General features: G+C 42.2%; 1 protein-coding gene across 1 annotated transcript; it reads left to right on the forward strand.

The window, feature by feature from the left end:
- Positions 1-13,841: 13,841 nt before the first annotated feature.
- CREB3L2 (cAMP responsive element binding protein 3 like 2) lies at positions 13,842-121,657 on the forward strand. Its single transcript, XM_006210015.4, has 12 exons — positions 13,842-14,376; positions 78,389-78,605; positions 91,093-91,268; positions 92,777-92,864; positions 96,252-96,436; positions 98,514-98,660; positions 99,889-99,947; positions 101,237-101,305; positions 112,373-112,472; positions 112,755-112,881; positions 114,230-114,446; positions 116,164-121,657. The coding sequence occupies exons 1-12, from the start codon at positions 14,275-14,277 to the stop codon at positions 116,237-116,239; spliced, it is 1,563 nt and encodes a 520-aa protein (XP_006210077.2). The 5' UTR covers positions 13,842-14,274; the 3' UTR covers positions 116,240-121,657.
- The last annotated feature ends 19,807 nt before the right edge of the window (positions 121,658-141,464 follow it).

Genomic DNA, 141,464 nt, shown 5'->3' on the forward strand with positions numbered 1-141,464 from the left:
CATGCTCCGACCTCGTTTCAGCTCTCATACTATAAACGTACGTCATTTGTATTGTCTATTTAATGTTACAGTGTTCACATTTCTGTGCTTTATGATGTTAATTTCTCTGTTTATAAATGGCCCTCAAGTATAGTGCAGAAATGTTGTCTAGTGTTCCTCAGTGCAAGAAGGCTGTGATGTGCTTTACAGAGAAAACTGGTGTGTTGGATAAGCATCTTTCAGGTGTGAGGCATGAGCTATAGTGCTGTTGGCAATGTTAATGAATCAATAATATATACAAAGGTATTTTTAAACACAAACACACATAAAACAAAGTGTTTTGATTTTGCTTGTTTACATGTATGATCCACTAATACACTTTTAAATACACTGATATGTTTGTTTATATGTATTGATTGGTTGATGAAGCTTATGAGTGAGACTTGCAGGAGCAATGGTTCAGTGTTTCCTAATTCTATGTTTGTGAAGAATCTATAGAACACAACTACTGCGAATAACAAGAACTGACTGTACAAGCAATATTATGGATGAATCTCGTAGACACTGTGAACCAGATGCAAAAGAATATGTTCTGTTGGATTCTCAAGAATTGTATATCTAATGGAATTTGCAAAAGTCATAATGTGGGTGTACTGATTGGAAAATACCACTGGGTGACTCTGGGTTTGTGGTAATGTTCTGAGAGGTAGAAATTAAGACAGAACATGAAAATCATTAGTTCTTTTCAACTCAGCTCTTCTAACCATCACTTTGGGTTTGCTAGCGGCAATGTTCATCTACAGCCACGTGGTGGCAGTGTTGTAGAAATGAACAAAGTTCTCGCTGACACATTCTAGTTCAGATTTCAGCTCAGATGTTTATTTTCAGGTTCTGTCTTCCATCCTCCTTTTAGTGATCTCTGGACTCCACCTCCTTCTCTTATGACACAGCACGAACAATATCCTAAGGTGAGGGCTCTACCCTAGTTTGAGGCAAAAATATGGCGTGGCAAAGTCTATCTTTGAGGCCTCTGTCCCTTTCCCAGCCCTTCATGCCCTTTTAGTTCCCTACTCCTTTCTGTCTTCCGCTCTGGCACCTGACTCCGACTCCCTGGGCATCAGGTGCTGTTTAGGCTGTCAAATGCAACACGTGAGCCTAAGCTTCCATAACTGGGAGAAGGTCACCTACAGGGAAATTCAAAAGAGAAAACCATATTATCCCATGACATATAATTGATGTTTCTAGAAGTAAAATCTGGAAATAGTATAAATGCTTATCAATCGGGAGAATAAAAAGTATTTTATCCTGTTAAAATAAGATAAGCGGCCTCTAATGGAGTCACTTAAGCTAAGCCCTACATCACCAAACCAAGACGTAAATATACAGTTTCTCCTCGTCCAGAAATGGAATCTCCTGATCAGCATTAGTTAGGTAATCTGCCTGACAGACCCTTGCCATCCCCTAAAGGAAAATAACTGCCATAACCAACCCGCTTTTTGCCCAGCATAACTTCCTTGTTCCTGTTCTGTCCTGCCTGTAAAAGTCTTTCATTTTGAACAGATCCTGGGAGCTCTTTTCCATCTGCTAGGTTGACTGCTGCCTGACTCAAATGGCTTTTTAAACTCTTAAAACTTTAATTATGTCTCAAATCTTTTAACGGTCCTTTTTCAGTCGATCATTAACAAAGATGCATTAGATCTATATTGTTGAGTAAGAAAAGCAAAATGCAGGGAAGTGTGCATAATGCAACAATGACCAAACTCCCGTACATGTATGTGTATTTGCATAAAATGGTATCAGTGTAAAGAAAAGTGTGGAAAGGTACACACCTGACTATTAACATGTTTACTTGGGATGAGATGGGCATACAGGAAAAACAAAAACAAAAAAAAGATCTTCACTAAAAAAGATTCAGCTTAACAACAGCATGTATAATACTTAATCCCATTTATTTAAATTACATATTCTGTGTGGATGTGCATCTTTGTGTATATGTGTGTGTGTGTATATATATATACACACACACACATATATCTAGGTATACACAAATCTACATTTTCATGTATGTTTTCTGTCTTTTATATTATGCCTAGATCTTGCTCACATTAAGATTATAAAAGCATTTTATCTCTATGTACTCGGAACAGCTTTGTTTCCTTTTATACTCATATCCTCAGTCTGTTTGAAGTTTATTTTCACATAGTTGTAAGGTAGGGGTTATAAAATTTTATTTTCAAACAATTAGCCAGTTGGCTGAGAAAATGTTCTCAAATGTTTTAAAAGAAGCTGTACTGTACTAGCCAGCTTAGTCTCTGTGGCAAGTTAGAGTGTGGATTCTGAGTGTGACTGCGGAGCTGCCCTGTGGCACTTGGAGGGGGGAGTCAAGATCTACTGAGGGCAGCAAAGGTGAAGCAGGGCCAGTGACATGTGGCTGCAACTGCTCACATCTGTGGCAATTCTTGTTCTTCACGGTGGCTCTGACATCTCTGCTCTTGCCAAGATGGGAAGAGGGAACAGATTTTTTAGTAGATTTTTCCAAAGGTAGACTGCTCTCTGGTCTCCTGGACCTCCCTCTCAGAAATCCAGAGACAGAGACTGTTTCCCAGGCTGCAGGCAGAGGGGCACAACCCAGGACCCACCTCAGGGGCTCTTCTCTCTCAACAAGCAATAGTATCAGAAGCCAGGGTGCTTGTGCCCTCCAGGCCTTCTCAGCTCACCGTCTCCTCAGGGTGACTCCTTAGAGGTTGAAAGCACCTCCCTTCACCTCTTCCTTTTGTTTGATTCTTTATCTCAGCGCTCAGCGGTCTCATTACCATGTTTTTCAGGATCCCTCAGGGCTAAAGGACTCCAGAGTTTACCTTGTAATCCCAAATCCCAGACATCTCTCCTCTCTGTGCTACACGGAGGAAAGAATAATGACGGAAATAGAAAGACACCATTTCTGGTTAAGTAATAGTAATTGAAAGAAATTCCTCAGAAGCTGGAAAATTTCTTTGTTATACTGAGGAAGGTTTGAACAGAGAGAAGTTAAAAAGGGACTGTCAAGGAGCAGTAGAAGTTTGCTCTCATTCCAAACTAGAGTTAAGGGATAGAACATATTAAAACAGAATGAAAACTCTCAGAAAATGGTAGAAAGCCAGGAGTCTTATAGAACAAAATAGATACTTGTGTGTTCAGAATCATTAAAACAATGTTCAGAGACAGACTGTTTATCTACCTAGAATAGACAAGGGAGGTTCCCGGATAAAGATGATGTGGACTAAGAACGCCTGTCATATCAGCAAACAAAGGATACTGTTGCCATCAAGCCATCAGCCACTACGGCCGCCCCCTATAGTGAGCACTAAGGGGGCTTAGGATGAGAAAGAAGAGAATACTGGTCCTAGATAGTTAAGGTGCATAGCAAAGGAAGGAGTTCAATGAGCCTAGACTCTTGCAACTTCCCATACAAAGAAAAGTGTGACTACCTGGTTTTTGTTGCAAAACTCCCTATATATCCTGGCTCCTCTCTCACCTCTTCTGGAGCAGTCCCTCAGAGCTATCTGAGAGGCTGCCTTCTAGACTTGAGTTCTCAGAAAGTTCTCCAAATAAAACAAAATTCTCAGTTTTTAGGTTGTGCATTTTTTCCTGTCGACAATAACGACATAAGAGGATCTTAAACTCACCTCCTCTCATAGACACAATGAATCTATACCTACACATGGAACAATTTCCTCTAAAAGAAACACCAAAACTAGGTAAGTGTCTCATACACTTGGGCAAACAAACAAACAAAAAAAACCCACGTCAAAATGGGTAGGAGAGGCTGAGATACACCCTTTCCGTAAACTCACACCCAGTGCAGTGACCCACAATTGGGAGGGAACTCACAACCCCGAGCTTCACCCTGAGGAGCAGAGGATTTGAGCCCCACATCTAGCACCCCAACTTTTAAGACCTGCACCAGAGAAATGAGCCCCCAAAATATCTGGCTTTGAAAGCCAATGGGGCTTTGTCCATGATACCCACAGAATTATAGCGAACTGAGAAATAGTCATTAAAGGGCTCACACGGACTCACCTGGCTACCCTCCAGGACCCAAAGCTGAAGCAGCCAATTGAAACACATGTGGTCTTCCTATGAAACAGTCCTATTTGCTTATCTTAAAACTTTGGAGTGAGAGGCAGGCATCTAATTTAACACACATCTAGGTGCCTGTGAAATACTCTCCAAAAACACTGACCAGCAGGCATCATATTTGAGTTTTCCCTCTGCCTCACTCCGTGTTGCCAGTAGCTCCTGGAAAGAAGCTTGTAAACTTGTCAGGTGCCCCGATTTTTGCAGATGCTACCCAGAGGACACCTCTTGATCACTTAGCTCAGGTGGCTAACAAGCCTTATGCTCATGGGTCCCACAGAACTGTAACAAATGCAAAAAGAGTTTTTAGCCACTTACCCCAACACCACCCCAGGACATACTGCAGAGACAACAAACTGAAACGCACCCCAGTCTTTCTGTGAAAGAGGCCTGTTAGTTTACCTCGCTAGTGCGGACTGAGGTGCAGGCTTCTAATCAAACACGTCTAGGGACAAACCACAATCCTCTCCAGAGACCAGGGAGGCCTATGAGTGTCATCTTCATGCTCTCCCTCCACCCTACCCCAGGTTGTCGATGTCTCCGAGCAAAGAACGCTGTACAAGCCTGGCTCACTGACTTTTTCGTGGCCGCTACCCAGAAAACACATTCCTTGATAGCCTGCCCTAGTGGCCAGTGGGGCTTGTGTTCATGGGTCAACGAGATGGTAGCAAACAAAGAAATAGTTCTTAACTGGCTATTCCCCAGGGCTCAGTGCAGAGGGAGCAGACAGAAACGCTTTTCTGTGAAAGAGGTGTATTTGCATACTTTACAAATTGCTACCCAAGATTCTGACTTCTAATCAGCTTGAATCCAGGTGCTGACTAAGACCCTCCCATTTAGGGTCCTGACGGGTCTTGGCACAGACTCAACTACTGTGAACCACTACGAGTAAAGTATGCTGCTTGGACAATCACAATAGTTTGAGAGACATCCAAGAGCTAAGGCAGACTGAACAATAGCCTTAGTGGGAGAGGTGGCTATTTTATCTAATGCATAGACATCAGCACAGAGAGTCAAGGAAGAAATGAAGAAACAGAAGTACATGTTCCAAACAAAAGAACAAGATAAAGCTTCAGAAAAAGACCTTAATTAAAGAGAGATAAGTGATTTACCTGATAAAGAGCTCAGTTTAATGGTCATAATGATTCTCACAAGCTCACCAGAGAAGAATGGATGAATAAAGTGAGAATTTCAACAAAGAGACAGAGAATTTAAGAAAGTACCAAATTGAAATTACAGAGTTGAAAAATACAATACTGGAACTGAAAAATACAGTAAAGGGATTCAACAGCAGACTAGATGAAGTGGAAAAAAGGACTGCTGAACTCAAAGACAGGGCAGTGGAACTCATCCAATCAGAGGAGCAAAAAGAAAAAAATTACAAAAAAAAATAGAGAAGATAGTTTAAAGAACTTACGGGACAACAGCAGGTGAACCAAGGTTTGCATAATGGGGATTGAGAAGGAGAAGAGAGAAAGGGGCAGAAAACTTATGTGAAGGAAACAGTGAAAACTTCCCCAACTTGGGAAGGAAACAGAAATTCAGATCCAGGAAGCCTAGAAAGTTCAACATGAGATGAACTCAAAGACACCCACACAAAGACATCTTAAAATTAAAGTATCAAAAGTTAAAGACAAGGAAAGAATCCTAAAAGCAGCAAGAGAAAAACAATTTGTTATGTACAAGGAAACCCCCATAAGATTTTCAGCAGAAACTTTGCAGGTCAGAAGAGAGTGGCACAATACATTCAAAGTGTTGAAAGAAAACAACTTTCAGGTCAAGAATATTCTACCTGGCAAAGTTGTCCTTCAGAATCGAAGGAGAGTTAAAGAGTTTTCCAGATAAGCAGAAGCAAAAGGGGTCCTTCACCATGGGACTCAGACTTACAAGAAATTTCTTTAAGTTGACATAAAGGGGAACTAACAGTAAATATATGACAATAAAAGCTCATTGGTAAATCACTTACAAAGCTAGTATAAAGGTTAAAAGACAAAAGCAGTAAATAACTATAACCACAATAAATTTTAATGGATACACAAGATAAAAAGATGTAAACTCAAAAACATAATGTTGGGGGGAGTAAAATTGTAGTTTCAGAATGCATTCAAACTTGAGTTGTTATCAATTTAAAACACACTATGATAAATACAAATTGTTTTATGTAAACTTCATGGTAAACACATAGCAAAAACTTATAGTAGATATACAAAAGGTAAAGAGAAAGGAATCTAACTAAGCATACCATTATAGCAATTTGTTAAATCACAAAGGAAGAGAGCAAGAGAAGAAGAAAGGAACAGAGGAATTACAAAACAGCCAGAAAACAAATAACAAAATGGTAACAAGGACATACCTATCAATAATTACTTTAAGTTAAATAGACTAAATTTTCCTATCAAAAGACAGAGTGCTGAATGCATAATCTGAGACCCATTTATACGTTGCTTACAAGGTACTCAGTTCAGATGTAAAACACACCACAGAGACTGAAAGTGAAGGGATGGAAAAAGATATTCCATGCAGATGGAAACCAAAAGAAAGCTGACGTAGTTATATCAGACAAAATAGACTTTAAGAGAAAGATCGTAATAAGAGACAAAGAAGGCCATTATATAACAATAAAGAGGTCAATCCAACAAGAGGATATGTTAATTTGTAAATATATGTTCACCTAACATAGACACACCTAAATATATAAAGCAAATATAAAATAGTAAGGATCTTTTATATCCCACTTTCATCAATGGATAGATCATCCAGACAGAAAATCCATAAGGAAATATTGGCTTTAAATGACATGTTAGACCAGATTGACTTAACATATATACAGAACATTCTATCCAAAAGCAACAGAATATACATTCTTTTCAAGCATACATGGAAAATTCTCCAGGGTGGATTATATTAGGTAATAAAACAAGTTTTAATAAATTTAAGAAGACTGAAATCATCATTAGGCATATTTTCTAACCACAATGGTATGAGACTAGACATCAATTACAAGAAGAAAACTAGAAAATCCAAATATATGTGAAGATTAAACAACACGTTACTGAACAACCAATAGGTCAAACAAGAAAGAAAAGAGAAATCAAAAATATCTTGAGACAAATAAACTCAAAATGGCTTAAAAACTTAAACATAAGACAAGACACTATAAACCTCTTTGAAGAAAACATAGGCAAAACATTATCCAACATAAATCTCAGCAATGTTCTCCTAGGGTAATCTACCCAAGCAATAGAAATAAAAGCAAAAATAAACAAATTGGACCTAATTAAACTTATAAACTTTTGCATAGCAAAGGAAACCATGAGCAAAACAAAAAGACAACCTACAGAATGGGAGAAAATATTTTCAAAAGATGAGACCGACAAGGCTTAATTTCCAGAATATATATACAGCTCGTTCAACTCAATAAGAAAAAAAAACAAACAACTTAATCCAAAATTGGGCAGAAGACCTAAACAAGCAATTCTCCAATGAAGACATATAAATGGCCAATAGGCACATGAAAAAACGCTCAATATTGTTAATTATCAGAGTAATGCAAATCAAAACTACAATCAGGTATCACCTCACACCAGTCAGAATGGACATCATTCAAAAGTCCACAAATGACAAATGCTGGAGAGGCTGTGGAGAAAAGGGAACCCTCCTACACTGTTGGTGGGAATGTAGTTTGGTGCAGCCATTATAGAAAACAGTATGGAGATTCCTCAAAAGACTGAAAATAGACTTACCATATGATCAGGCAATCTCTCTCCTGGGCATATATCCAGAGGGGAATCTTAATTCAAAAAGATATATGCACTCCCAGTGTTCATGGCAGCACTATTTACAATAGCCAAGACATGGAAACAACTTAAATGTCCATTGACAGAGGACTGGATAAAGAAGACATGGTATATTTATACAACGGAATACTACTCAGCCATAAAAAATAATAAAATAATGCCATTTGCAGCAACATAGACGAACCTGGAGAATGTCATTCTAAGTGAAGTAAGCCAGAAAGAGAAAGAAAAATACCATATGATATCACTTACATGTGGAATCTAAAAAAAAAGCCAAGCAAACTTATTTATAAAACAGAAACAGACTCACAGACATAGAAAACAAACTTATGGTTACTGGTGGGGGGAAGGGGGTGGGAAGGGATAAATCGGCAGTTCAAGATTTGCAGATACTAACTACTATATATAAAATAGATAAACAAGTTTATACTGTATAGCACAGGGAACTATATTTAATATCTTGTAGTAACTTACAGTTAAAAAGAATATGAAAATGAATATATGTATGTTCCTATATGATTGAAGTACTGTGCTGTACACCAGAAATTGACACAACATTGTGAACTGACTATATTTCAATAAAAATAATTTAAAAATACCTTGAGACAAATAAAAATGGAAATAAAACATACCAAAACTTATGGGATGTAGCAAAAGCATAGCGACAAATGCCTACATTAAGAAACAAGGTATCAACCAAACAACCCAACTTTACACCTCAAGGATTTTAAAAGGGAGAAAAAATGAAGCCCAAAGATAGCAGAAGGAATAAAACAACAAAGATCACAGCAGATATAAATAAAATGGAGACTAAAAGACAATAGAAAAGAACAATGAAACTAAGATCTCATTTTTTTAAAAAAGTGAACAAAGTTGATAAATCTTTAGCTAGATTCACCAAGAAAAAAGAGAGAGAAGACTCAAATAAATGCAATCAGAATTGAAAGAGATGTTAAAACTGATATCACAGAAATACAAAAGATCTTAAGAGACTACTATGAATAATTATACACCAACAAAATGCACAATCTAGAAGAAATGAATTAATTCCTAGAAACATACAACCTACCAAGACTTATGAAGAAAGAAAATCTGAAAAAAGACTGATTACTAGCAAGGAATCAGTAACCAACAAACAAAAATTCAGGACCAGGTGGCTTCAGTGCTAAATTCTACCAAACATTTAAAGAATTAATGCCAATCCTTCTCAAACTTCTCCAAAACATAGAAGAAGAGGGAACATTTCCAAACTTATTTTACCAAGCCAGCACTATCCTGATATGAAACGCCAGACAAGGACACCATAAGAAAAGAAAATAACAGACTAATGTTGCTTATGTACCTAGATGCAAAAATCCTCAACAAAATATTAGCAAACTGAATTCAACAATACATTAAAAGGATCATTCACCATGATCAAGCAGGATTTATTTCAGGGATGCAAGGATGATTCAATATCCACAAAACAATCAATGTGATAGATTACATTAACAAAATGAAGGACAAAAATCATACGATCATCTCAATAGATACAGGAAAAGCATTTGACAAAATTCAACACTCATTTATGATCAAAGTTTCTAAAGTGGATATGGAGGAAATGTACCTCAACATAATTAAGGCCATATATAACAAGCCAACAGCTAACATCACACTCAATGGTGAAAAGCTGAAAGCTTTTCCTCTAAGATCAGGAACAAGATAAGGATTCCCACTCTCACCACTTTGATTCAAAATAATATCGAAAAGTCCTAGTCAAAGCAACAGGTACATGAAAAAGAAATATAGGAAAGAAAGAAGTAAAACTGTCAGTATTTGCAGATGACATAATATTATACATAGAAAACCATAAAGACTCCACCAAAAAACTGTTAGCACTAATAAATTCAGTAAAATGGCAGGATACAAAAATCAATATGCAAAAATCTGTTGCATCTCTATACACTAATAATGAACTATCAGAAAGACACATTTAAAAAATAATCCCATTTACAATTGCATCAAAAAGAATAAAATACCTAGGATTAAATTTAACCAAGGAAGTGAAAGACCTGAAAACTGTAAGACATGGATGAAAGAAATTGAAAAGGACACAAATAAATAGAAAGATATTCTGTGGTCATGGATCAGAAGAATGAATGTTGTTAAAATGTCCATACTACCCATGGCAATCTACAGATTCAATGTAATCTCTATCAAAATTCCAATGGCATTTCCACAAAAACAGAACAGACAATCCTTAAATCTGTATGGATCCAGAAAAGACTCCAAATAGCCAAAGCAATTTTTAGAAGCTTCCTGAATCCAAACTATATTACAAAACCATAGTAATCAAAACAGTGCGATATTGGTATTAAAAACAGACACATAGATCAATCAGACAGAATGGAGAGCCCAGAAATAAACTCACACCATTTACAGTCAAGTAATTATAACAAAGCATCCAAGAATATACAATGAAAAATGGACAATCTCTTCAACAAATGGTGTTGGGAAAACTGGACAATCACATGCAAAAGAATGAAACTAGATGACTATTTTACATCATACATAAAAATTAACTCAAAATAGATTAAAGACTTGAACATAAGACCTGAAACCCTAAAACTCCTAGAAGAGTGGGCTTCTTCTTGTAAGATTCTTGACATTTGTCTTGGTGTCATTTTTTTTGTGGGGGGTGGGGACTTGACACTAAAGCAAAGGCAATAAAAGCAAAAATAAACAAGCGAGACTACCTCTAATTAAAAATCTTTTGTGCAGCAAAGGAGATGATCCATAAAAAGAAAAGGCAACCTATTAAAATAGGAGAAGATATTTGTAAAACATATATCTGATAAGGGTTTAATACCCAAAATATAAAGAACTTATACAACCCAATAGCAAAAAAAAAAATTTAAAAAACTGATTAAAAAATGGATCTAAATAGACATAATAGACATTTTTCTAAAGAAGACATACCGATGGCCAACAGGTATATAAAAAGGTGTTCAATATCACTAACCATCAAGGAAATCAAATCAAAACCACAATGAAGTGTCACCTTATACCTTTTAGAATGGCTATTATCAAAAAGACAAGAGATGACAAGAGTTTGCAAGAATGTGGAGAAAAGGGAACTTTTGTAAACTATTGGTGGGAATGTAAATTAGTGCAGCAACTATGGAAAAGAGTATGGGGGTCCTCAAAAATTTAAAAATACAACTATCATATGATCCAGCAATTCCACTTCTGACTACTGGACCAAAGGGAGAGAAAGCACTAACTCAAAAAGGTATCTGTACCTCCATGTTCACTGAAGCATTATTTACAACAGCCAAGACTTGGAAAACAACCAAAGTATCTACCAATGGATGGATGGTTAAAGAAAATATGGTATACATATAAACTGGACTGTTATTAAGCCATTAAAAGAAGGAAATCCTGGCATTTATGACGGCATAGATGGACCTTGAGGGCATTATGCTAAGTGAAATAAGCCAGATAAAGAAAGGCAAATACTGTATGATCTCACTTATGTGTAATCCAAACAAACATACAGAAAAATTCATGGATACAGAGGACAGATCAGTGATTGCCAGAGGCAGGGGTTGGGGTGTGGGTGAAGTGGGTGAAGGGGGTCAAAAGGTACAAACTTCTAGTCATAAAATAAGTTAAGTCCTAGGAATGTAATATACAGCATGGGGACTGTAGCTAGGTATTGTGGTGATCATTTCACAATATATATAAATACTGAATCATGTCTGTATCCCTGAAACTAATACAGTGTGATATGTCAATTATATTTCAAAAAAAAAAAGAGCAAGTGATGCTACTTTTTAGGGATGCCAGAGAAGCTGGGGGGAAAGTCAACTAAACTGTTAACTCCTAAGAATGAGAGCGAAAGGACAACTAGACTCAAGATGAAGAACAAGAAACATGCTGGTGAGACGTTTTGTGTACATGGAACAGGAGAAGGATACAGGATACAAAGGAGGCTGAAAAAACTCATCTTTAGGGATTGTGACATTATAATGGCAATACAAAGAAATTTAATCAAGCAGTTGGTGCACCAATTATTATATTACTGATTTTATGAAGGAAAAACTTAGTGGCTTAAAACAAGATACACTTAGTACCTTTGATTTCTGTGGCTCAGGAATCTGGGTGCGGCATCGCTGAGTCCCCTAGCTCTGAGACTCTCACAGGCTACAGTCATCACAAGGCTCAGCTCCAGGAGGATCTGCTTCCATAGTCACTCATGTGGTTATTAGTGGGATCCAGTTACTCATGGGTTGTTGGACTGAGGGACTCAATTCCTTGCTGGCTATTAAATGGACACTTTCCTTGCTATGTGGGCCTCTCTATACGGAGCTCACGGCATGGCTGCTGGCTTTCTTCAGAGCAAGCAAGTAAGGAAGAAAGAATCAGCAAACCAGGAGCCAGAATCTTTTTTGACATCCCATCACTCTTCCCATATTCTCTGTTAAAAGGAAGCCCCCTTGTCCAGCCCACACTCAAGGGCAGGCAGTTACACAGGGGTGTGAGCACCAGGAGGCAGGATCACTGGAGTCCATTCAGAAGCTGCCAACCACCTGCGGCATAACCAGGGACTGACTTTGTCTAAAGCAGAAATGTTTGGCAGGTAAATGTTTGTATTCCCATATTAAGCAGGATGTACAGGTTTCTCACCTCACTGGCTCATGTTGAGTGTTATGCTAAGAAAAATAGGAAAGCTCTCTAAAAATTGAAAAGGTGATCTACAAAAAGGATGTGGTGAAGGAGGTAGCGGACTAGAAAATAAAAAACGGGGGGGGTATAGCTCAATTGGTAGAGCGCATGCTTAGCACACATCCTGGGTTCAATCCCCAGTACCTCCTTTAAAAAGTAATAATAAGTAAACCTAATTACCTCCCCCTCCTAAAAAAAATAAATAACAGTGCAAAACATTAAAAAAAGAAAAAAAGGGAAAAAAAAACCCAAGGACCAAGAGAAAAATGAGAAAACCACTACACAAGGAAAGTGCAGGCTCACAAACTCAAATTTCTACTTAAGCATTAAAATATTTTCAAATGACCCAAGACATAGGACCAAATAGGTTCCATGACGAACTGCTGCTTAAAGACAACATAAGAGTACTAAGACAAAATGTGACTGGCCCTATCCACCAAAAAACACTGCGAAGGGGACAAAGCAGCTTCTCCGTACCTGAATGCGCCATTGTAAGAAACTTCTAGAGACAGCTGACAAAGACGCCTTCATATTTAAAGTGAGCAAACTATATAGGCAAGCACTTTAGTTTCCTACACTGAGGTAAAAGCTCTGTGACCTGGAAAAGAAAGCTGTTGGCTCTCTTCAGTAATGTCTGTTTGGTAACAGAATAAGGAGAGCCCGTAAAAAACATGTTGGGAGAAGAGCAAAACAGAAAGCGGGCGACAAAATGTGAAGCACAAGCAATTAAAACTTGCCAGAGCTGTGCTAATACAAATACATGGTAATATTTCTATTTGTGTATAACATGTGACTTTTTTTCTTTAATTCCGAGAATCAAATTAGCTAATGTACTTGAAAATATTGAGGACAGTATAGAAAACTGCCCTCGCAGTAGCGACCTCCCCCTCTAAACACCCGCGCTAATTCCTCTGGATTCTCAGAGGCGACTGAACGCCCCCTCCCACTTATAAAATGTATTCTTGTCGCTATTTGATTGGCTCTCCCTACCAAACACCCTTTTCTCATTGGTTGTTCCCCCAGTCCATCATTCCTGGACTCTAGCACTCCATTTGTCCGCTGCCTCAGACCGCGTCCGCAGCCGGCACTTAGGCAGGAGTAGTTCCCCGGTGACGTCAAAATCGCTCCCCGCCCGCATTCCAAAGCTTGGGCGGAGACTTCCCGGTGCTCCCGCCTTTGGGCGGAGAGCTAGACTTCTGATTGGATAGAGCGGGCGAACTGGGTATCCGATTGGTCACCGCTCTGGAGGGAGGTGGAGTCGTGGCTGAGTCCCGGAGCCGAACTGAGGAGCCCTGAGGAGTCTCAAAGTTTGTGTCTGGAGCAGTAGTGGAAAGTGGACATATTGAGAAGGGCTTTTCTTGGGATGAGAGCTGATCTCCTGCCTTCATTTTGGATGCACACCCTGCTTTAACTTCCTCAGCCTTCGGTCTGATCTCTGGACAGCCTGTCTCCTCTGGGGATTCTCAGCTCTCGGAGGACCGGACCGGGGCCCTTGGCAGCTCTCTCTCAGGCAGAGGAGCAAACGTTTTCCTTCCTAAGTGCATAAGCTACACGCACACCCACGCTCACACACACGCACACACACTCGCGCGGAGGCAGATCTCGCCCTCCGAGGCGGCCCTGCCGGCTCCCCTCTTGCCCTCAGCATCCTCGGCCCAGCGCGCCTCGGACCACCATGGAGGTGCTGGAGAGCGGGGAGCAGAGCGTCCTGCAGTGGGACCGCAAGCTGAGCGAGCTGTCAGAGCCCGGGGAAACCGAGGCTCTCATGTATCACACGGTGAGGACTCGGCGGGGCCGGGCGGGGAAGGGGCGGCTCGAGTGGGGAAAGTGTCATCCAAGGAACTGCTCGGGGCTGAGAACTGGGAAGGAAGTATTGGGAAGAGCATGCCCAGAGTGAAGAGATCTGGGGAGAGCTGTAGTTTTTCTAGCTGCACATTGAAGGTGGGCAGCTAGCCCTTTTAAACTTTTGGTGGTAGTAACGACGCTTTGTATTCCTTTAGCAACTTATACTTTTTTCCCTGAGTTTTTTTCACCTACGCAGTATCATTTTCTATTGCTGTCAACACTATAAAGCGGGAGAAGAGGTAGATGTTTTGATAATCTGCCTCTATTTAGGTTGCTTCTGATTTTTGTGGGAAGGTTTTAAAAAAACTAGACAAAACAAAGTAGCATTTTCTTTCCTTCACTGTCATATTCTCTCTCTCTCTTTACTTTCTTATTTGTATTTTACGAAGTATACCTGTGCGTATCTGTGTGTTTTGAAAAGGCCCCTCCCCATTAGGAGGAAGGCTGCTTTATTTGGCTCCTTTAACTATACAGCCAAGAAATCTGCTTCCTTCTTCAGAGGAAAGATCAGAAAAGCAATATGGAAAATCTGAGGCAGTGCATACTTCAGAAGGGCTTTGGAGAAGGTGGGACAGCTCACCAGTTCCTTCAGTCTTATGCCCCAGAGACCCCTTTGGGCATTAAACTGTCACAGAGCGCACACATTTATTTTAAATAAATTTCAAGCTTTTGGTACTAAATTTGCAAAATGAAATTTTGTTTCCAATAGCCAGGATTGATAATATGACTTTATGTGAGATCTCTTTGTTTCTTTTTTATAAATGCATAGTTTGTAATGAGAGAGAGAGAGAGAGGGAAACCCTAATGAGAAAATGAGAGGCTTGGCTGTTTCCCCTTCATGATTCTTTTAATGGGGTCAGTGCCAGGATATTTGAAACTTGCAAAATGGCCTGCAGGCTCCACCTCTTTGGCCTTTGCCTCTGGCTGACGTTATTTTGGGAAGAGGGATGAGGGCCTCCCTGTGATTCCCACCAAGGCATTTGTGGTGGCTGAGAGTGGCTTGGTGAAAACATGCGGAGTGCAGGGCTGAGAGGGAGTGGTAGTTCATGCTGGGTCAAAAGCCAGATGTGTGGTGTGATCTTCTGGGCTTTGCTGGCTGAGCCCGACCCAAGGAGACCACGTGGGCTGCGTCTGGATTGGGGGCCCAGATTTGCTTCCTGTTGTCGGTACAAAACTTTGAGCACTTTGGCCCCCAAATATCTTCTGAAAATTGGGTGCTCCCAATTTTTCTACCAACACAGGCCACTTTTCCACCATTCGTGAGGAGCAGCTCTTCTCTTTTGTCCTCACACATGCTGTGAAAATATCTCATCCAGCAGTTGTGATGCCGTTGCTTTGGGCTTGCCTTTCAGCTGGTGAGATGAACTGTGCACAGGCGTCCACATTCCCTTCTTTGGGCCTCAGGATTTGCATTTGTGAGATCTCAGGCTGAGGTTTGAGACACTACCTGTGACTGTGACATTAACTCCAGGCAGAACAGCTTGGACTGGCACTGACATCTGAAAGCACAGTTTCAGGGGCAGAGACCGACCTTACATTCCTTTTGGTATTAAGGGCTCAGTTTTTCTATGTCATTGTGATGAAGCAGTGATGTGAGATTTTTTCCTTCTCATTAGATTTTTTTAAAACGACTTTTATAGCTGCCACTTAGGGACGTGTCTCTCTTCTGGGCAGTTCACTCGTATAAAATGTCACTCATCATTGCTGCAACTCATGGCCCACAAACTGTGTATATGAATTAGTGTTGAAAGAGGTATTGGAAAGTAGCACAGACAACTGGATTATATTCCTTCTAAACTAAGGGGAGTTTGGCAGAGATTTGAAAATAGATAACTTTCCTATCTGTTTCTTGCACTCTGTTGGGTATCCAGTTGCAGAGTTGGTTATTATTGCCATTTGTCCATAATGCAAAATGGCCTGACCTCCAAGTGGGAAAAGGATGGCCTGATTATGCATGTACTCAGAGATTTATTTGTTCTTTCAGTGAATGGTTATTGAACAGCTTCTATGTGCCAAACACTGTTCTCAGCAGTTGGGATACATCAATGAACAACCCCCCCCCACTCCAAATTCTTGACCTTGAGAAGCTTACACTTGTGTGTGTGTGTGTGTGTGTGTGTGACCAGAGAAAGATAAACAATGAATGATAAATACAGTAAAGAAGTACGTGATTAGTGTGTTGGACAATATAAGTGCTATGGAAAAAGTAAAAGTAGAGCAAGGTAAGAGGAACAGAGAAAACAGGATGGAGGAAGGGCAAAATATGATCATAAACTAACTGATCAGTTTAAGCCTCCCATAGGAAGTGGATCTGAACTGAGGCCTAAAGGAGGGGAGAAGGTTATCTCAGCCGACGAAAAGCCAGAGCAAAGGCCCTGAGATGGGAGTGCGTCTGGCATGAGCCTATGGTAACATCACCTTCTGTTTTACATCCTCCCATTTTGGTCAGCTATTTTCCTTGTCAATGCAGGTTACTTCTGAGACACAGTGCCTGTTTTTGGAATAGCCCAGTGAAACTTTCCAAGTTTCATATTGGGAGTGGAGAGCCTGCGAGAAGGGTAAGGCACAGCTGTAAGTAGGAAAGGGGGAAGATATAGGTACCATCTATTGAATATTTATTATCTGAAAGGGATGGCTGGCTTCATGGGCCTGCCACTTGTGCAGTCCCACAGGGCCCACACTTGGTTTGATGCTTTGCTGTCACTGTCTTGAAATCCTTAATAACTTTTGAACAAGGGGTCCCACATTTGCATTTTTGTATCAGGTCCCATCGGTTATATGATGGTCCTGATGAAAGGCATTGTATTTAGTACTTTACACAATTTATATCTTAATGACTCAGTGAAGGAGTCATTTTTCTTCTCACTTACACATAAGAAAACTGAGACTTAATGAGCTTTAGTGACTTGGCAAATTAATGCTAGTTAATGACAGAACCAGACTTTAAAGTCTGCCTGCCTCCAGAACCCAGGTACTTGCCCACCATGCTGTATGAATGAAGGGCCAGACTTAAAGAGAAGGAACTGAATCAGAGGATGGGAGAGGATGACTGAGGGGTCAGGAATTGCTGAGTCTGAAGGCAGCTAATATTTAACCAAAATGGCAGTGCCAGCCACCAACCCTTCCTAGTATGATCACTCTCTTTGTTGTACATAGGGATTTAGCTACCACATGCATGATTGCTAATGCCTTGTCTTAGCAAACCTGTCACCTACCTGATTTTAAAAGCATGAAAAGTTCAGATTGCCCAAGGCTGGGATTGTCACATCTCTCAGGAGCCTTCCAGGAGCCATCAGGTGCAATGTTTTCCTCATTTGGTTGGTTGTGAAGACTTCTTGGTCCAGAAGACAAAGGCTTAGAGGAGACAGATTCAAAGTCTGCAAAATAAAGAAGCACATAGATGGAATAAATTTGGACTTTCTCATTAGATCCTGAATTATTAGAGCTTTGGGCTTTCTCTTGAAGCTTAAAAAATAGTTCCCATACAGATGATGAGATATAATTTTAAGTCAGTGAGTAGTACTTTTGGGAAAGCTGTTGTTTCTAGAGTGGATACAGGCTAAAAGTGATTTCAGAAAAGATGGCAAATATAAAAAGAAATGTATGTCTTATCTTTTCAGATCATTCTGAAAAACCTTGTCCCTTCCCCTAAACCTGCCTGGCTGTTGGACATTTCTAACATTCATGTGTTATTCCTGTAAGGTTCTGTGCAGATTGCATTTCTGGGAATTCACTGTGGGACTCTGCAATTTAAAGAGCAAACCAGTCTATAAGTCTTATCTATATATATTATTATATGCACCAACTATATCTGAAAGGATGCTCAAGAAACAGATAATTGATGTTTTCCTGGTAAGGGGATTTAAGGGGCTGGAGGTCAAAAGAGGGAGGGAGAGGGAGTTATATACATGCTACCCCTTTTGTTCTGTTCAAATTTTTACCTCCTGAAAATATTTAGGAAGTGAAAAATGACCATTTAAAGGCACCACGTAAAACTGGACTAGAGGTACTTTTAGCCTGTGTTTCCTGGTGGGGACAGAGGGACCTGGGGCTGTATTAAGCTCAGCTCAACACCATGGGAGTTGGTGGAGGCCTTGGATGAAGAAAGAGGAAGCAGGAGTGCTTGGGGAAAGGGGCTCTGAGGGTGGAGGATTAACAGTGGGTTTGTGGATGATAAACACCATGCTCTCGGTGACGTTCTTATAGCTCAGTTTAGCAATCTGGAAAATTTTTTATCAATTTTTGCAATGATTTTTTTTAAGGTATACAATGGGAATCAGTAAGTCTTTGCAAAGATGACAGAAGTTCTGCTTGTTTTAAATGCTAAATTCACAGAAATCCAGTTCTTGGGATAATTATTTAGTGGTTCTGCTGCTTAAATTTTATATCCAGTTGGTTCTTAAAGTGAAATGACCAAGCCCAAACAGTGGTTGGTGGGGAGTTGTGGGAAGACTCCACCTGGCTGGTGTCCAGATGTGAAGGCCCTCCGGCTCCCACATCCATCCCTGATTATCGGTACACGGTGACTGATCTCAGAGGCTGGTGGTTTCCCCTTCCTCCTGGTGGCCCAGAGGCTTAATAGGGCCCCAGGAGGACATGGGAACTTTGGTTTGACATTCCTCTCCTATTGTTGGCCCCTGGCCAGATTGTGAGCGGGACCCTGGCTCATCATTGACTTGAGAAATCATTACTTTTGGTCACCTGACCTCCACCAACTGAAGAAAGGTAAGAAGTTCCAGTAGGAGCCAAAACTGTGAAGTCAGTAGAATTTGTCTTCAAGACCTTCATGGCAACCTTCTTCACCTACGCTCCTTTTGCATTTTCTTCGCTTCTTGGACCCCAAGTGCTCACTGTAGCATGTTCTTTTTCCAATTCCCCCTCTTTTTTCTTTTTGCAATCAAAATGTCTTTTTATTAAAATTGCTTTTACAGTTTTTTTTTTTGAGTTATAGTCAGTTTACAATGTTGTATCAATTTCTGGTGTATAGCACAACCAATTCCCCCCGACCTTTAATTTTGCTCTCAGGAAAGATTTGTTAAGCTTATGCTAGAAATTTAAATATTGGTAAAGCTTAACATATGACCACTAAATGGGCATTTATATTTAACAATAATTACCTCAGCTTAAAAGGGTGAATCTAAATGGAGAACTTAAGGCAATAGCCAGGTAGTAGGAGAGGACTATCTGGGGCATGGGGTGGAGCCCTCTCTACCCCTCTCCTAGTCATGCATGTGGCCCTTATTCATAAGGCAGCCTTGTATATGTGTTGCTAATTCATCTATTATCTAGAGGATTTTCACTGGCTTGGTAAAAAAAATCTTTGACCTAGTTGTATTACTGTTTCTGAAATTGTTCTCATGGTGTTAGGGGAAGGTGGACTTGGGCACAGACTTGAAAGATGAGAGGACGGCACTGGGTTTTGCACTTGCCCTTTTTCTTGTGATGTCCCTGAGTGATAGTATTCTTTGGAACTCTGATGTCAAATTGCTCTTGCAGGAGAAATGAGGCACTGCATCTAGATTAATAATTGAATTAAATTACAGTGCCTGCAGCTGCAAGTAACAAAACTGATTCAGATTGTTCACACAATAAGTAAATTATTGTGCCACATTGCAGAAGGCCTAGAAGTATAGCTACTTGTTTGGCTGACTCAGCAGCTCCTTTGTGTCATCATAGACCTCGATTCCATCCGTCTCCATGCAAATTTCATCATCAGGTTAGAGGCAACCAGAAGGCAACTCATACCCATATGAGTTTCAGGTGTTCAATTCAAAATGACACTATACAGAGGAGGAAGAGAGGTTACATCTTCCCTGTGTCCCTTTTTAGGATGGAAGAAACTTTCTTCAGAAACCCACCAGCTGATTTCTCTTTGCGCTTCATTGGCAAGGATTGGATCACATCACCATTTCTAAACCAATGTCTGGAAAGAGATTTAGCTGATTGGCTTAGATTAGTCATATGGGGATGGAGGGAGTATTGGAACCTCAGTCAGTATGACCATTTATAATGATCATTACTGAAACAGTCTGTGTTGACAGACCTTTCCTTAACCAAAAGGTGTGTTCATTAGTCAATAACTTTTTCTCACAAAGATGGGCTAGCAATGGAAAATGTTTTAAAATCTGTAGTAATTGGCCATGGGGGCAAGAGACCAAACCAAGTACCATGTTACTCGCAAAGCTCCAAGAACATCGTTTATCCGTGCTAATGGCACCCAATGAAGGAAGACGATAGAGACTGGAATATCTCTGCAATGCCTGCAGAGACTATCACGAGGGAGTATGGCTGTGGCCCAGCTCACTAACTAGGAAATGCAGTATTAGCTCTAATTATCTGAATTCTCTGCATCAGGGTCACATATCAGAGTTGGAGGTAACTGACTGGACCTGTAATCATGATCACCACGTAAGACAAGAATGGCTTGTTCTGTTTGAGGTCCACACAACCTCATATCTGTAGGCAGACAGCTGAGTGCTGTTTTTCAAAGAAGCTGTGTTTTCAATTGCATGTGGCTGTTCAAATACTGATAAAGGCACATGTGCCTGTTTACAGCTTGAACTGCCTGCCTCAGCCTTATGGTTCTGATCTGCCTGTGGACTGTCTTTGGGCAGGTGGCCTTAGGCCTTGGCTGGGCATTTGGTAGCACTGAGGACCTATGTCTGTAGGCTGTCTGAATTGCCCAAGTGAGTGATTTTGTGAATGAGAGAGTAGTGTTCACATTCCCTGCCTCAGAAAAAATTCCCATTCCCAGCTAGAAAAAACAGTGAGACCCACCATCTTTTTATCAACCTTGAGTCTATTCCTTCTCCTCCAGACTCAGCACATGCTCTCGGGTTCTTCCAAATGAAGTTCCAAGTGACCTCAATTCTTCCTTGAATGGAATTGTCTAGGTTACCCATGAAGTACTTAGGAGGTGATGGTCTGTTTTTTATCTATGGAGAATTTGAGGCCTCGAGCAATGAACAGATTTGCTCAGCTGGGACACAAGCTCCTTGAAGGCAAGAGACATGACTGTCTTTTCTGTACTCCCACGATGCTTAGCCAAGCACAGGATGCTCAGAGATATGTTATACTTCCTTGAGGTACAATTAAGTAGAGTGAGGCAGTCTTGGATAATGGATAAGCTCGGTGGCTTTCCTCTTTCATTAATGTATTTTTAAAGCTCTGGGTGCTTGTAAATGCCTCTGCAACTTTGAGAATTTAATATGAAAGTTATTTGGGTAATTTGATGTCAATAGTTTTTCATGTTTTGTTTAGAGAGCAAGATGGGAGGGAGGCCAGTAGTCTGAGAGTCCCAGTTTCCACTGGAGTAGAGTTGAAGGCAGTGTTGTGGAAAGGGTGGGCTTTCGAGCCAGGCGGACTTGGTGTCCAGGGCTGCTGGTTCTCTGGTGACAAGTTACCTCACCTCTTTGGGGCACAGTTTCTTCACTTGTCACTGCCTGGCCCATAGTGTTCACGTTGTACCACTCTCTCCCCTAAGTCAGATGTCTTCTTTCTGGGGAAGAGGTGTCCTCACCTCAGAGGGCTGGCATCGTTCAGGAAGCACAAAGGACCTGTAATTATTCTTTCTCATGCATCTTCATTTCCTCTTCTCCCCAGCATCTATCTTCTGCTGTAAACACAGATCTCTGCCTTGAACACATGTTTGCCAGATGCTCTTGCCCCTCATTCTGCTCATTTTTTCTCTCTTGTTTACTGCCTGGTCCTCGCAGACAAATGGTCAGTGGCTGCGGCCTTGCTTCATTTCCTCACTGTGTGCTTCTGCCTCCTGTATGTTCTGGTTCCTTCTGCTGCCTGAGGCTCTCCAGCTTCTCTCTCACTACTGGATCCACTAGTCTTCTCTCTGTCCTTACCTGCAGGGCCTCATGGAAATATTTGACAATACTGACCAACCACATTGTCATCTCGTAACTCCCTCTTGCTTTGGCTTCCATGACACCCTGGGAGACTTAGTTTTTCCTCCTTTGCTGGCTTCCCTACCACCTGTTAAATGTTTGGTACTTGGTCTTCTGTTCTCTCTGTACACTCTGCTGGGCTCCTCCATCAACTTCAGTCCAGCTGGTTCTCAGACCTTTCCTTCTGTTATTTGTCTGTTGATGGAAACGGAGATCTTTGGAGTATGACCGAGGATTCTTTGGGGCCTCATGAGCTGTAGGACAGCTCCAGCTGGTAACCCTTGAATCTTCCTGATGCGTTGCTCTGACTAAGAAGAGCTGGGGACACTTTGATCCCCCTTATCACGGCACCCCTGTTATCTCAGGGAATGTTTAGTGACTCAGCTCTCCTGCAGTGTAAACCCACAAGAGGCTCATGAGTCATTGCTGGAACGTAGCTGTTTCTGGAGGCAATGTCACCCATCAGACACAGGCTGTGTTTTGACTGGGCTTGTGCTTATTCTTCGGCTTGGGAAACCCTTTGTGGTGTTCTGCAATGTCTGATTTTTTCTAGGACTGCGTGGAATCTCAATGCAAAAGTCAGGCATGACTTCTTACAGCCTGTCCCATCGAGCTGTCTGGTGTGTCTACTGCTGTCGAGCTCAGTTACAGTTGCCTTATGTTGCATTGCCCGCCTTTGAGTAGCTCTATTCTGGAGTAATTCATTTGTCTAAACTTTACTGACATTACCAAAGAGCTTTTTAAGAGTGGAGATGGGTTCCTCTGAGCCACTCAAATTTCTAGGACTGCTTCTTGTTAGAAGTATCTTGGAAGAGAGTTTTTCTTTGGAAAAACTCATTATAGTACAGGTTACTTCACATGGTCGGTCTCAGTTTATCCTGCTATAAAATGCTGAATTGTATTACATGGTCCCAGAGGTTTCTTTGAATTCCACAGTTCTGTGCTGTGTATCACCCTCCTACCCTTGAAAGCCTCTGATCTTAAAAAAAAAAAAAAAGGGTGATTTAAAAATAACAACAACAATGTGTACTGGATGTTTGTGTCCCCCAAATTTATACTTTAAATCCATAACCCCCAGTGCGTCTGTATTTGGAAGACGGGCTTCTAAGAAAGCAATAAAGGTTTAAAAAGGTGAAAAAATGAAACAACAAGAAGATTCAGCTGGTAGCCTATGGAATTGGGGAACTCAGTTGTAGTTTGCATTTTATAGCCTCTGTTTTCTGACTTAAAAGCTTGCTTCAGTAAGACCCAGACAAAATAAAGAGTGGAAAAACAGAGAGGCACAGAGGTAGGAAACTTTTTTTTTTTTGACATCAGGAAAAAAAGAATCCAACACACAAAAAAAACCCTCTTCAGACTTCTTGGCAAATAAGAGGAGTCTGGAGAAAAAAAAAAAATCTACAAACAGTTTTCTAGTCGTCTGAGTGGAAAATCCTGGTTTTTAAACATCTCATATCTTGGAAATGACTGAATAGTTTTTGTTTAAAGGGAAATTCCTTTTGGCTGAGAAAGTGCCTGCAGGATTCAAACTGATAGGGTGATGTTTTTAGCAAACTTGGAGGAAACAAGAATTTGTGATGGAAATGCTTTCTCACTGGCCAATTGTGTTACACAGAAATTTAAATTCAAGGTTTCCCATCATAGCATTTTAAAGGTTCAGCCATTAATTCCTTCCTTCCCCTCACTTCCTGTCCGTACATCCTGGGGAAACATCTCTCATAGCTGGTCCTTCCTCTAATTTGATTAACTGCTTTTCTAAACCTATGCATGTCCTAGGCAGGAGGCTATAGAGTCTTGACCTTGTGGCTCTCCCAGTAGAGTGGAAGGAAGATATGTAAACAAGTCATTAAGTATCTTGTGTACATTTTCCTTTAAAACTGTGTTCAAAGCATTTCTGGAGCATAGAGGATAGAGTAACAGATCCAAAGGAGATGAGGAGTTGGAGAGCATCTCACAGAATAGATGATATTTGCATAGGGTCCTGAAGTGTAAATAGGAGTTCTCCAGGCAGTGGGGACAGCAGGTACAGAGTAGGAATGTGTAAAATGTCATAACTGATTCTGGGACTCACGAGTGGATTTATGCAGTTTGAGAGTAGTGTACTCTGGGGAGTGTTGGGAGATATGACAAGATCATACAAAGTTTGCATGCTTTGCTAACCATTTGGATATTCTTTTGTGGGTAGTAGGGTGGGAAGCTTTTAAGACTTTTGACAACAAAGAGACAGAGGTAGAAATGTGTTTTACAAAGGAAACCCTAATGGTTGTAAAGGATGGGTTTGAGAGCAGAATGAATGGCAGCAAGAGGATCTGTTGGCTGGCTAGTTCATCCATGGCGTACAAGACACTGTGAAGGCGTTGAGCCTGACAGGGAGGAGCACGTGAATGCAGGAAAGGGTTAGGAGCAACCTGGAGACTTGGTGATGGTGGGATATGAGAGAGGGATGTGGGAGACTTCCTGTTTTCTGATGTGGCAGACTGAGTTGATGGTGCTGCTATTGATCTAGAAAGGGGATATTTGGAATGAAGAATGAGTTTGGTGGGGAAGATCATGAATTCAGTTTTGGATGGTGATTCTGATGTGATCGTGGAACATTCAGGAGAGATACCTAAAAGGCATTTGGAAACTTGGGTCTGATGTTCTGGTGAAAGGTCTGGAGACCTTTCATGGGGGATAAGTGAAGCCAAGAGCCTTAATAAGATAGTCCAGGAAGGTCAGGGGGAGAGCGAGGAGTGTGAGAACAAAACTGAGAATGAAGCCCTGGGGGGCACTTGAAGGGTTTGGGGTAGGGGCAGAAAACTGCAGATGGAACTCAAATGGAATCAGCAGAAAAAGTGGGGAAAATCCAGGAAAGTCCCATCACAGGATCCAAAAGAGGGGAGAGTTGCTACAGAGTGGTCAGGATAAACAAGGGCTGAGTGTGCGCTTCGGCAGAACTCCGAGCACTCAGAGGACCGTATGGTCGCTCAGGATGGACCCGTGTCTTGGAGCCGGAGAGGCCCCTGGGGGTCTGGACCTGTGGGCGTGCCCTGTGGCTGTGCCCAGGGCGTGGAGGCCTTGTTTCTAGGCAAGAGTAGAAACTGCAGAAGGGCAGGAACTGAGAGTAAATATGCATAATGGATAATATATACAACGGAGCCTCTTTCCTTTTGTTTCTTGTAAAATCAATCCTCACAATGGGCCTTGGAGGCTGTTTCAGTGCCTGTGAGGTATTCTGAGGAGCCAACCTCTCTTCCTTCTTCTCTCCAGGCTGAATCCACCTATTCCTGACTTTCTTCTAATCCTCCTAAAGGAGTTTGTGCTTGTGTCCCTTCGTGCATATGTCATTTACAGTTCTCAGGCTTTGGGGCGTGCGAAGGGAGCGTCTCTAGATGCTTTATATCTGTACAAGAGGGCTGGGATTTATCCTATAAGGCTCGAGCCTTTTCCTTTCACTGTTTCTGCTGACTCTTCCCACTGAAAAAGGATCAGGTGGACCCACTGGCTGCCAAAGATGAGTTTGATCACAGAGACATCAACAATATTCAAATGGTAGAAAAACAGAAAGAAAAAAAAAACATTGGCCCCATTTTTAATAACATAATAGTTGCAGGTGAAGACAAATTGTTTTGCAATAAGAATATGAGCTTGATGGCCTTCCAGTGGAAGGAACATTAAAGCAAATGATGCTGCTTCAAAGAAAATATGCAGCTATGAGCAGTGCCTGGGTTTCAGGACCTACAAGGGGACTCTGACGGGACACCCTCCAGCGCCCTCCAAGTGCTAGGGCTGGCCTTTTCCTTTGCTCTCTGCTGCCCTGGGTCCGGGATGTTGCTTTCATGGCCCTCAGCCCTCCCAGGGAGATGAGGAACAGGAATAGGGGAAGAATTCTGCAGCCAGTACTGAAGTTGAGCCCAGGAAAGAAGTGGGTGGAGGATAATGAGAATTCTACTTCGCGACTGCACAGGGTGGAAGCAGCAGGTGGCCCTTCTCAGCCCGGAGCAAATTCTTCAGTTTAGAATTCAGCTTGAGTTTTCTTCCTACACCTCCTTGAAATTTTGGAGTAGAAAAATGGAGGACAGGAACCGACTTTCTCCTAAGCGGTGGCCATGTCCCAGGCACGGAGATAGACACTTCATTTACATCATGTCACTCACCCTCCATCATGGCCTTGTGAAAGGTACCCAGAGTAGGGAGTGCCACAACCAGACTGCATGCCCGGAATCATTCATTCATCCATCCACTCAGCAAATACTTCACTGAATCCCTCTGATGTGCCCGCTACTGTTCTGGTAGCTTCCCTCCTGCGAGGTGGCACCGAGTTTAGGATTCACCTGACACCATTCAGCCGCAGGATGCGTTAAGTGGGTCTCTGGGCTGACTGAGAACCAAATTACTTTTGATCACATTATTTCAATAACAGAATGTCTTGTGAGTTTGAAGCACTTATGTTGCAAATTTTTTTTAAAAAGACAATTTTTTAGAACGGCTTTAGGTTCGCAGCAAAATTGAGCAGAATGTGCAGTTTCCGTACACTGCCTGCCCTCTCCCCTCCACGCATCCCGCTTTACAGACTTTCAGAATGTGGATTCATAAGTTGGGTTACCTGTGGCGGCTTTTGAATTTCACTTTGTTTTTAAAAATTAGTCACAGACAAGGTTCCTTTTGTAATCCAGCAAGAAGCCAGATTTGTCCATAAGGGCCTCAAAAATATGTGTGCAAATGTGTGAGTGTGTGTAGGCTGTTTTTTGTTTCATTTTAATAAAAACTTACCTCAAACAATTTTGGAGCAGACCTATAGATTTTAGCAGAATACAATTAAGAGGTTAAAATATGGTGAATGTCCTCCCCACCTTCCTGCCCCCTCCCCTTCCATTTACAAGCTTCAGATGTTGTCCTTTGGAAAGGAGTGTGGGATGGAGTGGGGGAAGTACTGCTTTTTTGGTACCAAAGAACTTGAAGCTGAGCTTTGTAGCTATGACTTTTAACTTCCTAGCCTGAGATGGTATTCATTTCTGAGGCACTGCCAGCAGTTGTTTTTCTGGTTCTGCTCTGAATTTGCAAGTTTTCTTTCCAAGGCTCTCCTGCAGCCCCTGACCTACATTTGGAAGCAGCTGCAAGACGTGGGGCTGTGGGCCGAGGAGACTGAGGAGGTCAAGACAAACCCAGACAGAGACTCACCTGACCCCCTTGGGTTCCGGGGCATCGTGTTCTAACTGAAGGGGCCCAGTGACCCTGGTAATCTCAATGTCCACATACATTTTTGTGTTTAATGAAAAAGAGGGAGAGAAATAGCAGCCAGAAAATCATTTGGTTTTTCAGCTGTGTTTACATGTTGGGAACATAAGATGGGTTTTAAATCAAAAGAAACCCAGTGTTTCCTTTTGACTTAAATACAGACTTATAGGAGGAAACTGAAATTATGCCTGGCCCAGCTGAGAGGTGGATGGTTGAGTGGATTGGGCATGCTGAGGTTTTAGCTTTCTTATTCCTCCTACTCTTCCTATTTCTGCTGTTGAATTCTGAATGTTCTGTTGTCTGCTGATCACTCAACCACTGGGGCAGAGTGTTGGTAGAAAAAACAGGGATTTTGAAGTAAGCAAAAGCTTCAGAGCCTTCATCACCACCAACAAATTATGTATCCCGTGCTTCCCAGCTCTGTCAACATGGCACTGAGAGAAAATGATGGTGTCCACCCAGGGCATTGGAGTAATGGATGAGGATGATCACAGCCCAGAATCTGTCAGCTCCCGTCTCCACTCGGGGCTTTCCATAGGGAAGCTACCAGAACAGCGGCGAACACATCAGAAGTGTTCAGTGAAGTATTTGCTGAGTAAATGGACGAATGTATGATTCTGGGCTTGCAGTCTGGTTGTGGCACTCCCTACTCTGGGTACCTTTCACAAGGCCATGTTGGAGAATGAGTGATGTGATATAAATGAAGTGTCTTATCTCCATGTCTCGGACATGGCCAGTGCTTAGAAGGAAGTCAGTTCTTGTCTTCCATTTTTCTACTCCACGAATTTCAGGGAGGCATGGGAGGAAAACCCTTACTGAATTCTAAACTGATGGAAAAAAATGAATGAATAAAATAAAGCCCCTCTAATGTGACCTAATTATTTTATTTATTTTCTCCAGTTTTATTGAGATATAATCTACATATAATGTGTGAGTTTCAGATGTACAACATAATGACTTGATATATGTATATATTGCAAAATGATCACCACAGTAAGTTTAGGTAACATCACCTCACATGGTGACAATTTTTTCCCCTTGTGTTGAGAACTTTTAAAATCTACTCTCAGAAACTTTCAAATATACAACACAGTATTGTTAGCTATAGTCACTGTACATTACATCCCCAGGGCTCATTTATCTTATAACTGGAAGTTTGTACCTTTTGACCACTGTCACCCTAACATGGCCTAATTGTGATGACATTTAGGAGAAGAAAAAACTCTGAAAGTTTTTTTAGTTCCTACCTGAATCTTTTTAGGCTCAAGGCTTGGTATTGATTTGCATGACTGAATTCACACTGTGATTTTTCAGGCACCTGCTTCTGCAGAACTGAAATTCTTTGTAGGTTTTGAGGGGGTGGATTGGTGGCAGGTGTTAACATTCTTCAAGTCACAAGAGGGAAGGCAGGAAGGGGCCGGCCCATTCCCTATTCCAGCCGTCACCTGAAGCAACCATCTGTGAGTGGATGTTGAGATAGTTTATGCTGCTTTTTTAAATATAAGTAGCATTTCTTGGGCTGATTGTGATAAGCTTAGAAATTCGTTAACAAGAGGAGAGTGGGAAAGAACGTGAGCATGACGTGGAACAGCTCCAGTGGGGCCCTGCCCACAGCATCGGGGGAGTCCTGAGGGCTCTTCATCTGCTGGGGCACTGCCTGTCCTCGGGGGCCTTCCCAGCATAGCAACCTTGAGTGCTGTTGGTAAGCTGCAGCAAAAGGCATTTAAGCCACAGGCCTTCCTTCTGACCCACAGCCTGAGCTGACCTTCCAAAGTAGTTCCTGTAAGTAGAGTTCAGTGAAGGAGTCTTCCCTGGGTCTGCTTTCTTGGGAAGCCGAATTCTCAGTTGGTTTTCTCTTGATTGCCTTTTACTTGGACCAACTAGCCTTCTCTCCACAGAGATTCTGCCATGTACAGGGACCCACTTCCATGATGCCTTGTTACTATTTTGGCAGTTTCAGTAGGGCTTTGAGAGAGACAACTGTTAGAAACTGGTGCCCAAATCTTCTTTCCCTCTAGAAGTTACAATTTTTATTTTAAACAAACACACACATAACTCATTGCTGATAGTGGAGTGAATGCCAAAAATCCTTAGCTGTAGAGGCTAACAAGTCTGAACCAGTTAGTTACCTGACGGTTCTTCTCTATGGAACTGCATTATTGCCAAACAGCTGACAGTTTTGGAGACAGGTTAGCCCTTCATTGGTTTTTCATGAAATACAAATAATTTTCATGCAGAAGTTTGTTCTTTGGTATTTGTCAATCAAAAGAAAAATATCCTGGTAGGTAGATTTTTTTTTCTCATTGCCCTTTTGAGAAACTGTTGCCTTAGCCAAATTTAGAAAAACAAAACAAAACCAAAACCAAGATGGCAACATTTCAAGGTGACAAGCATGTATGTCACTTGGCTTCAAAATACAGTAATTTAAACATGTAAGGACCTTCTTATCTTATGGACCAAGAGGTCCTGAGTGAGGCCTTCTAGGACTGGCGTAGTGGTTGAACAGTGCCAAAGGGGCCAGTATTGTCCCATCTTTTCATTCTGCCATCTTTAGCAGATAGACCTTTGTCCTCATTGGCATTGCCTCATGACTGCAAGATGACTGCTTTACCTCCAGCGTAACATCGGCCTCCCTGGCAGGGAGAACGTGGGAGGACAAAACAGAAGAGGGTAATACCTGTAGTAGAAAAGGCAAGTTTCGCTCTGAGGTCCCCAGCAGAATTCCTCTTAGGTTTTGCTGGCCACCCCTCACTGAAGAGAGGCCAGGAAGGTGAGTGTTTAGCTGGATATCTTGTTAGAAGATTGGCATGTCTGATGGGGAGGAGGGAGGTCAGGATGGATATTGAGTGGTCAGGCAGCAGTTTCTGCTGCACTACTTGGTAACATTTTCCCAAACTTAAAGGATCATAGGTCTGGTGGGGACTTTCGAGATGGCCGAGCACAACTCTTTCATGACACAGATAAGGGAACTGCTTTATTTCCTTCTACTTTGACTCCGTGTGCCCCAAACCTCAGTTGCAGTTTTTGCCACTTCTGAGCTGGGCTGTGCATCCCCAGATGTGTACGCTGTGCCCGCAATGTGAGTGCACTGTGAAGAAGCCCCTTTCACAAGAGAGGAGAGCAGCAGGGATGCAGGCAGTGTGTGTGGATAGGAATCCAAAGGTCTGATTGTGCTTTCTCACGAAAAGCAGCCAGCCAACAATAATTACTGGGCCGCCTCTGAGTATGGAACCTGGAATCCCGCCTCCTGGAATGATCACAAACGCCACAGAAGACTCAGCCCTGCCCTTGAGGAGCAAAGCCTAGCAGGAACGGCCATGGCAGGCCAAGTAGCCAGGCGGGGAAGGCAGGCTGGAGGAGTAGGCCTTGACGGGGATTTGTAAAGGTCTGTTATTTGGTGGAGAGTGATGGTGCATAAAAACACTGAGCTGAGAGGAAGCAGCTTTGCCTGGTCGGAGCCTGCAGCCTGGTGTGTTTTCTTTAGAAGAGCATCCTTGAGCTGACAGTGTTTACAGACTCCTCCCAGTGTGCAGAGGGGTGTGAAGGTAGGCAGCTTTATTGGAACGTGTCAGAAAGACCACTAGCTTTGTACCAGCCTTCTCTGTGAATCTTCAGTTTCAGTCCTCTTTTTCCCTTCCCACATCTCCTGATAGCCCTGACATTTCCTTTCAGCCCTTGCTTCTCCTGTTTGAGATTCCTTCTTCAGGGGCACAAGCAGTCTCCCAGTGCTGCATCTGTGTCCCTGAGAGCTCTCTGGAGGACATCCTCCAACCTTGCCTCTGGGCTGTGTGGTAGAGGAGGCAAAAATGAGGGGACCAGTGTTTCAGCAGCTCGTATGCCCCACAGTGGACTGGGTGGATGGTATTTGGTATTGAGAGTATCAGGTGAATTAGCCCGCCTGGCTGCTATCGCAAAATACCATAGACTGGCTGGCTTAAACTATAGACATTTATTTCTCAGAGTCTGGACACTAAAAAGTCCAAGATCAAGGTGCTAGCAAATTCTGATCTAAGGGAGGGCCCTCTTCCTGGCTTTCTTCTCGCTATGTCTTCACATGGTGGAGAGTGAACACTCTCTGGTCTCTTGTCCTCTTCTTATAAGGGCACTAATCCCTTTATGGGGATCCCACCTTCAATCACTTCATCTAACCCTAATTACCTCTCAAAAGCCCCATCTTCATATACCATCACCCTGTGGCTTAAGGTATCACCATATGAGTTTCGGGATGACACAATTCAGTCCATAGCACTGAGGGTTCACTAGAGTTTCATAAGCTCCCAAGTGATAAGGTGGGGGGGGTGACTAGGCATTGTACTTTCTGCTGGAAGAACCCGGTAGGAGTTGAGAACCTGTAAAGTATCAGTTCTTTAAAGGTGAGATCGTGGACTCAAATGGGTCTGGGAACCTCCTAGCATGCTCTCCAGGATATTGTAGGTGTGGTACCTATGTGCATTTTTCATCACGTTTTCAAAAGCTGTTCATGACCCCCCAAATGTTAAGAGCTACTGTCCTGCAGAAAGTGGAATCTGAGAAGGATCGGGTCTGTGCACAGCAGTGTCCACCACCAGCATCTGTGTGCTGTGTGCACGGACAAGAACCCCCTCCATGCCGCATCCATCCCCCCTTACCCCCAAAGCATTCTAGAGGAGCCGTGCTTCCTCTTACTGCTGTGCATTAATTATATTCTGACTGTTTTTGACAGGTGAGCTTACCAACCAAGAGCCTCGAGGGAGCTCATACCCTGAAAGCTGCACTGTTTGTATCCTAAACCCTTTGTCTTCATTTTTGGAGAAAAACTTTTTTTTTTTTGAGAATGCATGAAAAATAAGTGGCTTACATCATAAGCCAAAAATAATCTTGCTTATTTAAGACATTTCATAGTATTCTCAAGATCCTGGTTGACAAAAGTTGAAGCTGTCTTTTCTAACCATACATGGAGGGCCCTGGCCCACATATTCATTCATCATACCCAGAGCATACCTAGTTTGCTCTTATTTTTTCTCCTCTACTTCCTGGTCCTCCCACATCACAAAATTCTTCTCTACATACATTTTTGAATTGTGTTTGACTTCGTATTATATATTTCCTTTAAGCCATTTTAAGTCATTTCTGAAACATGGTAAATATAAATACATTTTAAAAGCACAGACCTTCCTAGAATCTGGGCTTATCCTAAGGCTGACTCACTCCTGACCTGGGCACAGGCCCTGAAGGGTGCCAGATGCACTCGCCTGGGTTCCACCTCCCCTTTCCCCACCTGGACTTCCTTCTTCTCCTTCCTTCTCTTTCCCTTCTTGTGTCCTTTGCTCTGTTGGACCTTTCTGTTCTTCTCTGACTATGCCCTAACTCTGCCACTGCTTCTAGAGCTTTGCTCAGCTCTGATGGCACCAAGGACCCCAACTTGGGGTTTGGAACCTGTTCTTAGATTCTCCTGACTTATTGCCAGGACTTGGGGATCCCCAGCCGATGATGGCATCCTGGAGGTTGGCACGTTATTGGTGTACATTGTTAAGGGGGGATTGGAAATTGCAGTATTGACTCTGCAAATGTATGCCGTAGCTGGAGACCCATAAGGGGTCACATTGTGGAGTAACTGGGCCGATGTATAAATAAAGAGCAGGAGTAGCTGAGAGAGGAGCCAATCACTCATAGAGGTCACTGAGGGATTCTGCTTGTTGTCAGGGAAAAACAACTGTCCTGTTTTGCCCTTCCTGGTTTTACCCCCTCAGCTGAATTACTGGGGACCTCCAGCTCTACCAGCTCCGTTGTCTACAGTGAGCAGGCCCAGTCATGTGTTCCAGGAGCCTGGCTACTGGCTGGGGAAATCTGGGGCTAGGTTTGCTGGTGACTGGTGCCTGTAATGCTTCTGGTAAGCCCTGGGCACCAGCAACCCTTCACACCCCTTTCTCCAGTTGTGTTTGTCCAGGCCTGAGGTGTGGCCCATCAGTCTGGGTTCTCCTGACTGGGCATCTGGATACTCCAGGTTGCTTTAGGCCTGATGGAACCCCTGGAACCGTGAGGCTCCAGCTGTGACCACCTCCATTTCCCAGAGCAATGGTTCCTAGTTTGGGCCATGTTATAATTACCTGGGAGCTTAAAAAATATCGATACTTGGGTCCCAGCCCATGAGATTCTGATCTAATTAGTTCTGGGATGAGGCCTGGTCAGTAAAAAAAAATTTTTTTTAACAGCTTCCCTGGTGAGTCCAAAGTGAAACTGCTGTCTTTGCTACTCAAAATATGGTCCGTGGACTGGCAGTATCAGCATTGCCTGGGAGTCTGTCGCTGATGCAGAATCTACTCCAGACCTTCCAAATGATAATCTGAAAATCCATAGCTCCCCAGCGGATTCCTGTGCATGTTCAAGTGTGAGACCTGCTGGCGAGAGCATCGTGCTGCCCCTCCTGTGAGGAATAGGACCCCCGCCCAGAACACTGCACTGAGTACTGATGCCCGGTCAGGCCAGATGAACCCCAAGAAACTGACTTGCCCCACCAGGAGCCCTTCTTGGCGGTCAGTTCTACATCTGGATTAGACTCCCTCCCTTTCCTGACTAATTCCTTTTCTGTCTGTCCACTTGGAAGTCCCAGCGTGTTTCAGTGACAGGGATGCAGAATCTGGGTGACAGTACTCTTCTGAAATTGGAGACCAGTGGAACTGGTTGTAGCCTGTGCTTTGGAATGTCTTGGCCTGATGGCCTGACCTCATAGTGCTTTGCTTAGTCAACCTGGCAAGAATTTGCCCTATCCTGACCCTGGTGGGTAGAAATAGGGAAGTCAGACTAAACACACTTGTTTCACAAAAGACAATGGAAAAAAAAATTAAAACAGAGATGACAGGTGCGAAGCACAGGTGTTGTTCTTCCCTCCCATGCCTGCAACAGACACCTTGTTTTGGACCCAGCTCTTTTACCTTCTGAGCTCACACAGGACCCTAGTTTCTCTCCCAGTAGGGCCCACCAAGCAGACATGGCCTATTCCTCAGATTTTGCACTTAAGATACAAAGACTTTGAATTTTCTTTTTCCCAGAGGAGCATCATTTATCGTTCATATCGTGATCCTTGGGTTTCTTCATACATCTTCTGAGTTCTCAGATACCCTGAGAAGCCATCAGTGCTCCTTTTGCCTCAATTTGCTGCTCTTGGATCTCTCAGCCCTCACAGGCCATTGATAAAATGAATGCACGCGTCTCTGAGAGTGTCATTCTTGTCTCCATCCCACAAATATTTCTCGAACAGCACTCTGCCCAGCGATGTAGAGGGTGGGACTTGAGGAAACACAGACTTAATGGATACCCAGCCCCTTGCCTTGTTGCCTCTCCCCTGCTGCCCTGACTCGAACTGGCCCCAACTTCTTTCGTTCCTTATCACTTGGTGGGCGTTCCTTATCACTTGGTGGGCTGCCCTGACTTGAACTGGCCCCAACTTCTTTCGTTCCTTATCATTTGGTGGGCGACTCAGGCCACTGCCTGACCAGGGTCTTGTGTTCTTTTCATGCTCCCCGTTATTTGAACACAATGTGACCTGACTTACTAACCTTCATATAGCATCAGGGCTGTCCATTACCACCTTCCTAGATCATCTGCTTTTATGTTGACCTGAGCTCAGGGGTCAGGCAGGTAAAAGAGTGAAGCTGATCGGGGAGATGGTGGGGGCAGCAGGGACTGGAGAGACTGGGAGACCCTGGGGCCTGTTAATAGCAGAATCAGTAGCCCCTCAGCCGCAATACACAGTTGTCAGACAGCAATTTGGACTCAGTATTGGCAGATGATGTGGCTTTCAAAGAAGCAGAAATACATGCCCCACCACCAAATTAAAGAGAAAAATACGAAGTAGAGACAACTTTGGGCGACTCAGGCCACTCTTTATGGGTCACTCAGAGATAAATCTTGGACTCGCCTGCAATTCACAGAAATTTAGCAAATGCTCTAGCTTGTATAAACTGAACTGCCATCATCCAGACCAAGGCTTGGTGCTCCCAGGTTGTAATTTAATCTGTGTTTCATTAAAAGACTGCTGTTTCTGCATCCCACCCATCTGAAGCACCTCTGCAGTTAGAACCAGAAATGGCATCAGGACACTTTATTTGTTTTGTCCTGTGTCTGCTTTTCAAGCTCATCTTTCCCATTGTTAAAAGTTGTTAAGAGAGATTATTCTCTCTGACCTTGATTTCAGTTTTTCTGTGAAATGCTTTCAGATTGCAGAAATATGGCTAGAAATCAGGTCATTTATATTTTGGATTCATTGAGTGTCTGGTTGAATTTTATTCATCTTGGCTTCATCTGCTGCATTTATAAAGTGGGATGATATTACCCATTGATTTCACAGAGTTGGCATGAAGATTAAAGGAGATTATTTAGGTGGAATCATTTTAGAAAATATTGAGTCCTCCTGCGTTGTAAAAGTATTAAGTTCAAATTAGAAGTTCAACGGCTGCTGCCAAAGAAGCATCTGCTTCTAGATCGTCTGGACTGAGAAGCCAAGGCAGGGTTTATTGTGAATCATCCATTCTCCCTGTTGCTAGATTTTGAGGATACCTGCAACCCCATTTCCAGGCAGCCTTCCACTGTACCTTGGAGGCAGCGTGATGGGGAAAAGGAAACTGGCAAAGATGGAGGCAGGTGACTAGGCAGGGGCCATGTACCAGTGTGTAAGCCCAGGGGGTGTCTTTAGACCTGAATTTTCCCTACTGCGGCCTCAGTGCTAAAGGAATAAAGGCAAGTCATTCCAACCCACCCCAGCATGCTTTGCCCTCTGTTTGTCTGTGGTTGGTAGTGTGTGCTACAGTGCACATACAAGAAGGCAGTGCTGCGGGCTGCATAGCTGGTGGCATTCTTTCACCTCCACCCTCTGGCCTCTCCCGCTTTCACTAGGCAGGGCTCATGGGAAGCAGATGTAGTCTCTCATGGACCCCTTTCCTACATGTTTAAATTACCTGGGGAGAGTGAAAAAACAAACAAACAAAACTGGTGTCTTAACCCCACTCAAGGTTAACTAAATCAAAATTTCTGGACATGGGGCATAAGAATTTTTTATATAGTGCCCGGATCAGGTCTGTATTTATCCTAGAGGTCTGTGATTTGCCACGTAACACATAAAAAAATAAAATGGAGTGATGGAGGAATAGATTGGGAGATAGATTTGTGGTAAAGCAGGAGTAATAAAATGTCAGCGGTAGAATCTATGTGGTAGGCATCCAGTATTCATTATAAAATTCTTTCAACTTCACTCTGATTTACATTTTTCAAATTAGAATGTTAGAAAATACAAGTTCTGTGCTTCGCCAGATGATGAACTTGGAGTGGATGCCACCCAAGGCTTGATAGTGGAGATGAATAGAGTGGAACTGTGTCTGTTCTGTGGGGAAAAAGTGTAGGGTCAGCAGGTCTTAGCACCTGCCTTGTGGCTGGGTGATCATTGTATATTTAGAAAAGTGACCCCTAGAAGGCCCCAGAGAGAAAGTAGGTGAGAGCAGACTCCTAGCTGATAAAATACCCTTGTTGAATCCCAAACTTGATTAATTGGAATTCTGAGTGCCATTAATTCACATAGGAGCATAGAGAAAATAGATGTTTTTGAAAGATGCTGACTCTTTTATAAGAACATCTGGTTCTTACATATGGGAGCAGAATCTTGGAGCTGGAGAAACCACTGAGGGTCATCTGGTGCAGCCTCCCACTCAATGGCCCTGCGCTGAATTGCACTGATTTATGCAGCTGGACAGAATGGGTTAGGGTCACCGTTCTGAGGGTGAAAATCACTTTTAATTCCAGCAAATGAATATAGCTTAAAACAGTTTTCCTGGGAGAAAAATAAAAGCTGTTTTGTGCAAGGCTTGATTGCCTCTCTCTCTCCTGCTACTTTAAAATCGGGTGTTGAGGCATTGTGAAATGAAGACAGCCTCAAGGAGAAGTGTGTTGTGTGGTGCTTGTGTTTGACTTCTCACTGAGTCATGGATCCTGGTCCCCCCTGAAATGGGCAGAACGAAGTCTCTCTCTAACTTCCCTGCTCCCAAACTTCATTCCGTTTTTAAGGTCTACAGAAGCAAAGGCCCTTCTGTCTGGCCTGTGGGGCTGGGGAACAAGCAACAAAGGCCCTTTAAGGGAAGGAGAAGGGCAAGAGTCCTGCAAATGTGAGGTTACAGTGTGTCAGCCAGGCCCCTGGGAGCTGCAGCCAGCTTATTGCAGAGGCCTGAGTACGGGACTCATTTGTGGCTTCGGGAAAAGAAATACCCTGCTGATTATGAGTAACTCTAAGCCTCCTTCCCAGAGCCTCTTGGGCTCACAGAGAACTCAGACAGTCTGTTCTCTTGGACTTGCTGGAGCTTTGATATGGATTATACTCCAGCCCAGTCTTGTCTGTACAACTCCTGGCCTTGTTAAGCTGGATCTGTAACCTTTCTTTCTACACTTATAAAATGCAGAGAAATGTTAGTCTTCAAGCCCTTTCAGGGTTTATAGTAACAATTTTTATAGTGCTTTATAGTTTATAAAATCCATTCATATATGTTCTCTTCTGGGAGTCACACAACCTTCTAAAAGGGTTTGAGTACCTCAGGTCTCAATGCTGAAATGTCATCTCTTCTCACTCTGTAACTGCTTCTTGGGCAACTTCTATTGTTTCAGTTACCATCTATAAGATGATAGGCCTATAATTTATATCTCCAGCCTGGATCTCTCTCCAAGACCTGATTATCCAGCTGCCAGCTGGTTTGTCTCTCCACTGGGCTGTCTCAAAGTTCCTCCGTGAAATGTGTCAAAGACTGAACTTAGGATACTTCTCTCTCCCAGGCTCCACCCCAAACCTTTTCCCTGTGCCAGCACGTGGTATAGTCATCCATCCATTCGAGCAGGCCGGGCACCCTGGAGCCCTTCTCGATGTCATTCTCCCCCTGAACCCTAGTATCCAATCTGTCACTCAGTCCTATGGACCTTTCCTCCTAAATGTCTTGACTCCACCCACGTTTTTCCGTCTCCTCGACTGCCTCATTGAGACGCTTCCCCCATCTTTTCCCACAACTACTGCAGTAACCTATTAACAACTCTCTTCAAGTTTGGAATTAACAAGACATACATTACTGTATATAAAATAGCTAAATGACAAGGACCTACTGTACAGCACAGGGAACTATACTCAATTTCTTGTAATAACATATAATGGAAAAGAATCTGAAAAATATGTATATGCATATGTATAGCTGAATCATTTTGCTGTACACTTGAAACTAACATTGTAAATCAGCGACACTTCAGTTAAAAAAAAAACAAAACACAACTTTCCTCGCATCTCTTTTGTTCTCTCTCCTTCCCATCATCCCTTAATTTAGAAGAAATTTTTACAAAAATGCAAATTTGTCTAGGTCACTCATTCCTTAAGCTCCTCAATGGCTTTATTTTGCTGTTATGATAAAAACACAATCCTTAACAAGGCCTACAGCTCCATCTGTAGTTTGACTTCAATTTGTGCTCCATGCATAAGAACTCCCTTCCCCTTTTTAAGTTCTTTAAATGCATTCCTTTCTGCCACAGGGCTTTTGCACATGCTAATCCCATTGTCTGGAACTTTCTTCCTCCCCTCTTCCCTTGCCCAGTTAACTACTGCTTATCCTTCAGACTGACCTCAAGCCTCAAGGAAACTCTCCCTGCTCTTAGAGATCTGGTTCCTTTCTTTCAGAGGTGTTATAACATTTTATACTTTATATTCATTATTCTGACTGATTGAATCTTCTCTCAATATAAGTTCCAGTCAAGCAAGGATCTGTTTGCTTTTCATCACCATTGTACCCCAGTCCTCGTCACACAGAAATATTTGTTCAGTGAATGAACTCAATGGGGTAGGTAGGATAAGCCTGTTTATTCACTTTTTTTTTTAACACAAGAAGATTGGTTTTTTTAAAAAGCAGATGCTTGGCTTTATTTCTTTTACTTCTAATTTTATAATATGGCTATTTCTGCCTCTGATCAGTCCCTTCTTCCATTTCTCCTTACCAGCTGAGCAATCACTGGTTTGGAAATTCTCCTTAGAGCAGAAATGCTGACTCATAAAATGTTTTTAGATTGCTGGAAATCTTGTGAAACCTTGCTTAATTAGCTATGGGAGAATTTAACTGTGAATATGGATGGGAGAGTTTTTAATTAGAAGCTCTGTATGAATAATTGTTTAAATGATAAAGGTGACTTTTTAAGAGAAGGGTTTTGAGACTGAGACCTCTCTTGCCATTCTCACATTTTGCCTCTGTGACATCAGAAAAAAATGACCTGTACCTTCCAGGGTCTCAGATCCATCATGTTAAGTCTCTGAGCACAGCCATGGATCTGGTGCCAGACGGCCCCTCGGCTACTGCTTTCTGTACTTTAAACATCTCCTGTTACCTTTCGCTGCTGAGTTCCTCTGAAGAACGTGTAGGATAACTTGCTCTAGCTGTGCTCCCAAGGGCCATGCCGACCTCCACTGTGATCAAAGAGAAGAGGCACCTGTGGGCCACTGTCTAGGAGACTCTGTCGTGTGTTTCTTGCTGTTGTACTAAACCAGTTTAGTAAAAGCTTATCAACTTTGAGCACATACCCACTGTGAACTTACAGATTCAGAGACCAGCCAGGATCTCCACCCCTTAGGACCCAAGTCTTCTGCACAAGGCAAACATAGGTATAGGGCTGTGTGACTGTGTTCATCATTAGTTGAGGGATTTCAAACCATTTCAGTCCATCCTTCAATACTAGCCGATTTGATTTTCTGGTGTGGGTGTGTGGGTGTGTGGGTGTGTGTGTACATTTTCTCATGTATAAATATTTTCTCAGAGGCCCCTCGCATTGGCATTTGGGGACATTCCCCAAATCAAACAGGAAGACCCTGTTGCCAAGGTGTCCATATGTGAACTTGCTGATGTGAAAATACTCTCTGTGTTGACTGATTCACAGTGTATTTATCAATGAATGTTACAATACCCAGTGTTAAGTTCCCTTAGAGGATGTGGAATTCAAAACAAGAAATCTGCCCTTATTTTAGATTCTTTATTTTGCTTTTTCTTGTCCAGAAAAACTATTATTATTGTTTATTACAAAAAAAGAATATTACCCCATTACAGACACTGAAAAATAAACAAAAAAGACATCTCTCAAAAACTCATCCCCCCTAAACTGCTATTAATTTCTGTTGCATTAGCATTCAGAGATTTTTCTATGAATATAGCTACATAGCTATAATTCATGTCCTTCATATAACTTTTGTGTTGTACTTTTTATTCAATGATAGACATTTAAAAAAATTTTAATGCTTCTTGTCTATTACTTTTTAATGCCTATGTTTTATTCGTTGTGTGTATAATTTATAGTTTATTAACTAATAACCAAGTGTTCTCTTTTAAATAGATTGGATTAATGTTTTTATAATATTAGAAAGTTAAAAAGAGCCAGAATATGCATTATAAACCTTCTATGGCTTTTTGTGACTATCCAGAGAAGTCCATGATTAAGGTCAGAAGAACACATGATAAGATGGTTTGCAAAGATGTTGATTAGTAAGGGAAATTGAGAGAGGTGAGGCAGTGTAAGGGAACCCTGTGTACTTTCTGCTGTATTTTTCTATAAACCTAAAAATGCTTTTAAAAATAAAGATAAAAGTTTTTTAAAAAAGATGGTTTGCAACCAGGAAGGAGACCCAGAGAGTGAAGACTCGAGTTCTGCATGTACCCAAATGTCACAGCATTGCCACAGTTTGGCCGTGTCTGCAGCTCCCCTCGGGGTCCTGTGTAACAACTTATATGCCACCCAAAACTTAAAATATATATATAAATATATATATAACTCAAATTCTGGGAATAAGTGGATGACTTTAGGCTCTATGTAAACTTGATTATTTTCTTTTAAATTTGTGTGTCTCAGTATTTCTGCCAGCTGAATTCAGGGTCTGGGTTCGTACTGACGTTGGAAGCATTCCATACTCGAGGCTTTTTAAAAAATATGGGTATTCTGAAGTATCTCACACTGAGGTACACAGTTATAAAGTAGGTGCAGCATAGGTGGATGTGCACAACATAACAGTTCTTCTGTAAGCTGGAGAAATAGCTGGAGGAGAAATCTGTTCTTAGAACAAGGCACAAGCTGTTGGTTCCAGACATTCTTTCTTCCTGGAGGATACAAACGTGGTGTTTAACGGCTGCTGGCCCCACGCCCACTCTCCAGCCCTAAGGAATGTGCTCTGTCTGGGCCACACTCCCAGTCGTCAAGGCAGTGACTGTGGGGAGGGAGAAGCCAGCCCTCCAGTCCCTGGCCTGAGCTTTCCCTACCAAAAGAAGGAATCTGTTTTGACTTTGGACTTCCCACCTGGCCCCTGCCCCCACTTCCATGACCTGTCCTGCTTACAGGAGAAGCCTCTTTTTCTTTCTTACAATTGCTGTCTTTTCACTGCAAGTGCTTCACCTGAAAGTACTGTTAAAAAACAGAGTTTATGAGAAACTTTGTTTGGTAAAGAGACATCGCTGTGTTCTCCCATTAGAGATGTGATGTGTAGATCGATTCCAATATCCGTGGTTTCTGGCACATGATATCTTTCTGAGATTGCTTCTCTGTGTTTTACATAAGAGGAAGAGAGAAAAAGAAAATCCTAAAACAAAATAATCATCTTATCCTTTAGAATTCTACTTGGGCAATTTGGGGATAATAATAATAATAGTAACTATTTTGAATTATCTCATTTAATTCTCACAATCAATTCCTGGAGTTAGGTTCTATTTTTGGCCCCATTTTATAGATGAGGAAACTGAGGCTTGAAGGGGTTAGGTAACTTGTTCTGCTCATCAGTGATCAATGATATCCCAGCACAGGCAGCATGAATCTGGGGCTGGATAAGCCTTCAATCCCCCAAAAATAGTGCTTTCAAGGTCAATAGGTGAGGCTTATGGAATTTTTGCTTCTTAGGTTGGGGCTAATTTATAATTTTTTTCCCTCAACTTTCTATTTTGAAAAATTTCAGACCTGAGAAAAGTTGTGAAAATAGTACCATGAAGACATGTATCCTTCAACTAAATTTACCAATTGTTACTGTTTTACCATATTAGCTTATCTCTCTGTCTTTCTGCAGGCTTGTGTGTTTTGTTTTGTTTTGTTTTTGCTGACACTTTAAAGGTTAGTTGAGACATTGCGACATTTCATCTCTAAATGCTTTAGCAGGTATCTCTGAAGAACAAAGACATACTCCTAAACAACCTCAATGAAAATCCTGTCGCTGCAAAATAGTGTAACACTGATGCACTGCTGTCCATGTTCAAATTGCCCCAGTTGTCCCCCAAATGTCCTTTATAGCTGGAATTTTTTAAAAATCCAGCATCCAATGAAAAATCAGACATTGCTTTTATGGTTTGTAATCTTGATATCATGCACATTCTCTTGTCCAACTAGGAATAGTTTGCTTTGGCTTGACTAAAAGACCAGGGATCTTGCTGCAGTTCCAGGTTTTCCTGTCCCTCCTGACTAAGCAGCCCCACAAATGTCCTTATTTGACACATGTTGTTTTACTGGGCACCATATCTTCTTTTTTCCTTCTCTCTCTTCTGCTCTACTTTTTTCTTGATTCTTTCTTCTCCCTTTCTCTTTTTCCTTCCTCATTTTCTTTTTTCCCTTCCTCTCATTTCTCCCTCCTTTTCCCCAACTCTCCCCCTCCCCCAACCATAATATACAGAAGACTTCTTCTTATGAACTGTGATTATTTTATGTTTCAGTTTGGAATCTGACCACTTGGCAGGTGGGAGCTACTAAATTGGATTTCTTTATGGGCTGGGATAGAGACCAGGTGATGGGGTTGAGGAGGGTGCACTGGGGGACTGACTTGGGGTAGACCCTATGAGGAGGCTCAGACAACTTCTTGGCACTGCATAAGGCAAAGAGGATATAAGAGTGGTCAGCTCCAGTCCAGGGAAGCATCAGTTGTGGAAGCTAGGGAAAGGTGTGCCAAGATAGGAGGAAGTGGCATGGTGGTGTGTTAGGAAGACTATAGACTTTAAACTCAGACAGACAGGTTAAAATAGCAAGACTTTACAAGACTATGTGATCTTAGGAAAATTATTTAACTTTCTAAGTTTCATGCTCTTTCCCCACACATGGGAAGAGTAATATCTATCTTGCAGCATTGTGTTGAAGATTAGGGATCATGCATGTTAAAGCAAAGATCCCAGCACACAGCTGGTGCTCGACAAACAGTGTTTACATGATGTTAGGTATTTACATGGTGTCCTAACAAGTGAATGGAATGCTGAAGTGAAGGGAATCCAGGTAGGTGGTGGTGGTTAAATTTATGCAGGTGGCCAATATGAGGCTGACCCATCAGTGGGTAAAAGGAGGTCCTTTGGAATGGAGTTCAGGGTAGACCTCCAGTGACTGGGAGGGAAACTTGTTAAGACAAGTTCCAGCAATGAGAAGCACCATTCCAGTTAGAAGCCATGGGGCTCGGGATCTGGAGGAGACTCCAAGTGCCAGAACCAAACTGTCCCATTAGGTTCATGGTGAATGGTAAGGGTGACTTGCTGCTGAGCCACCTGGAGGATCTTTTGTTCTGGGTTAGCATGAGGGAGCCGCTGTGGGAGGAGGGCAGGGACTCAAACTTAGTCTGGGATGTATTTTCCCTTTAGATCTGCTATTGATGTGATGGTATAAGTACCTTAAAGAGGCTCTTCTTCCTGGGTACTTGGCCCAAATTGTCACTAGGTAGATGATGATACTTTGATCATGAGTTCAGAGCCTAAGCTGCTGGGCTGATCTAGATTTACTCCCCTTCTGTCTCAGTTCGAGTTGCCATAACAAAATACCGTAGACTGGGGGTGGCTCAAACAACAGACATTAATTTTTCCCAGTTGAGAGAGAGAGAAAGAAGGAAAGAAAGAACAGATGAGCAGGCTCTCTAGTTTGCTTATCTCTTCTTATAAGGGCACTAGTCCCATTGTGAGAACCCCACCCTCATGACCTCATCTTAACCTAATTGCCTCCCAAAGGCCCCATCTCCAAAAACCATCACACTGAGGTTTCAGGCTTCAACATACGAATTTTAGGGGAGCACACATATTCAGTCCATAGCCCCCTCCTTCCATGGTCCCATGCTCAGACACTTGAGAATCTGTAAGTAATGAGAGATGTTACCTTGAAGAGAGTGCTATTCATATGTCTTACATGGAAGCAGAAAAATTATTCGGAACCACAGTTTTTGCAGCTTGTCAGTAAAAAGCCTTTACGGAGAAGCTCCAGTTAACTCTCATATTACATGGGTTCTCTCTTTTTCCCTTCAATCTTTCACTTTATAATTTCCTTATTTTTTTATTATTTTTCACTCTAGAGTCATGAAATTGGTAAAATCTGTTATTTCTTGTTCCTTGTAAAATCTCCAAAGTGAGGCATTTTCTCTGTTCTCTCCAAAAGATTAGTTTGTTCCAAGCTTTCCCTCTTTCATTCGAGCCTGGCAAGAATCAAAAAACACTTCTTAAATATTTACATTTAACACCACAGATAAAGCCACTCCTTCCCCCTGAGAACTGATGCTTCCATGTATTTCCAGTTTTCTTTGCTGACTGAATTTGCTTTTGTTTTTACTTGCTTTCTGGAAGAGCAATAAATTACAGTCTGAGCTTATTAGGACAGTTTTGCTTGTTTGTTTTATGTGGGGGAGGTAATTAGGTTTATTTACTTATTTGTATTTTGAGGAGGTACTGCAGATTGAACCCAGGACCTTGTGCATGCTAAGTATGAGCTCTACCAGTTAAGCTATTCCCTCCTCCCAGGACATAGTTTTTATTTGCTTAAATCCTTTTTTTTTTTTTTAAAAACTAAGCAATTGAAAATAACATGTAATTTATTTTATAAATTATAAAATAATAAACATTAGGATATAACTTAAGAAGATGGAACTAGCCCTTTTTTTTTTTTTTCACTTTTTGGAAGAATTTCACAGCTGTTCACATTTGTACCTGCTTCTCTGGTCTGTGTCTTCTTTGACTCTCCTGCCTTGGCCGACCAGTACCCCTCCCGCCCCCAGCTCCCTAAGTCCCTGATCTCATCAGTGAACATCAAGGCCCTTCCCTGGAGACCAGTGGTTCTTCACGTGTGCCCTGTGGACCAGCAACATCATCTGATGACTAGTTAGAAATACATATTCCTGGGTCCCACTCCAGACCTGCTGAATTAGAAACTCCAGGGATGAGACCCAGCCATCTCTGTTTTAATGATTCTTCAGGTAGTTTTGACACATGCTTGCAATGGACTGAATATTTATGTTCCCCCAAAATTCATCCACTGAAATCCAATATAATAGTATTTGGAGGTGAGGTCTTAGGGAGGTGAATGGGATTTAGTGCCCATATAAAAGAGACCCCAGAGAGATCCCTGGCCTCTTCTGCCGTGTGAGGACACAGTAAGAAGACACCATCTGTGAGGAAGTGAGCTCTCACCAGACACTGAATCTGCTGGCACCCTGATCTTGGACTTCCCAGCCTCCAGAACTATGAAAAAGAAACAAATTTCTGTCATTTATAAGCCACCCAGTCTATAATATTTTGTTATAGCAGCCCCAAAGGACTAAGACAATGCTTAAGTTTAAGAATTCCTGCCTCAGACTAAGAGGCTAGATTCAGTGGTCTTACCTCCCAGTCGCCAGTGTTGGCATAGATAACAGCACTTCATTTCACTCCTTTTCAGATGTAGAATCACAGTTTCCAGGGGAGCGAGACTTTAGGATCACGCTGGTCAGTTCATTTTACCATAGAAGCGAGCGTGTGATGTGCACTAAGGCTTTGCAGGTAGTCAATTGCATTGTTCAGATGGGAACCCAGGTTCCTGGCTCCTGGCTTCTGACGTGGGCCGTTTTCCTTCTCTAAGACTAATCAGTACTTTCTGAGCCCAGGATTCTTTGTAAGTTGGCCTAAGGAAATATTCTAGAAGCACAACTAGCATCGGTCTAATTGTGTGAGTTTTCTTAACATTTTAATAATAATATTCTAACATTTCAGAAGAAGATTCCAGATCCTTAAAATCGAGTGGCTTATTGATTTCCATTTAATAATTCTAGAGGGAAAAGTGAAGTGCTTAAAATAGCAGAATTCCACATTTTTCAGTCTTTTTTAAAAAAGCTTTTTTCTCTAGGAGATCTTCTATTGTGTATTGTGTTTTGTGTGTGTGATATGTGTTTGAGACAGAGAGGGAGAGAGGAGAGCAAAATTTCTATTTATGGTGAAATTGTTAGTTATCTGTGGAAGATGTGATTACTGGAGTGGCAGCATCTGGAGCAGTTGTGGGGTATCAGCCACCCTGGTGCCCCTTGATCTCACTTTGGTTTTGGAGAGATGTGCATTTTGAGTGCCTTCACCTTGGCAGTTTCCTCCTCAATCTTGTTTTCCCCCTACTGGATACTCTTTAGTGGATTTTACTCATCACTGGCTTGTGATTCTCTGTAATCTGAAGGAAAGGGTAGAATCTGAAGCCATTGGTCCAAATAATTCGATGTCTGTCTACCTTGCATCTCACACCTGTCCCCCTCCTTCCCTCCGTGGAGGCAGAGGAGGCCAAATAAAGGCTTTACCTGAGTGAGCTGGTTTGTCTGGATGGCTTAAAATTTTTTCTTGGGGGGAGGGTATAGCTCAAGTGATAGAGTGCATGCTTAGCATGCATGAGGTCCTAGGTTCAATCCCCAGTACCTCCTCTGAAAATAAATAATAAAACCTAATTACCTCCCCCTGTCAAAAAACAAGTGATAATAAAATAATACAGTAATAAATAAATTAAAAAAAAATTCTTTCTTGTATTGGATGGGTCCATAGCCCTGAGTGCTTCAGTATGTGTGCTGAGTGTGTAGAAAGGATAAACACCTGAGGACAACAGTCACCTGTCAAAATACATGATTGATTTGGTAGTGACAAGTGTTTTGGGAGCCAGGATATAGACTTGCTGGTAGATTGAGGGTTTCCTCAACATGGTTATTTTAAAGAAGATAAGAGGACTCTTTAGACTTTCTAGGATTAATTTCTGCTGAAAATAGATTATACTAAGTTCTTATTTTGAGGTTGTCATTGTTTGTTCATTTTTATTTTTTCTTTCTTTCTTCTACAAATATGCCAAACATTGAGCAAAACAGGCTAAAAAAAAAAACCACCCCATCAGAACTAAGAGGGGAATGACCATTCTATTTTAAGATTATAAAAACACATCAAGTAACACCTGAACATAATTATGTTCATATCAGAAATTAAGGGAAGAGGATTTTAAATGATCCAGGGAAAAAATTAGGTAAGTTCCATGGCCAAAGACTCTAATATAAATATAGTACATGAAGGATGAAGTCAGAAGAAAATGTAATCTATAAAAAACTTGAATAAAGCAAAGATAGGGTGTAGTGACATCAGAGAGTAATGAGAGAGTTTTCTGATAAGCTCAGATTTCGAAAGAATGTATCCAGAAGATAGAAGGATTGGTGTTTATCTTAGAGCAAATATAAAAGTCCCATGGACTGTTAAATTGTAATAAGAAATACCAAAGTGAATTGTGAGTTACCAGAGAACTAGAGGGAGGTAAGTCAAATATAGAATTTTTCAAAAGCAAAAAGCTTGGCATTAATCACTGGAAAACATCTAGAGCTGATTATTGAACAGATCCTTGGTGAGTAGAGGAAAGCAGTGCTGGCTGAGTGGTAATATGGCTTTGCTAAGAGGTAGTCAAGTGAAACATGCTGTACACCAGAAATTGATGCATTATAACTGACTATACTTCAATTAAAAAAAAAGAGAGATAGTCAAGGGAATGTAGTAGATTCCAGCTTAAAGACAAAGAAGAGGGTGGTCTTTAAGAGGGCTGTGTCCGTTCATCTTTCATGTTAGCAAATTAGAGGATGACATAGACCATATACTTTTCATGACTTTCGTTGGGGTAGAAGGTTCTGGATTAGGAAGGAGAGTAAAGGAGGGGGCTGGCATGAGGGAGGGAAGAAAGGACAGAGAAGTGGAGGACAGAAGACCCAAGGGACTCCAAGCTGAGAGGGAGTGCTCACGTGCCAGAGTGAGTATTCACAGCCCCCTTGCTGGGGAGGAGAGCTGGATATGCAGCCGGTGTGAGAGAAAGGGAATATGTCTGTGAGCCACGGGAATGGTGAGGATGGGGGTGGGGGGATTCCTTTCTTGAATAAATATTTACAGAGTACTTGCTTTATACCCAGTCCTGTATTCTGGGTGCTGGGGGTGCAGCAAGCAGACAGAGGTCCAACCCTCGTGAGCTGACTTGCAACTGAGGGAGAGAGAAAACAGAAATAAACAGGTGTGTAATTTCGCAGGAGGTATTAGTGTTATGGAGAACAATTAAATGGGGAGGGGGGAGCCTTGTTTCTGTAGGGCAGTCAGGGAAGTCCTCTGCTGTTGCGGCATCTAAGCCAGAAGGTGAAGGAGCTCTCAGCCCAATGTCTGGAAACAGCAGTTCCCCAAGGTGTGTGTGGGCACCTGAGGGGCACCAGGAGGCCCAGTGTGCCTGAGCAGAGACAGCAAAGGAGGTGGGGGAATGATGCCAGAAGAAGAGGGAGGGCGGAGGGGAGGAGGGAGAGCCTGGCAGCCAGCTGCTCATCGCCTGAGAGTCAGAATTTTGCACAGAGGAGGGACAAGATCTGAGAATAAGTATTCTGAGTCCTGTATGACAGTCTTCAGGTAAGTTCCAAAGTCAGAATCACAACGACCCAGTGAAAGTTACAAGGAGATGGCTTTTTGTTCACTATGACAGCTTAACAGTTCATGCTGCTCAGCTGTGGTCCACGCTGCCTCTTGAGGGCTTCATCTCCAGGCCCTGTACTGAGCGTGGTTTTAAATTTGAAAACCTCCAGAGTCCCTTTCAACATGAGCACTCACTCTGATTCCTCCCTCTGGGACAAGTTTCCTGACTTTGGCCATGACTTTTGATGGGATGGCAGATGGGGAAGCAGAGCAGGGGCGTGGAGGTGAGTGGGGGTAACAGGAAGGAGAAATGGAAGGCTGGAGACAGGTCCGGGGAGGCACCAGGCAGCAGGCTGAGATTCTAGGAAAGGGCTCTATGATTCAAATGAGTTAGGGAGTCAGGCATAGAGGGATGGGTGGGCTGAGCAGTGCAGGCATGAGGAGGGCATCATTGTCATCATAAAATCAGGTCAGAGAGGCCTGGACAGTGTGCTAGGTGGGGTGGTGGGGGTGGGGGTCCTTCAGCAAAGGATGAGTCTGAGAATTTCCAGGAACCTGAGTGTGGATACAGCCTGTCAATGTGATAATTCGGAGGTCTGTGAGAGGTGCCCCTGGGCAAGAGAAGAAAAAAAAAGCATTTCTGCAGGGCCCGGCACACCAGAGAAAAATGTGGGGTGGCCTGGTGTAGAACTGGGGAGGGGGAAGACATGGTGATGTGACTGGGGAGTGACAATGAGACAGCACAGCAGGAGTTGAGGTTCACAGAAGGAAAGCTCGGAGTGTCCTCCTGAAGGAACTCCTCCAGAGAGGGCAGAGTGGAGAAGCTGAGATTCCCCCAGCTTTAGGCCCCTGGGGGTGAGGAGTGACAGTTGACTCACCCAGAGAGACTCAGACTCAGCTTTGCTTTAGCTGTAGGTTGGGAGAGTCCCCACAGTAGTGATCTTTCCCTAGTTTTAATTCAGAGGATTTACACACTTTGCCCCAAACTGCTGCTTAATTATATGCTGGCCTGATCTCAGGGAGACTGGACTAATCAGTTGAAAATGGAAAAACTGGGGTCAGTCAAACATTTAAAATTTTTTTCATTTACCCCTTCCAGTTTAGAAATAATTTGGAAGAAGGAAATGAATTTAGTATGGGACAGAAAGAGTCAATCTAATACTTAAGTTTTTTACTAACATGGTAGATTTACCTTTTTTTTTTCCTAAATGGAGGTATTGGAGATTGAACCCAGGACCTCGTGCATGCTAAGCATGTGCTCTACCACTGAGCTATACCCACTCCCCAGCAGCAGTAGATTTACTTTCTAAGGCCACATTGCTTTTTGAGTAAAAGAGATAATTTACTTTTGTTTTAAATAATTGATAAATAAGATTGTATTTATTTGTTCATTAAATACAGTGTATGTTTGACTTTAGCTGTGGTTATATTATGGCAGAAACTATTCACAAATACTCGCAATCAGCTGGCTGCATTTCTGTGAATTTTCAGTGGCTCCTCCCCCAGTGTCTTCACATGAATATGCTTCCTGTTCAGAGATGATTGGTCTGATGATGCCTTTTACTGATAGTTCCAAACTAACATACCACAAATGCTAGCCATTTATAGTCACTGGATTTTAAGCTTGCTTTCTTGTGAGGAGTCAGTTACCAGCTCAGCACTCATTGTTTCGTGGAGGCAGTGTCACATAATGGAAAACTTTTGAGCTATGTAATCACGCAGATGACAGTTTAAATGCTGGTTCCAAAGAGGGAGGGTATAGCTCAAGTAGTAGAGCACATGCTTAGCACATGCAGGGTCCTGGGTTCAATCCCCAGGACTGCCTCTGAAAATAAATAATTACCTACCCTCCACAAAAAAAAAAAAAAAAACTAAAAAGAAAAAAAAAATGCTGGTTCCAGCACTTTCAGACCACATAACCTTGGCAAGGTAACCTTGCTGAAACTCAGTTTATTACTCTAGAAAATGGGTCTAATCATGCTCATATAATGGAGTAATTGTGAGAATTCACAATATAATGTGTTTAAAGCACCTAGTAAATCCTCTGTAAGTGGAAGTTACGGCTGCTCCTCTTGTTTTTGTTAGAGAACTACAATAGGGATATGAAGTAATGGGAATTATAAAAACTAAGGAAGGGGAACACAGAAGAGTAGAATTCTGAGAAATAAAGGAAATGGAGTGAGAGAAGTTACTGAGTTGAATAATTTATCATTTGATTTTCTGCTACACTGGTAAACTCTGGGATAAAATTCTCTCACTGAATGGTAAAGGGAGCACTTTACCTGGGATAGTTTAATTTGGTCTTTATGACTGATTTTCATCATGATTTCACTCACTTTAGTTTGTGGGATGTTTGAGAAATCATTGGTCTGGTTGCCTGTCTTCAGGAAGTTGAATGCCATTCAGATGTATGTTCATTTCTTCTCTTCCAAAAAGTTCTTGAGAATGATATGTGAGTTTTTGCTGATAATAACTGATAATAAATTAGTGATTTAAAACATGCAGCCATTTATTTAGCCCACAATTCTGTGGACCAGCAATTCAGACTCAGCTCAGATGGATGGTTCTGCTGATCTCAGCTGGGCTCCATGGTGAATCTGTGGTCAGTTGTTGGTCAGCTGGGAAGCTCTCCTTCTAGAGGGTGGTTGGTGATGAGCTGGAGGAAAGAGGAAGGGAGTCAGGGGTGGGGACGCTGAACCTTGGGTCTCCTGTCATCCAACAGGCTAGCCCCTGTTTGTTCATATAGCAGCTCAAGTTTCTAAGAAGGAGATTAGAAGTGCCAAAGACTTTTAAGTTCTGTCCAGTTTCAGAAGTTGGACAGTGTTACTTTCACCTTGTTCTGTTGGCCAAAACAACTCAAAGGCCATTCCAGAATCAGTGAAGAGAGAAATAGAGGCCACCTCTGAATCAGAGAAGCTGCATAGTAATGAGGACACTTTTACAGTCCCCCCAGAGGAGGACACTACAGTCCTCATCGATAATTACAGTTCCTTGGAGTCAACAGATTCTTTCTGAAGTCTACCACAGTATCTTCTGCTTTACCTTTTTGTCCTTTTTGGGTTTTTTTTCTTCATGAATTGGTACTCTGAAGACTGAAAAGAGATGCTTAAGTTATTACTTCCCTCATATAGTGGTTAGAGCTCAAGTTTGTAAAATCCTGGCACAAGAAAGTTGACCCTGACCCCACTTGGATTTCATCCCTGACCAGATTCACTCACCCATATCCAAGCGATGGCCAGGCAGAGTGGGGAAGTGTCAGCTGGATGACCTTTCTGGAGGCTGCTCAGGTGGCCTGTCTTCAAGAGCAGGGTTTTCATTGTCCTCTGATGGAGAAGGTTTGTGGGGAGAAGAGCCTCTCTGCTTACTTAACTGGCTCTCTTGGAGCACTTAGGTATTGCCTTGCAACAAATGCTAAGCAGATAAGTTAGGTCCTTAAATAAAGTCATTTTGAACTCTTTTAAATCTACCAGATGATCTCAAGCTGCTGGGTGTGTTTTAAGTAGCTAAGGATTCACTTTCTGATCATTTTGAGGAAGTAGAAATTCCAATCATTTCCCCCAGATACTAAATTTGAGATCTCAATGACTTGTCTCCAAGTCCCAAACTTAATGGGATTCTTTTTTTTTTAAATAAATGAATGCTCCTCTAACTTAAGTTAGACCATTAAGGCTGTTAGCCATTGCCTTGACATTGTATGCCTTAAGTAATACAAACTCCCTGATTGTCTCTGTCCTGTAAATTTTAAACTCAGCTGTGTACCTACTAACCTCAGGGAACTACATGAGCAAGGATGGAAGAGGGGGCTGCCTGTGTCTCTCAGTGACCATGCAGGTGCTCTACAGTGATGATCTGGATTTAGGAGAAAACAAGGAAGTGATTGATTCAGTTTAATAGTTCCTCAAGACTTAAGCGGGTCAAGCCTACTATAGAACATGCCAGACACGGTGCTTCCAGCTCATGGGAGGAGATGCTATATTATGATCATCATTCCACCTGATATTACAGCAAAAATTAGTAAGAGCTCATCGGATGTGTTTTTGCTTATTGGTCAATTAATACCTTGGCAGAGGAAAGATAAACGTCGTTGGCTTTCTCACTCTTCTTTTACCCCTAGTCATCTTTCTACAGGTGTGTTCCTTGAAGAAAACTAGTGAAGCAGGTAAATTGAGTGGTGGGAGTAGGAACTATTTGGATTAGCAAAATATTCTTCACTTTCTAAAAACGAAGAAAAAGTATCCATCGTCTGTTGAGCTTAAGAGTTCTTCATTCGTTGAGGGGATGGCCCGGTTGTTTAGGTGGCAGTTGCTGTTATTTTTTTCTGGTGGGAGGCAGTCAGGGCTGAAGTGAGATTTCACTATGTAGGGTGACCCCAGACTTGTATAACCAGGCAGCCCTCTGGATGGTCCGGATGTGGTGCAGAAGGGCAGGGAAGGCAACAGGACATGACTCTCATTGGATCCATCAAGCATTTATTTGGCTTCTGCCATGTCTAGGCACCATGTTAGATCCTGTGATCACATCCTTGAAGAGGGGGAAATAGTGAAACTGCACAAAGTAAGTGATGAAGGTACTAAGAAAAGTGTTTGTAAGGGGCTCTGGGTGCACTTTGTGTGTAGAGTGACATGTGTGAGTGGGAAAAGGCTGGGTGAAATTGGTTTTTCCAGGTGGAGAAGGGAGGGCTGTGGAATTCCAGGCTGCAGAAATCTTGTGTCCAAAGTCAGGCAGGTGTGATAAGCACTGCGTGTTTGGGGAAATCTATGTCATTATGGCTGGCTTCATGACATTATGGCTTACAGACTGGGGGACCTGTGTGAGTGGAGATGCAAGAAGAAAGAGAGACAAAACATTTTGAGAATTTTAATGTACATCATGGGGGAAATTGGATTAAATTCACACACAGTTTTTAGAAAATCCTCTGTTTTACAAAATGAAATTCTATTCATCTTTAAAAGCAGCTCTTCAACAACTGGGTTAATTGAATTTGACCACTTTCCTGTAACTGGCGTATTCCTTTTCCTAGAAAAAGGTAAACAGATTGTTCTAGCCTTGGGGAATGTTATTTCACCTGTTTGAATGGTCTAACTTTTCAGGTGAAGCCTGGTTCTATATATACTGATTGTCACATTTGGAACCTGAAGTGTGAAATATAAATTAAAATAAAATAACCATCATTGTTTATTTTGTGCTATTTCAATGTGACATTTCTGGACTTTGGCTTCTCAAAAAATATTCAGCATGGCACTGTGATAGATTGTCAGGGCCCCCAGTGGAAAATGTAGAGTGAAATGGCAATCTGAAGGGAGCTGAGGTGGGCTTGAGAGCTTTTGTGATTAAGAGAGAACTCAGTTTTTTCTGGAGGAAATTTGAGAAATGATTCATAATTTTAAGTGGTCAATTACATTGAAATCATATTCTCCTAACTATATCTTATTTTCTTTACACAGTTACTGCTTTTTTATTTCATTACCATTTACTTATAAGCAGGAAATGATTGTTTATAAGTAACTATAAGGCTTTTTGGGTCTTTTCTGATTCAAAATTTTACATTCCTGAGATGAATTGACTGTTGGGTGTCACCACCAAATACCTGACATTTTTTAATACTTGGTGGCAGCAAACTCTGAGCCCTGGAATCAAGTGTTCTGGTTAGTGTTTTAAGCATCAAATTAGGACTTTCTTTTTTCTTAATTTTTTATTGTTGTTGTTGGGAAGTATTTATGCATTTATTTTAGTGGAGGTACTAGGGATTGAACCCAGGACCTCCTGAATGCTAGGCATGTGCTCTACCACTGAGCTATGCCCTCACCACCTGTTTTGAGTGAATTGAAAGGTACAGTGAGAAAAGAGCACTTTTACTTGCAGCAAGGAAGACTAAGATTTGAGGGCTCCCGGGGACCCTTCCTCTGTAGTCTCAGGAAAGTTACTGAATCTTTCCCACCTTCAGTTTCCACCTTCCTGTGGCATCTGTCCCTTTTTGAATGGGATTCTAGGGTTACCTGCAACATTTCAGTCCTTTTTTTAAAACCTGAGGCCAACATAGCAAATTGACATTTGAAAAATCTAGTGGTGGGTTTCTGGGGTGTCTGTTACATTGTTTTCAAATTATTTCCTAATTAGAACAAAATTTTAATCAGAAATTATAAGTGGAAATGCAAGGTGCCTTCACACCTGTCTCTAGACTCAAGAAGCATTTTGAATGTGATGTTTATGTTTGGCTTGAGGGGCTTGAGGGGAGATGAAGGAGGTGGCAGTACTGAAGAATGAGTCCTAAAATTGTCATTGTCACACTCATCCTGTGGCTCTTAAGAAAGTACAGTGCAGCTTTGCTTCCGTCCAGCAGGACTTTGCTGCTTGCTTCTTAAAGGAAATGTCTGTGAGTGCAGGCTTTTCCTGTGCCTGTTTGATGGCTTCATACTCTACAAAGATGGAAAATGGGCAAGGATTTCTAGAGAATTTCTAATGATGACATGGCAGTGTATATGCTAACCACTTACAAGAGGCTCTCCTGGTGAGAATGAGAGGTCAGGAAGGTACTTGGTTTATCGTGGCCATCGGTTGTTCACCGCTAAGTGTAGGGTAAAATTGTGGAAGAATGATGTCCCTACCAGAAGCTCTGTTGGAGGAATGTCGTGCTTGTTTGATATTCAGTAAGAACCCAGACGCCCAGCGTGGGGAGCAGGGTGGGGAAGCGCCATCAGCACAGGTGCTGGTCAGTGCAGCATGAGAGCAGGGACACGGTGGAGCAGGCTTTGCTGGGTGTGGGTTCTCTGTGACTAAGAGTGTGGAATTACTGTGTACTTCTGTGTTTAGGCAACGTCTGTGATTTTCTTTCTACTCCTTTGTACGTTGAGCCATTGTCCCAGTTTGCCCGTGACTGAGGAGTTTTCTGAGATGCAGGATTTCCAGTACTAAAAGCAGGGAGGTCCCGGGAAAATTGGGGCAATTGGTCACCCTCCCTTCCCGCCCCGCTGCCTGTCTCCTCTCTCATCTCCTCTCACTGCCACGCAGTACAGGACGCATCCCAAACAACTCTGTTTGCTGTTTCAGGGGCCTTTACACATGGGGGAGCCTGGGGAGCTTGACAAAATAAGCAATCAGTTTTTAAAGATAAGGGTGCTCCATAAGTAGTTCAGACTTAAGTATGACTGTCTTTATAAAGGGTGACACCACCCGGTGATGCTCTGATTATTTCTTTGTAGTGCTTTTTCTCTTGCTGATTATTTATGAAAATAGAAAACTGGGGCCACTGCAGTGAGAGCAGGGAGCAAACAGCTACCTCTGAGATGACCTCAAGCCCACAGCCCCTTCCTCGTTCCCCTCCTGCTTCTCCTGGAGGGCTATCCACTGTCCCCACCTGGAAGAGCGGGTGTAGTTGTAGCCTGTGAATTATGTTCCTAAGACTGATGGCTAGTCTTTTCTTTCCAGGAAAGTAACATGCAATTGGAACAAAATTAAGTAAACATGAAATCCTACACTTTGGTCCCCAGTGAATGTTAAACGCTATGGGTCATTTCACAATTTTAGCTGCCATTTTAGTTATCTCTAATGCATAAGAGCAAATACAACCTGTATCTCAAGACCAAAGGACAGAATTCTAGTTTTGCTTGTGGAACTTCAAAATCCCAGCCCGAAGCCCATGAAGGGGGCCTCTCAAGATTTTGATTGTTTCTCTGTGGAGAGTAACTGGATGTTTTTCTCTATACAATTCATCAAGAAGTTTCCATTTATTCTGTTTCCTGTTCACAAACCCCTGCTTCTTTTTCCCCTGGCAAAGTTACATGGCTGTGTGATCTTACTGGGTTGTGTGAAAACCCATGACCATATCAAACATTAAACAGTTGCCTAGAAACCATCATGCAAACAGGATTAAGTGAAGCGTTTTTCCTATATTACAGCTGCTTTCTGATTAAGACGTGATGTCAGAAATAGCTCCATGTATACCTCTTCATGGCCTTAGGACGTGCATAAATGAAAAAATTTTATCAACAGAGATAAAATGATTGCTCCATACTTGCATTTCGAGATGGTGACCACCAACCGAAATTTCCCTTCCTCCACACCCCACACACACCTCCCTTTCTGGAGGATCACCTGTTAGGGTATTGTTGGCCGTTTTTAAAAAACATAAACGTAACCAACACAAATCTCAAACACTCTTATTGGTCCATCGATGCCTCAGGCCTCAGCTGGAGTGGAGTGTGTGTAGAGAAGTTAGAAGGCTGTCGCAGGAATTTGGTCATGAGGAAAGAATGTGATTATGTGAAGTAGCTCAGTGATAAGCAGGTTTTCAGGAAAACACCACCGGGGACTAATCCCACTTTAAATCCACTGCAGTGAGTTAGAGAGAACTAAATCTCTAACTATGGATCCTGTGTCTCCCAGGAGGCAAATCGGGACGGAATCAAGGGACATGGAGAAGTATGAATTCAAAGGACTTAATACAGCACTGCTGTATTCCCTCACTCCTTTTGGAATAAGATAGTTAGGTAAATAAATGATTATGGCCGGTTTGGGGTCAAAGGGAGAAAAAGGAATCAGGAAAACCTGAGAGTAGTAAAGTCAGCAAATATTTATTGAGCCCTTCCTATATGCAGGCCGGCCCTTCCAGGTGTGGTGGGGGTGGGGTGGGGTGGGGTGAGGTGACTGTCAACAATGAGTAAGGTGGACAGTCCTGTATGTTCCAGTGAGGGGGCAGGGGTCAGGCAATAAAAGTGGAACAGATAAATATGATAATTTTAGATATAGTGGTAAATGCCTTGAAGATGATTAAACAGTTAGAGGCCTGGGCACTGCCTTTCTGGGATGATGTTTGCATTAAGGGGCCAAGAATCTGAGGGGTCTTGGAGCGATGCTATATTGGCAGTGGGGAAGTAGGGAAGGAGGCTGAGTATATGGTAGCGAATAGTTAGTAGAAATCAAAACATGAAAAGAACCTTCAATGATGTTGGATCATAAATTAGACTCCATTAGGAACATCTTTTTCAAGTTTCTCAGAAAAGTGAATTAAACCTCACCAGTCCTCCAGATGGTTTTAATTACCTTTAGAAGGTTTGTCTAATATAAGATTAGTCATTGAATTGACAACAAGGACTTTCGTGTTTTTCTCACAGGTATTAATGGTGGGAGTTATTTTGCATTTAAAATTTTATTATTAAACCATGAAAATAACATATTACCAAAGTTGGAGAAATAAGAAAAGAAAAATCTTCTATAATTACACTAACCTAGAGGCACTGTTATCTATTTTGTGTATTTCCTCCCAGTGTTTTTCATGTAGCTGGTTTTAGATAGTTAATATGTAGCCCTTTAGTTGGAAAGTACAATATGATAAATATAATTAACACTGTGGTATGTTATATATGAAAGCTGTTGAGAGTCAATGTTGAGTTCTCATCACAAGAAAATTTTTTTTCTATTTCATTAATTTTATATCTATATGAGATGATGAATGTTCACTAAACTTATTGTGATAATCACTTCATGACATATGTAAATCAAATCATCATGCTGTACACCTTAAACTTACGTCAATTATATCTCAATAAAACTGGAAGAAAAAGTAAGTATCCCTTTAAATGCATAGCAGGCATTTTCCCAACCTTCCTCAAACTTCTCTTCCGTATTTACAAATTTTAGTGACTAAATATAGTCCATTCTTGTTTGGGAAGTGGTTATGTTCTGTACGGACCCTGTGAACACTGAATTAGTGAATACGGAATCATTGCTCCTAGGGGAAATACTGGGTTAGGTTCCTGTGAGCCTATGGTCACACATTTTCATCAACTGGTCAATATATTGCCTTGTTTCATGTGTGTTTCTATTTTAAAACACCTTATTTAATTTAGACTCATTAACACTGAACTCATGCCAACAGCACTGTAACTCATGTCTGAACGGAGCTTCCCTGACACACGTATTTTTTCCCATAGGGCACATCACAGTTTTTTTGTGCTTAGAAACACTAGCCAGCACTTCAGCACTGCACTTGGGGGCCATTTTAAACAGCAAAATCACCGACAAAAAACAAATGTGTGAAAATGGGCACTAAATAGACCACGAGAAGGACATGTGTTTACAGTATGAGCTGAGACAAGAAGGCAGAGCATAGCCTCGTTCAGCCTTAACTGAGAATGTGCACTTAAGAAACCCAAGAAGCTCTGTGCATATTTGTGAATGACTGTGAAAGTACCACAAGTATTGATTTGGGGGTTACAAATAAATTTTAGCAAGTAGGCAAATTCGCAAAAATGGAATCCATGAGTAATGAGGGGCAGCTGTACACTCCTCTACTGACTGGCTGTCCCATGGTTAACGGGACCATCAGTGGCTCACCCTAGATGTGTACAGACACGCTTCTGCTCTGGTGTCTGTGGAGCCTCTCCAGTTCCTCCTCAGTCCCCACCCGAAACAAACTAAGTCCTGAAGAAGAACTACTAGGGAATAGCTCAGAAGCATGGGTAAGAGAAACAGTCCTCTGTCTGGGTAAGGGATGATGGTAATCATATCACCTTACATTTACAAGGGTTTTCTTTGATGTGGTCTACGTAATTTGATCTTTACAAGGACCCAGTAAGGGAGATGGAACTGTTATCTTCATTTTCCCAGAAAAAGACAAGTCTGAATTGATGGTAGGCATACCTGACCTTACCTGTCTCTCTGAAATGACTCAGGCCTTTTGCCCTCAGCAGATGCCCGGGGAATACATATCTCATTGGAAAACACAGTCCCTCTCATGTGTCCCCCAAGTGCATGACAACATCCACCTGCATTTTCAGCATGGAGGATTGAGAAGCATGTGGTGTAGTGGAAAGAGCGTGGCTTTCACAGTCAGAGGAAGTGATTTGATTTCCTGGCTCTGCCCCCTCTTTACCTGTGCAACATCCGCCAAGCTGCAAAACCTCTAATGCAGAGCTTACATTTTTTCATTGGTAAAACAGGGGTAATAATATTACCTAACTCACACATTTGTTGTGAAGATTTAATGAAATAATATATTTAACCACTTCCCTCTTTCTACCTCTGATGATAAGAGCTATGTTGACAAGAAGCTTATTGATAGAATCTTAGAGAAAATCAGTCAGGAATCTTGACAGTGACCTCTGTCTCCTAGCAACTCTGCCTGGAGATTACCACCCCCAATAGAACCTTTATCGAATAAACAGTGTGCATTGGCTTCTGCATCAATGAGTGCCAAAGCTAATGTCACTTTCATAACACATTATTTTCCCCTCGTGTAAGAAACTTAAATGTTTCAGAGTAAACATGAATGAAGTCTCCTTTAAATTTTTTTCTAGTCTCAACTGGGGTGTTGACAAGGCTTATGTGTGTGTTAGCTGTTGAACAAAGTGGTGGAGGAGGCTTGCTGCAATGAACAGACCCATGTCAAACAAGTGGTGCGGGAAGAGGCTCATTTTGTTGATGGGAAAGTGACGTCTAGGAAAGTGGCTTGCACAGTAAGACCCTCAAGGTAGATTAAGCCTTCCCAAGCAGCCAACCTTTGAATTACTATGGTTGGTGGGGATGGGAGGGGGGAGTAGAAAAAGATTCTTTTCCTATAATTTTGCAATTAAATGAATAAGTCCTTTATAAAGTGTTTTGAGATCCATTTTACACCTATACAACACAGTTTCCAGCACGTTCTTTTTTAAACATCTGTGTGACATTAGCAGAAAATGAAACCCAGTTGCTCTAATGCTCTTAAAAGATCACTGTAAACCTCACAGTGGCAGGGATGATGGGGTCAGCAGTCTGAATGCTTATCTCCAGGTTCAAGTGGCTATTTCTCTCTGAACTTTGATAGTTGATATCTGCCTGAGAGAAAACGACATTTGTTTTTGCTGGCTTGGCCTTTGAGAGTACTCTGAGACCAGCGATCTCTGGACCCTGATGTGAGCTCTAGACTAGACAGAAGAGTGCCTTCGTGTAGAACTTATCTAGGATTTTTCCCATTTTTGCATGAACATCCCATTATATTTCTGATGATTCATGTACAGTCATCCTTAAGCTTGGGGTAGGGTGACAGAACTGACATGGGCAGTTGCAGTGATCATGCTGGATTTCATTGTCATCACTGGAACTCATTCGAAAGGCCGCTTTCTCATTATGTTGTGCAGGTCACAGAACTGACAACACCTGATCTGCCTCCTAGCAGCTTGCAGTCTAGGACAGATTCGTGGGTGGGGATGGTCAGCTTATTTTCATGAGGCTGTTTTTCAGTAAAACCCTAATATTCATGCTTATGGATCCAATAGGAAAATTCAAACTAGGAAATTCTTGTGTTGATCCTAGCACACATTTGAATAACCAAGAGAACCCTCTTAGAAGTTAATATTTACCTCTACTGATTCACGCCGGCCAAGGCAAATCAGTATCCTATTTTCTTCTGTTGCTTGTAATGGGTATCTGCAAGTAAACAATCTAATAGTGAGAAGCCTAGTAGAGAGATGGAACTTAGACATTGGGATTCTATTGTATTTGTTTCCTTACAACTTTACAGAGCATCCTTATAGGAGATAGAGAAGTCGCAGGTTAGTTTTGGTCCCCACCATGGTGCTCCTTTGGCTACTAGCTAGATGCCACTTAGGCACCAGCCGAGAGAAATAGGTTGGCCGTGAATGGGGTTTTGGAATAATGTAGTACCGTGTTGGACCAGGGAACATATTTTAGGCCGTTCTAGTAGGCCTTGAGCTGCATGATGGCGTCTCTGTAGCACTGGAATTCAGCACAGCTGCTTGACACACAGTGAATTCTTAATATATCTTAGGTGAATGAAGTTAAAGAGGACAGAGAGTAAGAGTAAGACACAGGAGCTCAGGGGTCTAAAGACAGCGACTGAAGCAAAAGTGTCTTGTTAGGTTCCCCGTGTGAGGCCTCAAAGAGGAACCATTGAGGTCAGATGGGGAAGTTCTTTCTCATCCTTGCAGCCAGAAATGGAGAGGGAGGACCCTGAGGGAGGCTCCAGGGCTAGGAAGATGCCAACTCAAACCCAAGTCGGGCCAGAGGGAGCCTGGCACCGTTGTGAACCTCCTGCAAAGACAGGGCTGGGGAGGGAAGCGGATGTGGAGATGAACGTTCCAGGAATGACACCAGCCAAGCCAGGCTGTGACTAGCCTTTAGTTAAGTTAGAGCAAGAAATGTGTCCTACCTACATGTGTCTACTTGCATTTCAAAAACTCTTCCTCCTTCCTTCCCTTGGTTTTCCTGTAAAAGTTTCTTTAAAAAATATCAGTTTGGCTTTGGCCGGTGTATCAGGAAAAAGATTTATTCAAACCTAGATCTGGGATCTGGGAGGCCAGGTATTGAGTCACAGCCACTATGTAAACCTGACTTCCCAGAAGGAGTGAACAGAGGGAGAGGAGGCAAAGCTTTGGGTTCGAGAAACGGGTGGAGTGCCTCAGACAAGTTGTCACCAGGTGGGCCTCCGTCGCCAGGTGGGCCTCCCTCCTCAGTTTGAGGCTGACTCCAAGGATCACAGAGTCGCCAGCCCTCTTGTCCCCAGGATTCTTTTTTCCTCCACGTAGACATCCTCAGAGGGGGTGGACAGGAACAAGAGTGTGGGCAAGGGAGTGGACAGATACATGGCCAGTGGTGGGTGTATTCATTTTCTATTGCCATGTAACAAATGATCACAAACTTAGTGACTTAAAACAGCAACATGTATTATCTCACTTTCCCTGGATCAGGAATCTGGCTACAGCTTCACTAGTCCTCTGCTCAGGGACTCACTCACCAAACTGCCATCTGGTGTCAGCTGGGCTACAGTCCCTCTGAGCTGGTGGTTGTTGGTAGAATTCAGTTTCTTGCATCTGTAGGATTCTTGATGGCCAGCTACTTCCAGGCCTGCAGAAGACTCTGTCTCTGACTTTTGGACCTTCTTTGAAAGGGTTCACTTGATTAAGTGAAGAACACTCAGGATAAACTCCCATTTTGATGCACTCGAAGTCAACTAAATTGGGACTCTAATTACATCTGCAAAATTACCTTCCCCACAGTGTAACCAGGCACTCACAGAAGGCCATCCATCATGTCCCTAGGCCACCAGGCCACACTTGGGGGGACCTTATAGGGTGTGTCCACTAAGGAGCAGGAATCTTGGGGTCATCTTAGAATTCACCCTCCTACAGAGGCCGAGAGAGTAAAGTAACAGTGCTTGTCTATTCTCCCCATTTAGCAGACTGTCATCTGTGAAGAGGGCATGGGATTGGAGAGCAGGATTGAAGATACTATGTTAGGAATGTGGCCGGGGTCCCCAAGTCATGAAAGAACAGAAACTACCACTAAGTACCATCTAGTGATGAAAACTTAATTGTAGCGGCTTGGGGTGGAAACTTTGATTTCTAAAAGAAAAAGTGTTACTGATAGGGCAATTGTTGGGAGCTGCTTCAGGGCCCACCTCGGTGAGGAGAGGGTGAATGAGAGGAGCTCATTGCCAGTGTTTGCGATTCTGTTTCATGCGGAGATCCGGATGGAAGCTGTTTTGAGACTAACCCTGCACGTGACCTGTAGGTAGCGGTGCTTGCTGGAGAAAGGCTCAGTTGTTGTGGGTCCTGATTGCTCTCAACATGGAGGACGAAACTAGAGAGGAGGTTTTTGTCCATTTAACATGCAAAGTGTCATGGAAGATGCAGTATTGTCATCCTCCAGAGGCGACTTTTAAGCCTGCGCCTGCCAGTGGTTTATTTTTTTATCAGGAGCAAAATATAGAATATCCGTCTTCTGGGCAGAAAATGTTGTCTCTAGTCAGCTGTCCTCTCTGTTCTTTGTTCCCTGAGGACTGTGAAACCAGGTCTCACTTAATTCGATTAAATGGAGTCTGTTTTTAAAAAAACAAATACTTTCCCATCCTTTATAAACTGGTAGATTTCCCTGTAGAAAAAATATATAAGAACAAAAAAACCACATTTGTTATTACAGTAAGTACTGTCAACATTTTGCCAGATATCCAATACATTTCTCTTTTTTTCATGATACAGACAGATACATTTTAATAGTGAACTTACTGAATTTTTTTTGTCCATACATTTCCGCATTATAGCATTTACATACAATCTCTATAATCAAAAAATAGGGAATTCAGTTTTTGTAATATATTTTCACTTTGATATATATTATGATCATTTATTAACAAATACCTTTCTACAATAACTGTTTTTAATAACCACCCACTTAGATATGCTTCAGTTCGTTGAAACAATCTTACATGGGCTATTGTTAAGTTTCAGATAGGTGGGAGCCAGGGTTACCACCTTGGAGCAGTACATTTTTCTTAGCAGTTGTGAAGATGCTGTGGTGTTCGCCCAGTGCTTGCTTCATTTATCTTCACTCGCTGGGTGCTCTGATGTCGTCGATGCAGGGCTTGCTGCTCGCAAAGGCTAGACTTATGCTTTGTGTTTACTTTTCCCCTGGTCTGTTCCCAAGGCTACGACGTGTAGAGTTTTTAAATACCTCTTTTTGTGAGCTAGAAGCCCTAATAAACAAACCACTTTGTTGAGACTGGAGTATTAGCACTGGCACAATTTACTAATTTTACTGCACGTTACAGACATCACGAGTCAGCAAGGTGGTCCAGCTGCACCTTCGTCCGACATGTGGACTGTGTACAGCTTTGTGAGTTGCTGTTTTTCTTTCCCTTTCCCTTCCAAATGGCCTGTTTAAACAAAGGTGAGGAAAGGATCCGTTTATTACAAGGCCGGACTTTTAAAAGTTAGAGGTTTAACCTATTAGAAATCTGAGCTTTGCAAATGTTGAGAACATTGGGATTAATGGGGAAAAGGGGTGCTCTGATATTGTTCATTAGGCAGTGGAGGGAATATAATTCAATGACCCAGATGGTTATCAAGAGAATTTTTTATGATAATGAAAACAGACCCACAGGGATAACCTGAATCAACATAAGATGCCTCATGATCCAGCCAAGTCTACATGTTGAAAGGCAGTTTCTTTTGCATTTAGAAATATATGGTAGCATTTTGGGTTGATATCATGATGGGGAGGGGAAACTACTAGTGTTTAGTGCCTAGGGGACCTGTAATGTTCGGGACAATCCCAATCAATGAAGAATCTTTGTGTCTAAAATTCCAACCTGGTCTGTTTGAGAACCTCTAGCCACTTTAAAACTTTTAGTTTCTTGAAAGGAACAGAGAAGAAAACAAGAAATTCTGGCCATGAATTTTTTTCTGAGGCTTCCTAGAAACTGTCTAGTCCTCTCTCTCTCCCCCATTTCTCATAGCGGGGTCTGCATAGCTGAGGTTAGAAGGGGACTGGTCCATGTAAGGGGAGGGGGGTCAGGAGAAAGCAGTATAGAAATTTTTAGGTCTATTTTTTCTCCATCTAACCTTGGCCTGTAATAATTGAGTCATTTTTTTCTAACAAAAGCCTGTCTGGTTGTTTGTCTCATAGACCAGCTGTTCAAAAGCAGAAGTCAGCCAATACTGTCCAGCTGTTAACTCAGCCATCCTCAGGGGAACTAATTCTTTGCCAAAAGAGTCTCAGAAAAGGCCAGAGAGAAGGAGTTGCAGGGAACACTGACTCAGGCTTGAAATTTGTTTTCAGGCTATTTTATTCCCTTAGGTGCTTGGAAGCAGAGGCCACCTACATCATAACCGGTCTCAGAATTTTGGAGCTGCAGGGGACCCGGGAGACCAGCTGGTCCAATTTTTTTATTTTGTATTTTAAGAGAAGAGATCCAGATAGGTTAAATGACTTGCCTGAGGTCACAGAGCCATGTTGTGACAGAGCTGGGTCTAAACCCAAACTTTTTAATTCCAAATAGAGCATTCTTCCTACTACACCTGCAGCTACCCTTTGACTTATCATATTATTTATTAATGAAGCTTTGCTGACTTTCCTTCCAAAATATTCCCCCACCCCCACCAAGGCATTGCATCATTGTTACATTCAAACCTTATGTCATTTTTGAGACCGTTGGCTTTATGGGCAAGAGAAAAGAATCTTTTATGACCAGAAGACAAAGGCTTCCAATTCATGATACAGTAAGCAGTTACCCACGACTGTCCAATCATGAAAAAAAAAATGTAGAAGCATTGTTCTACATTGTCTTTGGGAGAAAAGGACTCAGTTAAGCTGTTTGGTATTAAGTTTTAACGTGGTGTTTGCACATGTTTCCCAGAGGGGCTGCAGAAGGTCTTCATTTGCTTATTCTCAGAACAACTCTGAGATCACTAGATTCCATTTATGATCTTTCTTAGAAAGAGAATATTATAGCCTCTTTTTTTTTTCACCTAACTTAGACATTGTCCAACTCTTCCAAGGCCAAATGAAGAGGAAGAGCAGGGCGCTAGATGACAGGGACTATCCTAGTGGCAAAAGCACTTAGAGGGGTACCTTTTGGAGCACCTGGACTCCACTTCTAGAGCGAGACTTGAGAACCTGAACACACCCATCTGTTGGGAAAGATTTGCCTGGCTGCTGCTTAGATCAGGGTAAGGAATTTTTGAGCATGTCCAGGACATTCTCTTACAACCAAGTTGCTCTGTTTTTCTCCACTTCTGCTGGTGCACTGTCGTGGACTCTAAGTTGCCCCCTGGATGACAATCTCATTCTTCTTAATGGCTTACTTTGGGTTTCCTGGGTCTTTTTTGGTCACCAGTACCACCAAAGAGGGAACTTGATAATCTAGTTTGGCTCTTATAAACATTTGAGTGAGAGGTTTACATAACAATTATAATTGCTGGTTAAAGTAAAGAAAGAGCACTGAATAAACATATGGATGTGATTAAAGTGTTGTTGATGGTCTGTGGAGGACTGCAGGGAATGGAAGAGGTGTTTGAGACTGGAGATGTGGTCCTGGTTTTCAAAAGGGGAAATGGAAGTTGTATCAATTATGAATGATGAACTGAACCTTGAACCCCTTGGTAAGCAAGCTTGTATGAGATCACTAAGAATAAATGATATTTAATGAGCCTTGTAATTTTTTATAGTGTTATTAGGCTGATAGATCAGAAAAATGTTTAATAATTGTCCCAGTTTCAGCAAGGCATGTAGTAACAGCAACAATAAAAGAGCTAACATTTATTGAGAAATATCAGCTTCTTGCTTCTTTTTTGGGCACAGGGTGAGTGGTTTATATCTCTTAACTTCATCTTCTTTTAAAATAATGGAGCTTGCCTTTCCAGTCTCTCTGGTTTCTACTAATGGGGCTGGAGTTAATGGCTCAGACTGGAGCAGGCAGGGTAACAGAGAGCTAATTGGTGGTTTTTCACTTCCTACTGTCCCAAGATGTCCTGTACAGACCAGGCTGTTGAACTCCTGGATTCTCGTAGCACTTGAAGATAAGAGAGGGTTTATTACCTCACTGGGTTGAGTTTCTTAAGGGGAAGGAAAATGCAGGAGCAGACAGTCGGATGCCATGCTTCCTAAATTGGTCATTGCTAACTGGCTAGTCAGGATAGAGGTTAGAAATAACTGTGTAGATGACTGTCATGTAGCTTTCATGTCCACAGCCCACTAATTGCCCTTAGCCAATTTTCACTTACCATGGTACTATATTGTATCTGGATCAGACTATGATTTCATTTTGTCTTCACAACAATTTTGGAAGGCAGATTATATTTTTCCTAATTTCAGATGAAACAGAAAGCATGAGTGATTTGCCCAAGGTTACTGCTGATAATTACAGAGCTGATCTGGAATACGTGCCTTCTGACTCATGATGCCAGCACATAAAGCATTCTTTCAGATGGTTAAGATTCTCTAGTATGTTTCAGTAGGCTAGCATTCCCAAGAGGTGGAGGTGGAGCATGTGTGTGAGATCTGACAGAGGGAGAATCTAAGTGGCTTTCAGCCAGAACCTGCCTGGGACTCCCAGTTTGGCAACCTCTGAATTTTTCCTTGCTCTTATCTGGGGGTGAAGGGGTAGGTTTTTGGCAGTGAGTCACCCCTGTACATTTACAAAACAAGGCAGATAATACCTTGTACTTCTGAAACACTTCTCCTTTTCCCCTGCATGCACTCTAGGGATGAGATTATCTCAGTTATTCTTACAACATATCTGGCTCACAAATAAAGGATAGCTTTCGAGGGAGTATGCCATTTTTTTTTAATAAAAACTTTATGACTTCTTTAATTTTTCATACCTGACATCTTTGGCATTGGATCTTGACTTGGAGATAGAGTTCTTTATTACAAAACATACATCCTATTCAAAGAATTCCCTGGAGAAAGTCTGTGGGACTCTCTTCAGTCATCCATTTGGTGATCCCTGTGGTTAGCCATCATCTTTCTTATTACACAATCCGCAATGTAAAGAGCTCAACCCTCAACTGTTTGATTTCATGTACTACCCTGGACCTCAGTTTTCTCAAACTGGAATGACTGGATAGACTCAGATGATTTCCAACATTTCTTCATGCTTTATCAGTCTATGATTTGGAGCCTCTTATCATAATTGGAAGTTTTTCTGGAATAGCAATATACCAGATTTTAGTTAGTTTAGAGTAGGACCCGAGAGAGTAGAAACAATATCTTAGCTTGGGCCTTCACTGAAGGATATGAGGGAATGCCCTGGGTGTTTCCTAGTGGAAGTGTTGATAATGTGATGGAAGAGGGAAGAGGCAGCTGTTTTCTGTTTAAGAGAGTGGAAGGAGTCTGAGAGGAGAAGATATGTTTGTAGAGGGGGTAGGAGACCCAATTGGAAGAACCTGACCAAAACAGCCTCTGAATTTGCTTATATAATGAGAACATAAAGGGGTTGAAAATCACAAATTGAAGATAAAGGACAGAAAGAGAATCAACAAAAGATCATCAATTAGGAAGAAACCCTTTAGAGACTTTAACTGGGAGATGGTGAATAAGGAATTTAAACCTATTTTAACTCTAACTGTGGGGGAATTTGGACTTTGAGTTTATGTTGGAGCTTTAAGTGTGGACGTTTAAAGGCAAACGTACTGTTGGCCTTGGCATGCAGGACAGGTCAGGCTGAAAGCCCTGCTGGGTCACTGGCACTCCCGCTGAGAGCGTGGAGGTAGAATCTGGATTTAGGGATCAGAGTGGAGAAGGCAGGAGGGAAGAATCGGTCGTCGAGATGGCTGCCTCTCAGCATCCCAGTCTCTGTGGGGAGACACTGTGGATGGAAAAAGCAGAATGGCAGATTCTGTACTGCCTCAGCCTCGAATGGTTGGCTTGATCATGATTTTGAAGGGCTTTTATTTGTTGTGGGGAGTCAGCTGTCCGTTATGGCAGAAGGAGGAAGCAAGAAAAGGACTCTGGGGGATGGTTTGAGTTTCTCAAAACAAATTAAAGAGGACTGCTCCATCTGATATGGAATATAACTTACTTCTGGAATGGTTCTGTCTGCTCTGAAAGGATCTTAAGGATTTCCTCCCATAATACGAGGAGATTGCCCTGATCTCAGACCCATGTTGCAATTCAAGAAGCATTTGACAATCAGGAATCTGGTTGCTGAATTCTCTGTGTCTCCGATTGGGAGGCAACAGGCTGTGCTGAAAGTACATGGGACTGGGAATCAAAAGCCAAGAATCCTGCCCTACTTTACTCTGCTCCACAATCTCCATCTCTGTGCTCTGGATAATCCTTGATCTTGTCAAGATCAGATACAATAATGATGTGGAAGTGTTTTTGTCATTTGTAAACCATGGTGTGTTGAACATGGAAGATGATGTTATTATTATTGCTATTATATTTTCTTGACATTTTTATCCCTACAGGCACTAATTAGATACTGTTAAGTCATAGAATAAGAGCCTTCTACCAGGCTAAGGCTAGTTTGGATTCAGGGAGAGCTAAGAAGTACATTTTGGGGCATCTGCAGCTGTATGTATAAGTGAGCCAAGAAGTAGGCAGATTGAGTTTCTTTGTGAACTTTAGCTAACTTTTAAACTCTTAGCTCTCTTTTGCCAGTAGGAGCCACCCATGAATGTTTTAATCTCATTAACTGATATGTCTGTATAAAATAAGACAGTGAATGTTTTCACATCAAATGTTAAGCTAAGAACGGCTGTAGACAATTCAGAATTGGAATGCATTTGGAGAAAGTGCATCATTACCTATTTTAATGATGAAAAATGATGTAACTTAAAAGGAATTAGAATTGGTGCATCATCCTTGAAGCAAATAGCGTATGTAAAACTTCATATTTACATAATAAATAAATTAGGGGTGATCCTTTTTACAAAAAATAAAATATATCCTACCAATGAACTTATAGCAAGTTTCCTTTAAATAAACATCCCTGGTGCCTTTATAATTTGACCTATTTCACATACTTCTTTTACAGAGAAAGGCATATCTGGATATTACAAACCAAAGTATGCATGTTTTGGAATATGGCTCTTTAAAAAAGAATTTTTGCTACTGCTTGTGAAATTTCAATAAAGCCAACATCACTTCATCGAAGGAAAAAAAAAACCCCAAACTACCAAACCGCTTGTGTAACAGAGTTCCAACCCTCAGCTCTCTCTTTTTTTTTTAATTTAGAGAAATATGTACCTAAATTTTGGTATCAGAAAAAAATTGGGTTCCCTTAAAAGTTCACTGTATTAGAGTTTGACTCGTGAGCCTTTTTATCTCCAGGCGGTCACCTGGCCATTTTCTGTGGGGTATGTGCACAGGGCACATATGCAGGGCAAGAACCCCCTTAGGTCTAAGGTGCAGCTTTTTGAAGGTGGGCCCCTGGGAGAGTGAAGAGGGGAGGATATCTCCTCCTTCCCCTTTCCTTCCCTCCCTCCCTCCTTTTTCTCTCTTCCTCAATACAGGCGAACTGTGTTTTACTGGAGGGAAAGCTTGATTTCTAAAGTGAGTGTGAGGTGCGCCCTGAAAATTATTTCTCTGCGTTTCTTTGAGGCTTTGGCGGCTGTCAGCTTGCCCCTACCATGTCCACTACATCTGTGACTGCAGTCTTTGGAGCATTCTGTGCTCTGGGCAAGGCTCCTAGCTGCTGTTTTTCAGTAAAAACCCTTTTTCCTCTGCGTGAAATTGAGCCTCCAGCCAGAGGCCAGCAGCAAAGGCAGCCGTTTCCAGGCAGCAGCCCTGGAGAATAGGATCTTTGTGGGCGTGGGCGGTGGGCAGCCCTTGGACCAGACCCTCCCAGGGAGGGTCAAGTTCTGTTTTTGGAACCTGTGCCCCGCCCGCTTCACTGTCCCTGGGCAGGGTAATGGGCAAAACTAAGCAAACCCAAGAAGCAGAAAGAGGGCGTTTTCCCTCCTCCTTTTCTTAAGTTGCAAAGTTTTTCCATTTTAATGTCGCCTGCGACATTTTAGAAAATTATAGTGTAGCAGAGCTGAGTAGATTGTCAGCAATGACAGATAACTCTTCGTGTGTTCCTATTACCACCTCTGCTGAGAGTGTTTCCCTGGGGGGCCATGGAATCCTCCCCCAGCCTTGGTCCCCTGGGCCCCCTGGAATCTGCGCTGTGTGTGCCTGTGGGCATCTTTCCAGCAGGAGGCTTTCATTAGATTCTCAAAAGAGTCTACACATCCAAAAAAGGTGAGAAACTACTGACCAAGTCCAAAGTCTACTCCATCACTTCCCCCCCCCACCTTCCAGCACACACACACACACACACAGGTTTGCAGACAAGGAGACAGAATCCAGAAGAGCGGGATGACAACCAGCGAGGTGCAGGGCTGGGACTAGAACTCCCATCTCCACTCTGGTTTAGCACAAAAGATGCCTATTGGGCCCACCTCAGCAGACAGAATCACTTTAGAACCTGCTCTGAGCACAGCAGTCATACAACATACTTCAGGTAAATCATGTCACATCTCAGGACAGTGTCTGTTTTATAAGATGACCCATAACCATCTTTCTGTCCACTGCCTCACCCAGCCCAGGCCTTCCTCAGAGTAGCTGCTCACTCTGTTGGGTGAGTGAACCTCTTTGGTGAGCAATACAAGGAAGTCAGCTTAGGAGCTTAATGCAGCCAATTACCTGAGCTCAAGAAGTAGGAATCCATTTTCCTCCTGCTTTACTTCCCCTTCCTCATCCTCATGACCCCCATTCTCTTCTCGGGGCAATTGTTAGCAGCAGGAGGCGGCCCAGACGTTAAACCACTCTTTCCTTGCAAGTTCCTTTGACAACTAGTTAATGACCTGCAAACACATTTACAAGTGTAAAGGCTTCAGAGCAAGGGTAACTTTTTATAAAGTTAGTCATTTATGTAAGGTTAGCAACTTCTCTTAATTTATCTGATTTTTAAGGTTGGACACTTGTTTAAAACATTTGATAGCATTTATTTATAATCATTGGGAGGCCTAGGCTCTAATTTAGATTTATTTACTGTTTGGCCAGGATATTGCAGAATGATAATAGATGGAAACAAAAGAAAATTGGTGAGGACATATGATCTATGATCTGTGCCAGGCTCAGAGAGGATGGGTAAAAATATTTATGTCTGGGTTATAGAGTTTATAAGACCTAATGACAAAACTTTAAGTTGGCGATGAAAAAAATATCAAAGAAAACTTTAAAAAAAAGTCAAATGAAGAAATGCTTCTTTGAAGGTCTGTTGGTCAGGGAAGTAAAAGATCAAGCTGCGTCCATCTAGGATGACTTCATAAAAGAAATAGGTTTGTTTTGTCTTAGGTAGTTTCCTGATAGATATTGGGGGAAATGAAAGGATATTCTAGGAAGAACAGTGTGAGGAATCAGTGTACAAGCAGAGAATCCCAACATGTTATTGTTTTAATTTTGATAGGGTTTTGTCTTTTTTTAAAGAGCTTTTTGAAAAATGGATTGCTGTGCCAGGGAAGTGTTAGGTGCATCACATGCACTGTTTAATTTAATCATCACAGCAGGAAGCTGGTGCTATTGTTATCCTCACCATTCAGTTGGAGCAAATCAAGGTTTAGAGAACTGAAGAACCTTGCTCAGATTTGCACAGCTAGGAGCCAGCATTCAAGTTCAGGGTTATCTGGCTCCAAAGGTGTATTGTTCCAATGTCATATGGACACCGTTAGGGTTGGAATGAAAATATCACATATTAGAATAAAGGGAGACAAGACTTTACAGGATGGTTGCAGGATATTAAATGCCAGGTCTTCAATAATGAGGAGACAAGACCTTGATACAGACTCATAAAGGAAGTTGCCATGCTTCTTCACTGGGGAGATGAGGAACATTCATGTCATGAGACAGGGCAGGTTTCTTCCAGCCTCGAGGGTCTGTGATGTTACTCTGAACCCTTTGACAGAACCATGCTCCTAAAGGCAAGTACCAGGAGCCTCTCCATCTAACAACCACCTGGCACATTTCTATATTTTGAATGTGGAAGACTGTGTGTTCATGGATGAGTGGGTAGGCTGTCAGTGAGTCTATCTTTTCAAACTCTGGTCTCTACTATGTGTCAGCTTTAGAGGCTGACTTAAATGATGGAGCATTCTGTGGCAGAAAGTGCATGGACTTTGGAACCGACTAGATTGGGTATGGAATCTCAATTTAGTTGTGCAATCCCAATGGTAGGCCATGTACCTAACCACCCTGAGTCCCAGTTTTCTCATCTATAAGTGGGGATATGCATACCTTATGGGAAAGTACCTAGCTCACTTTCTGAAAGTCTAATATGTCAAGCACTTAGTCCATCAGATGAGCCTCCTGTCAACATCTTCATTAACGACCATCATGAGCATCATGTTTTCACACTGGTTAGAACTTCTCCATATGGTTGGATTATAAGGCTCAGATACCTCTTTCCTAGAAGAAATAATGTGGGGAAAGTTTAGTCAATCTGCAATAAGAGGATCTGAGTTTAAGGCCAAGCTCTAACAGTAGGTGACTGAGACCTTGGACAATGGGTTTCAGCTGACTTCACAGGATTGTTGTGAACCTTGATTGAGGGAAAAGCTGTGAAGTACTTTGTAAACCCATAAAGCTTGATGAAACTCTTAGGCAGAACAGTTGAATACTATTATGCCAAGTCTTTGAAAGAATTCATCTGAAATTTTATAACCCTTGGATTACTACATGAGTAGTCCTTTGCTAAAGTATTTGCAGGAGCCAGAAAGTTCCCTTTTTGAGGCTCACTTTGCTCCTTTCTCTAGTTTTTGACCTTCAAGACCATATGGCCCTCTCTCACTGGCTGGCATTAATAATGGGTCAATTCTGGCCTGGTCCTTGAACTGGCAGTGGGATCTTGACCTATCTGTTGAGTCCCAGGACCCACAACTGCCAAGGCGACCCAGCTGGAACTAATTTGCTGGGCTGAGTCACAGCGTCTGGTTGGGACAAGTTGGGCGTATCTTTCAATCACAAGTGTCTCTCTGGGACCTTTTCAGTGCTCACCACTTTGCTAAGTTCCTAGGTGTGGGTGGTGGTTAAGCACAGTTGGTCCCTTCTTCTGAGTTTCTTTTTCCAGAGGAGAGGTTATCCTAATGCACTTGATAACAACTGTGAGTTCTTCAGGGCTCCCTATCATTTAGGGCTAAATTATTTCATGACATGATAATTACTACAAAATCCAAAGTAAGGGGAGTTCAGGGATGGTTAGCAGAGTTAGAGGTTTATTACTGGTTATTCAGGGGATGTTCATGAAAACATTCATTAGTGCTGCTCAGGAGAAAGAAAACAGTGTCAGCAGAGTAGCCCAACCTGGCAACTTCCATGGGAAAGCATGGGCAATCAAAGAGAGCCTTGCCTCAGGATAGAACGGGATTCCGGAGGCTTAGCAGGGCCAGCACAGCTGGCCGGAGCTGACCCTGCAGCTCAGGGACAGAACTGTGTGGCTGGGGAATGCAGGGCCTGTGAGTTCAGCTCTTGCTTTTGCATTTTACATTCTTTGTCATTTATTTCTCTTTTAGTTTCCCTAATTTTGTTCTTGAAAGGCGTTCGGTCAGACACTTGCAGAGTATTCACCATCAGGCAACCAGTAAATTTGTCTTTGGGGAGCCTCTTAGGGAATCAGACCCTGGCTTCACGTTATCATAGAGTCAGGAAACCTGCTTTCCAGCCTTAGCCTTGAAGCTGTTCCACTCCTTGCCATGCAAAGGCTTATCTGTGGACCAGAAGCATTCCCTGGGAGCTGACTGGTAATGCAGAATCTCGAGCCCACCTAGGCTTGTGAATCAGCATCAATGTCTTAAGATTCCCAGGTGATTCATATGCACAGAAAAGTCTGAGAAGCACCAACCTAGTTGATAAGCTCAGGTAGGCAGGGGCTTTTTCTATCTTTTTATTTATTATTTTGTAGCCACAGGACCTACCTAAGGTTTACCAGATGGTAGCTGCAAAATCCATGAATCTCTGACCTTGAGCATGTCTGAACTTCTAGGGACTTAATTGTAAAGTGGTGTAGGGAGAAGGGTGGAGAGTAGAGATGGGGGTCAACCTTCAGTAAAAACTGAAGTGAGCGTTAGAATCACAGGTGTGGTGGTAGTTTTAGTATGGATGTCTTTGACCTCCTAAATCAAAAGCTCTGAAGGTGGGTCATAGGATTTGTATGTTTTAAGTTTTCCCTTCATGTTCAGTAATGTTTATTACAGTATCATGTAATAAAAAATCTTTAAATGTCCCTCAAGAGGAAATGGATAAATACAATATAATGCCATTTAGAAATTTAAATGAGTGAAATAGAGCCACATACGTAAACATGAAAGGGTCTAAAACTTTTTTTGAGAGAAGAAAATTGCAGAGGATATATGAAGTATGATACTATTTATTTAAAGTTTAAATAGTGTGTATTTAAACTGTATATAGTGGAAACAAACTTATGTAGTAACAGTGTCATGTCCTAGATGGGAAAAAGAAACACCAAGTTCAGAGTAGTAGTTAACTTTGAGAAGGAAGAAGGGGGTTTGGTGGATTTTTTTGGATGGGAGTTTGATGGATTTTTTTTTCACTTTATTTTTAAAAAGTGGGAGAAAGTGCTTAGGTATTTATTTGTTTATCTATTTATTTATCTGTAGAGAGGTACTAGAGATTGAAAGCACACCCTCTACCACTGAGCTATATCCTTATCCTCTCCCTCTGTGGTTTTTTTTGTGGGAGGTAATTAAGTTCATTTATTTATGTATTTTTTTCAATGGCAGTTCTGGGGATTGAACCCAGGACCTCGAGCATGCTAAATACGCACTTTATCACTGAACCATACCCTCCCTTCTGTGTTTTATTTTATCAAAAAATAAAGACAGAGTAAAGAAAAAAATGTTGCAATAGAAAACATGGAAAATAAGATTTTTTTTGAAAGGAATGAGTACATAATTTATTCATGGAACTATTTTTTATAATTTTTTGAATGCTTAAGATACTTCATTATAAAACAACTAAAACAAAATTCTCCTGGTAATTGTGATGCAGACAGCTTGCCTTAGATGCTCCTAAGGACCTTTCGGTTCTAAATATGTTTGTGCACAGAGAACCCTCTCCCAGCCACCTTCTCTTGTTCTTGTAGACAACCTGTGCCTATTAGGATGTGCCGGTGGCCCGAGGCTTCTCTGCATTCTGTCCAGATGAGATGCAGCCATTTCTCATGTTTGTGCTGTTGGTGAAACCCAGCGATCTAACTCTGCTTTAAGGACCTGGCCTACAAGGGCCTCCTCTCTGCGGTCTGCTTCTCTCCTTCATTAGAGAAGTTCTGCCCTACAACTATCCTAATCCTAGCACTCTAACCTTAGGGTCACCTCCTGCCCACCACCACTCAGCTGCATTTATTTTTATAACACTTTGGCTAACACTTCAGTTCAGCAGTAAGACTTAGCTACCCTGTGAATCCCAAGAGTCTACCATTTGCAGTCAGTCCTCTTATTGCTGTGTCTGCTTTCCTCACTTCCCTCCTGTACCAGAACTGTCCCTAATGTTTCATTGATAAGGATGACACCTGTTGATCTGTGACTCAGGGAACATTAAGAAGGTAGAAGTGGCTGTAACAGTTGGTGCCAAGTAACTTTTAAATTAAATTAAATTATAATCATTTTTAATATACTCCATAGCAGTACTTCTAAACCAAGGATGGTCCTGCCTTAGACCCCTAGAGACTTTTGGCAGTGTTTGGAGATTTTTTTGGTTTTCACAACTAGGGACTCCCTACTGGTGTCTAGTGGGTAGAGGTCAGGGATGCTGCTAAACACCCAACAATGCGCAGCCCCACTCCCGGAACAAAGAATTACCCATCCAAAATGTCAGTAGGGGAGGAGGGTATAGCTCAAGTGGTAGAGTGCATGCTTAGCATGCACAGGGTCCTGGGTTCAATCCTCAACACCTCCATTAAGTAAATAAATAAATGAACCTAATTACCACCCTCCAAAAAAATGTCAGTAGTGCTTAGGCTGAGAAACCCATGTTTATAGACCTCATATCATGAATATCCCCATCGGTGAGGGCAAGTGGATGGGGTTACAGTCCTTTAGAGTGGGGCAGTGGAACAAGGATTATGGACGCCCTGTGAGTGTGTGTGTAGACCATTTCTATATCATGGTCATGCCATGGTTGGGGGCTGGAGGGTTGGTGGTGTTGGAGATGGAGGATAAGAAGAAATTAAGGAAAAATTGGAGAGGAACAAAGTCCAGGTGGTTGGGAGAATAGAGGGAAGCTGTCTCTGATGCCTCTGAACTTGACACTTTGCTATAAATAACACTTTAATGCTACGGAAGTACCGGATACCTTATTTAAAAATACTCCCAGTGTAAAATGTGGTAGATCATTTCAGTGATGGCCCCAAGTGAGTCATGCTATCCTGTTTACACTTGCCTGCAGTGTGGTCTTGCGATTCTTCTGGTCAAGAGGTGGTGTCGATTTTCCCACCCCATGAATCTGGGCTGGCCTTGTCACTTGACTTGACCTGAAGATGTGGAGGGAGTGATGATGTGTGACTTCTGAGGGCATCTAGCTTTGGTTTTCTCCCTCTTGGAACATTGCTACCATCATGTGAGTCCTAGCCTGATACAGCCTCTCTGAGAAAAAAGCCCAGGCGTACAGTGTCCCAGCCCAGCCCCCGGCCAGCGCTCTGGTTCACGTGGGCCTCTGTCAGTGAACCCAGGTAAAATCGGCTCATCTGCCGAGCCAACCCACAGACTAATGATAAATAGTATATTGTGGTTGTTTAAAGCAGCTGCCCTGTGGGGTGTTTTGCTCCACAGCAATAGATAACTGGGCATTGTGTATAAGTGACTTTATTTGAAGTGGTGGATGGTATTTTTCCTTAGAATATGTATGTATTAGATCATGATTAGGAGAAACTGAGTTCTTCCTCCTTTGTTTCTTGTAGCACTTCTCAGAGCTTCTGGATGAGTTTTCCCAGAACGTCTTGGGTCAGCTTCTGAACGACCCTTTCCTCTCGGAGAAGAGTGTGTCCATGGAGGTCGAGCCCTCCCCAACATCCCCGGCACCTCTCATCCAGGCTGAGCACAGCTACTCCCTGTGTGAGGAGCCTCGGGCCCAGTCGCCATTCACCCACGTGACCACCAGTGACAGCTTCAATGACGGTAAACTCAGAGCAGGGGAAGCACCTGGGACCTTGGCACCTTTGACCTCCTGGAGGGTGTGAAATGTGTGTTGTATTATTGTCAGCACCCCCTTTAACTACATACCTACTGTGTGTGGCCTTGTGCTTGGGCCATAGGGAAATGCAAATACATTTCTCTACCGGAGATTGTGTGCTCTGGGAACTTGCTAGAACTGAATGGTACTAATTGCTTTCTTTGACCCTGTGGACTAGGCAGCAAAGCATCCTTTTGCAAAATCAGGTTGCCTATCTGACTGATAATTCTGGTACATCTTTTGTTTCAAGAGATCATGGCATTTTTTCTGAGAAAGAATTTTTATGACCACTCTTCTCCGTGAAAGCTTCTTGGGCATCCTCTTAACCCATTTTCTGCATGTTTCATTGATCCCCTGGTAAGCACTCTTAGACCTTTCTTGTAGCTTCCCCTTTCGTGCCCATTATCAATGCCCTCAGGATGGTATGTGTTGAAGTCTAGTTTTTCTGGCCTTAGAGATGTTAAGATGTTTTTACCATTACTCTATAGGCCTTTAATTAGTATATGTTGTATGCATACTTTTCAGATTTAATTTTCTGTGTTTTCTTTTCTCAGAAATATAGCCCACTATTTTAGTACCTTCAGTAAGTTTTGAAAACTATATTCTCTAATCCTAATTTGACATATGCTCTCTTCTCCCAGGACAGTGACAGAGTGGGGAATGGTCACTGACTTGACCTCTTCAGGCCTCACCTAGATGTCCCCCTCCCATCCTATACCACTGTATACATGGCAGAATCTTTTGAAGTCACTGCCCACAGAACAAGGACCCTCATGTTTCTTTTAGGTTACTGGCAAATGCCTGTATCTTTTTCTCAAATAGATCATTAACTTTGTGGGGGAAATCCCTCCTCCAGTTCTACTATTGCCAATAGATCTACTATTGGCTTCTAAAAGAACCAATTCTGGAATCAGTAAAACATCATATCTTGGGACAAAGAATGCTGTAGGCTTTTCTTTCCCATCTCAGATCCATTCTTCCTTTGAATAGAGGTATAATGGCCAGCAGCTCAGGAAGTTTGGCCTTACATCTTCAGTGAAGGGAATGCCCCAAATCTAAGCGGATTCTTTCTTGATGAGACCCTGCTGGAGCCTTAAGTATATGCTCAGATTTTTCCTGGCAAGAGATTAGATACATGATAGTTTAATCCTTCTTCTCTGTAATATCGCTAACTATTAGAGAAATGCAGATCAAAACTACAATGAGAATGGCCATCATTAAAAAGTCCACAAAAAATAAACGCTGGAGTGGGCATGTTGGAAAGGGAACCCCCCTACGCTGTTCATGGGAATGTAGTTTGGTGAAGCCATTGGGGAAAACAGTATGGAGTTTCCTTAAAAAAACTAAAAATAGACTTACCATATGATCCAGCAATCCCACTCCTGAGCATACATCCGGAGGAAAGTCTAATTCAAAAAGATACATGCACCCCAATGTTCATAGCAGCACTGTTTACAATAAGCAAGACATGGAAGCAACCTAAATGTCCATCAATAGATGACTGGATAAGGAAGATGTGATACACACACACACACACACACACACACACACACACACACAATGGAATGCTACTCAGCCATAAAAAAGAGTGAAATAATGCCATTTGCAACAACATGGATGGACCTAGAGACTATCATACTAAGTGAAGTAAATTAGAGAAAGACAAATGCTATATGATATCATTTATATGTGGAATCTAAAAAAATGAGAGAAATGAGCTCATTTACAAAACAGAAGCAGACTCAGACATAGAAAACAAACTTGTGATTACCAGTGGGGAAAGTTGGGGGTGGAGGGATAAATTGGGAGTTGGGAATTTGCAGATATGAGCTATAATACATAAAATAGATAGACAGCAAGGTTCTATTGAATAGCATGGGGAACTATATTCAATATCTTATAATAGCCTATAATGGAAAGGAATATGAAAACGAATATATATGTATATATTTGTATAACTGAATCACTATGCTGTACTCCAGAAATTAACACAACATTGTAAACCAACTTCAATTAAAATTTTTCTCTTTAATTGAAAAATAAAAAATTTATTTCATAGTTATTTATTGAGCACCTGTAGTGTGCTTAATCTGCTAGGGACTAGTCTAAGCATCGGAGGGTAAAGGATTGAACAGAATTTATAAAGATCCCTGCTTTGTGCAGTTTGCCTTCTGGGATGTGAGGGGAGATTAGAAAATAAGAAAAATAAATAAGTAAAATACACAGTGTATTAGATGGTGACCAGTAACACACATAAAAATAAATCAGAGAAAAGAATAGGGAGGGGCTGGAGGAGGGGGCAGTGTCTTAATCCATTCAAGTTTCCATAACAAAATACCACAGACTGAGTTATAAACAAAGGAAATATATTCCTCACAGTTCTGGAGGCTGGAAGTCTGAGGTCAGGGTGCCAGCATAGTCAGGAGAGCACCCTCTCTGGTTGCAGACTTCTCACTGTGTCCTCACTTGGTGGAAGGGGCTGGGGAGCTCTGTGGGGTCTCTTCTACAGGAGCACTAACTGCATTACAGAGGGCTTCACCCTCGTGACCTAATTACCTCCCAAAGCTCCCACCTCCAATTACCATCACTTTGGGTATTAAGATTTCAACAGAAGAACTTCGAGAGAACACAAATAGTCAAAGCATAGCAGTGGAGGAGTTGAGATTTTAAATACGATAGACAGGGAAGGCCTTTCTTTGGAGGTAGCATTTGAGCAAAGGTCAGCAGATGAGAGAAACTAGGTGTATGTCTCAGGAAGAGGCTTCCAGGCAGAGGAAGCAGCAAGTGCAGGGGCCCTGGGCAGGAATGTGGTAACACTATACAATCTCTATATTGTATTCTGACAGTTATCTTCTGTGGAGTTAGTCAGCCATTCTGCAGCCTTGGTTCTAGAATATGCAGATTAGAGCTGGCCTAAGCAATCTGGGCAACTTTTCCCTTCAATTCCATGTTTGTTGAACACCTACTGTGTTGAACACCTACTGTGTAGATACTGGTGAGACAATTATAGTAAAACTTAGACCCTGCCTCAAAGTAGCTCAGAGTCTAGTGAAAGTGCCATGCACCCCAATATTTATCAGACTGAACATGAGCAATGTCCCAAGAAGAAATGAAACTGTGGAAGTTCAGAGGAGAGAGAGCATACCCAGTGAAGATCACAAGGAAAGTTGCATGAATGAAGCAGAATTTCATTTGGGCCCTAAAGCACTGAGAAGAATTGAAACAGAGGTGATGGTTAGAGGAAGCAGAGGGCTAGGACATTGATTCTTATAAATCAAGATCCCTACTGAAATGGTTGCAAATAAGCAGATTTCTGAAAGTTCAGAGTCCCTTTCTCTTCCTGATGACACTATTTCTTTGCTTTTTAATGCTATTTAATATAAATGCAAAGTAAAGGAACTCATGGGAACCACCTATGCTAATGGCTTAATGTAAGGGGGAATAGTCTTTTCCAAGAAGGCTTCCTTGTCATTAGGCTAAAGCACACTTCGGTTCACATCTTTCAGTTCGCCCAACTGGCTCCTTGTTCTGTTCATAGGTCCTAAACTGCAACAGGCCAAGCTAGTAATTTGCTGAGAACAAGTACAATGGGCCAGATAATATTTTGCAGAATTTCTGACCAGCAGTTCATCTTTGTGAACCACCAGGTTTTTTTCTGAGCAAAAGCTACCTTCCTATGCCAGCAAAAAGCAATCTTATAGGTAGGGGGATAATAGACATGGATAATAACCATTTGGGACCTGTGAAATCAGTCAGGCAGCATGCATGAATGGAGGGGGCACTTGCCCAGGAAAGCTTTGTCTAGGTCCTGGCTTCAATTGTTTTTCTGAGTTTTGTGTGGATAGACAAATGTTTGAGAATAGAATTATTTGATTTATTTGAACCTTAGTTTGCATCCGCCTTGAGGATTAATTCATAAAGATTCCTTTCGAGTCAGTGCTCCTGTTAAGCAGATTGCCTCCCTGATGGAGGAGGATGATAGTTCTTTAGGCAATGCATAAATAGGCAGCATTTTAAAAATGCTGTTTGCATTAAATTCAATGTTCTTCATCTTTTGCATTGTAAAAGCAGCTTAAAGCAAAACTGGGAGTCCTTGTGTCTAGTGATGGAGAGTATTTCATTATACCTCGGAAAGCCAATGATTCCAATCTTCTTGTCTAATTTTACTTTGATTAAACGCAGCTCTTCTGTAATTGCTTCCAAGCCTGAAACTAAGTGATAAGATAAATAGTTCATGTGGAGACTCTCTCTCAGCTTATTAGGATTTTTCTCTTTCTTTTTTCCCCCCTTCCTTTCTTTTTCCCTCTGTCCTCTCTCCCATCATCACCCTTCTTTCTTTCCCTTCTTCCTTCCTTGTTCTTTCTCTGCTAACTCTGTCTTTCCCCTCTTCCTCCCTCCTTGAATCTCAGACCAACTCTATTGGGCAAATGTAGGTGTCCTTATCCTGTTATTCTTTTATGTTCTTCATTTGGATCCTAGACCCCTAAAATTGTATACAGAATGTGGGCTGTCAACATTTGTCAGTTTTTTCTGCTAAGAACATTTATAACTTTTTTTAGATCCTCAAAAGAGTCTGTGACCCAAAAAAGGCTGAGAAACACTCGTCTAAGATTACATAGGAGTCATCTGTCTTCAGGGCTGAATTTGACTATAGTCTTCTCTGAAACACTTGAGCTAAAGAACTTCACGTGGTTCAGCAACCTCAGGAGCCAGTCCTGGGAACATGCGCTTGGCCTTCAAAACCACCAGAAAGACGTCCTACTCCCAGCTCGTTCGTTTCTTCCTATGATTAAGGCTGCTAAGTAGGGTTTTCTGTTCTGAGGGGAAAAAAGAGTGAAGACGTTTTAAAGAGATAAGCAGAAACAGCCAAGTAGAATGTTTGTGGATATTTTATGCTTTGATTGAGGAATAAAAAGCGTATAGTTAAATGACCAAGTTTTGCGACTTACCCCCGGAGGGTGTCTTCATGCGTTTCCCTATTTTAGTCACGTTCCTTTGTAGTTAAATTCGGGTGCTCGGTATTCATTTGCTTTGTTCTTTGATTTCAGTCTTCTTCTTAAAGAAGAAACAGTAGTGCTGGATGAAGGCTGCTCAGAGAGAAGTAGACATGGCCCCTATCCTCCAAGATGATATAGGAACCAAGTTAGAAAATATATAAAATATCAGTAGATTCAGCGTAAAATATACTAATACAGAAATGATCGAATACAGTATCAGCTCCATGCACAAGTCAAGGTCACTTTATTTTGGGTGGAATAAAGGACTGTAACTGTGGCTGTTCCAGGCCTAGAGAGTGGGGCCAGAGCATAAATAATAATCTTCCTTCTGGTTAGCCTGGTTGGGTTTGGAGAGCTAGCAGGCAGGAAATGGCTGGGTGCACTGGCTTAGCATGGGTACCCTCAATTTATGGAGCTGTTTTCACAGGTGGGAATGAAAACAATAGTCTGTGAGCCTAAGATGAGCAGATGCTACCGGTACGAGGTAGCCTGGTGGAAGGCAAAGACTCAGCGCTCGATGGGAAACAGGGCCTTAGGAAAGTAGGGTGGTGTTTTTTGGAGACCAGAAGAAAATAATGTCTTGGTGATGCGAGAGCAGGGAAGGTATGCATGGATATAGCAATGCAGGGAGAAATGGAAAGGTGGATAAACCCATGGCAAAGGAAAAATGGAGTCTGAGATGATGAGATGAAACCCAGAGCAGGATTAGCACACCATCGGGTGGGCTGAGTAAAGGATAGAGATGAGTCATGGGTGACTTAGATTTCCTGTCTGCAGTGGTGAAGACATCTTGATGTTGAAATGTTCCAAGGACGTGGGTCCGAGGAAGGACAGTCACAGAGAGCTGATAAATAGCTGGATCTTCACCACATTTGATTTGAGCTGCTCTGATAAGAGCATTGACCTGAGGTCTCTCTCTTAGAGGGGATTGATTCTAGGGTAAAAGAAAGCAGATGTGTCTGTCATCTCCCTACAGGGAGTAGCAGGTTCTAACAGGTAAAGAAGATAATGGTGCTTCCCCCACCTTTTCAAGTGAACTAATGACTTCTTCATTTGCCTGGCCATTGCAATGCGAGAATAGTATAAGGAAGTAACGTTTACAGCTATCTAGCAGTGAACTTACTCTTAACTATTCATGAGTAAGAGTCATGGTTTTGGTGAAGAAAAAAAGTGCACAGACATTGTTTTGCATGTGTATACTAAGTAAATCTTTTGAGGTTATTCATCTGTTCCACAGATATTTATTTAATGCATGCTGCAAACACAGGTCCTACAGGAGGACCAGAGACGCTAAATGCAGGACATGGATAAAGTATAGTGGTTCATCTCTGGAATCCATTTACCTGGATTGAATTCTGGGCTCTGCCACTTGCTGATGGTGTGATCTTGAGCAGGGGGTCAACTCTTGTGTTTCTTTCCTGATCTTAAAAGTGGGAATAATAATAATACTATTATTATTACTACTAATAATAATATTTAACCTTGTGCTGTTATTGTAGAGATTAAATGAGTTAATGTGCATGAAGCATTTATAATAGTGCCTGGCAACTGGTAAGCAGTAAATAAATATAAGCACTAGTTATTACTGCCTTATGCAGATTACCACATAATTAAATACATAGTTTACCAACTGGCCACATATGAATGGCTGGCATAAGGGAAAGAGGTGGTAAACACAGACACAGAAAGAACACGGAGTGAGGGAGATATCAGAGGGAAATCGCTTCATTTACAGGAACCCATCTAAATACATGAAGACATTTAGAATGGCGCCTGCCACTCCCGGAGCACTCCAAACGTTTTAGCTAGTATCAGCTGGTCTTAAACTGGGATTCTTCACCTCAGGAACATTGCATTAGGAGTCTGTGTAAACGAAGGTGAGAAGTATAGAAAGAACCAACATTGCACCTTTTGTAGTGGCTAATTTTGGCCCAAACTAACATTAATTGAAGAGTAATCACTTACGGCTGAAGGTCTGTTCCATCATTGGTCTCCTGAGCAGTGGTGTGCTAGTGACCAAGAGCACGAGCTGTGGACCTGGTGTGCCTGAATGTGAATCCCAGGTAGGCTGTACCAGCTGTGTGACTTAGGGTGAGTGAGCTCATCGTGTAGTTTCCTTGTCTATCAAATGAGGGTGATAGCAGTGCCTGCCTTCCAGGGTCCACTCTTAGGATCAAGTTGATTAATATATGTATAAAGCACTTAGAACAATGCTTAGCACACAGTAAACGCTCAGAGTTAGGGGTCTGCTGTTTTCACTATTTTCAACACCTCTTCATGCCACTCACGGCTGGAGGTTATTTCAGGGTTAAGGCACTCAGGGAGGGGACCTTGGGCAGACAGTCATCTAACTTCCATCTGAATGTGCAGTGGGCTGTAGCTTAATGTGATTCTGACACATTAAACTGAATCCTTGACCCTCTTCCAGCCTCCAGAACCCTGCCTTAGCATTTTCCTTTAAGAGATGTTTACATCAAAAATTGGTCAAGATTTGTTGACTCCTTTGAAAAATTTCAAAGGGCAAACATAGTTATCAAATGCTGAAGGATTTAGATGAGGCATACTTACTTAATTTACAAAAATTTCCTTTTCACTTTCAACATATTATATAAATAGCAAATAGATACATATGTGTGTATATCATGTAAGGGATATTTGCCCCATGTGATTTCTCTTTTTAAGAATATATGAGCCTACTATATGTACATAAGTGTATATGTGTGTGTATGTGTGTGCATGTATATATATACATACATATATATATATACAAATATATATATAACATATTTATAAAGATACTGCTTACTCCCAGTTTAGAGTTTAATCTTGTTTCTCCCCTTCCCAGGAATTAGTATCTATTCAATGCAATTATTTATGCAGTACACATGGAAATGGTTGAGGACCTGCATTTTCAGTGTCCCTCTCCATTGGCTTTGGTTTGTGTTTCTTTCAGCTACTGTTTTGGTAATCTCAGCATCTGGCCCCATTGCTCGTAGTTACCCCATTTCGTCCTTGCATGTAAAGGACTCATCACTACAAGACAGTGGCTTGTTTTTATTTTCTGGCTGACAGCTAAGTGGTGATACTGAGGAAATTTGCCAGTTGAGTTTGACCTTTGAGAAGAAGCTGTTTCAATAGAATCAGATGATATGGCAGACTTACTGGATGATGTGTTCCTTCTGAAATGAAACTTAAAAGGCATATAAACACAGTGTAGGAAAAAAAAATCTGAGCTCCAAGTTTTAGAAATCCAAAGGTGTATAGAGTGTGCACTGACTCTTGTTTTTGTACTTTAAGCAATAACCCAGACATCTAAGTTCTAAGCCATGGTGCTTTACTGACCTTTTTGCCAGTGAAAGAAACCTTCAAAAATAAGGTCATGTGGAAAAACTGTGACATATACTCTACTGATTCCTTTTTGCTTTATCCTTTGTTAGCCCCCTGTCTCATAGGTGACATTTGTCATTTTGTTTTCTCTGATTTGAAATGTAGTTCCATTGAGGGACAGGGTACAAGCCAACACCTAGCAGTTCAGAATGAAAGCTCTTTTCTCTAGTGTCAACTGCCACTGGAATGTTGTTTTGCCAAACTTCTTACTGGCTGACTTTCTTCATCTGAAGTCATTTATTTTGTGATTTAACTGGTAGATAGAATCAGTCAGTCTACTGATATTTATTGATATGGTTCACAGCTGATGGTTTAGAGGAATTACTGTGGAAACAAGGTACAGCTATTTTGTTACAGCAGGTTCTGATGTAATGGATTTAATTGCTTGCATCGTATCGGCCAGCTGTATTCCTGCATAGCAAACCATCCCCAAACTCATTAGCTTTAACAACAACCATTTATTATTATAGTTCACGTGTCTGTGCCTTGGCAGGAGGTTAGGTGATTTGGATGGGGTCTAAGTGACTTTGCTGGTTTCAGTTAGATTCACCCACAGGTCTTAGACTAAGAGTTAGCTGATCTTGGGCAGGCTCATTTGGGGACAACTCTATTTTATGTGTCTGTCCTCCTCCTGGGATCAGTAGATTGTCCTGGCACATCCTTCTCCCCGTGATGGCAGATGTACAAGTGTGTAAATCCAGTTGTGCAAGTTTGTGCCCAGAGTCCACTTGTGTTAGAAGCTAACATCTTTCTGGCCACAGCAAGTCATGTGGCCAATCCCAGGGTGAGGATTAGTCCACAGTGGGAGGGAACTGCAAAATTACATGGCAAAGGACATGGATGGAGGAACAAATGAAGAACTGGAGCCAATTATGCAATTTATAACCTATATTTAGGTACTCATTGACTCTCATTAAGTCAAGGGATGCTGAATGGGCCCCTTGACCCATTGAGGCTCTGTCTAATAACTACCATCATAAGGCATAAAGTAGAGCAGGCAGAAGCGGGCCATGTCTGAGTGTGATCATCCACAGACAATATGTTCCCAGTACAGGGAATCTAGAAATGGTATAAAAAGTAGGGGGGGGATGTCATTTGCATTCTGAATTGTTCTCCAGAGATTTTTTTTTTTGACTATTCTGGCATATTTCTTTTCAGTCTTTTTGTTCTATCAATTTCTTCATTAATAGTGCATAAATTTATACTTAGCCCTTTTCTCTTAATATTCTAATGTAAATCTTTGCCTTGTTATTTAAAAGGCTTTCACATGTGACATTACTGGCTGCATACTATTTCTATTGTATGGATGCACCATAATTCATTAACCTTGCCCTTCCTTTTTACTGTGTTGGTTACTATCAGAGTGTTGTGATTATAAATAATGCTGCAGTGAGCATATTTGTGCACAAATCCTCATCTCCGTGTTTAGTTGTTTCTTGAGGGGACAGAATACGATCAAGAGTGCTAAGATCTGGGTTCTACCACTAATTGGCTATGTGGTTTAGACCTGCCTGTCCACTTCCTCATCGATAAAATGATGTGTCTGAGCTGAATAGCCTTAAACTTCTTTGTAATTCAAAAAACGTCTTTCAAGGTAGAGTCATAAATGGCTGTATTAAAGTGGAAGCATGAGGGCAAATCCAATTGTTTGTCCCCCAAAAGTCTCAGGAGTGGAGAGGCAGCTTCCTTGGGCTTCTCTCTTGGAAGAGTTCACTTGTCTTTGAGAGAGGAGATTTTGTTTCAAGTATCATCATTTGTCCTGCAGTCTCTGTCTCTGATACAGCAGATTACATTTATATTAAAAAAATTGTAAATAGGGGTATAGGACACTAAGCATTCAGAATATAAACTATCTTGACCTATTTTATAAATGGTGTGCTTTGGGAATGGCTTAGCTCGATTGGAAGAACTGATTTCATTACCTGTCTTCCTTTTGCCTTGTAATCTTGTGTTCACTTTTTTGTATTTATTTTTGCCTTTTCTTTTGTGCCTTGGAAATTAAGTTTCATCACAGTAATCCTAACTGCACAGCCAGGGGTCTAGTCTAGCCTTATCTCATCATTTCTTGGTAATTACATGTGACCTTTTTCTCAGGGATGTCTCCTTATTGTTAATTTTAATAAATCAGAGGCTGTATTTCATCTTACTATCTCTCTTCCAGTCTCTGCTAGGGATAAATATTGCTCAATGTGGACAGGCTATAAGTGTTGACAAAGCAGAAGTATCAACACATCACTGCCAAATGGAGGAAGTGTGGCCTGTGCTCTCTTGCTCGCTCTCTCACTCTCTTTCCAACACCTCCCCACATCTGTCCCGAGCATGTCTTGCAGGTGACAGAGACTTCTTGTTCCTAAGCTCCTTTTGGGAGGGGCAGTGGCATTAGAAACTTCATTAGGCTCCTCATCCAGTTGCTTCTCTAAGCTGGGCTGGGGCGCCCGTCTGGCCATCAGGATTCTGCATCAAGTACAGTGTGGTCTCCATCCTCTGGCTGCTGGCAAAAGGCCCTTTGTTTCCTGCCCCTCCCCCTCAGCCAGGATGTGGTGCACACGCTGAGAGTGATGGAAATTCCCCCATCACCCACAGCCCTCAGCAGTTCCACAGAACTAGCTCTAAAAGCAAACCATCTTCAACCAATCTAAGTCTTGTCCATCTTTATTTTGCCTCAGGAAATAAATTGGGGCTGGAATAATTAATCAAGTCAATGATAAGCTGGATTTAGGGGAAAATCATTTTCCTCGGTGAATATGAATCTAACCTTTCCCTGTGTTTGAAGGAAGTTGCTTATGAAATACAACTTTAATAATTGTGAACTTCAGCTTTTAGCTTCCATGCCCACTCTCCCACTGGCGCCTGATGGTTCTGAATGACGCTTGTATACCTTTTCATAAGAAAACTTGAGCCCAAATCATGAGTGTAATTCATAGTGTGAACAACTTTGCTCCCCTGTGTAGTAATAGTTCACTAGGCATTAGGGGTGTATATTTAAATGTTTTCATAAAGCCAGGGAGCATGTCTTTATTTTAGCCTCATTTTAGAAAACTGGTGTCAGATGAGGAATGCTGACTTTGGGAATCTCTGACTTGCTTTTTCTTGTTCTGCACCTTTTTGCAGCCTCCTTGCTGTTTCCTTTCCTGCCCTCCTCCCTCCTTTCCCGGGGCTGTGCAAGGTACCGGCTCTGAGTACGTTGGTAGGAAGTGCAGGTACCATGCAGGCTCCCAGGAGAACGTGCGCTGAGAGAGAGAGGGGCTTTTGTGTGCTCCATGCTGTTGCTTTGTTGAGATCCCCAGGCCTGTGATCATCACAAAAGCCAGAGGCCAAGACCCAGACTTGGCAAGAGGCAGCCTTTTCCTCTGGATGAGTATTTCATCCATTTCAACAAGGAGCAGATGTCTGTAGCAAACTCTGAAGTTTCCTGGAGGGCTAAATAGAGTGCTGGAAGTTGAGGTCAGGTGTAAGGCATAAGTGAGGTTGTAGGGAAGCAGACAAGGACCAAGAACAGGGAGTGAGAAGGAAAAAAAGAAAGAAAACAAATAACCATCCACTGGGGAGAAGGAAGAAACCTAACCATTGTCTCCAGTCCTGTCTCCTGAGACCCTGGTTGTCAACCATTCGCTTCTTTTATTCTTATTTTTAAATGCACTTATTTATTGGTTTATTTTTGAATACATAGCATGTTCATTTGCTTTGAAAATGAAAAAGTACAAAACACTACCCACTGAAGTTCTCCCTCCTGACCTATTCCCCATCCACCCAGTCTCCTTGCTGCTCTGCCCAGGAAGCCAACTTTCTTTCTGTTACATGTATCCCTCCAGAGTTACTTTAGGCATACTTACGCTCAAGTGAATATGAGCATAGACTCTTACTTTGCCATTCATTTCTTTATCAATTTATCTCCTCTCTCACATCCTCATTTTATTTCCTTTTATCCTACTCTCAACAATTCTTTCTTGGACGTTTTTTTTTGGAGGAGAAAGATCAGTAGTCATTTACTTTACTTACACCTGAGGCTCTGCACAGATTCATATGTGTGCTTGTCTTTTTCCCATAGATGAAGTGGAGAGTGAGAAATGGTACCTGTCTACAGACTTTCCATCAACAACCATCAAGACAGAGCCGATTACAGATGAGCCGCCCTCGGGACTTGTTCCTTCTGTCACTCTGACCATCACAGCCATCTCCACCCCTTTTGAAAAGGAGGAACCCCCTCTGGAAATGAACACTGGGGTATACTCCCTTTTCTTCCATGTAAACAGATTGGGTCAAAAGATACAGATCCTCATTCTCCAGTAAAGCATTTAATCTTTTTGGAGCTAGTGTATGTTTAAGGATATATAGTCCTATGTGTAGGTATGTATGTACAAATGTATTTATGTGTATATCAAGGATATGTTGATTTGGTGTCAACATTGGTTATATCACTTTCTTTAAAGGCATTGTCCAGAAAAATTGGTAGAAAGTCTGATTTCATTTTTTCTATGATTGCTGTTGTAAAATTAAAAAAAAAAAACATGGATATCCATGGTAAAAAAAAAAATTCTCCATGGGATTGATTTTTAAGCCAGTGGAAAGGGAGCAGTTACAGTGATGGTGCAGTCCATGGCTTTCTATGCCATGGCTGTAGGGGTGCTAGTTCCTGTGGAGTGTTTTACTTTCCTAGAGCAGTGCTGAGTTGCCCTGACTTAATTCAGAGATTGCCCCCCTACCAATTCTTATTGTATTTCCTGTGGGAAACATAAGAAATTCGGAATTTCTTCCTCCCTCAGTTCCATGCCCACAGCAAATAGAATTTAGTTTTACTCCACCTTCTCTTTGGTATTTCCAGGCTCTGGTGATGGACCAGAGTATTACTTGCATGTCTTCTTCCAGATACTGGAATCCAGTCCTGAGTTTCCTTAAGTTCAAAGCCACAGGTCATAAACAATGACCCCACTAACATAGGTTAAGTCAGATCTCCTCTGAGCAAAGTGTAGTAGTCCATCTGTCCAGGAAAAGGTAACACAGAAGCAGGGGAGCCACTAAAACTTCACTGCATACTCACTCCTTGTGCTCTTTTGCATCCCACCTGGGTGGAAGATGAGGGGCTGTGGACAGAGCATCTGCGCTGCCGTTACAGTTCCTTTCTCCACAGCTACCTGAGTCTGTTTACTGGACCGGGCTTTGGCAGTATGTGTTAGTCTCCTCGCTCCATGAGATTTTAGTTCAGTTCCTTTTTAAGCATGTGACTAAGAAAGGTCAGGATCATGGCCTTGCGCCCCACGCATGAGCCAGGTACCTTTCCTCCTTTCCGGCCCAAGTGTTTCATGGTTAGGTGTTGTCAGTTGTCAGGAAGCCTGAAGAGGCTGGATGCAGCACAATTCACACAGTTCCTGCCTCGGGACACAGTGCTGAAGGCCTGCAACCCTTTAAAAATGTACCAGACTATTTTGTGATAAAATGCCTTCTTTATTACTATAAAAACAGAAGAAAGAAGTACTGATAAGTGAGTCCTGGGTTCTTAATTTTAGAATTCTGAGGATTCCATCCCCTATAATGCCCAGATTGGTGATGAGGGAAAGGTTAAGGACTGAAACACCTCCCTGCTCAAGAAGCAGCCTGCCCTCAGCCAGGCCTCCTCCAACCCCAGAGAAGCAGGACTGCCCTGGGAGGGAGACAGATGACAAATAGCTCCCTGGGGTGTTTCTTCAGGTTTGTTAATTGGTTTTTAAAGACTGTGTTTGAAATTCTTCCTTTAGGTTGATTCCTCGTGCCAGACAGTTATTCCTAAGATTAAGCTGGAGCCTCATGAAGTGGATCAGTTCCTAAACTTCTCTCCTAAAGAAGGTCTGTCTGCCCTCTCCTCTGGGTTTAGAGATGTGGGTGCACCATCTAAAGAGATGGGGAGTGTGGGAGACAGTGCTGGGGTTAATTTGTACCAAAGGCATAGCTTGCTTTACAAAATAGCTCTGTTCTTGATTCTAAATACAGACTTTGAAAGCTACATTTTATTTTCCCAGATATGTATATGCTTAATTTCCAGCTAAATCTTTAACTTTTGCTTCTAGTCAGGGTGACTTTTCAGCCTGTTTTTAGACGACTGTGACTAGGGTGCTGATGAGCATGGATCTGCCCTGAAAATAAAACCCAGCTCCCTGTCCTGCAGTGATGATCAGTAGAAGCAAACAGGCAAACATCCACAAAGACACCTTGCTTGTTTAAAACAAGTACTAGTAAAATGAATTCACAGGGTATCTGAACCATTCAGCATTTTTAAATGTTAATTGTTGGTGACAGTAGTTGCAAAGAGGCTCCTGTATTCATACATCCCACCTGGCTTCTTGCCATCCGTTTAGAATTAAGTAATGTCACACCTGACCTTGTCATACTCTCACTTTTTTCTTTCTCTGAGTCAGTTTCTTGTCCCCATATGAAGCCCATAGTTAGGAATCCTGAACGCAGACCTCTCAGTCTCATGGACCCTAGGAAGCTTTCTCAGCCTTTTTTATTAAGCTACTTTGCACAGATCCTGCCCTTAATTCTGTACCTTCAGACACGCCATCCCCTCCCTTTTTACTTATATTTTCGGTACAAGGTCAGAAGGACAGCTCATCAGTGTGGTCAACAAATAAGAAATCAGTATATTCGCTTGTCACAGAAAAGGTACCTGAGCTCTGGTGTAGACGTAAAGTCCAGATGTTCTGTATGAGCAGTTCTCATGGAAGCATAGGCTGCCTTCAGCCCACCAGACATATACTCAGGATTTGATTTGATAAAGGCATTTATCTTTATCATCAGTAAGGAAAGGATTCAGTTTTTAAAATTAGTAATACTGGCTAAACTCCAGATTGAGACAATGCTTCTTTTCCCTGAGTGAGATACATTTTAGTGCCTTTCAGCTCTCTATACTGCTCTAAAGTAATTCCTTTCATTTTTATGAAATGGGTTATGGCCATCAAATACAGCTTGCTCTTTTCACCTGTGTTGCAATATGCTTCAGAAAGTGTCATAACTGTAACAGTTGGTCCTGTAGTGGCTTCAGAATCTGGAGAAGAATTTCCAGAGTAAAGTAAATGGCCTTCCTTCCTCATTATCCTAGATAAACAGGGAGGAGGAAATTCGATATCCTTGAATGCAGCAAGGCTTCTAGGCAAAGTAGCTGGTTGTCCCGAGCCCTGTTAGTAAGTAACCCAAGAGCAACATTTCAAGTGATATTTAGAAATCTGATACTGAGGCACCTGTGGCCAGGGCAAGAGCTCTTAATAAGCAGGTAAGACGAGATTCCAGTTCGCTTCACTTTTCCTCCGGGCCATTTCCATTTTTTGTGGAGTACCTTCTGCTTGGAAAGGAGAAAAGTATGAGAATAATTTGGACTGCGCCCAGTGAACGGGAGGGGACTCTTGGCTGGTTCTCCAGGATCTCCCAGCTCAGCACGGCACGCAGATTCGGTTCTGCAGCACCAAACTGGACGTGGTTAGGAGGGCTCCACCAACAAGAGCTTGGGAGGGGGGATTTTTATAAAAAAAAAAGGTGGAAGTAAGGAATTATTGATTGGCTATAACTTAGAGCCCAGCTGGCTGTTTGTGACTGGTTGTCCCTAGGCTTCAGTTTGGTAACCTTGAGGCATTCACAGGCTCATATTTTGGTTTGCCTGTGGAGGCCACCAGAGCATTGGAGCTACCCCAGTCTAATGACCTCCTTGCTTAATTCATCCGACACCGCAAGGCGCAGAGGTGTTCATGGCATTGGGAAAACCTTGGTTAACACTCTCAGGACTCCTCCTTTCTAGGTGAGCACATATTTAAGGCATGTACCTATCCTCTGGCTGCCGAGAACTGTTGACAGGGGAGTTGGCAACAGATGTGTGTAGGATTGGTTTAGAATATTCTTTAGCTTTAAAAGCACAGTTGACTAAAAACCCAGGGAGCTCTTCGGCAGAGAAAAAGGGAAGCATCTAGTGAAAAACAGTTATATTAGAAAGAGAAAAGAGAAGGGTTTGGGTAAAAGTGAGAAAAAAATGTGTACTGTGAATGGAGGTGGAGGTGAAGGGGGTGGCAGAGAGAGACATCACATGTGGTTACCTGGAGTATTCAGTAGGCGAGAGAGCTGTCTGCTTGCAGCTTGTCACCTCCAAAGGCAGCTATGGGGGTGGGGTCGGAGTGGAGGAGTCCTTTTTCTTAGTCTCAGAAAGGTCCTTCCCATGGATAGTGAGGCCTTTCCACGGCCCCAAGCCATTCTCTGACCAAGCAACCCCAGGTATATGTGCGGCACCCGGGGACAGTGCCCAGGACAGAGCTGCAGCGCTAAAGGCTCTGTTGTCCTGGGGGCCCCAGCAAGGGTGTGGAGTGAAAGGCTTACCCAAGGTCCTGATCCTTGAGTCAGGGATGGTGCCTGGCTGTCAAGGTGTTTCAGCACAGCACAAAGATCTGCAGGTCAGAAAAAGTGTCAGACCCCAAAACTCTTTGGCCAGCTTGATCTCCCAGTGGGTTCCTCCCCTCAGGAACCCATCCCTGCTGCCCTGGAGACACATGATCTACACCATCTAAGGCTCAAAGGCCCCGGCAGAGCATGAGTGTGCCTCCCTGAGGAGAGGCAAAAGCTGGACTCAGGTGATGGGGGACTTTGCAGGAGAAAGCCCCTCCCCATCCAGTTTGTCTTTCAGTGCCTACCTATCTATCTGCAGATGGATTGGGTATTTTATGAACCAAGAATGCCTGGCATCTGGCCTGTGGGCCCTACCAGGCACATTCCTCCCGAAACAAATGAGCTTTTCGCAAACTCTCACCGGCTCCTAGCTTTTGCTTTTTTTTTTTTTTTTAAAGATCATAATACATTAATATAGTTTACAGGTCAAACTATGGACACTACGTGAAATGAGCAGAGGGAAAGTTACAGCAGGACTGTCCCTATCTACTCTGATTTCTACCTTCCTTACATCATAATTTTGTTAGTTTCTTATATATTTTCCAGAGTTTCTTTATGTAAATACAAACAAATAGGAGCCTGTATTGTCTCTCCCTTTTCATACAGAAGGAGGTCTACCTCATACACCGTTCTGCACCTTGATTTAGTTCCCTCCCTTATCTTTGTACATCCACACCCACCTGGAGAGTCCCCATTCTTTTGTTCTGCTACCCTGGGTTCCACTGTATGGATGTTTAATGGTTCTTTTAACTGCCCCCAAGTCCTGCTTCATTGCTCCCTGATGGATGCCATCCATTCTCTATCCCGTAGCCTCCGTGGACCACCTGCACTTACCACCCACCCCTCCCAGCAGCCACAGCAGCGACTCGGAGGGCAGCCTGAGCCCCAGCCCACGCCTGCACCCCTTCGGCCTGCCACAGACCCACAGCCCTGCCAGGGCCCCGGCGCGGGCCACCTCGGCGCTCGCCAGCTCCCCGCTCCTCACCGCACCCCACGTGAGTGTCCGCCACATCCCCGGACTCAGACTCTCCCCATTCTGTCGTTGGGAGCCTCACCCAGAGTGGGTGCCATTTGGGGCCACTTGGCTTTTATTCCTGTAGGAAGTTTAGGTCTTAACCGCTAAAGGTAACAGTCTTAAAGAACGTTTTCTAAGTGCTGTCTGTGGTCTTGTAGACACATAGCTAACTAACACATTCTCCTCCTTTTCTGTGCACACTTCTGGTTTTTATTCATATGTTTATTTTACATAGCTATAAGCATGAGGAATAAAAATGTGTTGTTATTCTTCTCAAATTTATATCACAAATATTTACCATCAGTTTAAGTGGTCTTTATGACCTATGATAGGAAATAACTTATTTTTTAAGTAAGCAGTCTTTGATGAACTTAAAAATCTCTCCAACAGTAAACTCTTTGATGTCTAATAAAGCTCAAAGATATTGTTTAACCCTTTTTGCCCGAGGTACAACCCTTAACCCAGTGACTCAGGATAGAAATCATGACATCATTCATCCCTCACATAAGTAATTTTTCCAAATAAAAAATAGGGATAGATAATTAACTTCTTATTGTCCTGAATAGTCAATTGATTTCTATGAAGATTTAAAAATGATACACCAGAAACTAACACAGGATTGTAATCAACTATACTTCAATTAAAAAAATAAAAAAATAAAAAATTATAGTCAACCTTATTGAATTTATAATATCATGTAGAGCAAATTTAAATGAAATAAGATATTTTAAAGTTCTTATAAGAACCATGTATCAATTAACACAATTTTGAAAATTTGAAGTTCTGGATCTGTGTTGACATTCTTATGTATCACTATTACTGAGACCCAGGGAATGAACTCTTCCCACTCCATCTCCACCTCCTCACCTCTAACCCTTCACTCTTTTGATTACTGAAATCGTGTTCATCCTGTGGATCTGTGGGGTTCTACCACATACAGTCCATTCCACGTGGTCATGGAGGAAACCCTCCCCATATCATACCCTGGCTCAACAACCGTGCCATGTTTCACTATTATCTGTTGGCATCAAGCCCTAATACCTCTGCTGGGTACCAACACCCTCCGAATGTGCCCAACCTGCTGCTGCTTCAAGAATTCCTCGCCCCTCTGTGCAGAGTGGCTTCTTCAGTTACTTTTCACAGTACTGCCTTTTGTTGGAATGCCCTCCTCTCTCTATGCAAATCATCCCCTTTCTTTCAGGAGGCCCAAATCAAGTCTTATCTGCTACCCTAAGCCTTCCCTTATCACACAGACTCATCTAAGTGTTCTCATTCTCCACGTTTTTAATGCATCTTGAGTAAATTAATGTTACAGTCTAGCATTTAACTGCTCTCATTCTCTCATGTGTATCAATTCAGTCTCCGTCTTGATCATTAACTATTTAAGAGACAGAGTTTGTTTGGATTCCTCAGTGCCTTTAACACAGAGCTAATATGCACTGGGTACTCTGTTGGACTAATTATTAACACGTTCTAACACGGGTTAAATGACATGAGCTGCAGTTCTCATCTCCACTGATGGTGGATGTCCTGGGGCTGTGCTGACCAATGACTTCCATGGAACGTGCCTACGGGCATATCCCTGGGAGCCCTGGCCCCTTAGCTATAAGTGAAGGTCAAGAAGTGACTCCTAGTGCGTAGAGAGCATCTTGCAAAATGGCATTTTCAGGAGACCGGCAAAACTCTTCCACAGACAGAGCTGCAAGTGAATCCCTCATCACGCCAAGGCCAGGAAATCTCTAGGGATATGGGAAACAAATTCTATCCTTTAATTTTGACGTTTTAGCCAGTTAGGTACTTCTGGGAAATCATGGGTGGTTGTTTCTTTACCTGCTCCCTTAAATTACATTCCTTGGGTTGTAACACTCACATGTGAGTGTCTTCTCCATTTTTGCTTCCACTTCAAAGTACCCATTTCTCACCAAAACACAGAGGCACCCTTTGCCCTTAGCCATTTGCGAGATATCACAACAGACCTTTCTCACCCCTCAGGAGGTGTTTCTCTGATGCGCCCGGCTGTTCCTCTTTGACCCTTTCGTTCTCCTTGGTCTGCACAGAAGCTGCAGGGATCAGGCCCCCTGGTCCTGACAGAGGAGGAGAAGAGGACCCTGATTGCTGAGGGTTATCCCATCCCCACCAAGTTGCCCCTGACAAAATCGGAGGAGAAGGCCCTAAAGAAAATCCGAAGGAAAATCAAGAATAAGGTAAGCCCTTCAAATCCAGACACTTCTGGGAGCAGAGACAGTGAGCAGAATCGAGCCTGCGTGCCCACCCTCCCTTCCCAGAGGCCAACACTGGCCTGTCCCATGGTGGGGACCAAGGCTTGCCCCATCTTCCTCCAGCCCCTCTAACCATCCTCCAGTCAGTGGGCCTCCAGATCAGGGGTGCACACTTAGTGGTGCCCAGGATGACCCATTCAGGGGTGGGAGGAAATTTTACGGTGTTTAAATCTCAGCCTTAAAAGTTTCTGTTTTATGATATACACAGGTATTTCTCTCTGGTAGGCATGCATATAATTTATAAAAAATAAATATAAATAAATATATAATGGGTGCTTAATTTTTTTGATAAGGTTTTTGATAAAAAAAAAATTCTGCAGGCCACTCTTCTATACTTGGGTCCAGCAGTCTCCTGGTCCTCAGGGCCTACAGTGCAAATCGGGGAGGGTGAGGCCCAGGGGCATGGCTTGGGCAAGGGCAGAGCAGGAGGGAGGAGGCCAAGGGAAGAAGTTACAATTCTTCATCCACGTGCAGAACCACCAGGGAATTCTTATATAAGAAACCCCAACTGTCTCACTTTATTTATTTCTGTTTTCTGGTTTCTACAAATGTGATTTATTTGCATAATTTCTTTCCTTTAAGATTTTTTTCATCAGCAACTTTTTTAAATTGATTTATAATCATTTTACAATGTTGTGTCAAATTCTAGCATAGAGCACAATTTTTCAGTTATACATGAACATATATATATTCATTGTCACATTTCTTTCTCTGTGAGCTACCATAAGATCTTGCATATATTTCCCTGTGCTATACAATATAATCTTGTTTATCTATTCTACCGTTTTGAAATCCCAGTCTATCCCCTCCCACCCCCTGTCCCTCATTTTATATATTGGAGTTGAGCCAACTAGGTCCATGGAGTTGAAATCATTTATCTGAGACCATACAGATGGTTCGTGACCCCCGTGTTCTGGTCTGACTCCTGGACCACTGTGCTCGCTGGGGACCTCATCTGTTGGAAAGCAGATGAGAATATCGGTGGGCTAAAACCAGAGAGGACAGAAGACATGAGTAGATGAGTCAGCAGGTTAAGCAAAAGGGAAGTGGCCGCAAGAGTGAGCAGGGCTTTTGTGATTTCTGTGTGAATGTCCTCCTGTCATTCTTTTACTGGTTTACTGGTATAATCCTTTTTCCTCCCCTTACATTGCAGATTTCTGCTCAAGAAAGTAGGAGAAAGAAGAAAGAATACATGGACAGCCTGGAGAAAAAGTGAGCCTCCTGTCAAACTGGTTGCGTGTACTGGGCCATCACGGAGAGGAATCTGAGCGCAGAGCATCTGTTTTTCACGAGAAGGGGGTTCAGATCCTCATTCTGGTTCCCAGTAAAGTTCCCTGGTTTATCAGCTATGTTTTGCCTGCCACCTAGTGGTTTTTAGAAAGGAAGCTTATAAGTATAGCAAGAAATAAAAAGTACATTCAATCTTAGTAGGCATTTGTACTGTTTCCAACCAAGGGTCCTTGAGTCCTTGAAAGCTCCCTTTCAAATAGGTACAAATACTAACACTGACGCACATTCCTGGACCCCTCAGATGAGAGGCCCTGTTTTGGCAGGAAGGAGCAGCGCTAATTACTCAGCTCCTGCTGGCCACACTCCCTCGTACCCAGAGGAAGCAACAGGGAATGAAGTAAGACAGGCTGGCGTTCTTTATTTTCTGTCCCCTATAATTCATGCTAGAGGAGAGTGACTTTTCAGAAAAACACTTGAAGGCACTTTTTGTTCTTCTGAACAGCCTGGAACATCAGGAAAGCTGTTAGAAAATGTAAATGAAATACAATTTTGTATTAGCCCTAGAAAACAGTTTTCCCACTGAGTAATGAATATCATTTTAAGATGGGAATGAGGCCCCAGACCCAGAAATGAATCTTCATGTGTATCTGACAAGAGGAGTGATTGGTGGGTCCTAGCTGTTTCTCAAAGTTCCTACTGAAAGCGTTTCTACCTCCTGATTCAGGTATTGGTGGGACAGCGTTAAGCAGTCCCTTTCTGTTCATTATTTTCCATAGGCATCTGGGGTCAAGATGTTCGATAAAAATCTCTCTGTGGCCTCTTTGGGGCATTCCTGCTCAGGCACCTGGATTACTTGTCTGGAGGTCCTGGGTTCTTGTCCTTTCCTCTCCCCCTGTGGCCGAGGATAACCGGCAGCATCCAGACCCTGCAGCCTAGAGGGAGAAAGATGGTGTACTGAGAGCAAGCAGTACTAGACAGCTGAGAGAAACCAAGACTGAAACACCCTAAAAGAAGTTTACATTTTGTACCATCCCTGATTATTTTCCATTACTGAGGCACTTGCTACTTACTCATCTTTCTCTTTATTGTTTTTCTTTTGTCTCCTCACCCTTCTTCCCAACTCAGGTTGACCAGGCTGTCTCCCTCACCTCCCTGGAGTAGCTGCTTCCCTGTCTTTTTTTCTCTGAATCCCACCTGCCTCCCCCCCAGCTCCTGGCTTAGTGTTTGCTCTACTGATAAAACTAAGTTTCTTCTTTCTCTCTCCTCTTTAGGGTGGAGTCTTGTTCAACTGAGAACCTGGAGCTTCGGAAGAAGGTGGAGGTTCTGGAGAACACCAACAGGTGAGGGGCCCTGGAGTCAGGAGCTGATCCAACTGCCTGGTGGAAGGTGGGGAAGAGAGGGCAGATTGAGGACCGGAGCTGGGAGGCAGGCGGAGGAGGTGACGCTGAAAGTGCAGTTGTGCCAGGAGTCTCCGGACGGCCGTACTCCTTCCACCTGTTCCTGCTGCGCGCACACATGTGCCTGTCCTTCACTCTCCTAAAATGTGTGGGATGATGAAGAGGCTGATTCTGACAAGGGCGATAATAAGGGGCTAAGGAAGAAGCTTGGGGAATGAGATCAGTGAGTCTGATTGTCCTGAAAACGACATCAGGCTTCAGGGTGGACAAGGAGGGACCGGCCAATTTGAGTAATAAATGTTGTTTATTGGTGAAAAAAAGGAAGAGAAAACCAAGTTTGTTTTTTTAATTACTGTTTTTAAGAGTTAGTCAATGACATCGTAAGCCTATTTCATCCAGTAACGTAGGGCAGAGTGATTAACAAGGTCCTCTGGCACCTCCCGTGCCAGGTACTGTTTTCAGCACTTTACAAATATTAGCTCATTTAACCTCTGGGTCAAAATGGGCTGGTCCTGTTATTCTCCCTGTTACACAGAGGTGGCCTCTGAGACTCAGAAAGGTTAGATGATTTGCCCAAGGTCACACAAGAAATGCTAGTGCAGCATTTGAATGCAGGCAGTCTGGCCCAGAGCCTCCATGTAGGAGAAGCAGATTGAGCTCCATCCTGAGTCACATGCAGGAGAAAGGGGTTAAGGGACAGGGTTGAGAAATGGCAGTTGGGGAGTTTCAACCAGACTGTGAGTGCTTGTACATGGAGCCTCCCTATGCTTTGAAAATTAAAAGTGTTCATTAGTCAAGGGATCCTGGTGCCCTGGGTTGTTATAGATCCAACAATCCCAGCAGAGGAAAATTGACTTTTAGGCTAGCAAAATATTAACACATCATTTGAAGGCTTAGCATTAATGCCTAATGACAATTTTGCAAATGTTTAGAGATCAGATTAAATCTATTTGCATGTCGTTTGATAAGAACATGAAATTTGGCTCCCATTTCCTAAATCTGCATGGTGCTGGTGCTCAAACAGCAGGCTAATGTAGTCAGAAGGTAAAAATACCATCAGTGGATAAGTGGACTCTGACCCCACTGGGTTTCCCCTCTGCATTTCTGGGAACATGTGCTCATGTAGCAGGTCAAGGACAGTCACCTCAAGTGCTCTGTAGACAAACAACAGAAGTTAAGTCAGTGTCACCAGCTCCATGTGTTATCACTTTGATCCCCCGAGGCAAAGGAGCTGGTTTCCAGTGCCACTTTAGGATTCCAGTTTCATGGTTGCCTTTGGCCATTAGTCTCCTGAGGCTTCATGCCTCCTTATCTCTGCCTTCACTCCTGCCAGAGTAGTTCTCTGGATCCTGAACCCCCACCAGAGTCTGTGTCCATTTTGTTAGCATCCTGAGCTGATAGCGTTCCCAACCTCTGTCCTAGAACTTGCTGCTACAGAAGCCCCTTGTTCATGAGTGGGACAAATCCAGACCATGAACTGGTGGAAAGGGGAAGAGGGCATTGGTTCAAGATAACAACCTCTGAGTTTGGTCTTGTCTAGAGGTTCTGGGTGTCATGTCTCCCTGTGGCCACATGGGGGTAGCAGAGGCACAAAGAGCAGTGAGTGCTTGAGAAGGCTGAGAAGGGCTTGCTGCCACCTGTTCTGGGAGAGGGTCCCCCCTCTTCTTTCCAGGCTGACTGTGCTATATCATATTCTTTAAACTTAAAAAGAAAAAAAAACTCATGCATGTAATATATACCCATTGTAGGAAAAATTAGAAAATACAGTTAAAAAAGAAAAAAGTCACAATCTTTTCACACAGAGAGATGTTTACATTTTGGAGTGTTTTGTCTGTGTATATTTATATTATACATCCACTTCTGTGATGAACCTTCTTTATTTAACAAAAAACACTGGTCGTATCAGTAAATGTATGTCTACAGAATCCTTATTTCCATCAGATCTGAGGAACACTGACATAAGCACATCAGATTCCATTTAACAACAGTCCAAGCTTTGCCAAGTGTTTATATTTTTGAAAATAATGGCCACAGCTGTTTTAACATGATATCAGTTATTTTACAATGTGAGTTATGGGAGCGAGTGCATATTTGAGCTTGGGGTCAGCGTATCTCAGCACTGAGAGCCAGAGCTGGTGGTTTTCCTTCTGTCTTCTTCCCTGACTGTGTGGAAGCTTCTCCCAACTATTTAACCTGCTGGAACCCCGACTGAATAAACAATCTACCTCATGCCATTGGTACCTCTGCTCTGTCCCTTGACTGTCAGGAACCTCCACTGTGTTTCCCCTGGAGGCCCTGTGTGAGATCTCCTCCCTCTTCAAAACTTACTGCTCCTAGAAGACAACCCTTTTATGGTGGTAGTGGTTAATAATCGATTAACCATAATCTCCCCACAGATAATCTGATCAGGGGGCTCCTATGGTCATAATCTCTAAAGGCAGCAGGTTTTAATGTGTTTTGACTTGAGAAGTCAAGGAATAAAAGCAGAGCTGCTCTTGTTCAGACAATGAAGGGCCTGCCTTCCCTCCAGCTTTCTCTTCTCCCTCATCCTCCTGTTCCCTGACAAGGGCCCCTCCTAGCCCAGAGGACACTCCACTAGCCAGAGTGACTGTAATACAAACCAAGGAGATCTCCTGCCCTAAACCAGTCCTGAGGAGTTAGTGTTTGGGGCCTGCGGTAAGAGGAGACTTTCGGAACCTTTATTCGCATCACATCATGTGAGTGGCCCAGTGTTTGAACTAAGTACAGGGCTGGGCCCAGTGAACACACACCTGTGTTTGTGTTCTGGTCACGCTTCTTGTATGATCCTTCAGAGGGAGCTGGGCAGAGGTAGAGATGGCTGCTGGAAGTGGGCAGGATCCTGGGTCACCAGAAGTGGGGGGGGACACCTGGGTGCTGTTGCTTCACATGGCATGACGTGGCAGGTAAGGCTAAGGGGTGCTCCTCGTTGACCAAAATGGAGATAACAATACCTCTTTACCTCTCACTGCTTCTGTGCTCCACCGCACGCGGGGGTTTTCCACCTATCCAGAAGAGAACACGCACTTGGATTCCGAGTCAGTGCTGAATCTTTTCGCTTAGTGACCACCTAGCGTGGTATTGGCTTCTAGGTGAAAGGCCCTTTGATCTGGGCTCAGGAAGCTGGGAGAGGGTAGGGGCAGGGAAGGAGACTTCTGCAGCCTTACCCCAGAGCTTCTCGGAGCAGCTAAGGGAAGGCACCTTCACACTTCCGAGCTTAGGTGACCCAGTGATGGCATGCATGCCACCAGGAAACATGGGAGCTGAGAGCGAGATGGTTTCCCAGGGGCCCCTCCTTCCTGTGCTCAATCAGGAAGTACATTTGCACTTGTGAAGTCCAGGCGAAGCTGCACGGCTGCCGGAGGGTCTGCCTAGCCTTCCTTGCTGAGCATTCTTCTCTCTAAGCTGCAGGCTCTCTGAGTGGCCCTACCCTGGTCTCATTCTTCAGAAACTCTGTCTTTCCCCCACTATTTATAGCCTTTTCTTCTACACAAGCGATGCACACATACTGCTTATCCTGTCCATGTTAGGTGTTTGTGGTCCAGTTTGCCCCATTCATTTCTGTCTTTGCTCTCGTTAGTCCGTAGGACTGTGAGCCATGGTCCACAGCTCCGGCCTTGATTTGTAGACTCACAGGAGCTGAGACCTGAGCTTAGGGTGCCTTAGAGATCATCTCGTTTAACTGCTAATCACTTCATCTTACAGACGGGGAAACTGAGGGCTGCTGAGGTTAAGGTCACCAAACATTTAGAGGCAGGACAGAGACTGGAACTTAGCCACTTACTTTTTAGACTGGTCCTTTCCTCAGTTTCTCTTGCTGGGGTTGAGCCTCTCTCTCTCCATGGACCACTGCCTTTTCCCAGCACAGGGCCAACCATAGATCTGAACAAGAGGGCCTCGCTTGGGATCGGTGTTTTAGAGGATGCTGCCCTGGCTGTCCTCTAGCTGTGCCCCTCTCTGTGGGATGCATAGTCAGCAGGACCGAGGCCGCGTGTCTGTCTGGAGCTCTAACCCGGCTTTGGAGGGAGTTCGAGGGAGCAGATGTTGGAGGTACCAGTGGGCAGCATTTGCCTGGCTTGGGGAAGGTGGGGAGAGAAACCTTAGGTTGTATGGTATGTGTGGGATGTGGGCCTCTTTCCTTTCCTGGACCTCACGCAAGTAGGGGACATGCTTGTCCTGACACGTATCTCTGTTATTAGAAACAAGATGTCCTTAGTTTTACTTGTTGACCTTCCTCTTGGCTATTGTCCTCTGCCCTGTCTACCTCTACTTGTCTTGTTCTTTAAAATCTACATACGATGCCTGATAAAGATCTCTCCAGCTAAGCTGGCTGGGCTTAGATTGCCTCCTGCTCTCCTGGCTTGTTCAGCCACACAGCTGTGTCACCTTGCACCAGTTTTGTATATTGGCTCCCTCCGCACTTGTGTGCGCTTCCGAGTATGAAGTCTTTTCTTCCCTGTAAACTGACCGTAACCAGCTGACCCCACTCCCCCACTGTGCCAGAGGGGCCGCTGGAGAGCTGATGAATGACCCGAGTTCATGAATCCCCCTCTGCAGACCTTTATCTTGGTTTAAATCACTTTTCATTTCTCCATTATCTCTAACGTCTGGTTGTGTGAAGAGTATAAGGTTTCTTTTTAGGTGAAAACATTTCAAACTTCAAAGGATCATTGGGCCCTAGACTAAGTTTCCCAGAGAGTTTAGAAAGGCATTTTAGTATGATTTCACGGTAAAATTAAACATTCCTCAGCCCCAGAAAACATTCTAGAACTCTGTCTCCCTCTCTCTCTCTCTTTCGTGTGTGTGTGTGTATTTCTCGGTGAATGAGGAATAGAATATTTCAGACGTCCCTCGTCCCTCTGTTCCCTGCAAAATAAACCTCCTTGTAATGTGGCAATTACACAACTAGAGAAAGGAGACCATTCATATGTTTTCTTAACTTAGGCCAGGGCTGCATGAACAACCCTCAAAACTTAAGTGAAAAATCATAAATAAATGAGTATTTTTTCATAGTTTAGGATTTTAGCAGAATGTAATTATCTTTTCTATAAGATTTTGCATTTTAGTATTTAAAAGCTTTATATTGTTAAATATTGTTATGCAGTGTTTTGCATTATTATGGGCATTATAGCATTATAGCCCATCACCAGCCCACCCTCCACTTGAGGACTTTGGAGTGCATGTTTCAATTTTTTTGGTCCTCTCCCTCTGAACCCTCAGATCTTAGACACTAACTCTGGAAGATGAGGGTGGGTGGGGAGGGATTCAGGTGGGATTTTGCTTGGAAAGGACTTGGATGCCTGGCTCTTCCAGCTCAAAGCCACCTGATACTCACTCATATTTGATTTTTTTGCATGTGTGCACTAGCTAAGTATCACTTATACTTTTTTGATTATAATTTTACATGTGGTAACCCAGGCACACCACACATACATCATATACATGACTAATATGAATGTTTCACAAATGAATGCGTATTTACTATGTGGGATGCCATTGAATATTGAGTGCTCTATTTGATTCTGTTTCATTAAAAAAAACACACCAGGCACAACCCAGTTGTTTTCACAACCTGCAAATGATTCATGATTTGGAATTTGGAAATTACTTCTCTAGATAGTTCCATAAGGATGTGGAAAAAGTTCCTCCATCCCTGTAGGAGGCTGATTCACCCAGGGAGTGGCTTACTTACACACACAAATGTGCGCACACACATCATAGCCCGGCTAGTTTATTTTCTCAGTGAGGTGTGTTACAGGATTTGATGGAAAGTGTGGAAAGTGTGTTTATAGAGGGGACCTGGTTTGAAGCTTCTGTCATTGCAAGTAATTGGGAACCACCAGTTTATTCTCTTCTGCGAGTCCTAGTTTCTGGCTGCAGTGGAAAGTAAGGTACTTAAATATGCAAAGTATAAGATGCAGTAACTGTGTGACTATGTCTTTTTCTCTTACTCCATTCCCTATACCCCCACCATCTCTCTTAAATAAAGGAAACAGAAGAAAACAAAATCAAACCAAATGCAAAAAAAAAAAAAACAAAACACATGAGGCTGTTGATGCCTTTCCCAGTTCTTGTAAAATTATGTCTCATACTCTTGGCTACTTTTGAATGTTTTGCCCAATTTCCTTTGATACGCCTCCCAAGATACAGGGTGATGCTTTATTTTGAGCAGGGCTGGCAGCTGCCTTCCACTGCTCTTTTGCAAGGAGCAGTATGAGGACAGCCACAAAGTTTATTTTTACATCTCACTACAGGACCAAATCCACATTTTCAATCGAGTGTTGGACACTCTGATTTAACAAATTGTGAAAAATCTCTTGGCCCAGATAAACATTTCTCTAAATTAAGACGTAGCTCCCGGAAGCTTAGGAATTCATTAAGCCATAATTAGCCTTGATCACTGATGATTTAAAATACAGTAATAAAGGAGAAGTTTATCCTGAGCTTTGAATGCCTGTTGGAGAGAGTCTGTCTTCTTGATTGACTTTTTATAGCTTCAGTTTTAAAATGATTTTTTCATTTCATCTAATGGCTGCCTTTCTCCAGCCAGCCCTTTGTGCAAGTTGGGTAACAGCTGTCATCCAAGCTCCCAGTGCTGCAGGCCATGGCATCTGTCCCAGTGGCATCAGGGACAGTACCACATCATCTCAGACCAGTGTATCAGTTTGAGGTCCCAGGCTTTCCCGTAAAGAGGCCCAGCTTCATCTGTCATCAGCGGAAAGAAATGGCAAGCACTCTGCAACACTGCATCTGCTTCAGCAAACCCACAGTACCTCAGAAGGGGATTCTCTCATTCCGTTAGCTGATGAGGTCAAGGGAATTAACTTTGACTAGCTGCCTAAACTCAAGACTTAAGGACCGGGATTAAAGGCACACATGCTACTGAGATCTAAAGTCAGGTTTCTCTGCCTTGGGAGCCTATTCCCCTTTTCTGGTGCGTATGTACCAACTTAGTAATCCTAAAGCTATCTCATCCACTCTGTTGGTGTCTGACAGAAGGCAGGTCTTACAGTTTCCATGTTCTTAAACAAAGCCCAGGTTTGACTTCCTGACACTTGAAGTAGGGTAAAGAGCCCCTATGATTCTTTTTCATCCACCACTTGCATTGTATCTTAGTAAATCCAGAGATGTGCCAGGGAATGTTCATTTTGCCCTATTGCTTTTATTTGTATCATTATCACCAAAGCTCTGTTAGTATCTGTCTCATTGTCACTGGACTCATTCTGGCCGTCTGTCTGCAGCTTGGTCCCTGCTGATAGTAATCTTTTTTATCTAATCATGGACAGAGCTTTTGGTTGGGCTGTTATCAGTATGATGTTAATGATACTGGATTTAAGAAAAATCTACTTAACTAAGACATCTTTTGATCATAAATTTAATTCGCTTACAGGTCAGGGGACCTTACTGTGCTGCTTTGGAAAGTACGTGAGCTACGGAGTCAGATAGGCTTGGGTTTGCATCTTAGGTCTTCTGCTTTCTAGTTCCATGTCGTTGAGACATCTACGTAGTGTCTCAGTAAATGAAGCTTTAGTCTGTCAGTGGAAACTCAGTCACTGTTAATTTTCCTTCCTTATAACAAAAATGAGTGTTTTCTGTTATGTGAATGTATATGAATTTCCCAAACTTTACCTCATCATGGAAATCTACTTAGATTTTGGGCTGGATGAGCTAACCCACTCTCCCTGGGTGAAATCGCTCCGGGTGACTGACGGGCGGGGCCTTCGGAGTGTCGTCGTTTCCACCATCTGTCTAGTTCACCTTTTCTAATCTGAGTAGAAGCAGCAGCAAACAGCACATTATAAATCAGTGTTGCTTTTCACCAAAATTTCAAACTGAAAAAAATCGATTTTAAACTCTACGTTTGCTCATCTTAAAGAGTTGGATTATAAACAGTCAGAAATCAGGGACCATTAAACAACCATTTTCTTTTGCAGTGGATTCAGAAGATAATTATCTTCGAGTTTGGAAAGGATGTGCCAATGAGTGCCAAGCAAAGCACCATACAACTTGTAAATACACAGTCCTCCCTGCTCTCCCAGACAGACTTAAATGGTCCTTCTTCCAAACTTGCAGCACCTTACATGTACGGTTAGGGGTCCCAAGTTGAGCCAAAGGCATTACACCGCTGGGCTTTAGGCGTGTCTGGCCTGTTAGAGATCTGTTTTCAGACCTGGGAGACTCTTCATCCCAGGGAAGGGGTACCAGGCCTAGTGATCTCAATTGAAAATTAGGAGAGGAAGGATTCCAAGTATTGTGAGAAATTGGTTTTCTCAGTGCTTCCTGCTCTAAAGACTAGGCGAGGAGCAGAGAATGCCCAGGGAGGAGGTGTGGGAAGATTTTGGGTCCATAGGAACTGTTGGTAAAGACCGAAATGGCAGTTTCACTTTAAAAACACCTTAAGAGTTAAGAGCAAAAGGAAATGGCATTAGTAACACCTGGAAATCTGCTGCCATGTGGAAACCTGGATGGAGAAATGTTCCCCACTCCTGCACAGAGCACAGCTGAGCTTCAGCAGGGAGAACCCAGAGAGGGCTTTGGGGCTGGCATTGCAGGGCGTTGTCAGTGAAACGCATACCACTGCCTGCCAGATCTCAGCTCTGCCAGAAGGAAGGCTCGCCCAGGAAGGGGTGTGTGGTAGGTTGCTAGCCCTTAGCTTTGAAAGGGCAGCTGTGCTTGAGGATGAGAATGGGGTGCTCTTGGGAGGTCCTGGAAGAAGAGAGAAAATGTGATGAGGGAAAAAAAACCCTGCTCTATCATACGATCATTTAGCTGCAGACTTTTTTCTTTTTTTTTCCCCCATTTTTATTGAGGCATAACTGACAAGTGAAATTGTGAGATATTCAAAGTGTACAACGCGATGATTTGATATATGTGTATGTTGTGAGAGTATTCGTCACAGCGAGGTAATTACCACCTCCATCACCTCACCTGTTTACCTTTTTTTAATTTTTTTTTGTTAAGCACTTTGAAATTCTAGTCTCTTAGCGAATTTCAATTATATGATACAGTGTTATCACTTATAGTCACCAAATTTTACACTAGCTCCTCAGACCTTATTCATCTTATAGCTGAAAGTTTGTGTCCTTTTCCCAACCCTCCTATTTCCCCACTCCCCAGTCCTGACACCCCCTCGTTTACTGTTTCTCGGAGTTCAACTTTTTTTTTTTTAAAGATTCCATATGTAATTGATACACGGGGTATTTATCTTTTTTTTTTTTTTTTTTTTTTTGGTCTGGCTGATTCAACTGAGCATAATGCCCTCCAGGTTCATCCATGTTGTCACAGACGACACAACTGCCTTACAGAGGGTTTAATCACCCTGTCCGTATTTCTCAGCCTTGAGTGAGGTACAGAACTCTTTTAAAGAACAAGTTGCTTGAATGTATAGAGACATAAATCAAGTCTAAACTACTTAACATTATACTTCCACATAACCGTAAAACAAGAAAACGTACAACTCGGTACTAAAAAGGCTTCCATATTAATAGAATTTAAACTAACAATATGAAATAATGGGATGGATGACTTTGTTTTGCTTAAATTAAAACCACCACCCAAAGTAAAAATATGGTGTAGGTGAGACCACACAGGGGTTTTTGAGTTCAGACAGCCTTCGCTGCACATACTGTGGGCTTCAGAGCTGCCCGCGCTCTTATCCACTTAGCGGCTGAAAGCAGCATCATTCTTATGGCCAGCCTGTCCTTAGTTGGCTTGAACCTGGGAGAACTCGTTTCCTTGGCACCGATCTAGGGGAGGGGAAACCTGCTTGTCCTTGAAAGCTAGTCAGGAGGTGAGCTGTGGGGAGAGGCACGTAATCCGCAGAAGCCCAGAATTCTGCAAATGAATGATTTGCTGCTGATGTTCTCCAGTGAACTTGTTTGGCTTTTTACTGTTACATCACAGCATGCATTTTTAAAAAATTTCTGAGACTCAAGAAAAAGCATCTGCTTGTCAAATCTCTCCACTTTGTGGAGTGCATCGGGCTTGTAGGAGAGGAACGGGGGCGAGGAGCTCTTTACGCTGCTGCTCACGCAGAATGCATCCCCGAGGCTCTAACTCAGGAGCCTGTGCTGTGAGATCCTTTTCTGTGGCCGCAGTGTTGAGAATTTGCAAAGAATTTCACCATCTGCTCCTTCTGTGACCTGATAACGCACAGAGCAGAACATCCTCTTCTCATCCCCAAACACTTCCCTTTTAGGGGCACACTTAGCTGTCCAGTCTTAGGGGTAGAACAACTCTTTTTGCTCCTGCTCTCGGTCTCTTCCTGGATAGACATCAGAGTCAGCATCAGAGGATGGCTTCCGAGATCCTGGCTCTGGGCATGTGTCCAGCTGAGTGGGCTTCTTTGCTCCTTCATATTTAGGCTTCCTTACTGACTGTGGAGGTGCTGTGAGCCTTCAGGGTCCACAGGCTTGAGGTGCCTGTGGCTGTTTCCACACTCCCTTCCGTCATTCTTGTTTTTCCTCTCTTTCTCTCTCCCACTCTTCAGATCTGCCGTCTGAGTGTTCGCTGCTCAGTGCTGCTGCTGCCACGTCCAGTCCCCACCACCTCCTCTGGCCACCCCTCCAATGGCTCTCCACTGGGCATCTTCTCTGTGCTTTCCTCATTTCTGGCATCTTCTTCCATGTTTCTCTTCCCTTGGGTAAATGAGTTCTTCTTGTGTCACCAGCAACCTTTTGCTTTTTTTTTTCCTCTCAATGGCTGACAAACAAGTCCCAGGATAATTTGTCGGGGATAATTTGGGGCATTGAGGTGACTATTACTTGGAACAGCACGGAATGGACAAGATGCTCAAGGGGACTGATTCAGATCCCTGTAAGCACTGCGACACTGGTGCTGGAAGGCGCTGGTGTCAGTGACTTCATGAGAGGAAACTCTCCCTGGATACTGTGTTCAGATTCAGACACAAAGCCACAGCAGCGTCCCTGGCCCAGAGGTCACCCACAAGCATTGTCTTGTCCCTTAGATGGTTGTGATTTGTTGCATTTGCAGAACTCTCCTGCAGCAACTGCAGAAACTTCAGACTTTGGTGATGGGCAAGGTTTCTCGCACCTGCAAGCTGGCCGGCACGCAGACTGGCACCTGCCTCATGGTGAGTCTCCCGAAGGGACAGCACCACAACTGCCCTGGCCCACTCCCCTATCTCCAGTCTCTCCCGCACTGGCCACGTCCAAGTGCTGGGGGTTGGGGGAACCACGCCGCTCATTCGGAGGCTGTTTCTTCGCTGTGATGGTACAGTGATTGACCTGGATGCAGTCTGCGGCTGTCATGGAGGGGAGTGGCCTCCCTGGACTGCCCAGGTGTTGCGGGTCTGATGCTTTGTTGTGTGGATCTTAGAATCGACAGCTCCCCATGTTCTCTCCTCATCCCGCAGGTCGTTGTGTTATGCTTTGCCGTAGCATTTGGCAGCTTCTTTCAAGGCTGTGGGCCCTACCCTTCTGCCACCAAGATGGCCCTGCCCAGCCAGCAGTCCCTGCAGGAGCCCTACACGGCCTCTGTCGGTAAGGCAGGTCTCAGCAGCTCGGGAAATGCCTTATTTCTTTTCTCTTTCATTTCTCAAAGCTCAGCTTTCTGAAAGAAGCCTTATGTGGAAGTCTAATTTTTAAAAAGTGGTACAAGTGTAGCTTCTCCATTGAAGGGAGGAAGAGGGACGTGGCTGGTCCGGTACCCAGGCTGCTGGGTCCTTCCTTGGGCCCGTCACCCATGGGGAATTCTCTAGAGCTCAACAGAGCACAGTTTGCAAACTGCTTCTCTAGACTGTGCTCCCTGGCAAGTTCTGAGGTCTTCTTTTTGACTTCTGATCAGAGGGAGGGATGTGCATTTGGTGGGGAGGGAGTAGGGGAGCATTAAGTTTTCCAAGACATTTTAAGGGAATTCCACTCAGTGAAATTGTACGTTACCATAGTAAGCATCTGTAAGGTGAAATTAAAGAATCAGCCTGTCTTACAAAATATTATGCCCAAGATTTAGAGAACTTGGAAACTCAGGTGTTAGAAGTGATATTCTCACCTAGATCAATGATCTCTTTCAAGTATGTAGGAAATAGAGGTGGTATCCAGAGATCATAAAATATATACACTACTAAGAACAGGTGTGGAATTAGGAGGCAGTGATTAGGGGGGAGGCACATTTATGCAGTTCTGAAAGATCTGTGGTCTTTACGAGGTAGGTGTATCCCTGCCAGGTATATGACAGAAAGGCTAGCAAACAATTTCAGCTGTCTCCTGGGAAATTCTTTTTTCCCTAAAGGAATGTATCTCTAAATTTAAATGGGAGCCGATGAGAGCATCATTTCTGTGTTGCAGAAAATTGCTACTGAGCCATCTAGCTATGCAGCTACCCTATAAAACAAAAGAGAGTGTCTCCATGGTTTGATTTATGGCTTTGACTTTGTGTCTTCTCTTCCATTTCTAAACAAAAATGCAGTTTTCTGCCCTTCTACCTTCTCTCGATGCGAGACCTATTCATCAAGAAGGCTTATTTTAGCTGGGTCTGGACTTCTCCAAGTATTTGACTCCCATTCTCCATGAATCGTTTCCCCCAGATGGTTGGGGGGTGGGGCACGGAGGGGAGTTTTATTTTCAAAGCAGTGAGGGGTGGCAGTTTGCTTCCTGTTTATTTGCTTTTCTATTGTTCTTCCAGCTTTATAATTGGTATCATTTTTCAATGCACAAAACTCTGAAATCCTGAGGCCTTTCTGGAAAGCCAGTGTTAGCCAGGACTTCTTGCCCCTCAGTCCTGGGCAAGAAGAACCCATGAATTGTTTGCTCTCAGCCCTGGCGTCAGGTGAGGGGAGGTGGTGCACCGTCGTGGTCTCTCATTCAACATGTTACTTGGCTTTGTTTGCAGTGAGATCCAGGAACCTGCTGATCTATGAGGAACATTCTCCCCTGGAAGAGCCATCCAGTCCGGCCTCAGCCGGGGAGCTTGGGCGCTGGGACGGAGGCTCCTCCCTGCTCAGGGCCTCGGGGCTGGAGTCCCTGCCCGACGTGGATCTTCCCCATTTCATTATCTCAAATGAGAGCAGCCTGGAGAAGTCAGTGCTGTTGGAGCTGCAGCAGCACCTGTGAGTCAAACAGATACAGATTTGACTCCTTTAAGGCACCGATGATGGGTTATGAGTCAGCAACCTGCTGTGTAGGGTGGAGACTTTCCCACTGGCCTTGTCCAACTCTCAGCTTTTTTAGGGCTTATTTGCAGCACCCAGACTCTGGAGAGTCTACTGCTTGCCAGCGGCTGCCCTTAGCAGAGAGTGAGGAAAAGCCCTGGTGTGAACTGTCTCCCGGTATGAAGGGAGACGTTCCAGAACACGTGGGATCTCATGCTCCATCCCATGCATGCTCCGCCATCGGGGAGCTGGTGGTGGTGGCTCCAAAAGTGGAGAAAAGGCTTGACTGTTTTCCTCACTACCTCCTTCGTCCCCTCAAAGGCACACGAGTAGACATACAGTCTGGTAATAGCAGTATACTTGCTGTGCAAATGCAGCCTCCAGACACATTCTCGAGCTTTCTTCTAACTAGAAATACATATATGTTATGCTACATGTCAAAATATGGTTTTAAGATTTATACGTAAATAAACATGCATTACCTATAATTATATAGTTGTAACTATATATTAATATTGAGAGACATTGAGAGGCAATGTGCATGTAGGTATTTCCACATTGAAAATAATATATATTTGTCTCCAATTCTCCATGAGTTGTTTCCCTTAGATAGTTAAGAGAAAAAGCCTTGTATAAACAGAAAGGCTTGCACAAGTATTGTTCTTGTGCTGGGGAGAAACTGGGTACACCGAACGGTGTGGGAAGGAGGGTCTGCACGCACTCCTGGTTATGCATGGTGTGGTTGGTGGTCTAGTTGAACTCTGCCTCTGTGCCTTTCCCAGAAATGATGCAATTCCAATGCAAGTGGGAAAGATTTTGTTTCAAATTCTTCAGCTTTCTTTCCTTAATGCTGCAGAGGAAAGTTCATAATTATATGTACTTTTATATGTTTACATGATACATGCATACTTAACATTTACTAGTGCACTATGTAAATATGACATGTAAATCCTTTGCAATACTTTAAGAGGTTAGGCATTATTATTATTCCCACTATGGTGAATTGTACAGCTGCCACTGGGACCCAGAGAAGACTCAGCTGCTTAATTACTCGGCTCATGACACAAGCCTTCTCTCCTCTTATCTCCTCTTATCTCTTCAAGGCCCCATCGAGAGCCCATGTATTCTGGAATATCTCCCTTGATACCAGAGCCCTCACGGCTCTCTGAATGCCAAGAGACTTTCTAAGTTGTTACACAATTTAATAGTGTGTTTATTTTTCTGTTATATATTTATTGTTATTTCAGGTTAGTTTGGGTGCTGGGTTTTTTTAAAATCTTTATCTAGATCATCAGCTATTGTAGACCAGGGATCAGTCTTTATCCTTTTATTTTCTCCTTCCCAGAGCTTAGCATAAGGGTAACTAACCATCCTCAAAAAATATAATGTTTAAAGCAACGTGTAACAAATCAGTATCAAACTGCCATGTTTATCCTCTGGGTTTGGGATTTCTCCTCTTGCATCAGGAAAAGGGTAGGAGTGTGGATGAGTGGCTGGGCTGGTAGTGGGAGGCACAGGGAACAGAGAATTGCTACTGGGAGGGAAGCAGACAAGAAGCATGCTTGGGCCAGTCCACAGAGTCACAGTCATGGAACGACTCTGTCCTTCCACCAAGCATGAGACTTGTAGTTGGCAACTGGTGGCTAAGACTTCTTTCCTTTCAATGCCTTCGCAGGGTCAGCGCCAAGCTGGAGGGGAATGAAACACTGAAAGTTGTAGAACTCGACAGAAGAGTGAACGCCACCTTCTAAAGAGGCCGTCACCACCTCTCCCTCTTTCTCTTCACTCTACCTTTATGTCCCCAAACCACCTTTGTCATAAGTTTTCCCTTTTTGCCACCCAATCTTGATGAAGACATGGATGAGCAGTCATGGCTTTGGGTGGGAGGACAGCCTGGGATTTCCACCTGCGGTGAGAGAGCACCCCCCCTAGTCCCACGTCCCTCGGTGCAGAAGGGAGCCCCCGTCTCTTCCTCCCTGTCGCTTACTGCCATAGGAAAGTATTTGAGGGTCAGGGGTGGGACAGCAGGCATGTTTCTACCGACAGTGCCAAGAAGATCCTGCCTGATTCTCAGCTGGGGTATGTCCCCCTCTTTGAAGAAGAGCTGACTCTTGTTCATTCGAGACCCCAGACTCTGGCCACAGAAGTACCAGGGTGCCTGCTGGAATCTGGCAAAGCCCTGACTGACGCCCTGCCTTCCTCAGCCTGGGTCTCCGGTGCCTCTGCCCCCATCAGCCCTGGAAGTGCTGGGGCCTCCTGCGAGCATCACCCCCGACTCTGACCCTGACCGTCCTCCCGGCACTGGAGCGAGGTGTCCCCATCGTATTCTCAGGCCGCAAGTGCAATGCCTGAAGGAATCAGGCTTTTCTACTCCAGGCAAACCTGCCCCCTCTTGTTGCTTGTAGGATTTCTCTGTACTCGGTGTCCCCACACGCCCCTAGTTCTGCCTCCCTGGCTTCTCCTCCCCATTTGTAAATAGTATTTATTAGCTCGCTGAGGCTTCCCGCTGGCAACCACACTGAAGAGATCCGGTGCCTCCTTCCAAGCTAGCAAGGTCTTCTGTTGGCCCTCGGAGCTCTGGGGGCCCCAGTCCTTCCAGGCCATGCTTTAGTTCCTTTTCTTCTTTTTCTACTGGAGGCCTATAATTATAGTTGGGAAATCTCCCTAAACAGGGGTCCTCCTATAGAATGAACTCAGAGGGAAGGGTGGAACAGGGCCTGGCTCAGGTCTGGGCTCCATGGACAGATGCTTTTTCTGTTCCGTGCCCATAACTGGGAAGGGAAGCCCTGGCCCTGACAGCAGGCGTTTGGGACAACTGTGCTAGCTTGTCTTTCCCCACCTCCCCGACACTTCTGCTTTCCTTTCCTCTTCTGCCTCAACACGGGGGGTGGGCTTGAGGCCTGTTCTTGGGGACAGAGGCGGTGACATTTGTGTATCCACCGTCTTACCTTTTATAGTCAGGCCTGGCTACTTTGCAGCTCACCCAAAGAGAAACAACCTATTCCCCCAACCTACTTTTTTCTTAATGATTAAAAGTAACTTTTGTAGTTTAAAAAAAACTTTCCTCTTTCATACAAATAAGAAATGGATATTGACTTTTTATTGTGTAATGTTAGGAGACAGCTAGCTTGTAAAAGATTTTGTGTAAGAAATTTGCTTACATTTTATTCTATTTTTAGTAGTAGCTGAACCACTTTTAGCTTTAACTCTCTCTCTCTGTTTCTATTTCTCATCTACGTTGTCAGAAAAGCCTATACTTAGAAGGGTTAAGCCACACCTGGGCCTTCTGTTCCATATCAGATACAGGATTTGGTGTCATTAATGTTGGCCATCATACCTCATAAGCAGATCCAGTACCTCTGGGGCTCACTGGCATTGATTCCTCTCTCTCCCTACTGTGGTGGAGAGAGTTCCAGCTGGGAGGTGGCCAAGTTCATCTCGGCACTGTGTAAAGCTGGATCAGGACTACAGTGGTGCTGGCAGCCCTCGTGGTCCTCTGCATGCCTCTTACTGTCCCTTACAGCTGGAGAGACTGAGCCTGGCTGGGCTGTGCGGGCAGAGGGTTGCGAGCATGCCCTCTGCTCTGTTTCTCTCTGCTTTCTCCTTCCTTCTATTCTGCCCTAGATCCTCCTGGGCCTGGCTGGTACCTGCTAACTAACCATGGGCCACTACTGACCAATCCGTCTCTTTAAAATGTCATGTAATTATCAGGCACAGGCAGCGTGCTGGTGGAGGGGGGCGCGTGGCCAAGAAGGTAAGAAGATAGAATTAAGTAGTATTTGGATGATGAGAAAGGAAAGCTTTTGTAAGTCAGTGAGAACAGGTCAGCCTACTCGCCTGATGCACTGGAATTAGATGGGTTTTTAAGGCTCCTGGATTAGCCTGAGTGGAAAAACCTCATCTTCTGAATGAGGAGGGAGAAGAAAACGGGCAGTGAACTCCTAGCGCCTGTTCTCGTGCCTTGAGGATTTTATTTGCTTGCCTACCTACACTTTCTTGACATCACTCTCTCCAGCCCTCCAAACAGCAGGGATTGATCTCTGGGAAACCATCCTTCCAGAACTGAATCTGTGTCCAGAGACATGAGACATCAGCCTGAGAACTCAAGTGGCCATTGGAAGGGGTTCCAAGAACCAGCATTGCTGCAGCTTTGAGAAAGACCTCCACCCTCCACTTCTTGCCTGGGCAAGTAAGGGGGAACTAAGCAGTCATCCGGCTCTTTAGGAGGGTGTAATGGAGTCAAGAGGCTGCAGAAGAGCGGATGATACCAGGTTGATTCCAAACAGTTACTGGGTGTGGGCACATTTTCTGTCCCAGGGTTGAGCCCACAATGTCAGTGGATTTGTTTCCCCTGCAGAGTCAATTCACAGACAAGTCAGTAATACGTGGTTAGCGCTGAAGATTTCAAGTAGCGGCAGGCGTTGGCTTCCGAACTTCAGTTTTGGAAAATACGAGACTGTTAGTACAACCATCAATCATAAAGAATCATGTTAATTATAAATATATTAATATATTTATCATCATGTCAACAAGTTTTCCTCTTTCCTCTTTGATTAGCCTAGTGGAGGAGACGTCTTGCAAAAGTTCAGAGAACACATACTTTTCTTTACTGGATGAGACCTGTGTAATCCAGGCCCCCCAGCACGGTTCTTTTCACAGCTCTAGACTTTGCACTTGGAAAGGGATACTGTAAATGAAAGGCCTCAGTGCCAGATTTAAGAAAGAGTTTCTGTGAAGTGTTAGGACTCTGGAGCCTAGCTCACATAAAGGGAGTGTTACATAAAAATCTGACAGCTGAACTAGTTGCTCCTTTTGGGCAGGAGGTGGGGGTGAGGTGTGACACCAGTGCGGGAAACTTAGATAACCTTTTTGTTAATATAAATGCTTTTGATTTGGAGACCTAATTTATAGGTTGTGAAAGCAGCTTTTAGTTCAACTTATTTACAAACCAACTATAAATACCATGTTTTTTTTCTCCCTAGATCTCTCAGTTTAGTCTGAGTGCCGAGAGAGGGCTGTGAATCGCAGGTGCCCTTGGAGCAGGAGTGTTGAATTGGTTCATCTTTATTCTGGCAGTGAGTCACTGTTCAGAATTTTTGTCACAAGTGTTTTATTAAATTTTTCGGCACTTGGTGGCTCCTTCCTCCTATGTCCTCACACCAAGTAAAAGACTAGGATCAGAGCCCCCTCACCCCCACCCCGGGCCAGCTCCTCGAACATACATGTCACATGAGCATGGTGCACACACGGAGACCTCCCGCTCACAGTAAAAGAGGTGGAGCATCCGTGCAGCCTGGCTAACTGGGGATGGGGGGCAGAGGAGAAGGCTTTGCGCCCCACCTTGTCTGCCAAGTGCCCTTGTCACTATTCGGTTCCCTTAAATCCAGTCTTTAAGAACCTTTATTAGAGACACCAGCTCTCCTGCTTGCAGTGCTGGCCAGACCTGTGAGACAGACCAGTAGAAGGTAGTACACTGGTCAGAGTCCTTTTCTTTGAATGCTTTTCAGTTGAGACAGAAGTCATGTGGTTGGATAAGCCGCTCTGGGAGGGTAGTTTTAGGAGAAGTCGGGGGCTGTAAAATGGGGGCTGTGAAGCAGCCAGAGACAGATTTCAGATGTTTCATTCATTCATTCATTCATTCATTCATTCGAGTCATTGAGTCAATCACTCCTGAGGAAGAGTATTGCAGGAGGCCTTGGAGTATTGGGGAATAAGGGGGCTGAGGACATTTCATACATCAATAGCTGTTGAAAAGACCCACGTGCCAGCTCGCTCTCTAGTGCACGTGCGTGCATGCGCACACATACACACACATTCCTCTGTCGTCTTGGACACTCTGTGCCTTACATGTGCCTTGTATTTGAATCCAGGATGACTGAGCACTGCCTCATCACTGGGAGGGTCATATACATCCTTGTAGTACTAGATCCAAGTGGGTGGATGTGGGAGAAGGAACTTTTTCCAAAGGCTTGAAAATAGTTTTCTAAAAGTGAGCCGTGATCAGATTTGCCCATCAGAGAAAAACAAACAGAGTTACATCCATTAGAAAAATCCCATTTTGTAGCGGTTCAATCTCATCCAAAAATGGCCAGCTGGGATTAAAAGTATTAGAAATCCTCATAGCAGAACATTTTCTCAGTGCAGAGGAACCCGGTGCAGTTCAGGATTAATGCTCCATGTCTCCCAGACCAAAGGATCCGCAGTTCCCTCAGGAAAGACAGCGGTGTTCATTTTGTCATTTTCAGCAACAGAAAACTCTGAAACGCTTTATTTTGTCTTGATTACTAGAAGGCAGGGAAATGTTTCTTGAGCACCTACTAAGTGCTGGGTGCTGTGCGAAGTAAGTTTTAGGTCTTTTAATTTTATAGGAAGAGGAAACAAGGGTAACTAATTACTATGAGACAGGTAAACAGCTATGTGTTGTGGGAAGTGCAACCATTTGTGGATTAGGTTGAGCAGATTTCTTTCTGTGTGAACACGCTGTAAACTTTTAAAGTTCTCTGGGCAGAGAACGCAGCGTGTGCTCCCTGGGCTGGCCCTGCTGTGTGCAGAGTTCAATTCTTTGCCTCATGCTGGAGATGTCCACCAGACGTGCATCTGCTGGCCAGTTCATCCAACCCACTGTGAGTTCCAATTAGCAGACTTTGCATCCTGGAAAAGCAAAAGGAGCGGTTTTGGCCCTGTTTTTCTGCACCTCTCCCTTGCTCACTAGCTGGCTGAGAACATGAACTTTTTGACCATGGACACATGGCTTACACTGTTTAGTAAATCTCCCTCTCAGATGAAACACTTCATGAGTCTCCGGAAAACACCAGCACTCTTTGACGAATTGTGAGTGACCCTCTTTAAACAATGCCGAGCAGGCTCTGGACTCTAATCCACCATGAGCTTTAATGTCTATGTTAACAGGCTGGGCTTTCCTCTCTTTGGTAACAGGTTGTACAGATCAGCAGTGTTTAAGTCTGAATGCATTGTGAGTCTATTAGCTGTCGTATCATGCTGGGTTTTTTTATGGCTTTTTATTCTCTATCATAGCTAAATAAATACCAAAAAAATAAGTAAATGCTTTGTAGGATACTTCTAGTTAGTTTGGGGGAAAAATGAATTGAAATTGTTATGCTTTTGTATTTCCATTTCTTGCAAATAAAAATATTTTTCTTAAATAGTAACATGTTGTCCAGTCTTTAACATTCTGATGCTTTGTTTTTAAAAACTTTTCTTGTGAACGTGGATTTGCAGATATATGCCTAACCATTCTTTTCCTGATTATCCAGTCAAACGAAAAGAAGAGCCTCAAACCAGCAATTTGTGTGTTATCTAGTACTGAATCCAAGACTCGGTTAGAGGAATATTGAGAAGTGTAATTGTTTTTTTCAGTCAGTCACAGGAAGGAAAACAATATTCTCTGGAGATTCGTGCTGTTTGACTGCCATTTCCGTTGTCTCCTACAGCTATTCTCTAACTAGATTTCAGAACTGAGGATTTGATTTTACTTTTCCCCATCTTGGGATGCTTGAGAACGATGGCTTGGGCTTGAGCCAGAAGAGAAGGATCCTTCTTCATATGAGCAGTTGCAGAGGACACCTAACACAGATTCATGCTCCAGAAATTCTGATGAAATGGTTGATAAAGGTCAATGCATTCAAGCAGAATCATCTTCATTCCATTGCAATCTCTGTATTCAAATTTCATTTTCTCCACTCAGAGAGTGGGGCTTCCTTTAGCCTTACAAAGAGTACCCAAGATGTTAGTGACTAAGACTACAGTCTGTGATTACCTGGACCCCCCAAACTTTTTTTTCTTAGCACCATGCTGAACCCTTCTTTGAGCTCCTGGGTGCATTCATCTCCTGCTGCCTTTCTTCTCTGAGCACCTTGACCTTCTCTTCTTCTGTTCCTATACAAGGGTCCTTTCCCAGTGGAGGCTTTTAGTAACACATCGTCCCTTTTTCTTTCTTATTCTGGGAGCCTATTATGGAAGCCTCCTCCTTGACATGCTGATATCTTTGCAGGGATGTGTGGAGGTGCAAATACTCACTGGTTTGAAAATAGTCTGTATTAATTGTGCTTTTGTATTTTCTGTGTGTCTAATGCTTTGACATCTGGAAACTTGCTGACCCAGGAGAGACTGCTTCTCACAGGCAGAGCCAATCACTAGACATAGTAAAGGACTTGTCTATAAGCACAACTCTAGTATGCAAACCATCCAAACCAGAGCTCATTCCCCAACCACCTCCTTTACGGGTTCTCACGGGTATCACTGTCCCCCTGCCCTAATCACCAGGGTCAGGGACCAGACAACTAGAATCAATCTCTATACCTCAGAGCCCACTGACATTTTTCAAACTAGCCAACCCATTTCCCTTGCCTTGCTCGTTCCTTCCTGAGAAAACTACAGTAAAGGCTCTTGTCCAATTTTCCTTACTCCTTCTGCCTACCAACCAACCCTAGTGCGTCCCCGTGTGGTCCTGCATGGTACGGCAAGCTCCCTCGTCTTGAGAACTGTGAGTAACGAGCTGTCTTTTTTTAAAATTTGCAATAGCTTTAATTAATATTAATAATAATTTTCACATATTTACTAAGTACTCACTGTATTGAAATCTGTTAACTGGTACAGGACAAATTGCAACTATAGCATAAAACTTGTCTACCTTGGAGAAGCTAGGAACTTACAAGACATAGATACATTAATTTAAAAAATATTCAATATTTATTATTAAATATGTTGATAATTTTCCATATTCCTTCAACCTGATTTACCTTTCTGCTAATTAATATGTAGTATGAATCTCCTTATAGATCATTTTTTAGGTAAAGGTCATTTTTTATGCTTCTATTTAATTAATTAATTATTTATTTATTTACAAACTGTCTTTTCAATGGCATTCATCCCTCAGTCTCTTGGCCTCACCATATCTGAATAATAATAAAACTTGCATTGTAAAACACATTCATTAGGCATCCGAACGTGAAATCAGAGGCTGATCCCAGGCTCATGGGCATTCTGGGTTTCACGGATGGGCCTACTATGATTTAGGGCAATGTAGCACAGATTTATTGTCTCATTTTACCCTGGTTGTCACTTTTGTCCCAGAGAAAATAAATGAGAAATACACAGGTTGGTGAGGCTTGTTCACAGAAAAGAAGTAAATCAGAAAGCAGATGTCTAAAGTCCTACTCCTGTGCTCAGGTTCCAGAGTAAATCATACATCTTATCTCTGAAAACGAGTGCTATACAGGCAAGGAACACTGAGATACAGTAAGGAAAAGAACCAAGCTGAATTCAGGAGATAAAGATGATGGATTCTTGCCTAGTAATACCATTAACCTACTGGCCTTGAGGGGAAAAGAGACACTTACTGAGTGCCTATTATGTGCCAGGTGATTTTCATGTATTATCTAGGATCTTATTTATTTCCTCCAAAATGTTTTGGAGGATATACAGTTATCCCCTTTCATAGTTGAGGAAACTGGGGTTCAAAAAGAATAAGACTCTTACTCAAATTATCATACAGCGATTAGCTTCAGATGAGAGATTTGAGCCCTGGTGGTCACTAACTCCAAGTACGTGGCCTCTGAACTACACGATGCTGTTTTTTAGGGTTTGGGGATTGTTACTTGTAAAAACACAGGAGTTAGCCTAGATCAAAGGTTGCAGACCTTCTGCTCATGCACAGATGTTTCTGGTTTGGCCCTATGATGATTCAAACATTTAGAAATTACTGGTTAACTTTTCAACATTCAAAGTTTTCTCATAAAACTCCAGATTTCCATATTTTCTTGAAAGACTTAAAGACCCAGCAATTTCAGGAGCTGAGTAATGGTGGCCCCTTAAATGGTGTAGGTCAAATCTGCGTGGCCACATTTCCCACGCCCAAGTTGGTTCACTCATTTATGTCATTTATCTGGTCCTTCTGTCATCTGAACTGACAGCCTCTGGACTAGGTGGTGGTTGACTTTCTGGGAGTCACGAGAGCAGAAATAAAGGAAAAGATACGGTATTGGTGGTGGGCCTAGGAGGTGCGGAGGGTGGTTAGTGTCACCCTGAGGGACAGGAAGTGAGAGGCCTGAGTAGGGCGACAGCTGGGCCGTGATCTGTGGAGGAGTCCACACAGGGATTGCCTTTATTTGCACTACATGAAAAAATTTTTGCTATCTGGGCTCTATTCTTCTTAGTTCCAGAGATAAATCTCCATTAATCTCAAACTCTATATTAAAAATCTTTTTAGTGATCCCATTTGTGTAAGACCCTGTGCTTTCCGTCAAGCGCCTCCACAGTTCATCTAGTGTAACTTGCTGGTCCCCCGTGAGGAGGGCGGAGCAGCCGTCACTGTCCCTGTTGCTCAGCTGAGGAAGTGGGGGCTGCAAAGACGGCAGTGGCCCCACACTGGGTTGCACACTGAATGAGCGCAGAGCAGAATTACAAACCAGCTGTCCTGATTTCCAGCCTAGTACAGGTTCCATTAGTTGTGCCTCATCTGGGGCAGGTGACACCCTCACTGTCATCCACGACCCCCCCTCAATGGGGCCATTTTGCAAGGTGGCGCTGCTGTACTCTTTTTCCTAGAATTCTCAGGATTGAGTTTTAACTTCAGATGTGGGACACTCCCAAAGGCTCCTGTCTCTACAGGGAGGGGAAAAGAAGGAAGATGCCTCATCTCAGTCATTTCCTGCAAAACAATCCAAGCCGCTGTTCAGGAGACAGGTTACAGCCTGAACCCTCATCGTTTGATGAGCCTGGGCAGGCTGCACAAGTTGCTGTTGTCTTCCAATGGGCGCAGCTGTTGCTAGATCTTTTGGCAATTTTTAAAGAGGAGTTCTGGCCCCATGAGGAGCCCATGTGTTCTCTTCCTCCCTCTATGCTGTTGTTTTTAGATGGAGGAGCAAAAATAACCATTGAGGAATACCATGAAAGCTGCCAGAGCGGCTGTTGTGCTATTCTCCAAGAAGTCTGTTGCAAAATGTTTAGTGTTTCTTAAGTGAAAAGTATTTGGGTATCGGGGCTGCCAGCATGTTCATAACTAATGTCCTCCCCAATATTACTGCAAAACAGATGGTAAGTCAAGTTTCCTGATGGGTGCGTGAGAAATTCCCTGTGCTTGGGCTGGTTCAAAGGGAAAAATAACTGCCCCCCCTCAAAAGAAGAAATGTAAATACAAAATTACTTACATATTTAGAGATCACCAGGACAGAAAAGGTGTCTTTAACACCCCCACCACCACCAATATTTCCTTTCTTGGCTTCATTATCATTTAAATGCTTTCAATGGTTGATAACAGCTTTTTAATCACGGTTTGACATAGTTTAAATTGTAAATGAATGCAGAAAAGAAAACACAGTCGAAATGGCATTTGCAGTATTGCATACCTAATTCTATGCAATCCTACCCCGGGGGCAGTACTTGACAGGGAATATAGTTTGAACTAGGAGGGGTGCTTTAGGAAAAGTCAGTTAGAATAAGGAACTGCATGTACGGCATAACAGGGGAAAGAGAGAAGCAGAAAGAGTGCTGTTGAAACCAATGACAAAATTTTCCTGCAACACAATTGAACTTTAAAATATTATTGCAGTGATATTGTACATAGCTAAAATAATTAGAGTACTAAAAAGCTTTTATTGAAAAATAGCAACCCACTTTTCTATATCTTTTCCATCCACCAGCCCTATTTCTTGGAAATAACCAAATTAAATTTCTTCTCGCATTTATCTGTGTATTTCTAAATAATCTACTTATGATTTAATACTTTATATCCCAATTTTAGACATTGACTATTCGTTCTTTTCACGGTGTGGGAGAGTATACCACCACCACCACCATCACACACACATTTCTCTCCCCACTTGGTCTCTCTTTCATGTTGATCAGCCTTCCTCAAAGAGTCGAATGGCTATTGTTGCCCCTTCACACGCATAAGAGAATATCAATAGTGTGCACTGATGAGTTATCAATCTGAGAGTCAGGGAAAGTGGATGTTCATTTTCCTTTAGCCTGGTGTTCTTCAAACTGAGGGTCAAAGGGCTAAAGAATCAATTTCATGTGTTTCAACCAACAATTTATAAAAAAGAAATAATGGAATGAAATAGAATGGGGATGGGATGGAATGGGATCAAATGAGATTGCACAGAATAAAGCAGAAAGTATCAGAATGCATTTAGCAGACATTAACACTGCTTCATGTAACTTTAGTATCAGTTCTGTTTGTGTGTATGTAAGCACTGTCCTGGGCCACGACTTAAAAGTTACCTTTCAAGGGGTCACAATAAAAATGTTTTGAATTCTCAAAAAAAAAATTAAGTACAGCACAAGGAATATAACATATTTTATAATAACTTTATATGGAATATACATAATCTATAAAAATATCGAATCACTGTTGTACACCTGAAACAATACAATATAGTAAGTCAACTATGCTTCAACTAAAAAAAAAAAACTGATTGAATTCTCTCTCTGTAAGGAGATAAGAGGAAAAGTTAGCCATTTTTTCCCAAAGGATGGTATATGAATATCCAGGAGCATTCAAGTTTCTGAGGAGGAGAATATGCTTGTGTCGTGACTGGGGAATGTGACTGTGCAGGTGTTCTGGGATCGTGGTGGAGAGTCTAATCATTTAGTCAGTATGTAGTTTACTTAATCCTCCTGTTTTTATCTCCTGTCTCACTTCTGCTTTATTCTGTCTCTGGTGGCTTAAACTGTGTCCTATTTGAATTTTCTCCATCAAAGAACCTCCAAGAATCTTCTAGACGATTCAGCATTTGCTCTCATCCACCATTGCCTAACTGATGTAAGAGGCTGGCACCAAGGACTGGCAGTAAGTCTTCCTCTGCCCTACCCAAACTCTGCCCCACCTCTGACATCGCCAAGCCCACTGTGGTCTCTGATGCTGTTTTCCTTGCTCTAGAGGTGCCCGAGTTTTTTCACAAACAAGGTAAAGTAGCTCTGCGTGTCTGAAGGGTAGATGTTAACAATTAAGAGCCAGAGCTTTGGATGCAAATTTTAACCAAGCTTGGATTAAATTGTGTTAGAAGCCAAACAGGTCCTGGGTGAAAACTGTGAGAGGATAATACGGTGGAGAGGGTAACATGGCAAAGAGGAGACTTCCCATCAGGAACACAAGGCATTTCACACAGCCCTTGTAAGGCTGGCTCCCTTTGCCTTTCCTGGATACCTGATTGCAGCAGCGGGAGGCAGAATTAAGAGGATGAAGTAGGTGGTAGCAGATAGAGGCAGAGCACTTGGCGTGTGAATGCCTATTTTTAGGTCTAAAATCTTGCCTTTCCAATAATAGACTGAGGAAGCTCTGTCTTGGCAATATATCTCAAAGTTTCTGTTGACACTTTGGAATGTGACTGTCGTGAAGTGAGTGCAAAGTTAGAACCTACCTCAAGTCATAGGAAGCAGGAGTTAACTCTGCTCTGAGTTAATTGATTCACGTGCATAGCAGTCCGTTCAGTTCTAGGTACCATATTTTAAAATATGTATCATAAACCTTCTTAGGTATTGACAAACTTTTATCAGAATGGTTGTATCAATTTACACTTCCACCAACAATATATGGGCTCCTGTTTCCCAAGACTCTCAGTAATGCTTGACGTTATCTGATCTTAATTTTTGCTACTCTGATGGGTATACAATGACATCTTGTGGTTGTTATTGTTTGAAGTAAAACACACACTTTTTATTCTTTTGGAATATACAATTTTTATTCTTTTCATGAACATTTAACTTGAACGTTTAAAATTAATCAATATTTTCACTCTCCTCCTGAGTAACCTAAGAACCTTAACCTGCCTCAATTCTGAGCAGCTCTCCAATTTTCATGAAATTTTTGTGCAATATTTCAGTCATGCAGTCCTCCCTCATTATTTGCAGATAGCTTATTTGTGAATTTGTCTACTCATTAAAATTTTCTGTAACCTCAAAATCAGTACTCACAGCACTTTGATGGTAATTCATGAACTCGTAAAGGACAGCAAAAAATCTGAGCTGCCTAAGGCACGTGATCTCAGCTAAGGTTGAACAAGGTGACACTGCCTTCTTGTTTCGCCTCCCATCCTATAAACAAGTATCCTTTCTGTGATCTGTGTAGTGCCATGTTTTCCCCATTTTTGTGCTTTTTGGGGTGATTTTGCTGTTTAAAATGGCCCTCAAGCACAGTGCTGAAGTTCTGTCTACTGTTCCTAAGTACAAAAAAAGCTGTGATGTGCCTTACGGAGAAAGTATGTGTTAGAGAAGCTTCATTCAGGCGTGAGTTAGAGTGGTGTTGGCTGTAAGTTCAATGCTAATAAATCAACAGTACAGTACGTTCAGAAAAAGGAAGAGGAAATCCTGATCTGTACATGAGTCTACTCTGAAAAGTGCTAAAGAAACATCTGTATGAGTGATGAAGCTGTGGAAAAGGTGGAAGAACAGCTAAGTTTCTGGAGTCATGAGATGAGGATTGATAAAAAAGCATACTGGACAGCGTTGTTTATGAAGCTGAAAGCCAAAAAAATTTATAGTGACATTACCCAGGGTTAGGATGATCTTAAATCCCTCTCAGCTAGCGCTGGCTGGCTTACAGATTTCAAAAAGCTGTAAGATGTGAAAAATGTTAAAAATGCAGGAGAGGCAGGTACTGCAGATCAGGTGGCTATGAAAGCATTTTTTAAATACCTGCTAAGTGTTATACAGGAAAAGAGTTAGGTGAGGGTCTTGTTCTAAGATTTAATTTGTCTGTAATTACCTTTTATTTTCCTTAAGTCTTAAAAGACAGTTTTGCTGGATATACTATTTTATTTTGTTTTACTTTAATTGAGATATAATTGTCATATGACATTATGTAAATTTGCAGTATACAATGTCTTGTTCTGATACATTTATATACTGCAATGTGATTATCATTTTAGCTAACTCCTTCATCATGTCACATAATTACCATTTCTCTGAAAATTATATTTTATTTTATTTATTTTTTTGGAGGGGGGAGAGATGAAGTAAGGATACAGCTTCATTTTCTTTGACAATTTTAGATTGTCAGTTATTCTCTCTCAATATTTTGATTCCATGTCTTTGGGGTTCTGATTTTGCTGTTGAGAAAGCAGTTTTTCTAGTTCTTAACTATCTGATGGTAATCTGGCCTTTTCTTCTGGTTACTTTATGATCTTCTTTGTCTAATAATAAACTCAATGCTGTATTTATTGATCTTGCTTCAGATTCATCGTGTTTCCTTAAACTGAGGACTGGTATGTTTCACCTCTTTTGGAAATTCTCTGCCATTGTTTTTTAAAATATTGCCTCTTCTTTTCCCTCTATTAACTCCATATGGAATTCTGACTACTCTTATTCCAGACCTTATTTTATCTGCAATACTTAACTCATATTTGTCTTCTTTTGGGTATCACTTTATATTTATTTTCCAAGTTAATAGATCTCCTTGCAGTTCTGTCTAATCCGCTGTGCTACAGATTGTGTTCTCTGGAAGCAGATACTAGAATTGAATTTGGGGTATGAACTGTTATTAGGGATCAAAACCTGTAAAAGGAAAATGAAAGAAGCAGGACTAGGTGGAGAGAAAGAGAAAATGAGAATGGAGTCCAGAAAAATCCTTGGTTAATCCATGCAGACTGCTCCAGGGACCTTGGGAAAGGCAGCTTTCAGCATCTGAGACAAACTCTGAAAGAGGTGACAGCTGGAGGCTGTCTGATGACCAAACTCCTTCCAGTTGTATAAGCCCCTCCTTGAAGGGAAATCTTAATGGCACATCTTTGAGTCTATCACCGGTTGTTTAATCTGCCTACAACATTTCTAATTTCAATGATTATATTTTCCTGAAGCTCTTGGTTTTGAAGAAAATGCCTAGTTGTTTTGTCACTTGTCATTACATCACACTTTCAATATCTTCTTTGATTTTTTTGAACATATTAAACATAGTTATTTTATATTCTGTACTAATATTTCCCCAATCTGAATTGTTTGCAGGATGGTTCTGCAGTTTGTTCTTCTGTGGACTCTCGCTTATGGTGCCGTACCTCTTTATGGGTTTTGTGCTACTTGATTGTGAACTCAGCTTCTTTGCAACTTTATCTGTGGAAATTCAGTGAAGCCTTGATTTACACTGTGTTCCTCCAAAGAAAACCTGCTTTTATTTCACCAGGTGCCAAGACTTTACCTACCTAGCACTACTTTGAACTACATTTTCAGTTAGGGTTCAGATTATTAACTATGTTCATTTAATTAGTATGAATTCTGACCCCAAACCTACACAAATGTGGTGAGAAACTTCCTGAAAGATTTTCTTTTTCTTCTTCCTTATCTTCCTCTTCTATCACCTCCTCCTCTTCCTGCCCCACCCTCTTCCTCCTTCTTTACTGTTTAACTGCTCACTGAGCATCCAACTTCCTCTGTGGTGTGGATTTTTTCTAGATCTCCAGCTGTAGATGCAATGCTTCAGGGATTTTGACTGTTAATGGGTCTTCAATCCAACTTATCACCCTACTTAAGCTTAACCTCCTATTCCCCAACTCCACAGCCCATTCAACATCCATTCTAGTTAACAAGGGATCAGCTTAGTGAATGATTTTAATGAATAATCAGATATTCATTAAAAATGGTATTTATATTTTATCTAGAACTGTAGGAGATCTATACCCAGGGAGATGTCTTTGGACAGCTAGTCCACCATATTGCCAGGAGTTAAGTTGATTAGCTGCGTAGCCTTGGAAATATCTCAAACATTCTAGCCCTCAATTTTGCCATCTATAGAATGCAGGGTCAACACTGGTTGATTTGTGGGGCCTTTCCAGCCCTAATATCCTGTAATCCTAGATATATAAGTCCTTTATTTCAGGCAGACCTTGGAGATATAGTAGGTTCTGTTCCAGACCACAGCAATAAAGCGAATATTACAATAAAGGGAGTCACACGAATGTTTGAGTTTCCCAATGCATATAAAAGTTATGTTCACACTATAGTGTAATATGTTAAGTGTACAATAGCATTGTCTAAAAAATGTACATGCCTTAGTTAAAAAATACTTTACTGCTAAAAAATGCCTTCAGTGAGTCATAGTAGTAATATAAAATCAAAGAAAGATCACTGATGACAGATGATCATAACATAGACAATGATACTGAAAAAGTTTGAAATTTTATGAGAATCACCAAAATGTGACCCAGAGACACTAAGTGAGCAAGTGCTGTTGGAAAAATAGTGCCAGGAGACTTGGTCCGCACAGGGTTACCACAAGCCTTCAATTTGTGAAAAACGCAGTATCTGTGAAGCACAATAAAATGAAGTCTGTCTGTGTGTGGAACAGATTTGTCTTCAAAAGGCAATATTAGAACCCACATATAGAATTGGAAAAGAGGAAATGTGTAGCTCAGCTTAAGGAATCATAGATGAAGCAAGTGGTTCTATAATGGGTTCTGCCCAGAGATATACTACATCTGAGAGTTATTTAGGGCAGAGATCCTGGAGCCAGACAGTCAGGGTTCAAACTCCTGACCCTGCAATGCACTACCTTTGTTGTCCCAGGCAAGTCTCTTAACCTCTCTCCTTCAGCTCCTCCCTCTGCAATATGGGGACAAAAATACTACCTACCTGACAGATTACTATGAATATAGGGTGAGTTAAGAGAAGTAACATGTTAATAATTGTCACACAATGTTCACGACTCAAGTGTTAGTTATTATTGTTGTGTATATAAAGTTTTTAGAGATTCCTCATAGTGTGGAAGTGGAACTGTAACCATAATTTTAAACTTTCTATGAATTTCCACTGTTGCAACAAAACTTTCCATAATGACCTTGCCCATCCCACAGCAACCTCTCCCCTCTGGAAACTACTATAACACCCTTTGTTTATGCTGCAAGGGCCTTGGGGAACCATGCCACTTCATCAGGTACCAACAATCACTTCATGGCCACTGCCCAGATTCTTGTGCCCAGGAGGAACCAGCAAGCTTCCAGATCGCTTGGTTCTCAAACCCAGCGGTATGTTAGACCTGCCTAGGAAGTTTTTCTCAAAATATTGATGCCTGGGCTTCATTCCAAGAGAGTCTGAGTAATTTGGTCTGGGATAAAGTTCAGCCATAAGTATTTATTACATACTGCCACTGAGACATTCACATTTTGAAACTTGTAAACATTCCTATCCAGCTTCATGGCTGTATATGTGCAACAGAATAGACAGGTAGGGAGGTGGAAAGTATTCGTGGGATTTTCTTGTTTTGTTTTGTTTTTTTGCAAGGAAAAATGATTAGTTGAATAGATAGGTGGGTGGCATAAGACAAGCACCAGGAAATGAAAATAGGTACGTGAAATTGTGGGTGGAACAGAAAACGAGAGAGAAACCAGTAAATTACCTAGAGGTACCAAGAATTCCTCAAAACTAATGTAACATTTCCCCAGCATTTTCTCAAACTTCAGGTTAGATGAATGCCCTAGGGGATTTGAGGGCTTTGGTGATTTGAATGCAGATTTCAGACTCCCCAGTCTTTCTGCTTTCTGCATGGGCAACTCAACCACTAAAGTAACTGTGGCCAAACGTTGAAAATTGGACAGTCCATATGGGACCACCCCCCAAATTAGGAAGCTGGTGGACAGCCCAGAGAGCTATAACAGATACGATGGTCTCCAAACCAGAAAGCTGCAAAAGAGGCCCGCCATCTGCGTAGCTGCTTTGAGCAACCAGCTGGCTGAGCCAATGGACCTTTTCGGAGCACAGGATTTTTTTCTGGCTGGGAGAGAGGCTGCTCGATCAATTTATCACTAGCCATTCAAGGAGACAGAGATGTTTGAAAAAGGGACTCCATGGGCAGAAGACCTAAGCAGACATTTCTCCAATGAAGACATACAGATGGCCAATAAGCACGTGAGAAGATGCTTAATATTGCTGATTATTAGAGAAATGAAAATCATAACTACAATCAGGTATCACCTCATACAGGTCAGAATGGCCATCATTTAAAAGTCCACAAATGATAAATGCTGGAGAAGCTATGGAGAAAAGGAAACCCTCCTACACTGTTGGTGGGAATGTAATTTGTGCAACCACTATGGAAAACAGTATGGTGATTCCTTAAAAAACTAAAAATAGACTTATCATATGATCCAGCAATCCTACTCCTGTGCATATATCCAGAGAAAACTCTAATTTGAAAAGACACATGCACCTCAGTGTTCATAGCAGCAACTATTTGCAATAGCCAAGACACGGAAGCAACCTAAATGTCCACCAACAGATGACTGGATAAAGGAATTGTGGTGCATTTATGCAATGGAATACTACTCAGCCATAAAAAGAATGAAATAATACAATTTGCCACAACATGGATGGATCTAGAGATTATCATACTAGGTGAAGTATGTCAGTCAGAGAAAGACAAATACCATATCACTTATATATGGAATCTAAAAAAATGAGACAAATAAATTTATTTACAAAACAGAAGGAGACTTACAGACATAGAAAACAATAGCTTTATGGTTACCAAAGGGAAAAGGGTGAAGAGGGATAAATTAGGAGTTTGGAATTTGCAGATAAAAACTGCTATACATAAAGAATAAACAACAAGGTCCTACTGTTTAGCATGGGGAGCTATATTCAGTATCTTGTAATAACCTATAAAGAAAAAGAATATATATATATATGTATATATATATATGTATAGCTGAATCACTATGCTGTACTCCAGAAACTAAGACAACATTGTAAATCAACTATACTTCAATTAAAAAAAAAAAAAAAGAAAAAGGAACTTCAGGCTGAATAATATGGAAGAGCTGAAGACAATGTTAATACAAATATAATGAGAACAATTAAGGTTATTTGCTTAAAGAACAAATGAGAGTTTCTGGAATCAAAAGAAATTCTGAATTTAAAAATTTATTAGAGGAATACAGAAAGTTTGTTTTCTTTCCCTTTGTCCCTTGACAAATTTACTGACATTCCCACAAGATAGTAACTGAGTTAGTCATTAGCCATTAGCTTTATCCTTTTCAGACTCAAAGAACATTTCCAATTAATATCATTTTCCCCATTTTTTTTAAGTAGTCTTCATTACTTGCCTCTGGAAGGCAGCTATGCTCACCATTATACCACCAACGTCTCGTTTCATTACTTGCCTCTGAGCGCTCTTAAGTCTGTCCATATCTTCTTTTAAAGAGTAATGACAATTTAAACAGCACAGTGGAGCTAATGTGTTCAGTGTGATTACAGATCTCTACAGGAGGGCAGAAGCTCCCACCTCATCACCTGCCAGAATAATACTCAAAGCAAATTGCAAAGTCCTTTTGGCAACTGCAGGGCTGTGGGGAACAAACAGATCTCTTTTTGTATGAGTTACAACTTTCTGCATAATGTGTTCTCTCCTCCTCCTTCCTACTTCCTCCCATCTCAAATGCTGGATGAGAAAGAGTGGTTTTAATAGTAGTGTTTCTGTTATTGTTATTTAATGTTTCTTGAGTGATGGAGCAGGAAACACATCAATGAACTCCTGACTACCAGACAGCAGTTACCCATTAGCTTTGATGAAGTGATCTTTTGGAAATAGTTCAACATTCAGATTGGCAAACACGCTCATGAAATTACTTTCTGAGACAGAAAAACATCAGAAGAATCCATATCTATTCCTGAGGGAAAAAGAATACGTTGGTATCTTTAAGAAGTTCTGCAGTTCTACCCTTTGGAAGCATTCTTGATGCCATCCCTCTTTCTTCTCTGATGCTGATCATCATCTAGAGGGGTAGGGAAGAAGAGGAGAAGGAAGGAGAAGATAAAGAGAGAGATGGGAGGGAAGAAAACAGTCGAGTAGTAAGGGCATCATTCAGGTTGCTTTAGGACAGCAAAATATATGGTAAGGTGGCAGGTACCTCAACCCTCTTGTCTTCCCCTCATTCATGGTTATTAGATTCTTGGGGTGAGAAAGAATCTTAGGTGATTTCTATTTCAACTCTTTTATTTTGTAAATAAGGTGACTAAATATTAGGGAAGTTAGATGACTCGCCTAAGGTCACACATCTACTTGAGATAAAGAGGGAGCAAATAGGGCTCTTTCTCATCCAGCATCCTTCCACTGCAGAGTCTTTCCGCAAAAGGCTTTGATGATGGAAGGTTTGGTGTGGATTTTTCCATACTTGTCATTCTTGTCCAGTTCCCATTTTCTAGCTTAGAGTTCTAACTGAATGAAAATCAGTAAGTTTGAGTGCTCAGACGGTATGGTCTGAATGCAGGTTGTAGATGGAACACTACCCATGGTGAGCCAACAGAACATCTCTTCATGGCCTACACATGGACTGAACCCATTTCCTGGGCCAAATAATAATATCTTTTTTTTTTTGGTATAGTTGTATTACAATGTTGTGTTAGCTTCTGGTGTACAGCATAGTGATTCAGTTATCCATATATATATATATATATATATTCTTTTTCATATTCTTTTTTATTACATGTTGCTACAAGCCATTGAGTATAGTTCCCTGTGCTATACAGTAAGACATTGTTGTTTATCTACTCTGTACATAGTAGCTTATATCTGCGAATCCAAACTCCCAGTTTATTCCTCTCTCCCCTTTCTCCCCCTGGTAACCATAAGTTTGTTTCCTATGTCTGTGAGTCTCTGTTTTGTAAATAGTTTCACTTGTATCATTTTTTTCAATTCCACATAAAATTGACATATGGTATTGTCTATGTCTGACTTACTTCACTTAGTATGATAATCTCTAGGTCCATCTATGTTGCTGCAAATAGCATTATTTCATTCTTTTTATGGCTGAGTAGTATTGCATTGTATAGATATATCACAACTTCTTCAACCAATCATCTATTGATGGTTGCTTCCTTGTCTTGGTTATTGTAAATTGTGCTGCTGTGAACATTGGGGTGCATGTATCTTTCCAAATTGGAGTTTTCTCCAGATTTATGCCCAGGAGTGGGATTGCTGGATCACATGGTAAGTCTATGTTTAGTTTTTAAAGGAATATCTGTACTGTTTTCCATAGTGGTTACACCAAACTACATTCCCACCAAACGGTGTAGGAGGGTTCCCTCTTCTCCACACCCTCTCCAGTATTTATTGTCTGTGGACTTTTGAATGATGGCCATTCTGACCGGTGTGAGGTAATAACCTCATTGTAGTTTTGATTTTCAAGTCTCTGATAATTAGCAATATTGAGTATCTTTTCATGTGCCAGTTGGCCATCTGTATGTCTTCATTGGAGAAATGTCTGCTTAGGTCTTCTGTCCATTTTTTGATTGAGTTGCTTGTTTTGTTGTTATTGAGTAGTATGAGCTGTTTGTGTATTCTGGAAGTTGCTTTGTTTATAAACTTGTCAGTCGCATCTTTTGCAAATATTTTCTCCCAGTCTGTAGGTTGTCTTTTTGTTTTGTTTATGGTTTCCTTTGCTGTGTAATATAATACTTTCTTTAACTCAGCACATTGATTGGTACCTATTATAAACCTTAAACTTACACAATATTATAGGTCAATTATATCTCAATAACTTGGAAAAAATTAATTGACTGGTACAGACTACGAAGGAGTAAATATTCAGGGAACCTTAATCAATTAGTTCAGCAACCTCTAAAGCAAGCAAACAACTGGTCAATTATAATTTGGGCATAGTTTTATTGGGTGCTATAGGAGAAGACATACAACCATAGAACTTACTGCGTTTAAGTTGCTGACACTCTGATCAGAGATACATAGGAAACAATGAAATACTTTATTTAATATTAAGCAGATACTAAGGCAAGTGTGCTGCAGAGTAATGTTTCTCAACTGATCCCAAGAGCCTAGATCTTCTGTCATTTATCTTCAAAGTTAATTGTTTTCATTTATATGGTTGTCTAAAAATTCACACATGTCAGTTCTGCATGGCCTGGATTATCTCTCATTACTAAATGACCTGGAATTTACACTGATCACCAAGTAGCACTGCTTTGTGACTGTGGGCTAATGAGTAAAGGATAGAGATGAAATTATTATGTATATGATGCCTTTGTGCTAAGAAAGGCCAAGTGTCATTAGGACAGGCTATGTGAGCAAGGGCTACAGTAATTGCAGCACAGAAATATGATCAGAGAGCTGAACAGTTTCCAACACCCATCTCAAGAGCCTGCTCCGGAGCAAACAAGACCGTATAACTGTTGAGGGTGATGATTCAATCTGAGGCAAACAATGTTATCTATCATACATAAATATTGTGATTGAGAATATTTGAAAATCATTTGTGTTTTTTTTGTTGTGTAACTAATATAAAGATTTCTGTCTTGTTTTGCAAAACATTAAAATTATGATTGAAAGGACTTAAATAAATCTGTGGGAGTCTATAAGATTCTTTTTTCCCTTTAAGGGAGTTCAGTATATGAGTGAGATTAAGAAACAGTAGTATAAACTATGAGTTGAATAGGAGTTCAAAGAAAGGTAACAGAAGCTGCTTTCATACCCCTTGGACAGCAGAAGCAATGTTGGGCAAGGAAGGTTAAATCACACACTCCAATTAAAGACGCGACTTACTTGGAGCAAAAGGGGAAATGCCCATGTTCTCATGTGCAGCTCCATAATGGTGGTCTGGCCTGGATGACTTGCAGACTATACTGGGCTTTCAAGGGGGACTGTGAGTTATAACAAGATCAGACCTCTGAGCACTCTGTTTTGCTGCAAGCAAAGTCTGGTCCTAAGAGCATAAGCATTTGTCCTCAGGGAACTTTTCTCATTCCAATCAGCATCATCTCAGGGAGGCAGAAAATGGAAAACTCTTTGGCAAGAAATTCCACTCTGAAATTCTGCATTATCTTTGATTAATAAAGAGCAAAGAGCAAAGCAAAGCTCCAATGTCCCAAACTCTGGTGCAAGGATTGGCATCTTACCTTAGATGCTCCATAAAGAAATTATTTCTTCCTTTGCCTTGCAAGTGCCCCTACCTGGCACCTACTCACTTGGATTCATCTTCTTAGGAGAATTTATTTTCCTTGCTCATGGTCTGAGACTTAAAGTCAAGTCAGATTCAATAATTTGTGGTCTCAGCATAAATTTATTTTAATTTTTCCCCCAAACATACTTTTCAACCCCTTGTTTCAGAGGACTTTCGTAAGTATTTTTTTAAATGTTATTGTGGTAAGAAAAAAAAAAATATATATATATCATATATATATATATCATATATATATATGTATATATATGATATATATATATATATCATAACATAGCACCCTTGTTGAAAATCACTTGATCATGTATGTGAAGATCTTCTTCTGAGCCTTTTTTCTATTCCATTGGTTTATATGTCTGCCTTTATGCCAGTCCTACACTCTTTTGCTTACCATAGCTTTGTAATGAGCTTTGGAATTAGAAAGTGTGAGATCTCCAACTTTGCTTTTCTTCTTCAAAATTGTTTTGACTATTCTTTAAATGTTTGATAGAATTCACCAGTGAAACCATCTGGTCCTGGGCTTTTCTTTGTTGAGAATATTTTGATTATCAGTGCATCTCATTACTAGTTATAGATCTGATCAGATTTTCTATTTCTTCATGATTCAGTCTTGGCAAATAAAACAAGTATTCTTGATTTGACCTCTCTCTTGCATAATTTGTGTTTGATTAACAGGAATCTGACATACTAGCTATGGAAGTTTTAAGCAACAATTTATGGCATATAGATAAGACCATGTTAAATTTCATTGGGTTCTTTGTTTTATTAGAAATTGCTTAAAATTTCTAGAACTACTTGTTGGCTTCAATTTTGATTCAACCACTTCCCTCAACATCCGTAATTAATTTGTTCAATACTTCTGGCTCTATCTCAGTAATATCTCCCAGATATTTATTCCTCTTACCAGCCCACTGCCACTGCCTTAGTTTAAGCCCTTGGTATTTCTTGCACAAACTATTTCAATAACCTCATAACTTGCCTTTCTGCCTCTCCCTATCTAGATTTGTCCTTCACACCTTGAAGGAATTCTAAAATTTGTATTTATTTATACCATTTTTCCTACCTAGGAACAATCTGTGCTTTTTATTTGCCTATTCCACAAAGTTCAAATTCCTCAGAATAGAATAGGATTTCTCAAAGTATAAGTTACCTTCCTAGCCTCATCTACCTCCCACTTCTCCCTTGCCCTTCCATTCTAAGTCTATGTTATATCAAAGTATTTGTCATTTTTCAGCACATCTGGTTCTTTTTATTTTTCTGTGCTTTTGCAGTGTGCTATTTCTGGATGGTGAAATTCCACTCAAATCTTCAGAAGTAAGGCAAAAGCCACTTCTCTGGGTTCCTCAGACATCAAATGTTATGTCCTCCAAGATCATACTCCAAGGCATTTAGAATCTAGTAGGACATAAGCACTTACGTCAATATATCTTATAATTATTATCCTGTTGTTCACCCCCCGAGACTCTGATCCTTGAAGTGTAGTGTACTCCCCAACTTGTCTTTGAATAAAATGCCTAACAGTATAGTCCAACAGAGTAGCTACCTAATAAGTGCTCATTTAATGAATAATATTTATTCTGAGGAATGAATAACATTAAAGAAGACCTGGACACTACTCATTGCTCTCCATTAATTACCTATGTGACCGCCGGTGAGTCACTTAACTTCTCTAGCTCTCAGTTTCTTCATTTATGATATGAAAGTTGGGGAAAGATAATCTCCCAAATTCCTCCCAGCTCTGATGTCTTATTATTGCTGTTTTTATTTGTGAAAAATATAATTCTAATAATTCAGATAACTTCATTGCTCATGACACGCAAGGAAAATTAAAACAAAATCAAATTTCTTTTGACTCCACATTTCATGTTCATTCTTAGGAACAACCATCCTAGTCTTAATGATCTTTCCCAATAGTATAAAAATTCACCTCTCTGCTGAATTAAAATGTTTTATACCATTTATTTAAATTAAATATCTCTGTTTATATTCCCAGTGATTCTAAACCAAAAGTTTATGATACCTCTGTTTCTGGTAGAGGTATGGAAAGATATTTTTGAAAGAACATGGTATTTAATAAAATAATATTTATCATCTAAAATATCTTAAAATTATTATAACAGTATAAATAATTTTGAAAAAATTAAGTCATTTCAAATCAATTATTTTTCTACTTGTACACTCCTTTTCTGTCTTATATACCCAAATTTTATGTAGTTTCATTGATTATGTTATTCAGCTTTATATCCTAGTGTTTTCATTTAGCACATTATCGGCAATTTGTATGATAATTTGTAGGACCCTTAACTATTATTTTGGGGGTCTGCATAATATTCCTTCAATTGAAAGGAATATTGAAAAATTTACTTACTTATATTCCTATTATTGATCTGTTAGATCACTTCTCATTATTATAAACAATTCTACAACAAATATTTTCCTTTACTTCTTACCTGGGTTTTTACTTAATATATATTTTCTGAAGTAGGATGATTTGATTAAATAGTAACTTTGTGAATTTCCTAGTTAATTTTGGAAATTATTCACAAAATACAATTCTGGGGGGCTACAGCCCATTCATTTTAGGTTATTATGAATATTTCAATCAATATATTAACTTTTTCTAAATTCACTTTTGCCAACTATAAGTTAGGAATGCACTTAGCTGCAAGCAAAAAAATCCAGTCAACAGTGGCTTAAACAGATTGGAGTTTAGTGTTCTCTTGTGATAAAAAGTCTAGTGGTAGATGAGCTGTTCTTGACCAGCAACTACTCAAGGAAGTCATCAAGGACCAAGGCCCGTTACACCTGGCTTTTCCATTCTTAGTAAATGATTTTTGTCCTCATGGTTGCAAAATGGCTATTACACGTGGAGGCGGTGAATTGAGGAAGGAAGGGCAAAGGACTGAAGGGGCATATTATCTTTCTGTACTAATAAAACACTCTCCCAGAAGCCCCATCTGGTTATTTTGGCTTCAATATCATTGTCCAGAACCAGGTCACATAGTCACACTTCACTGCAGAGCAGTTTGGGAAAGAGAGTATTTTATCTTTTATATCTCTGTAA

Source organism: Vicugna pacos, chromosome 7 (genome assembly GCF_048564905.1).
Source record: "Vicugna pacos chromosome 7, VicPac4, whole genome shotgun sequence".
Taxonomy (NCBI): Eukaryota; Metazoa; Chordata; class Mammalia; order Artiodactyla; family Camelidae; genus Vicugna; species Vicugna pacos.

What these genes read in the sequence shown, in the direction of transcription:
- CREB3L2 (XM_006210015.4), top strand. Translation starts at nt 14,275, where the DNA reads ATGGAGGTGCTGGAGAGCGGGGAGCAGAGCGTCCTGCAGTGGGACCGC. An exon ending in CGCTCCTCACCGCACCCCAC is followed by an intron (nt 96,437 to 98,513) that starts GTGAGTGTCCGC and finishes TGGTCTGCACAG; the next exon opens with AAGCTGCAGGGATCAGGCCC. An exon ending in TTGGAGCTGCAGCAGCACCT is followed by an intron (nt 114,447 to 116,163) that starts GTGAGTCAAACA and finishes ATGCCTTCGCAG; the next exon opens with GGTCAGCGCCAAGCTGGAGG.